This window comes from Equus asinus, unplaced genomic scaffold (genome assembly GCF_041296235.1).
Source record: "Equus asinus isolate D_3611 breed Donkey unplaced genomic scaffold, EquAss-T2T_v2 contig_307, whole genome shotgun sequence".
In the NCBI taxonomy this organism is placed as follows: Eukaryota; Metazoa; Chordata; class Mammalia; order Perissodactyla; family Equidae; genus Equus; species Equus asinus.
Genome location: NW_027224969.1, coordinates 444834 through 589012, shown reverse-complemented (window position 1 = coordinate 589012; position 144179 = coordinate 444834). Strand labels below are relative to the sequence as shown.

Genomic DNA, 144179 nt, shown 5'->3' with positions numbered 1-144179 from the left:
AGGCAGGTGAAAGTGAGTTGGGTGGGTGCTGAGTGAAGCCACTTAAACAGCACGTGCACAAACAACCTACACACTCACTCTGCTCAGTTACCTGCCTGAGAAAGTTGGAGTTACGAAGCCTAGTGTAGAGGGCTCACGTGACCCAGTCCTTTCTTTTCCTTCTTGTGTATCTGTTCTCTTCAGCCAGACTTGGCTTTTTGCTCTTACCCAGCATGTTCTTTCCTTGAAGCCTCCACACTCCCACTGAGGCTCAACCTGCTCCCTGACGCCACCGCCAGTGCAGTCAGGACGCCTGCATTCCGCCACTAAGCGTGTATTAGTGTTAGAAGAGACGGCGCGTCACAAGAGAACCACAACCATACCTTCAACGCGAGAGAACGTGTGCTGCCCTCTCAGCAATCATGTCAAGGGCCAGGAGAGAAGGCTCTAGTATCTTCAGTGACCTGGGCTCCTTCTGTTTCGCGGCTCTGCCGTCTTCCACATGCGACTTCTGCCTCATTCCATCTTGAACACCGCAGAACGGCACGTAGTAGACACAAACGACAGGGACTGAGAGGGGTCAAAGCCAAGGGAGTGGTTTCCAGTCCTGAGCATGCTGCGGGGGCTTTTTCCGCTTTTCACCGTTTACTCGGAGTTAGCAGTTCGACCTGAGCTCCACTAGACGGCAGCACGTACACACATTGAGTATACCAATGTGCGAATCCTTAAAAACTCAAGGAAACAGAACCAGCAAACTCGGAAGAAACCTGAACTACACATCCCAGCATTCATCATTAAGCGCCTGACTTGTCTGCACGAAGGTCGGTCTCCGTTTGCCGCTCGCGCAGTGACCTGGAGGACGCCATCCACCTGCTGCTACTCTAAAGTAAGATTTCCTGGTATTTTTTCAATGAAACTTTAAATGGACTGGGAAAAGGAGATGTTTAATTTTTAGATGTTGCTTTGCTCTGCACGTTACTTATTTCAGGAAATCTTAGCAGTTAGATCAGGATAAGGATGCATTTGGAAGTCTGGTATCTTAAGTTTTTCAAAATAACCAAAGAAGAGAGGATTTTTCAGTGTTTTAAGTGAACATTTTTCTTCCGGGCTCACGAAGACAGAATTCCTGAAAATGCTCTGTCTCTGATAATGAAAAATTAACACTTTGATTCCAGTGTTTACAGTAAGAAAGCCATCAAGTTTGCTTTTCATATTGGATTTTACCATTTCAGTCTATGTTTGCAACTCATTTTCCCAAAAACTCTGTTTTAGCGTGGCAGTGCAGTTGACCTAACAGTAAACCTTCGGCTCCAAACTCCGGGCCCAGAAAGGCGGGGAGGCCGCCCGGAGCCCGGCGCCCAGAGCCGCGGGGCGCACGGGCTCAAGTCACAGCGTTTGATCCGCACGCTCAGGACTGGGGGTGGGTAAAGGTTCCTGGAGTCTCTCATTCCTAAAGTACATACTGAAAATATCTCAACTCTCCCCAAGTTTAAAGTGAGTATGAACCTCTCGTGTAAGAAGGGGGAAAACCGGTGAAAATTTCGTTGCCTCAGAGTGGCTGGGCTTCTTGGTGGCTGGCGAGGGCGGCCGCGGTCGGAGCGCCTCGGGCAGCGGCGAGCTGGTCCCGGAGTCGGGCGCCGGCAGCTCGGGGCAGCGCTGGGAGCAGAGGGAGCGAGCGCCCGGGCAGGGGCGGGGACGGCGGGGCACCCCCTGGAACGCCCGCCGCCTGTCCGCGCGTGGACGCCGCGGGCCCCGGGCGGCCGAGGGCTGGACGGCAGGCGTCCGGGCGACACGAGGCCCGCTGGGCCGGCTGGTGGGAGGCCCGGGTGCGACGCCGGCTGGGACGCGGGAAGGAGCGCGCGGGACCGGGCCGCACCTCGGGCCTTCGCCCCGCGCCCCGCCTCCCCCGGCGCGCCCGCCCCCGCCTGCCTGACGCCCCCCGCCCCGCCCCACTGGCGCGCCCGCCCCCGCCTGCCTGACACCCCCCCCCCCGGCGCGTCCGCCCACGCCTTCCTGACGCCCCCCCCGCCCCCGGCCCTCCCGCCCCCGCTTGCCTGACGCCTGCCCGCGTGAGCGCCCCCGGCGGGCGGAGCCGCGCGTGGCTGAGGAGGACGGAGTGGGGCTCGGGAGGAAAGGGCTTCGGGGCCCAGGCCGGAGAAGCCGCCTGCGCCTTCTCGGGCGCGGTGTGTGTGCGCGCGTGCTGCTTGAGTGCGTTCGCTCAACGCCCTCCCAGCTCGCTTCCCTGCCTTTCCCATCCTGAGGGGGGAAGACGGCGCCCCCACACGCCGGCCCCCGCGGCTGCTAGGGCTGGCGGGTGAAACGTGGGCCGGGGTTCTGAGCAGGCCTTCCTTCTTGGGTAGAAAGACCTTTGGCTTTTGCTCCTTCCCTTGGTGTTTTTTGACGCGGATGCGGATATGGTGCCTTGGGACATAGCAGCCATGTTGTGACTTGGCGCGAGGTCAGAGGCACACGTTGAGAACAGCAGGATGGGGGAGAGAGCCTGGCTCCTTGAAGACCACCTCATTTGATCATCGTTTGACTCCTCGCCACCCCGACCTCAGCACTAGCCGTTCCGCGCGCCCTGCAGTCGGCACTGATCAGACCTGATGCACGCCACCTTTCCCCCGGTCACAGTGTCTCAGTCCTGCCTGTCAGAAGTGACTGACTGTGGCTGTTAAAGCGTTAACTCCCGCCGGCTTAAGCTTGAGAAGAGGATCGGCAGCGTTATGGGGAGGCCTGCGTTTCGTCTGTCTCTCTCACCTGGACCAGGCCACATCAGTTTCCTCATCTGTAAAATGGGGGTATTGGACATGATTTGATTTTCCGGTTCTTTTGTTCAGTGACTTTCTGAGGCCGATGGTGAAATCTTTCCAAGGGACAAGGAAAAACCACAGATGAGAGCCAGCCCTGATGGCTTAGTGGTTAAAGTTTGGTGCACTCCACTTCAGCCTCCTGGTTCAATGTTAGCTTAGGGCGAATCTTCCCCTGCAAAAATAAGAATATAAATAAACAAACTAGAAATGATTGATGGTGCAAACCCAACGGAAGTTTACAGGACAGAAAGCAGGAAGGACATGCCCAGTGGCATAGCAGTGCGTGCGGGCACAGCGGGGAGGATGGGGAGGGGAGGACTCCACCCCTTCTGGATCAGCATTGGGTTCTCAAAAAACCGAAAGGTGGGTCAAGTCCAATGTCTGTCTCTTACTGAGTATCAGTTGAGTGGGCTGTGCCAAATGGTTTTGATGTACAAAGCTAGGTATCTAGAGTGGGCGCTCTTGGAGAATTCTCATGGTGGGAATATTTGTGCTGAGGTGCCATCTTCAGGTTCTTAAAGGAGTACATTGAACCATTCATTCTAGATGTTACTGCATAGGACCATGTCTACAGTGCATGCCATTAAATACACGTGTCTGTAGATTAAACCGCAGGTTCCGTTATGGGTCGACTTGATGGGAAGGTCATCGTCCTGACAGCTGCTGCTCAGGGGATCGGCCGGGCCACTGCCATAGTAAGTTACTATCTCTGTTTGCTTCCTGCCTTTGGAGGTGTTGAATCACGTGGACAGATCCCATGGCTGTTTAATTCTGCTCTACTTCTTTTTTTTATTGGCTTTTGTGCTTCTGTTGTCTTAAGTTACAAAAATAAAAGTTGCTACTCTTGATCCCAGGCAGATGAAGCAAGGCTTACCTCACATATTTATTATGTGACGTCTCATAACTTTTGACGCTGAGAACTTATTTCTTTGCCTCAGTTTCTCTGCACTGTAATAAATTTGTTACAGCGGGCCTAAAGGAGTACATAGCCCTCTGAAATCACCTCAGTTCAGACATAGGACTCCAGAGTTCTAAGACTATCAGGTTACCTTTACCTTGTAATTTATAGCAGCTTCTTGCACATTATAGTCCTCACTTGAGCTAATAATGCAGCTTAACTGTAACGGTAGGATTAGTTTGATATTTGTGAAAACACTAGTATACTCTTAGGAGGAAAAGTGTTGAAATAACCCATTTTTCTCATTATTTGGGGTTTAGTCACCTGCTCAGAAATGGAATAAAGGCTGTCAAATCATAGAATAGTAGTATTTTGAGAGGTGTTAATAACAGAATCCTAGTTTTTTAAAAACACTATTGTATTTGATGTTACTAAAAGGGACAAAGTCAGATGACAAGCACAATGTATGTCATGTTGTACTAATTAATGATAAAAATAACAATGGGAAGGGCTAAGTGAGACTAGATAGTTTGAAATTCCACCCATGTATAAGGAAAACAATGAAAATAAGATAAAGGGAGAAAAGGCTAAAGGATTTTCTATTCATGAGAGCAGCTTAACCAAGTAAACAAAGGATTCATTTGTGTGTTGTCTTCCAGGCTTTTGCAAGAGAAGGTGCCAAAGTCATAGCCACAGATATCAATGAGTCCAAACTTCAAGAACTGGAAAAGTACCCGGGTAAGCAACTCAGCAGCTTGAACTTGGGATTCAGAGTCCATAAGGTATTATAAAAAACAGTACTCGTCTGCTGAAAGAAAATTACTTGGCTGGTCAGCTCCACCGGCCATCTTCTTAGAGCCTGATTCTTTGATATCAAATCTATATTCTGTGAACCTACAGACAAAAATCTGTATACTTAAATATATAAAAGTTGTATACTTAAAATTTTTTTTATCCAGCATGTTGAAGGATTCAGTACCTAATTACAAAGTTGTATGTGAAATTTAACAGTTGTTGCGTTAACTTTTAATGACAACTTTCACTTCTGTGCCCTACTCAGCACAGTGCTGTCCAGTAGGAAAATGATGTGAACCACGTGTGTGATTTAAATTTCCTGTGGCTACATTTAAAAAGTAAAAAGAAACAGATGAAAATTAATTTTAGCAATGTATTTTATTTAACTAAATATATCTAAAATACCATTTTAACATACTCAATATAAAAAAAATTTATGGAATATTTTACATTCTTTTTTCATACTAAATCTTTTAAATTCACGTGTGTTGTACACTTACAGCGCATTTCAGTTCTGACTAGCTGCATTTCAAGTGCTTAGTAGCCACATGTGCCTGGTGGCTACCATATTGGAGACAGCTCAGCCCTAAAGTCACATATGATCAGAAACCCTAAGAGATTATGCAAATTATTTCGCTGTGTATCACCCCTTACTGCACCACACTGAACTCAACTCCAGCATCAAAGGACTTCAACTAGAGTTCCTCTGAAAGAAATCAGAACAGACAGCTCATTTGAAAGTTAATTCTTCCAGCAAAATAGAACAGGTTATATAATCAAATGCAAATTAGCACATTGAATTCATGAACGGAATTAGACTATGCTATTTTAATTATTGGATTGTTTATTTATTATTGGAAAATTATTTAATTTTAATAATAGGGAATTTTAACTCCAAGTCAGAAAAACGCTGTTGTACTGAAAAAGTATTGAAAAAGTACTAAGGGAAGAAAGTCCTCCCAAAACTTTCTCCCCTTTCTCTCCTTTTCTATGTTTATAATCTTTTCTTTCTATATCTATAAAAGAATAATAAACCATATTTTTTTTAAAAACATTAAAATAGTGACTTTCTTTTATTAGAGAATGTTTGGGGTTTTTTAGTAACTATTACAGTGTGTCTCTGAGATCCAATGCTGGATCTCTCATGTCTAGCTTTCAAGTGTTTCATCCCTTCTCCTGGCCCCTCATTTCTTCTCCTTGCAATTTAGTGCAGAAATAAGTGATTATACCCTTGACTGACAAAGTTGTTTCCAATAAATAATGGAATTGACATGAAGGTAAAGTGCACAAATGGAAGCAGTCTCCTGTCTCACTGCCCTGCCCTTCCCTACCCCTCACTCAGATAGGATTCAGTGTTCCTGGGGCAGTGACTCACCTCTGGGGAAAGAGCAAGCCTGCGCTCTGTTATTACTGCTGGCTCACTGAGAAGCATCTAATATAGATCATACTTCACTGTAAAGTCTTTTCTCAGAAAAGGCCTTTAGTATTCAATTTAGAGAGTGAAGAGAAAGGGAGGGAAAGAGAGGTGTGTTATTGGGAGTTCAGGATGGGGAGGATTTTAAGATTTTTATTAATGAGATTCTTAAGATTCTTAAGACCCTACCAATGGTCAACAATCCTATGAAGGCAAAATGGACAGATACTGTAATCTTTGTACTTCAAAGCAGCTACATCTACAAGACTAAACATTTTTTATGGGTATAAGTAAATAATTTCCCTTGTTTTATGTTTCAGGTATTCAGACTCGAGTCCTGGATGTCACAAAAAAAAAAACAAATTGATGAGTTTGCCAATGAAATTGAGAGAGTTGACATTCTCTTTAATGTTGCTGGGTAATTCATAACTTTTTAATTTCATTCTCCTCACAGAAAGTTTTCTATGTCTTTTATTAAAAGAAATTTGATAATATGGCCAAATTATTCTTTGTGAACCCTAATATATTCCTTAGGAAATAAAGCTGGATTTTGGACAGAATTTTTGTTACAAGTAAGATTCAGCAAGTAAAACAGCCATAGAAGTTGACATGTGCTTGGGGCCTAAAGGCACTTAAGGATACTCAAGACAACTGCTACCAATCCAACGCTGTTGATCTACCTAAGGCTGGGGACAGGCTCACACCAGTGGACTTGTCACTGATGTTCCACTAAGACTTATAAAATAAAATTAAAAACTGTTTTCCAGGAGTGTCTTTAAGGCAAAGTATATCTGCCAAAAACTGAGTACTCAGTTTATTGAAATGCGAATGTTCCCCATTTGTTGGCACAACATTCTGGCAAGTTCTTTCTACCTCCCAAGCGCAGCATTTCTTATTAGGACAATTAATCCCAGCAAAAGAAGTTTCACTCTGTTGCTTTATATACAGCACAAAGAGAATGGCTTAATTGAACTTGATAGAGTAGTACCAAACTTGCTGAACCATGCTTGAAGGATGAGAGACTGGAGCTGGAGCAGCCCCATGTGGAGCAGCTAGTGCTTGTGCTCACTCTCCCTTTTCAGGCATGACAGTAGAGATGAGGACAGTTGAGGCTTACGCAGGACTAAGTAGATAGAGTCTGATGTTCCACTTTTCTTGTGTGGTGTTAACGTTTATACTGTGGCATTGATAGAAAAATCCTAGAGCCTTCTTATGTATTTTTATGATTCTTCCTAATCATGTTTCAGTATGAAAAAAGTCTGTCTATTCATAGTTTATCATGTGTTACAATGTATGGAAATTAAAGCAACAATTTATGATTATCTATTTTATAAATAATCTGCTCATCTTTCATAGAAGAATATATTCAGAACCATGAAAAAATCAACTAGCAAAATTATTTTTTGAGCATCTATTAAATTTTCAGCAAAGTAAGGGATATAGAAATATAGCATGTGGTTCTTGCTGTCATTTGATTGAACTGGAAGTACAGTGGTACATGGGAATCACAACTGACAATATTTTATAAGTAATTACATAATTTTGGTCCAGGGGACAGTGAAATCAATTAGGACCCCATTGTTATAAAGCTTCCTTGAGGAAATGTGACTTGGAAAATAGCAAAGGCTATTTTGAGGGTTTTCTTTTGTTCTGCTTTGTTTACTCAGTATGTCAGAACTGTACAGTAGCGATATTACTTTGCTGCCCTGAGATGGTGAAATACTTGTTTTCCCTGCAACTTTGATTTCCCTTGAGAATGATAAGTTCTTGCCACCTGAGGGCACTGCTGCTCTTGAAATCAGAGTCCACTGGGGCAAGTGTCCTCAGTTGTTTGTAATGGCGTTGATATTTCCTGTGCATTTGGTATAGAGCTTCTTATGTTTGGGGGCTCCAGACACTTGCCGCCTTCTTTTAAAAGAAGGATCTTGTTTTCAAATAATGAATTTTTTACCTTAAGTTGTTGAGACACTTACTTACCTAATGTACCAAGTGATACTATGTTTGAATTGTTAAAAGTCTTGGTTAGGGAAGGGACAATGGTCTAAGTCAATAAATGAAAATAAAAATGAAAAGGAAGTGGAATAGAAATCGTTTTTAATGATAATTTTTCCCCATTGTTTAATTACTCTTCCAGTTTTGTTCATCATGGAACCTGGTGACTTTTATTGTGATATTATTTCACACTTACGTAAGCATTACAAGACTAGTACAAAGAACTCCTGTTTACCCTTTATCTAGAGTTCCATTGTTAACATTTTGTCCCAACTACTTAATTAGTTGCATTTTCTCTTCTTATATTCATTTTTTTTCTGAACCATTTGAGAGTGAGTTGCAGACATCATGCTCCCTTTCCCCTGAATTCTTCAGTATTTCGGAAGGACAAGAATATTCTTTTATGCAAATAACAAATCAGAAACTTTAAATATGTATAATACTCTTATCTAATGCAAAATCCATATTCAGAGTTTCCACTTGCCCTGATGTCTTTTAATTTGGAACAGTTCTTCTGCCTCTCATTGTCTTTCTTAACTTTGATATTTTTGAGGAGCACAGGCCAGTTATGTTTTTATAAGGTCCCTCAGTTTGGGTCTGTGTGATGCCTCCTTATGATTAGATTAAGGTTATGCATTTTTGGTAGAAATACAACAGAAGTGATACTGTGTTCTTTTTAGTGCATCTTGATAGGAGACACATGATGTCAATTGATCCCAAGACTAGTGATGATAATTTCGATCGCTTGGTTAAAGTGGTATCCACCAGATTTTTCTATGTAAAGTTAATTATTCCCCATTTTTAACCACTAAATAATTTGTGGGGAGATACTGAGACTGTGTAAATATCTTATTCCTTAATAAACTTTCACTTACTAGTTTTAGCATTAATTTATTACTATGACTTTTAAAAAATGTGGTGATTGATTTCATTTATTTTACGCTTACTGGCATTTACAAAGATGCATTTGAAGAACAACATTTTTAAAAGTTATTTTATCGTGGAGAAACGATGGTGTAAAACAGTAATAGGTCTCAAATTTGAAAATAAATTGCTATGATGAAACAAATGAGAATGTGGAGTCATAAAATATAATAGAAAATAGGGGTGCATGGGATTCTTGGGATTGCTGATTTCAGGTTCTTAGGATAGATACCCAGTAGTGGCATAGCTGGGTCATAGGGTATTTCTATTTTTAACTTTTTGAGAAATCTCCATACTGTTTTCCATAGTGGCTGCACTAGTTTGCATTCTCACCAACAGTGTATGAGGGTTCCCTTTTCTCCACAACCTCTCCAACATTTGTCACTTTTTGTGGTTTTGGATCAGCAATCCTAAGAATCCCATGCACCCCTATGTTCATCGCAGCATTATTTACAATAGCCAAGACATGGAACCAACCTAAATGCCCAGAAACTGACGACTGGATAAAGAAGATATGGTATATATACACAATGGAATACTACTCAGCCATAAAAAAGGACCAAATTGTTCCATTCGCATCAACATGGATGGACCTTGAGGGTATTATGGTAAGCAAAATAAGCCAGACAGAGAAAGACGAACTCTATATGACCCCACTTATAGGTGGAAGTTAACATATAGACAAGGAAAACTGATCGGTGGTTACCAGGGAAAAGGGGGGGTGGGGGGAGGGCACACAGGGTGAAGTGGTGTACTCACATCATTACTAACGATAATGTACAACTGAAATCTCACAAGGTTGTAATCTATCATAATCTTAATAAGAAAAATCATAGAAAAAATATAATAGAAAATAATACAAAGCCAACATATGGATAGGTCTATGGAAATTGTGTTAAAAGCCTGCCAATTCCAGATTTGTTCTATTTCTTGTAATTTGTTTAAGAACAGTTTGCAGAAAAATAACCCATGTGTAACAATTTGCTGCTTTTCCCATTTTTGACCTTTGGTTCCCGACCTTTCTCTAGAATAAAAAATACGGATTGTGGGGGAGATTTGTAGGGGAAAGAAAAAGAGACCCAACTGCTGAGCCTTTAATGAATTTTTATTTACCCTGCAGTCGTTAAAAACAATATAGACACATTAAATAAAAGAGAACTCTCCAAAAATCTTGTTAAAGCAGGATTTCTCAGCAGGATCACTGTTAATGTATTGGGCCAGATGATTGTTTGTCGTGGGGGCACTCTTGGGTGCGTCGTAAGATGTTTAGCAGTATCCTTCGCCCCTTCCCCACTATATGCCAGTGATGACCCCATCCGCTGTTGTGATCTCCCAAATAGTCTCCAGACATTGTCACATGTACCCTGGGGGCAAAATTGCCCCCAGAGAGAGCTGCTGTCCTCCAGCGGTGTTTTGCTCCAGCTCCCGTGGTGCTTTAAAATTCCTTGGACATGTGCATGTATAATGTTCACATAGTTAGAAATAGTTTTGATTAAATTTGAGAATCAGTATTTTCACTTAAAAATGTAGTTTACGTAGTTATTTTTTCCATCTTTTTTATTGTGGTAAAAATATACGTAGCATAAAATTTACCATTTTAACCATTTTTAAGTGTACAGTTCAGTGTCTTTAAGTAAATTCATAGTATTGTGTAACCATCGCCACAGTCTATTTGCAGAACTTTTTCATCATCCCAAAGAGAACCTGTGTATCCATTAAACAGTAATTCCCCGTTCCTGTTCTCTCTATCCTCTGTTAATTTCTGTTCTGATTTCTGTTTCTTTCAGTTGTTTTTAATCCATTTAGCTATAGCGTAATTTACTCTATTATTCTCTGTGACAATGGCTTCATTCATTCTTATAAGGCGTTTTAAAAGGTTATTTCTTTAGTTTATATTCCTAAGAGAGGGATTAGTGAATCAAAGGTTATGACGTTTATGATTCTTCTGTAATTTACCAATTGCTTTCTAAAGGGTTTATACTTATTTACACTGTTAGCATAATGTGTGAGAGTACCCATTTCACTGTACCTTCATTGGGCATTATATTTTCAGTTGTTGGGTGTAAAATGGTACCTTGCTATAAAGAGGTTAAAGGTAGTTCAACACATTTTACTAATTGCATCTTTTGTGAGAATTGTTCTATTCTTTGTCCTTGATGTCCTTGTCTATTCCTTTGATGACAAAATTTTTTAAAATGTATTTGATATCTTAATAGAAATAGATGTTAGTTTTTCATCATATTTCTGGGGGTATTTTTCTTGGCTTGTTTTCCTTTTTATTTAAATTGTTACGGTCTTGAAACTTACAAATATAACTTGGCTTGGCTTAGGTCTTTCACCATAACAGATTATAGTTGGCAGGGATGGGGAATAGCATTCTGTGAAAATCAGAAGTAATTTTTATGTGACTGGAAATGTTCTTTTAACATGTTCATAGTCATGTCTAAGAATATACTGTTTATACTGTTTTACCTTTTTTTTTTTGAGGAAGATTAGCCCTGAGCTAACATCTGCTGCCAATCGTCCTCTTTTTGCTGAGGAAGACTGGCCCTGAGCTCACATCCGTGCCCTTCTTCCTCTACTTTATATGTGGGACGCCTGCCACAGCATGGCTTGACAAGCGGTGCCATGTCTGCAGCCAGGATCTGAACCCGTGAACCCCGGGCCCCCAAAGAGGAACGTGCAAACGTAACTGCTGCACCACCGGTCTGGCTCCTGTTTGCTTTATCTTTAATAATTTAAGTGGATTTTTCTAACTTTTGTTTTATTTCTAGTGTTGTATTTGAATTTGCTATTCCTTTCTCTAAAAGAGAGCTCTGCAAGTTTTTATGTAATAACGATTTTAGAAGTGAAATTTTCATGGTTTTGAATCTTGTAATGGTATGGCTAGTCTTTTGCTTTCTAAGAACTGGCTAAGACCATATGCGTAGATACATTTATTTCCTCTTATTTACTGTATTTCTGTTTTTCAAGAAAAGTACCTGAGGACAGGATTTTTCCTCCATGTGGACGCTAGACATATTTAATGATATCCTTCTAAGGAAGCAAGGGTATGGTTCATATTTCCTTAGTTTTGAGTAGTGTGGCCTAGTTGTGATCCAGTTATAAAAGAGTGAGGAGTTCAAAACATTTCCTTTTATTCATAAATTTGTTTCATCGAAGTTATTGTTAAAGCCAACATTTATTTGTGTAACGATAGATAATAAATCTTTGTTATTTGTTGCATGTGCTTTTCTAAAAATTAGGAAACATGGTAGGGGGAGGAAGTCTGTCTTTACTCTTGGGCCAGATCTCTGTGAGGATTATTGAGTCTCTTGCTTTTGAAAAGATAATTAGTTAACAATGATAAACAGTGGAATGATGGGCAAAGTAGATTTATTATATGACACAGCTCCCGTTCAGCGATGATAGCTAGCTTGATTTACACTTAGACTTAAATAGTTGGTGAAGGAATGAAATAACTTTGAAACTTTGGGTGATATAAAGTAAGTCAAGGTATTATCAGGTTATGGGTAGTGTTTTTAATAGAATGAAATATTGAAAAAGCACTGGAGTAATACCATGCTTTCTGTAACTTAGTTCTGGGTCTTCTATTACTTGTGTGTCCCTAGGTCTCAATTCTTTCTTTCTTTCTTTTTTATTTGTGTGAGGAAGATTGGCCCTGAGCTGACATCTGTTGCCAATCTTCCTCCTTTTGCTTGAGGAAGATTGTTGCTGAGCTAACATCTGTTCCAACCTTCCTCTATGTTATGTGGGATGCTGCCACAATGTGGCTTGATGAGCAGTGTGTAGGTCTACACCCAGGATCCAAACTGGGGAAACCCGTGCTGCCAAAGCGAGTGTGTGAACTTAACCACTTGGAAAGTCAAATATAAAGTTGGATTGATGATCCCTTTCAGAAGCAAATTTAATAGCTGGGACGTTATCTTAACAGTCATCTAGTAAAGTTCTCTCATTTTACAAGTGAGGAAATTGAGCTCTACTGAGGTTGCAGTTTGCTTAAGGTCATAACTCTAAGTAGTAATTAGGACTAGAACCAAGATTATTTGACTCCCAGATCAGGGTTCTTGGTGCAGTACTATGCTTTTAATAGCCCATTAGGATTTTTTGTATGTATTTTATAACAATGAAGAATGTAGAATATTTTTCTGTAAGTCATGTCAGAACTCTTGTTCAAGAAACCAAAGGACACTTGTTATGTCTTAAAGTAATTTTTACAGTTTTGTGTCATTGCTACAGTCTCAAGGAAGTAAATTAGCTACAATTCTATTGTTGTGACAGTGGATTATTTAGAATCTTCTTGATTCCTTGTGTTTTTGTTCATATGCTTCAGAGTTGTTTCCTTACTATTTAAATTAAGATAAGGTGATTATTTACTGAAATCACTACAACATAACTCAGAAGCTAAGGGAACTTTCTAGGAGTGTGCAATTAGTGACATAGTTGTTTTCGATCAGAAAAGTTTCCTTTTCTAATCTCAAAGTAGTTTGTATGTGTTCTTTGTTCTGATGTACAGTTTCTACTTTGGATTTGCATGCTCCATAGTTTTGACTCTGTTTTAAGTTCCATAACCAGTTTAACAGTATGACCTTTAGAGGTCAGAATAAATTCCATTTGCTAGGTAGAAAGGTCTTGATGCCTACCTATAGCAGGAGGAAGTCTGGAATAGGAGAAAAAAAGTGTGAGTAAACCAATTCTAGTCTTCTATAAAATTTGAGTAATTTAAACTAATCTTTCTGCTGTGAAAAAATATTCCTTATTTGACCTTTCCATCGTATGTCTTATATTAGAACTTGGAATTCCATTTCGTTATTACCTATGTGATTTTATTATGGTGAAAAATGTGGAATAAGTTAGAAGTTGGCCAAAGAACAGTTACCCTTCCCTTACATTCTTTGATCAGAGTGGGGAAAGTCCAGAAGCTTGGATCAGATTTATGGAACTCATGTCAAGTCCTGGTAACTCTCTTACTACTTTCCTAAATGCACACTATAATAATAGATCAAGAAATATGGAGGTACCCAGAAGATTTAGAACTTAATTGTCCATAAAAACAAGGATCAGTATCTTTCTACAAGATTATCGTTTAATGGGGAGCCAGGATTAGTTACACCTTTAATACTATAAATAGTTGAAACAGCTTATTTTATCTGCAAAGTAAAAAACATCCAACTATACAAATAAGATAAGGATTGTTTTAACCATTCAGCTTATTCAGCAAATACTTATTAAATGGCTGTTTATTTACTAGGGGATACAGTCGTGACGTCCATACTATCCTGTGGCTCTAGAGAGCTGTTTCTTTCTAGTGTCATATGTATTTGTGGAATTTTTATGTAATCAAGTAGAATATGTTTAATTATAGCTGTGTTTGATTTGCTGTAAATTCAGGACATTGGACTCACTTGTTTAAAGCCCCCATCTAATTACAACATTGCTAAGAATTGTTTTTCCTGAGTACTTTCTTTTTTTTCTTTTTTTCCTGAGTACTTTAAAAATCTCTCCCCATTTTTTACTTGCTATATTAAATGAAAGCAAACCTCTACTTCTTAAGTACTTTGTAATTCAGATCTGGCTAAGGTATGATTTGGGAGTTATCAACTACATTTAGATTCTGGCTCCACAATTTATTTACATTGTGACTTCGGGCAAGTTACCTAACCTCCCTGTGCCTCAGTTTTCTCATCCGTACAATGGAGATAATAATAGTACCTATCTTATAGGGTAGTTCTGAGGATTACCTGAGATAATGCGTGTTAAGCACTTAGAACAGTGCTTAACCCAGTAAATGTTACCTATGGCGGTTGAATCTTCTCTAGGAACACCCAGTGAGGTGTAAGGGCAGGGGACGCTTGAAATGAATGACTTGTATGTTTTTATGTCATGAATTCACAAATAAGCATTAATCCATGTTTAACTGAATATAATCAGAAGTGTGTGAGTTTAAATTCTAGATTTCCTTACTTATATAAATGCTTATCTATACAAATTTGAGTACCTACTGTTTATAGGCCACTTATTCTAGGGTATAGAACACTGAGCTAGGTGTTAAAATAATATTCTTTATATATTTAACTTTCTTATTCTGGAAAATCACAAGTGTATTCAAAAAGAAGAAAATAGAACCCTGCCAAGTACCTGTCACCAAGCTTCAACAATTACCATCTCATGGTTAGTTGAATTTCATATAGACCCACCCAGGTCCCCCCTCACTGGATTATTTTGAAACAAATTCCAGACATCATATTATTATATTGAATTTTTTTGTTTTTTAAAAAAACTGTGCCGTAGAGTGTTTGCCTAAAATGAACTATTTGCAAAAAGACAAGTTGATTTTTTTTTATTTTCTTTTGGTGCCAATACAAGAAACAGGTAGCATTCTTGATTTCCTTTAAGTGGTAGTATCTTTGGTGTTTGGCGTCCATCATAATTGTAGTTTAGAGGTTATTGTACTCTTCATGTTATTTTTTTAAAGATTTTTTATTTTTTTCCTTTTTCTTCCCAAAGCCCCCCAGTACAGAGTTGTACGTTCTTCGTTGTGAGTCCTTCTAGTTGTGGCATGTGGGATGCTGCCTCAGCGTGGTCTGATGAGCAGTGCCATGTCTGTGCCCAGGATTCGAACCAACGAAACACTGGGCCGCCTGCAGTGGAGCGCGCAAACTTAACCACTCGGCCATGGGGCCAGCCCCTACTCTCATATTATTGAAGTATAAATATTTCAACATTTTATTATGAAAAATTTTCAAACTTACAGCTAGATTGAAAAAATTTTACATATACTTACTGGAGTCTACCTTTAGTATTTTACTGTACTTATTTCATCACATATTTATCTATCTATCCAACTCTCCATTGATGTAACAATCCATCTTGTTTTCTTATTCATTTCAAAGTAAATTGAAGAGATCAGGATAATTGAAGTTTAATTTTTAAAGTTGCCTTTTCAACTAGATTTTATCAGATTTCTTGTTCTGCATAAAATTTGTTGTTGTGAATGATGGTTTATATCTGAAGTTCTGAGTTGTGACAACTCATTGTCTGTGGTTTCAGTGCTTCTCATTTTGAACTTTGCTTTCATACACTGGGAACCTTTCTTAGAGTATTTAGCTTATGTCCCAGTAATTCATATTTAGCCAACACTAAATAGAATGAATAATGAGGGTTTTGCATGTGTGTTTTCACTGGTCTTTTAAAAAACACTATTCTAGGAAGTCCTTGTGTGTCCCAGGGTGATACAGCAAACTAATATGCTATTTTAGGAATCTCCTTTAAATTTTTCCATTTAACGATTATTTTGAGGGCCAAAAGTCGCTGTTTTGGTGTGTAGCTCTTTTTCTTGGATCTTGGTATTCTGTAAAGTGCCTAAATATACTTTGATCTCCACATGACTGTGTAACTTGTGACAGAAAAAGCTGTTCTCCACACCATGAGCTTCTTGAATGCTAATGATAGCCATGTAGTAAATGCTTATTGAGTAAATAAGTAAGGCAAATGTATCAATTCTTATCTTTATTTTGTTTTTTGAAGTTTTCGTTTCCCTTAAAACTTACATGAAGGAAAGAAGGCTACTTTTATTCTCTGTAGAACAAAGTGAAGTAAGTTGTTTATATTCTAAATACTTCGTTAGCATATTTTCAGACTTAAGTTATTGTAAGGTAGAGGTAATGAGAGTTCTAGAACATGCACACTCTGAATTTATTTAATTGTGAAATATTCCAGACAAGAACACAATATAAATACCTTTCCACCTACTACCCAGCCTTATGAAATCTTATGTCACATTTGCTTCAGATTTCTTTTAGAGAAGTAAAACATTACAGGTAGACGTGAGGTCTCATGGATTTTAAAATATTGTCTACATATATGAACATATAATGGACACGTTTTTACGTAGTCATAAACATTATTTAGAATTCTTTTGGTTTCCTAAGTTTAAGTTGCACCCTACAGTACATATTATTTTACAGCTTGCTTTTTTGTTTAGTGTTGTTTTGGGGAGTATGAAGTAGCCTTAGATCAGCACTATCCAAAACAATAGCCACTATCTCTGGCTATTGAGTATTTGAAATGTAGCTAGTGTGAATTGAGATGTGCTGGAAGTGTATTTGCACAATGGGTTAAGACAAAATGAAAAAATTATGTAAAATCTCATTACGAATTCCTTTATATTGTATATTGAAGTGATAATTTGGATATATTGGGTTAAATAAGATATTAAAATTAATTTCACCTGCCTTTTCAATTTCCTTAACTTGGCTTCTAGAAAATTTTACATTATATTTGTGGCTCATGTTTGTGGCTTACATTACATTTCTTTTGGACAACACTAATCTAGATTGCTCACTTTTCATTCCTGTTTAGTATTAAGTTGTATGAGTAAACTGTAATTTATCTACCCTTGGTGGATTTTTGAATCTTTTTCTAATTTGGTGCTATTAAATGTGGTTCCATAAACACTCTTCATCATGTCTCCTTTGAACATATGCTAGCGTTTCTTCAGGAGATCAATTTTACTTAGGTCATAATAGTTTATAACATTGTGAAATTCCAGTTGTACATTATTATTTGTCACTCACCATATATATGTGCCCCTTTAGCCCTTATCCCCACCCCCGAACCTCCTACCCTTAGGTAACCACTAATCTGTTCTCTGTCCATGTATTTATCTTCCACATGAGTGAAATCATACGGTGTTCATCTTTTTCTGTCTGGCTTATTTAGCTTAACATAATATCCTCAAGTTCCATCCATGTTGTTGCAAATGGGAAGGTTTTGTCTTTTGTTATGGCTGAGTAGTATTTCATTGTATATAACTACCACATCATCTTTATTCAATCATCAGTCGATGGGCACTTGAGTTGCTTCCACATCTTGACTATTGTGAATAATGCTGCAAAGAACATAGGGGTTCATGGGTCTATTTAAATTGTTGATTTCAAGTTCTTTGGATAAATACCCAGCAGTGGCATAGCTGGATCATATGGTAGTTTTATTTTTAATTTCTTGAGAAATCTCCATGCTGTTTTCCATAGTGACTGCACCAATTTGCATTCCCACCAGCAGTGTATGAGGGTTCCCTTTTCTCCACACCCTCTCCAACATTTGTTCTTTTTTGTCTTGGTGATTATAGCCATTCTGACAGGTGTAAGGTGATACTTAGTGTAGTTTTGATTTGCATTCTCCTGATGATTAGTGATGTTGAACATCTTTTCGTGTGCCTGTTGGCCATCTGCTTTGGAGAAATGTCTGTTCATATCCTCTGCCCTTTTTTTTTTTTTTTTTGGGTGGCTCAAACAGCAGAAGTTTATTTTCTCATAAGGAGGCTGTAAGTCAGAGATGAAGGTGCCACCAGAATTGGTTTCTGGTGAGACCTCTCTTCTTACCTTGTGGACAGCCACCTTTCCCTGTGTCCTCACATTCCTCTGCCCATTTTTTGATTGGGTTGTTTGTTTTTTTGTTGTTGAATTGTATGAGTTCTTTATATAGTATGGAGATTAACCCCTTGTTGGATATATGACTTGCAAATATTTTCTCCCAGTTGGTGGGTGGGTTGTCTTTTTGTTATGTTCTTGGTTTCCTTGGCCTTGCAGAAGCTCCTTAATCTGATGAAGTCCCATTTGCTTATTTTTTCTTTTGTTTCCCTTGCGAGAGTAGACATGGTATTTGAAAAGGTACTGCTAAGACCGATGTCAAAGAGTATACTGCCTATATTTTCATCTAGGAGTTTTATAGTTTCACGTCTTATCTGCAGGTCTTTAATCTCTTTTGAGTTGATTTTTGTGTATGGCGAGAAAGATAATGGTCTACTTTCATTCTTGTGCATGTAGCTGCCCAGTTTCCCCAGCACCATTTATTGAAGAGACTTTGCTTTCTCCATCGTATGTTCTTAGCTCCTTTGTCGAGGATTAGCTGTCCATAGATGTGTGGTTTTCTTTCTGGCTTTCAGTTCTGTTCCATTGATCTATGTGTCTGTTTGTGTACCAGTACCATGCTGTTTTGATTACCATAGCTTTGTAGTATATTTTGAAGTCAGGGATTGTGATGCCTCCAGCTTCATTCTTTTTTCTCAGGATTGGTTTCACTGTTTGGGGTCTTTGGTTGCCCCATATGAATTTTAGCCTTCTTAGTTCTCTTTCCCTGAAGAATATCATTGGGATTCTGATTGGGATTACATTGGATCTGTAGATTTCTTTAGGTAGTATGGACATTTTAACTATGTTTATCTTCCCAATCCATATGCCTGGAATATTTTTCCGTTTTATAATGTCATTATTGATTTCTTTCAATAATGTCTTATAATTTTCATTGTATAGGTCTTACCTCCTTGGTCAAATTTATTCCTAGATATTTTATTCTTTTTGTTGCACTTGTAAATGGGATTGTATTCTTGAGTTCTCTTTCTGTTAGTTCATTATTAGAGTATAGAAATGCAACTGATTTTTATAAGTTGATTTTGTACCCTGCAGCTTTGCTGTAGTTCTTCATTATTTCTAGTAGTTTTCCAGTGGATTCTTTAGGATTTTCTATATATAAAATCATGTCATCTGTAAACACTGAGAGTTTCACTTCTTCATTGCCAGCTTGGATTGCTTTTATTTCTTTCTCTTGCTTAATTGCTCTTGCCAAAATATCCACTACTGCATTGAATATTAGTGGAGATTGTCTTCTTCCTGTTTGTCTTAGAGGGATGGTTTTCAGTTTTTCCTTGTTGAGTATGATGTTGGCTGTCAGTTTGTCATATATGGCCTTTATTATGTTGAGGCACTTTACTTCTGTACCCATTTTGTTGAGAGTTTTTATCATAAATGGCTGTTGGATCTTGTCAAATGCTTTCTCTGTGTCTGTTGAGATGATCATATAGTTTTTATTCCTCATGTTGTTAATGTGGTTTATCACATTGATTGATTCGCAGATGCTGAAGCATCCGTGCATCCCTGTATAAATCCCATTTGATCATGGTGTATGATGCTTTTAATGTATTGCTGCATTCAGGTTGCCACTGTTTTGTCGAGGACTTTTGCATGTATGTTCATCAGTGATACTGGCCTCTAATTTTCCTTCTTTGTGTTTTCCTCATCTGGCTTTGGGATCAGGGTGACAGTGGCCTTGTAGAATGTGTTAGGAAGTGTTCCATCTTCTTGAATTTTTTGGAAAAGTTTGAGAAGGATAGGCACTGACTCTTCTTTGAATGTTTCCTAGAATTCTCCAGAGCAGCCATTTGGTCCTGGACTTTTGTTTTCTGGGAGGCTTTTGATTACTGTTTTAGTCTCTTTGCTTGTGATTGGTCTATTCAGATCCTCTGTTTCTTCTTGACTTAGTTTTGGGAGGTTGTATGAGTCTAAGAATTTATCCATTTCTTCTAGATTGTCCCATTTGTTGACATACTGTTTTTCACAGTCTTCTCTTATAATCCTTTGCATTTCTGTGGTATTCGTTGTAATTTCTCTTCTTTCATTTCTAATTATATTTACTTGAGCCTTTTTCCTTTTTTCCTTAGTGAGTCTGGCTAAGGGTTTGTGAATTTTGCTTATCTTCTCAAAGAACCAGCTGTTAGTTTCATTGATCTTTTCTACTGTTTATTTGATTTGTTTCATTTTTTTCTGAACTTAGTTTTTATTATTTTCTTCTTTCTGCTGACTTTGGATTTTGTTCTTCATTTTCTCTGTTAGGCATAGTTTAAGATTGCTTATTGGAGATTTTTCTTGTTTCCATGGTGGACCTGGATTGCTGTGAATTTCCCTCTCAGGACCTCTTTTGCTGCATCCCATATGACTTTGTATGATGTGTTTTCATTTTCATTTGTCTCCAGATATTTTTTGATTTTTCCTTTGATTTCTTCAGTGATCCATTGGTTGTTCAGTAGCATGTTGTTTAGTGTCCACATATTCATGACTTGCCCAGCTTTTTTCTTGTAGTTGACTTCTAGTTTCATAGAATACAGTTGAAAAAGATGCTTGATATGATTTCAGTCTTAAGTTCTTGAGGCTTGCCTTGTTTCCCAACATATGGTCCGTCTTTGAGAATGTTCCACGTGTACTTGGGAACAATGTGTATTCTGCAGTTTTTGGATGGAATGTTCTATACATATCTGTTAAGTCCCTCTGCTCTAGTTTTTCATTTATATCCCATGTTTCCTTGGTGACTTTCTGTATGATCTATCCATTGATGTAAGTGGGGTGTTAAGGGCCCCTACTATTATTGTTTTGCTGTTAATATCTCTGTTTAGGTCAGTCAGTAGTTACTTTGTGTACTTTGGTGCTCCTGTGTTAGGTGCATATACTTAAAAGTGTTATATCCTCTTGGTGTAGTGTCCCTTTTATTATTATATACTGCCTGTGTTGTCTCTCATTGCCTTTTTTATCTTGAAGTCTACTTTGTCTGATACAGGTATGGCAAGACCTGCTTTCTTTTGTTTTCCCTTAACTTGGAGTATTGTCTTCCATCCCTTCTAAGCCCGTATTTGTGTTTAGAGCTGAGATGTTTCCTGGAGGCAGCATATTGTTGGGTCTTGTTTTTTTAATCCATCCAGCCACTCTGTGTTTTTTGATTGGAGAATTCACTCCACTTGCATTTATAATGATTATTGACATATGAGGGCTTAATGCTGCCATTTTATCACTTGTTTTCTGGTTGTTCTGTATTTCCCTTGTTTCTCAATCCGGTGTATTTCTGACTGTGAATTAAGTTTGGCGACTCTCTATGAGGGTTTTCTCAGTTTTGTCTTTATTTATCATTTGTGTCTCTGTTCTGAGTTTTTGTTCAGTAGTTATCGTGAGGTTTGTATAAAAGATCTTGTAGATGAAATAGTCCATTTTCTGATAGCCTCTTATTTTCTTAGTCTGAGCAGGTTCCATCTCTTCCTTCTTCCCTGAGTTATTGTTGTCACAACTTAATCCGTTTTGTGAGTTTTGGTTAAAATGAAGTGATTATAGTTATTTTTGATGTTTTCCTTCCCTTTTTCTTTAACGTTATAATTGTTTGCTAACCTGTTGTGATAGAGAGTTGTAATATTCTGTTTTTGTCTATCTCCTCGCTCAAGGCTTGGTTAACCCTTTTTTTTGAGGTATGAGGGCCTTCGTGATCATTTCTTTTATGGGAGGTTTTGTGGCAGTGAACTCCTTTAGCTTTTATTCATCTGGAAAAGTTTTTATTTCTCCAGCACATCTGAAGGATATTTTTGCTGGGTAGAGTATTCTCGGCTGAAAGTTTTTGTCTTTCAGAATTTTGAATATATCATTCTGCTCTCTCCTAGCCTCTAAGGTTTCTGCTGAGAAATCTGAAAGCCTGATAGGGGTTCTGTTGTAGGTTATTTTCTTCTGCCTTGCTGCCCTTAATACTTTTGGTCTTTGATTTTTGCCAGTTTTACTAATACATGCCTTGGAGAAGGTCTTTTTATGTTGATGTAATTAAGAGTTCTATTGACTTCATTTACTTGTAATTCCAGCTCCTTCCCTGGCTTTGGGAAGTTCTCAGCTATTATTTCTTTGAACAAGCTCTCTGCTCCTTTCTCCCTCTGGAATACCGATTATCCTTATGTTACATTTTGTAATTGAGTTGGATATTTTTTCATTTGTTTGTAGTCTTACTTCTATCTCCTCATCCTTCTGAAGCATTTGCATATTTCTTTCTTCTAAATTGCTAATTTTGTCCTCCATAATATCACCTCTGTTTAAAGACTCCAAATTTTTCTTTATCTTATTCATTGTGTTTTTCATTGCCAGCATTTCTGATTTTTTTTTTCTATATCTCATTGAGTTTTTTTGTGATAGTTATTTTGAATTGTCCGTCAGTTAGATTGTAATTTTCTGTGGCTTCAGGATTCATTTCTGGGTCATTTACTTTCTGGTCTGTAGTGTTAATATATCTCTTCATACTATTTGATGGGGTGGATTTGTGCTGTTGCATAGTGGTAGTATCTAGTCACAGCTGCCTCTTCCCACCACGGGAGGGCCGGGCAGAACCTGTGTATTCTGAGCCCACTGCAATCCCTGGCAGGTGTGCTTGTCCTTTGGAAGTTGTGCTGACAGGGCCCATCTGCATTTGCCCACTGGCCACCGCTGCTTTACACACATAGGTGTGCAGGCGCTCTGGTGAGAGTCCCTTGCTCTGGATGAGCTGATGTGCCAGGCAGGGGAAGGCTGCTTTCTTTTGCTGCGTGATCCTGGGGGTGCTCCTGCTCTGTACTCACTCTCTGCCCTTCTGGGCTGCTCAGCTTGGGGAAGACGCCCCCGTGATTGCTAAGCCTCCTCTGTGTGGAGTGTTGCCACAGGCTGGGAGACAACTCTGAGATTGAATGCGTTCCCCTGGAGGGCTGCCCTTTCCCCCTCTCTTCTCTCAGAGCCATGCATGGTGTTATGCTCTAGATTGCTGCCGTTCGAGGGGGGACAGGAGATCCCCTTACCTCCTTCCGCTGCCTCCTGTGTGGTCCAGCACCTTCATCTTCAGACATATGGCTGTGTGGATCTCTCAGACATCTCTTGTATTGTGTCAGTTTCCTCTGTTGGTTTATGAGTGTCCTTTTCATTGTATCTTAGGGGGGGAGAGTGTAAGGCAAGACCTCACTCTGCCATGATGCTGATGTCACTCCTTTGTTTCTTATTAGAATTGCCAAATTGCTCTCCATAATGACTTTATTAATTTACACTTCCACTGGCAGTTTGAGAATTTTCTTGTTCTGCAGTTCTTTATTGTGGCCAGTGTGTTTTTGTAGACACCTATAACTTAACACTGAAGTTTTTAACAGCGCAGACAAGCATTGGTAATTCTTTAAGTGAAGATAAAATAAGTGTCACCATATTTTTCTCAGCGAATCTTTTGTAATAGTTAATACACGTAGCCCTTTTTTTTGTGGTACTTATGATCTGAATAAATAAAAATTGATTTTAAAATTTACCAGCTGTGCTATATATCCTATTAGTATGCAGCTGCAATTCTTACAATGAAAGCATATCCCTCTTTAAGTGCTGTTAGCTGGAAAAAAATCTTATGGCATCTTTACATGATGGAATACTATGCTGCCACTAAAAATTATGTTTTAGAAGAATATTTAATGTTGCAGGAAAATATTTACAGTATATTAATGGACAGAAAAGGTTACAAACCAGTAGAGTAACCATTCAGTTTTGTTAAAACCAAATGTGTGTTAACATTTTCCCCTACGATTATCTCTGGATGGTGGGATTTTAGATGACATTCTATTTTGTACTTCACACTTTTCTTTATATTTTACTTTCAGTAGTGGATTTATCATCAGGGAAGAAGGATGTGGAGGAGAGTCCTTAGTAACCATATGCTAAAACTTCCACACCTGGACTATTGTTATAGAAAAGATAAGTGAGTAAATGAGCTGTAATTGTTTTCATTTTCAAAGACGAATTAGTGCTTTTCTTTTATTAAATATCAGGCTTTCCTTAAGATGCAAATGGAACCAAGCTATATTATTGTTTACCGGTTGTTTTTCCATTATTAGAGGAATATTTCAAAGAATATCTCATAAATTATTGAGGGATTGTCATTTAACTTAAGTAAGAGGTCTATTTGCATTTGGTATTTTCTCTTCTCGGGGAAAGGAAGTAGAGGAAAATCGATTAATCTCCAATCCTTTGGAATACAATTCAAATAGTTTGAGCTCTACTCTCAACTTGCTTTCATTTGGAATTACATGATATAGCGATAGATTTGGGTTCAAATCCAATTCTCTTGCTTTGTAACTTTGGGTGACTTTGGAAAGTTGGTTTTTCATCTGTGCAATGGAAACAATAACACCTAAATGAAAATCTTTATAAGATGTTTAGCATAGTGTAAGCTCTTAACAAAATTGACTAGCTTTCTTTTCTTTTTTTTGAGGAAGATTAGCCCTGAGCTAACATCCGTGCCCATCTTCCTCTACTTTGTATGTGGGACGTCTACCACAGCATGTCTTGCCAAACAGTGCCATGTCTACACCTGGGATCCGAATCGGTGAACCCCAGGCCTCTGAAGCAGAATGTGCACACTCAACTGCTGTGCCAATGGGCCGCCCCCCCCTTTTCTTTTTCTTAAGATTTTATTTTTCCTTTTTCTCCCCAAAGCTCCCTGGTACATAGTTGTGTATTTTTACTCGTGGGTCCTTCTAGTCGTGGCATGTGGGATGCCGCCTCAGCATGGCTTGATGAGCAGTGTGCCATGTCTGTGCCCAAGATTCGAACCAGTAAAACCCTGGGCCACCAAAGCAGAGCCCGTGAACTTAACCATTAGGCCACGGGGCCAGCCCCTTGACTTTCCTTTTTTGCTCCTTTTCTATTTTTTGGAGTGGATTTACTTAATAGTTGGAGAGAGAATTGATTAGGTATGAATTCTATGAAAAGAGCTATGAATAGCTGTGATGTACATATCCCAAAGTATGGAAGTTACCATATAAGTTGATTCTGATTTTTCATACCTTCCTTCTCAGGTGTCTATCACCTGGAGTATCGAGTTCACTACATTCTAAAGATGAGCTGAACACTGTTTTTTCGAAGATGATCTAATGTGTTTATATATCTTTTGCCTCTGGCACGATGGTTTTATTGCTTGTGTAAAAAACTTAATATTATTTCAGAGCTTAATTAATATTTTTCAAAACTCTGTTTAGTTAGCCACTTGTGTTGCAGATTTTATCTGATTCAGTTTTTATTGATTAGGGAAATAAGCTTTGTTTTTATCTGGAGAGATTTGCTTTTTAGCACTCTCTCAAAATTGAGTAGTAGTCCACAAATTAAATGGTTACCATAGTAGCTTGTGGATGGGCTTAGTTATGACACTAAATATTTAGCTATAGAATAGGAACGTGACTTTTGTTTTCTCTCAGGAAATCTAGATTTTGGTTTTCTCCACTTTCTTCTTTACCAAAAGAGAAATAAGGCTTTTATTTAAACTGGGTTTAAGTACTCTTTGTATGACAATATATAGGGATATAAATTCACTCTGAATCAAGTTCTAGAGGAAAATAGATTTTGTTACAATGAGTAGAAGTAAAATTGTATTTCTGCTTCATTTGAGGGTAGTTTGTCTTTTAACTTACTTAAATCTAAATTCATTCCCTTTGAGCTAAAATAAACTTCATCCTGTTAAAAACCTCCTAAAGGTTTCCTTTTTTGAAAGAATTTAGCATGCTTTTGTAGAAAATAAAGGCAGTAATACTTGTTTACTTTTTGTGTTAAAGTGAATAGAATGTATTGAATTTGGGTAGATTTGCCTTGAATGGAATGGTAAATCTAAGCTTTGCAAATATTTACCACCTTCAAGTGATCTACGTTTTCCCTTGACTTTATGTTAAACCATTACACCTTTCTCTTTTAATACAGGAAACATTTGTGGTTCAGTGTTTGCTTTTCCAAGGTATTCTTTCAGGAAATTCCTGACCCTCTAGCAAATTTTGGTTCTTAAAATGGAGGTTAGCAGTTGTTGGAAATAAGGTAAAGAGTTTTAACCCTAAAGGAAGCTGTATAAAAATTAGGTGTAGTCAAAGATTTAAAAAGCATTAGGTAATTCATAGTTATAGGGACGGACCCCCCTTTCTTCCCTAGATTACTCCTGGGCTACTTAACAGCCTTTTTTCACTATTAGATTGTGAGTTCCTTGAGGTGAGGTCTTAATATATTTTTTATTCCAATACCAAGTGTCCAGAATAGATTCAGCATTTGGTAAATATTGTAAAATGACTAAGTGAATCTAACTCCTCATGAATAAGACGTGAAATCTGACTGGTTAACTGGGTTTAAAACCCTTATCAATTCGGGAAGAGTTTAAATGGAAGTTTTCCAGGCAACAGATATTTGTGAAGGTGACCTGAATTGCCTTTGCTTTGTAATTTTAATGCTACACGGTTACTTTAAAGGATTTTCAAAAAAGCATCAACCATTAGAAAGTTATATCTATTAGTCTTGTTTCCTTATTATATTGTTACTCCTAGATTATGACTCATCTTTCCCCTGAGGCATCAGCCTGCTAAAACAGACCCATATGACTTTTTCATGTGTTAAACCAGACTGGAAAATTCGAAACTCAGGATCTTTGGCCATTTCTGAATCTCTTTTATTAATCATAATGGAATTATAAGAAAACCATTTAATAGTTAAAGAAGATAGGCTATTTGCATTCTGGGAGTGGTATTAATTTTAGTTTTCTGAGATCGGTGCCATCAGCTGAAAAGAAATGAATGAGGAAGTTTAACCAGAGTGACAAGGAATGAGTTGTAGTTTTGGGTGGTAAGACGAGAATTAGGTTTTACGTACAGGGCAAGATGCTCAACTATCAGAATGAGTACACACAGACTAGGAACTCTAGTTGTCTTGAGGTAGGAGGATTAGAGCTGATGTTGGACAGGTTTGTTGGGTTGTATTCTACTCCTCATCTATCAGAATTGCAGAACTTACTGATTTTCTCTTGTTTCTTCTTAGTTGAGTCCTCTCTTTATGCTAATCTTCATGTAACTTTAATGGTTAGGCACGGCGTACAGAATTAGTTTGCTTCTGATCAACTCCTTATGAATTCTTCCGTTTACTTCTGCAAAGTCTTAAGATGGCTTCTACAAAATGTAGAACCGCTATTCTGAGTTTTTACTCAAATGAGTTAGATCCAAGGTTTTGTGAAAAAAAGGATCGCCTCCTTTTTGTTTTTAGAGAAATCTTCAGTGGTATTCAAGAGATTTTCCGTGGCTCTTTGTATGCAGGATACTTATTTATGAAGGACTACCTTTTAATGTATCTTGTGTGAGGACTCAAAGAGAAGGTCTTAGGTTTCAGTAATGCCATGTTGGTTGTGGTAAACTTTGGACGCTGTCTTTAGAAAAATAAAATTAATCTTCTAAGATGACTATTCTGTGTTACCCATGCTGGTGTGACCTGTTGTCTCATATACTTAATTTTTATATCCTTAGATGGCTGGGAGGCCTGAATGATTTTTTGAGATGATGTAGAATAGACACCAGTCTTGTTTATTTCTTGTTTCAGTATTTTCTCTTCCCCTCCTTTTTTTTCTTTTTGAAAAGGAACAAAAGTTTGTTATATTCCCAGAAATTTTTGAAGTTTAAGATGTTAATATTTCTCAAGGGTCAAGAGAAGCACGTGGGTTTAAAAAGTCTAGGTCTTTTAGAGGATCTCTAGAGAGATCTCTGAAGAATTAAAAAGGGAAGATACCATTTGACTTCCCTTATTTGTGGCACAAGCTTCCTGCCAGACTGTCTGGTACTTTGGTCCTTTCTGTGTCCCAGTACAAAATTAATATTAAGCAATTAATGTTAAATAGAAAGTAATACAATAATAAGATTCAAGTAGAGTTGAAGGCCAAAAAATCTTATTATAGAGAACAGAAATTGTAAAATCACATTGTAAAAACCTTGTGCCCTTGATGAACATAAAGTGTGGACACTTGGTTTTTTTCTTAATACTGAATGTGGAATTTTTCAGAAAGCAGAGCTTCATTAAAGAGTTGATATCCTAGGGTGAGATATCCTTGGTGGAAGGAACTTGTGCTGCTTCTGCTCATTTTTAATATAGTCAATCAATGTTCACTACTGCTTGGCCTCAAAAGGCAACAAAATAATTGTCTTGACAGATAAGTTAAAAAATATGTATATTTATAACAGATTATTTTAATTTCTATTTCCATTCCATAATTTTATAATCTCTGCTGAAGCAAAAATTTCAAGCAATTACAGATTGATTACTTCCTATTTATTCCTTTTAAAGCTCAGGATTCAAATAATATTTTCAGATCATGTTAAATCTTTTAGTTTGAGTTAGGTTTTTCCTCCCTCGTTCTTCTTTGGGCTAGAAATTGTATTAAAGGACAAAATTCCAGTGCAATTACTGTCAAAAGATCTATCAGCAATTCAGTTAATGTGCGTCATTTTTTTAAAATAACAGCTTTATTAAAATAAATCACATTCCACACAGTTTACCCATTTAAAGAGTACATTTCAGTGGTTTTAGTATAGTCACCACAATATTTATCACTCCAACAAGAATCCCCATACCAATTAGTGGGCATGCCTCATTGCCCCTCACAACTTCTACCCTGGATCCTAACAACCACTCTTTTACTTTCTATCTCTATGTATTTGTGTATTCTGAATATTTTATATAAAAGGAATCATACAACATGTGGTCTTTTGTGACCAGCTACATTCATTTTAACATAATGTTTTCAAGGTACATCCACGTTGTAGCATGACTTAAAACTTCATTTCTTTTTATTGTTGAATAATATCCCATTCATCATTTGACAGATATTTGGTTTGTTTCTACTTTTTGGTTATTATGAATCGAATTATGAGTGTGTATAAATTTTTGTCTGGGCATATATTTTCTCTTCTCTTTGGTATATACTTAGGAGTGGAATTGTTGGGTCATGTGGTAACTCTGTTTATCTTTTTGAGGAACTTTCAGAACTGTTTTTCAAAGTGACGATACTATTTGACATTCATATCAGCATTGTATCATGGTTCCAATTTTTCCACATCCTTACCAACACATCCTATTGTCCATCTTTTTTTATTATACCCATTCTAGTGGATGTGAAGTAGTATCTCACATTTATTTTTATTGTGGTAAAATATATCTAACACAATATTTATAATTTTAGCCATTTGTAAATGTGCAATTCAGTGACATTAAATGCATTCACAGTATGTAACAATCACCACCATCTATACTCAGAGCTCTTTTATCATCCCTGACAAAAACTGTATACCTTTCTTGATAGTCTCTTCAGTGAATGGTGCTGGGTCAACTGGATATCCACATGCAAAAGAATGAAGATTGGATCCTTACCTTATACTTTATACCACAACTCACAATGGATCAAATACCTAAATTAAAGACCTAAAACTATAAAACTCTCAGGAGAAATCATAGGGGCTAATCTTCATGACCTTGGATTTGCCAGTGGTGTCTTAAATAAGATGCACAAAACACAAACAACAAAAGAAAAAATAGTTTGGATTTCCTTAAAATTAAAACCTTTTTTCACATCAAAGGGCACTGTTAAGAGAGTGTAAAGATAATCTACAGAATGGGAAAAAATATTTGCAAATCATATATCTGATAAGGGTTTACTATCTAGAATATATAAAAAACTCTTACAACTCAGTGACAAAAAGACAAACAACTCAATTAAAAAATGGCAAAGGACTTGAATATACATCCCTTTACTTTTTAAAAAAATATTGTGGTGAACTACCCATACATAACATAATATTTACCATTTTAACCTTTTGTTGTTGTTGTTGTTGTTGAGGTAGATTCACCCTGGCAACATCTGTTGCCAATCTTCCTCTTTTTGTATGTGCGCCACCACCACAGCGTGACCACTGACAGAGGTCTGTGCCTGGTAACTGAACCCAGGCTGCCGAAGTGGAGCGTGCCAAACTTAACCACTGGGCCACCTGGGCTGGCCCCCATTTTAACCTTTAAATGTACATTTCAATAGTGTTAAGTACATTTACATTGTTGTGCAACCAATCTTCAGGACTTTCTCTTCTTGCAAAACTGAAACTTTATACCCATTAAACAACAAGTCCCCATTTCCCCCATCATCCCTTTACTTAAAATCACTATGGTTATGTTTATTTTTATTTACTTATTTATTCATTTATTTATTTATTGAGGAAGATTAGCTCTGAGGTAACTGCTGCCAATCCTCCTCTTTTTGCTGAGGAAGACTGGCCCTGAGCTAACATCCATGCCCATCTTCCTCTACTTTATATGTGGGACGCCTACCACAGCATGGCTTGCCAAGCGGTGCCGTGTCTGCACCTGGGATCCAAACTGGCGAACCCTGGGCCACCAAAACGGAACATGCGAACTTAACTGCTGTGCCACCGGGCCAGCCCCAATATTGTTATGTTTCAAGTGGGTTTCTTGTAGACAACATATAATTGAGTCTTGTTTTTTAATTCATTCTGACACCTGATTGTATCCACACTGACACTCTGACACACTCTGACTCTTAGTTGATGTATTTAGATCATTTACATTTAAAGTTAATTTTTATATATTTGGATTAATATCTGCCATGTTTGTAGCTGTTGTTTATTCATTGCACTTGTTCTTTGTTTTCTTTTTATCTTCCCCATTTTGCCTTTGGTTTTAAACATTTTATATGATTTCATTTTCTTTCCTCTTTTAACTTATAAATTATACTTCTTTAAAACAATTTTTATTGGTTGTCTTACAGTTTGCAATATACATTTATAACTAGTCTGAGTCTACTTTCAAATAAAACCATACCATTCACAAATAGTGTAGGTACCTGATAATAGAGCGTTCCCAATTCTTCCTCTTATCTGTAAGGGGATCACACTCACCCGATACATTTTTGCTATTAGGTAAGTTAAGAATAAGAAACATAAAAGATGTTATTTTCCCTTCATTTATTCCTTCTCTAATGCTCTTCCTTTCTTTATCAGATGTGTGTTTCTGACCTATATAATTTTCTTTCTCTTTGAAAAACTTCTTTTAACATTTCTTGCAAGGCAAGTCTCCTGGCAACAGATTCTTTAAGTTTTCATTTGTTTGAGAAAGCCTTTATTTTTCTTTCGCTTTCAAAGGATCATTTTGCTGGATACATTGTTCCTGCTTGGTGGTTTTTTTATTTCCTTTAAACACTTTAAATATTTTATTCCGTGCTCCTCCTGCTTGCATGGTTTCTGACCACATGTCAGATGGAATGCTTATCCTTGTTTCTCTTTAGATAAGGTGTCTTTCTTCTGCCTTCTTAAAATTCTTCTCTGTCTTTGTTTTTTTGCCTGTTTGCATATGATATAGCTCGGTGTAGATATTTGGTATTTATCTTGCTTGATATTCTCTGTGCTTCCTGCGTCTGTGGTATCTATCATTAATTCTGGAAGATTTTCCACCCACCATTATTTCAAACATTTCTTCTGCTCTTTTCTCTCTCTTTCTTATTCCATTATGTGTATGTTACAACTTTTGTAATTGTCCTATAGTTACTAGTTTTTCTGTTTTCTTTTTTTTCTCTCTTTTCTCTTTTGCATTTCAGTTTGGAAAATTTCTGTTGACGTATCATCAACCTGACTGGTTCTTTCCTCTTCGAGCTCATTGATTCTTTCCTTGCCTGTGTCCAGTCTATTGATGAGCCCATCAAAAGCATCTTTATTTCTTTTACAGTGTTTTAGATTTATAGCATTTCCTTTTGTTTTATTTAATAGAGTTTCCATCTCTCTGCTTATATTACCCATCTATTCTTGCACGTTACCTGCTTTTTTTTATTGGAGACCTCATCATACTAGTCACAGTTATTTTTAATTCCCCTGTCTTATAATTCCAAAAACCTGTGTCTTATCTGAGTCTGGTTCTAATGCAGTCTTTGTCTCTTAAGATTGTGTTTTTTCTTGCCTTTTAGCATGACTTGCAATTTTTTTTGAAAGCCAAATATGATATTTCTGGTGATAGGAACTGAGGTAATCAGGCTTTTAGTGTGAGCTTTTATGTTAATCTCACTAGGAACTGGGTTGTGTTTAATATTTGCTGTACCCGTAGGTGACAGAGGCTTCATTTTCTTCTAGTTTCCTTGTTTTAATTTTTTTCTTCCTGTTTTCTTTGGATTTCCCTAAGTAAAAACTCCTTCTTAAACAGAGTCTGTTATCTTGCTGTATTCTCACTTGTAATTCACTGTTGTTATGGTGGATCCCTGTTGATGGGGTGATAAGCAGTTGGGGAGGGAAAGTGTTCTGTAATCTTACGATTAAATCTCATTTTTTTCTAGTGGTCCTGAGTCCCTGGACTGTGACCTTCAAAAGTGTCTTTTAGCCCTCCCTCCCTCCCCCAGCTTCGGTGAGACAAGAAGGCTGGTGGAGGCTGAGGTTGCCTAATTGCTCTTCCTCCAGGTAGATGATGCTCTGCTAAAGTACTTTATCTTCAGGGTGTGACTTTGTTAAGAAGAGAATGTTCTGGGCATATTTCAGTATGGTTACTTTCCCCTTCTCCTGCTCAAAGCAGAAGAGGATTTTCCTCAGATCTTCATTGTGAAAACCTGAAAACCTCCTAGGGTTCCTGGACGTAAAACCCAGGAAAGTGTGGGCCCCCCCCCAAAACTGGGACCCCAAGATATTTTAACTCTCAGGCTGATCCATACTTGGTCTCCTACAGTTTGTCAGTTACTGTTGAAGTGTTCCCACTCCAGATAAGCTGTGATTCTCTGTATCTGCCTGTCTCCAGTGTTTTCAGTGGTGATTTGCCCTGTGACCTCAGTTTTCTAAGATGTTATTGATTTACAGTTTCCTTTATCTTTTTTCTTGTTGTGAGCATAGGAGTGAGGACTTATAAGCTCCTTATGGGCTGTAGCTGACTGGTTAGTGTTTTTTGTTTTTTTTTTAAATGGTCCTATGTGAAATGCCATAGCTGTCTGTGGCTTTAGTTTTCGTACTGTCCTTTGCTTGAAATACTTTTGTAACGCCTGTCAAGTCTTGGTCTTTGTGAGGATCGGTTCCAGTTTTAGTTGGAAGTTTTAGGAATTGATTTTAAAATGATTTACTTTTCTTATTGTTAGTGACTTATCTTTAGTTGCTGCTATGTCCAAGTGAAAATAGTGTGGTAAGCACAGTGGCTTAAGCATGAGCAGTAAAGCCAGAGAACTCGGGTAATTTCATGTGTCCATAAAGTGTCTTATTAAAAAAGTAAATTAAATCAATGAGCGTATATAAAACAATAAAGATAGCAATGAACAAAGATGAAAAACTTTGGAAAAGTATGCTCTAGTAACTGAAAGCACTTTCATGGACGTCTTAGTTTGTCCATAGTCCTTTTAAGTACAGACGGTTCCCAACTTAATGGTGGTTCAACTTAACGATTTTTTGACTTTACAATGGTGCAAAAGCGATACACATTCAGTAGAAACTGTACTTCAGATTTTGAGTTTTTTGAGGATTATCTTTTAGGGTAACTACTTTTTCTATTCATTAAATTATATTTGTCACTGTGCCTGGAGTTCCCCTAAGGGGTGCAGTATAGCGTAGGCTTTGGTTGGAGATAGAATTCCTAATTTTCCACTTAGTAGCTGTAAGTGCAAATTATTTAACTCCCTTATTGCATTCAGCAAATAAGTGCCTTTCTGAGCCTCAGGTTCCTGTAATAAAGTTCTCATGAGGTTTAAATCAGGTCAGTGTGCATAAAATGCACATGTTAAAATTTGGTAAGTTTTTGTAAGGAAACCCAAGACACGTGGACCCACTGAGAAAAATTCCACCATTTACCCTAACAACCGGAAGCAGTGGTTAAGTATTCAGCAGCGTAGTGGAAACCTGTATGGGCCTGTATCACATTTGCGACTAAAATCAAGGCATAAAAAGTTTATAGACAATTAGACTTTATTTTATATGCTTATGTAATTAATACTTGGAAGATTTTGATAGAATTTCTTATAATTTTACTTGAATAAGGACATAAGATTTCTAACACTAAAGCAAGGAGTAAACTTGTAAATAAAGGAGGTGTGAAAAGCTAACTATCAAATACTGTTTGATTTATAACTGAAGTTATTATGGATACTAACAAATAAATGAGCTGTATATTTTATAATGCATTGTAAATAGATACAATAATTTTAAAACTAAAAACACATGCACATATGAGTAATTTCTTGAATGGGAGTGGATTACCTTGCAAAATCTTAGGAAAATTAAGTTTTCAACTTTTAAGTTTAGTTTACCTCATACATCTCCAATCTTCATTTATGAACTATAAAAGAAAATTACATGAATTAAAAAAGAAAACAGAACTTTTACAGCATAAAAGCGATAAATTTATAATATGAAAAGGTAGAAAAAGATCACCTATAATATTATCATCTAGATAACACCTACTATTAATATTTCTGACAGTATTTTACTGTAATAGTTTTATTTTATTTTATTTTATTTCCTTTTTTTTTTGGTGTGTGTGAGCAAGATTGGCCCTAGCTAACATCTGTTGCCAATCTTCCTCTTTTTGCTTGAGGAAGATTGTTGCTGAGCTAACATCTGTGTCAATCTTCGTCTATTTTATGTGAGATGCCGCCACAGCGTGGTTTGACAGTGGTGCTAGGTCTGTGCTCAGGATCTGAACCTGTGAACCCCAGGCTGCTGCCAACTTAACGACACTATGCCACCAGGCTGGCCCCCTATTGTATTTTTTTTTGTTGAGGAAGATTGGCCCTGAGTTAACATCTGTTGCTTATCTTCTTTTTGCTTGAGGAAGATTGTTGCTGAGCTAACGTCTGTGCCAGTCTTCCTCTATTTTGTATGTGGAACACCGCCACAGCATGGCTTGATAAGTGGTGTGTAGGTCTGAGACTGGGATCTGAACCCATGAACCCCGGGCCGCTAAAGTGGAGCACGTGAACTTAACCACTATCCCACAGGGCTTACCTCATGTGCTTTTAAACATAGTTGTGATCATATTTTGTCTACAACTTATAGCCTGCTATTTTTGGTTAGCATTGTAGTGTGAACTATTTTCCATATTATAATTGAACTTTTTTGAATTATTTTTAATGGATGGTATGATATTGTATGACTTTTATGCATACCTGTTTATTTAGCCATTATTATACATTTTAATTATTTACAGTGTTTTCGCTGTTGTAAATAACTCATAGATCAGTATCTTTTGTGAGTAAAGTTATTTATTAAGAATTATTTTCTTTGTATAGATAAAAAGAAGCAGAATTACTCAAGAGATCAAAGGCTTATTGCCAAGTTGTTTTCTAAATCCTTTTATTACCACTGTCCATATGTGAGAGTGTCTACTTCAGAGTAAGTTGTCCTACAATGGGTAGTCTTTTTTTCCCTTAAGTATTTGATAAGTAAAAAAAGATATACATTTAACACTTTTTTATGGAGTTAATGATAGGTTACAATCTTGTGAAATTTCAGTTGTACATTAATGTTTGTCAGTCGTGTTGTAGGTGCACCACTTCACCCTTTGTGCCCACCCCCCACCCCACCTTTCCCCTGGTATCCGCTAAACTGTTCTTAGTCCATAATTTTAAATTCCTCATATGAGTGGGGTCATACACAGATTATCCTTCTCTTGCTGGCTTATTTCACTTAACATAATTCCCTCAAGGTCCATCCATGTTATTGCAAATGGAATGATTTTGTTCTGTTTTACAGCTGAGTAGTATTCCATTGTATATATGTACCACATCTTCTTTATCCATTCATCTGTTGCTGGGCACTTAGGTTGCTTCCACATCTTGGCTATTGTAAATAGTGCTGCAATAAACATTGGGGTGCATAGGACTTTTGGGATTGCTGACTTCAAGCTCTTTGGATAAATACCCAGTAGTGGGATGGCTGGATTGTATGGTAGTTCTATTTTTAATTTTTTGAGGAATCTCCATACTGTTTTCCATAGTGGCTGCACCAGTTTGCCTTCCCACCAGCAGTGTATGAGGGTTCCTTTTTCTCCACAACCTCTCCAACATTTGTTAGTATTAGTTTTAGATATTTTTGTCATTCTAACGGGTGTAAGGTGATATGTTAGTGTAGTTTTGATTTGCATTTCCCTGATGATCAGCGATGATAAGCATCTGTTCCTGTGCCTATTGGCCATCAGTATATCTTCTTTGGAGAAATGTCTGTTCATGTCTCCAGCCCATTTTTTGATTGGGTTGTTTGATGTTTTGTTGTTGAGTTGCGTGGGCCCAGGCGACTCGGCCCCCACTGCAGCCTTGGTCCTTCCTGCGGGAGCGGGCGGAGGTGCCGGGTGTCCGTGTGTCCGCTGGCCGCATCCTCAGTGCACCTGCTGTCTGCTGCCCTGTTGACGTTTATGTGACTGGCTCCTACCTTATGGTGTGCGTTAGCGCTACATCCTGCGTTGTGGTTACGTTCTGCCCTGTTGGTACTTTGTGCACTGTCGTTATTTTGGACGTTCTGGTTACTTGGTACTTTGTCGTGACGTTCCACACTGTCGTTCCATATTGTTACCTTGTATGTTGTGGTACTTTCTGCCCTGTCCTGACATTCTACGTTTTGTCGTGTGGAACCGGCACCAAGACTACAGAAGCCAGAATACTCACCCCCTCACCCGATTTTTGAAGAGAAAACTTTCCGGTGTCCTCTGCAGCTTCAGTATGTTTTCTCAGCCTCTAACGAGCAGGGGAAGCTGGGGCGGGCAGACCCCTTTGTTCCCAGTGCGTTTTCAGGGAGGGAACAGCTGCTTGGCTGCATCTGGGTCCCAGGCTGGGGCCTCAGCGTAGAACCCGCTCCTCCGCGAGGAGCCTGTGGCAGGTCCCCTTTAGTTGTGGGCGGGCGGGCAGGCTTTGCTTCTGGGGAGAGCGCCACCTCCCCGCTGTGCGAGCGCTGGCAGGCGGCCCCAGATCTGCCCCAGATCGGCTGTCCTTGCTGACCTGTTTGTGCCCTGTGCGTCCACACTGAGCCACAGCCGGGGTCCCTGCAGACACCGCCCCCTGCAAGGCCTCCCGCACCCTCAGCAGTCGCGCAGAGAGCTGCTCGGTCAGGGCGCGCCAGCTGTCCCCTCCCGCCTGCACAGCCGCCGGCCCGCCCGCCCGCGGGAGGGGTGGCCTGCCACCCCTCCTCCAGCCATGTGCCCTCCTCAGCCTGTGGAACGCGCGCCGCCTGGGCCGGCCCCCACAGCGCCTGGCCAGCGACGCACGGAGTGCGCTGAGCCCAGCCACCCCAACCGTCCTGCCGGGCGCAGCTGCCGCCCCGAGCCCAGCGGCCCCAGCCAGGCCCAGCCCCGAGAGCAAGAGCCAGAGCGAGGTGCCTGGCCCGGGCCCTGGCGGCCCACGCGAGCCGACATGCGGCTCCACGAGCCGTCGCTGTGCCAGGACCCCAGCCTGAGGCAGGAGCTGGCCTCACTGGCCCGCGGCTGCGACTTCGTGCTGCCCTCCCGCTTCAAGAAGAGGCTCAAGGCCTTCCAGCAGGTCCAGGTCTGCCGCATGTCACCCCCCCGGCCCACCCGGGTCCCTCCCGAGTCCCTCCCTGGTGTGGGGGGGGCGGGGGCTGCTCGCACCCACCCGTGCAGGGAGCGTGGGTCCCGCGTGAAGTCGCTGGGAGAGCTCCTAAGAGCTCGCCCGTTGCTGGAGTTTTGGCGGCAGGTGCCGCGGTGTGGCCAGGATGCAAGCCCCCGGCGCGTGGACAGGTTCTGGCTCGGGTGGGGACCTGACCCTGTGGTCCCGGTGGGAAGCCTGGCCCATGGTCACGGCCATCTCCGTGATGACACGGCCCTGTGGGACGCCTGGCCTTCTCGGCCACATGGTGTTTACTGGGCTGTGGGGATCTGCACACATGGGCCGGGCAAGTGGATGGCTCGGTGCTGATAGTGAGTAGTTGGCGTGTAGACACCCTCTCCATGGTTGTGTGTGCTCAGAGGAGTAAGACCTGCTGTGTCTACACCTTGGACGTGTTACGAGTTAGTTTGAGGGACCCAGTCGTTTGGAAGCATCAGACAGCCCGTGATCCCCAGAGTCTGTCTGTGACTCGAGGGGTCTCTCCGTGGCATATCTTGTCCTCGCCTCAGCTCTGGGCCGGTGCTGGGGGCAGGGCCACAGGGCTTGGGGCCGGGGCTCCTGCTCCTGAACGCCTCACCTCTTGCAGTTAGACACCCGCACTTTTTCTCTAGGCCAGGACTTAACGTCCTGTTGTGGCCAAAAAAAATGACATCCAATCAGACCGGGCCATCTGGGGGAAAAAAAGACCTGCCTTCTGCTGATATTTTAATGGGAGTTTTTCTGGGATCATATCTCAGCTTTTACACAGCTTGGGAATTTTTCCTGTCTTGTGTCTTCCAACTTCTGAAGTTTTGTCTGCAGCTGGGGAAGGTGTGAGTCTGTCCCTAGATTTTAAGGAAAGTGCCTGCATTTGGAGACCCAGGAGTGGAATCTGCCCCACGCGGGTCCTGCTTTGACGATAGGAAAACAGATGTGGGGCAGTTAGGGTTTCTCCTGATGGTCCACTGGGCTGTGTGGGAGACCCGGAAATCCCTCCAGCCTCGCCCAGGATGGTCGTGCCTGGGGGCCCGGCTCCCCACAGAGCCCATGCAGGAAAGTCTGCATTGCTTTAGGGCTGCTGCTTATCAAATGAAAATCACTTTTTGGGAATCAAACTTTATGAATTCATTTCATGGGAAGTTGTTTCTTGTCACAGAAAACATGTCTCAACCTTGCTTCTCAGCCGTGACGATGTGCATTGCGTAACGTGAGTGCTCCCTGGGCTGCAGGCGGTGGACCAGTGGGTCTTTCTCATGGGGGTTGTGGGAGGAGCAGAAGGAGAGTTCTCCTGGCTCCTTTCACCCCAAGATGTTGGAGGGCGGATTCGGGACACAGCCTTGGGGGGGGTCAGCAAACATCTTTGGGAGAGGCTGGGGGTAGAGGGAGAGGCTGGGGGTGGAGGGAGGGAGGTGGTGCTTCAGCCTGACGGCCACGCCACCCGCTCAGTGGGCCCCCCTGGCCCGGAGCAGAGGACCCTGGGGCACGGCTGTGCCATCCACAGTGGAGCCATCCCTGCTCCCGCCTCCCATGTCCACCCGCCCACCCTGCCCAGGGATTCTCGGGCCTTCTGGGCGCCGAGCAGCGCCAACTCCCGGTGGTCACTGCAGGCTCTCTCAGGCCCAGGACATGCTCGGTTCGCCCCGCTGGAAGGGGTCCTGAGCGTCCTGTACCCCGGGGGTCCCCTCGCCCACTCTCCACAAACAGGCTCAGGCACAGTTGACGGGCGCCTCTGCTCCTCCACTCTGTCACCTTGCTGTGGGCCCGGACACGCTGTCCAGCCTCCCTGCAGGGTCCTTCAGGGCACACAGACCCCGCTGAGCGTCATTCCAGACCCCAGTGTGGCCACCCCCTGGGGACAGTCCTGGACTCTGAGCTGACCTCCCCTCCCTGGGGTGACAGCGTGGCCTCCCAGCTCTGCCTGTCCCAGATGGCAAGTGGGCCACAGTCTGGGGTCCTAGTCTGGGTGGGGTCACAGTACCCTGCAGGAAGGGTCATGAATACCCCCTTTGATCCACATTCCCAGGACCCTGGCAGCTGGAAGCGGCCCCTCTGTCCACTCGGCTGTGGATGCAGGTTCCCCTCACAGGCCACTCCAGAGCCGCACACACGCCCCCTTGGGAGCCCGTCCTGTGGGGCAGGTGCAGAGCCAGGCTGACAGTCAGTGTCCAGGCCGGGGACCCCGCTCAGCCGGGCTCCCCCGTCTGTGTCAGTGTTGGGAACACAGCTCTGCTCCCTCCTGTGAACGCGGCTGGCCCAGCAGCCTCCACAGTGAGCCCGGCCCCTCCTGTGCTGGAGGGAGATCCTTCGCACGAACCCGTGTGCAGGGCCTGGCTCCCCCGTTGTTGTCTTTGGCTCCCCTGTGTTAAACTTTGACCTCTGGCTCCCATCTGTCAGCGTGGAGTGTCGTTCACGCGTTTAGTTGGCGCACCTCCTGCCAGCTGGTGTGGAGGGTCCACGGGAGCCGAGGAGAAAGCTCGCGGCCCACAGGGGCCTCCTGTTGGGTGCAGCATCTTTGGGGCCTGGGCTCACCTGGAATCCACAGGCTGTCCCCCTGAGCTCCCTGGCCCCGTCCAGGGCCCCGTCCCGGCCTTGCTGCTGCATCCGGTCTCAGACGGGGCCGCCCAGGACGCTGCTGGGCTTGGCCGCTCCGGCCCAGCGTCCCTGCCTGGCCTGCTCTCATTCTGCCACCTGTGCCCTGTCCTGGCCCGTTGGAGTCGGAGGGACCCATCTGATGTCCCAGCACGTGCCGTCTGACCCCTCTGGGACCTGACCGTCCGAGGCTGGTGTTGGGAGGTGTGACCCCAGAGACACAGCTGGACGGATTTCTGCTGGGCTCCCCCACACCCTTCTGCGGGAGAAGAGATGCCTTTGCTTTATCCCAGGGCTTGGATTTTGGTCGTGGGGGCACCGCTCCGCCCCACTGTGTGTTCTGGGAGGCCCATGGGCGAGTCTGAGGTCCCAGGAGTGGGGTCGAGTCAGGGAGCAGGCGGCTGGGGCCCTCTACAGAAGTAGCTCTCCGTGAGGCCGTGCCCCTTGATCGGGGCTGCAGGGGGCCTGCGTGGGGCGGGGCGGGTGGGAGCCCAGGCAAGAGGCTTGGGGACCCGAATGCCCCTTGGTCGGCTGGTTGCCATTTTTTAAGAGGCCTGAGCCGTACTTTAGGACTCTCCTTTCACACACACACGTGTGTGTTTTTGCCACTTTTGTTCATTCCAGTCATCTGGCCGCGTCCCCTGGAGGTCGGGGAATGCGCCCCACGGTCCCTGCAGGACCTGCTGAGACCTGTTTTGCGGCCCAGGAGGTGGCCAGCCCCCAACGGCGTCCTGTGTGTTGGAAAAGAATGTGAGAGCTGCAGCTGTGCTGGGGCCGCATCTATTTCTGTCCCGGAGATTAAACTTGTAAATCTCCCGTGTCTGCAGCAGGCTGTTTGTTTCTCGTTGTCCGGTCAGCTCCGTCATCGCTCCGGGGAGCTGGGCCCGGCCTCCCTGGGGGCTGGACCTCTGCTTTTCCCTGCAGCGTCTGCCGTGTCCGTGTGGGGCTCCTGGGGCCGGCATCGGCCAGCTCTGAGGCATGTCGTTTCCCCTGGTCGCCTGCCCTGACGCGGTCCCTGTCTCTCTCTAGTACTGTCCACACCTCCACCTCTTGTGTGCACGTCAGTCCAGCCACCCCACGGCCCCTCTACCCTTTTCCGTCTTTTGAGAAGATGTTCACCCTCTGCACCCTTACGTCTTATGTGTGTCTCTTGTGAATAGACACGATTCTCTTTTTCCTTCTGATCTTCATCTTTTAACTGTGCCGTTTGTCTGTTTCCACGTGTTATGACTGTTCGTCCATCTTGGTTTATTTTCGTCCTGTCCTTTCTTGCCTCCTCTTTCTCTTTTCCTCTCCTACTTTGGAGTATTCCCTTGCTCCTAGCTGACTGCTCATCCTAGAAATGGCCACTACTGGATTTTTCCAGGTGAAAAATTAATACCTTTGCCTTCCAGCTCAAAACACTCAGATGGGGGCTGGCCCAGTGGCGCAGCAGTTAAGTGAGCATGTTCTGCTTCAGCGGCCCGGGGTTCACCAGTTCGGATCCCAGGTGCAGACATGGCACCACTTGGCAAGCCATGCTGTGGTAGGCGTCCCACATATAAAGTAGAGGAAGATGGGCACGGATGTTAGCTCAGGCCCAGTCTTCCTCAGCAAAAAGAGGAGGATCGGCAGATGCTCAGGGCTAATCTTCTTCAACAAAAAAAAACAAAACTCTCAGACACTTCCATTCCATGACCCCATTCATTTTATACTGCTGTTGTTGCCTTCGGAGGGTTTTTAAAAAGAAATAAAATCGCCGCCTTATGATGATTCACACAGTCAGCGTGTTGAGATTTGCCCCCCATACGCCCCTTTCCTGCATCTCCGACCTGCGTCAGGAGCACTTGGCTTCTGCCTGACGCACGGTCCCCCGCACATCCTGGACCAGCGTCTGCTGACAGTGGCCGGCTCGCTTTTGCTTTTCTTCCGTTTTGGTCTCAAACTGTCTCCATGTTGGTTTTGTGTGGCAGACACCTCCCGGGAGGTGGCGTTTGGGCGAAAGGGCAGCCGCTCTCCTCCAGCTCTGGCCCCTGCATTTCTGTCGAGAAGCTGGCTGCAGGGCTCCTGGGTCGCTCCTTTGGAGACGGTCCCCTTTTCTGTTCCGTTCCGTCTCCTTGTGGCAGGTTCTGAGGATCTGCCGCTGTCTTGGGTGTTGTCCCGTCTCGTCGTCCGGTGTGCAGTGTGGGTCGCTCCAAGGACTCCTGCTTGGGGTTCCTTGGGCCTCGGGTCTCAGGATGTGTCTCCAGCTCTGCAGCTGCAGGCTCAGCACCTGCGTCTCCTCCCTCCCGGGGCACGAGTCCCTCCCAGCTGTGCTGCTCTGCTCTCCAACCCAGAAAGCAAGTGTGTTTCCTGTTCTTCTGGACGTTTTATTTGGGGCTGTCTTAAGTCTCCTCACTCTTGCATCTTCAAGCCTCTCCCTGTCTTGATATATGAAGCGTGTCGGCTCTCATTCTCAACAACGTCAGAGTCCGGAGTCTTCGCCAGCCCAGCTGCTCCCTGCTTGCCGGCTCTCCCTCATGGTGCCTTCCTTTCATGTGTGTTTGTGCATTTTGATCATGAACGCCTCACTTTCCTTGGAACTTGGGGCGTTTTCTGAGTCCCGAGTTGAGGATGGTTCACCTCAGCACATCTTGCTGCTTCCGGGCACTGCTGATCTGTGGCAGCCTGACGTCGTCGGCTGGAGGGTTTGGGGACCAGGCACAGGATGTACATTTGGTTTGCACACTTGACTGGGAGTCTGCTGTGAGCTCTCGGGAGCTTTGCCACCACCCCTGCCCGCAGCCCCTTGATGCAGCACCAGCTTTCAGGCCTATGATTGTCCTTTCCTTCCTGGGGTCAGAGGTTGGTGGGGATTTATTTCCACTTCATTCTTCTCGCTGCAGGGGCAGCCCCCAGGATCCCGCTCAGGGGGCAGCCTCCGTCGAGGATGCTGGATGTTGCCTCCTGTCCCCGAGCTCTGCAACACTGTGAGGTGACGGTCACTTCACCCCCTTGAGTGCACTCCCTGAAGGCAGCGCCTGTCCAGCCTCTCCTGGCCTCGCTGGGTGCCCCTTCCCAGCGTCCGTGCCCTGAGAGTCCTTCCTCTCTTGCCAGTCCGTGAGGCACTCAGGAAGATGTTTGTCAAGTGCTCTCCCCAGCATTTCCAGCTGCCTTCCTCAGAAGGGCTGGTCCGGGTACCTGGGTCTTGACAGGGCCGCAGAAAGAGCACACATGTTAGCATTTACTTCTCCCTGAGTCGATCCTGCAAGTCCAGCACCAGAACTGGGTCATCCAGTGTTGCGCTGTGCCTCAGGGAGTGAGTTGGTGGGAGACGCTTGCTTCCCCATGAGTGTGAGAGACATGGAAGGTTCCAGGCTGGGAGAGACTCACTGTGGACAGAGGGAAACAGAGTCATGTGGCCAAGTTCTCTGAGGTAGCAGCTTTCCGAACACAGCGAAAGGTGTTTTCCTTTCAGGGGAGCTCTTTGGGATGTGCGTTCCATCACTGCATATTGCTGGGGGCCTGCTCTGTGCCAGGCACTGGAGGGTAGCTGCACCTTCTAGTTGGGATGACAGAAAAGCCTACAGAGCCTGACTGGGATGACAGTACCTGTGAAGGGGCGGCAGGTGGGGTGGGATGTGTGTTCTGTCAGGGATGACCTTGTGACCTGCGGTGATGTATTCTGTGAGGGGGCAGCAGATGGGGTGGGATGTGTGTTCTGTCAGGGATGACCTTGTGACCCGGGGTGATGGTTCCTGTGAGGGGGCAGCAGATGGGGTGGGATGTGTGTTCTGTCAGGGATGACCTTGTAACCTGGGATGATGGTTCCTGTGAGGGGGCAGCAGGTGGGGTGGGATGAGTGTTCTGTCAGGGATGACCTCGTGACCTGGGGTAACGGTTACTATGAGGGGGCGGCAGGTGGGGTGGGATGTGTGTTCTGTCAGGGATGACCTTGTGACCTGGGGTGAGGTTCCTGTGAAGGGGCGGCAGGTGGGGTGGGATGTGTGTTCTGTCAGGGATGACCTCGTGACCTGGGGTGATGGTTCCTATGAGGGGGCTGCAGGTGAGGTGGGATGTGTGGTGTGTAGGATGACCTTGTGACCTGGGGTGATGGCTCCTGTGAAGGGGCAGCAGGTAGGGTGGGATGTTTGTCCTGTCAGGGATGACCTTGTGACCTGGGGTAACGGTTACTATGAGGGGGCGGCAGGTGGGGTGGGATGTGTGGTGTGTCAGGGATGACCTTGTGACCTGGGGTGATGGTTGGTGTGAGGGGACGGCAGGTGGGAGTGGGCTCAGGCGGGGGGTGTTGTGTTGTCTATTGATGACATGCTAGTGGCAGGTGGGATCTGATCATGGTCTTAGATGAGGTAAGGCAGTGTTTGTGGGGCGCCTGGGAACAGTAGGCACAAAGGCCCTGAGGTGGGCAGTGACAGGGGCAGTCATTAGCGCCTCCACACACCCGCTGTGCCCCAGGGAGCTGTGGTGCAGTGGTTCTCAAACTCCTGACCCAGGGGACCGTCCTCCTGTACCAGCGTGTTGGTGGAAGGGACGTGTGGCACCCTCAAGGGAAGCCCTCCTGCTGGCAGCAGCCAGTGTGGCCATGCGGGGTGTCTGCAGGGCGCTGTCAAGAGCACCAAAGACCTGTGGTTGTGTCTTTGCCCCTAAGTTTGTAGCTGTCTCCCTTCCTCCCTCCCTCCATCTGCCAAATTCCCCCCAAATTCCCCCCGTCCGCATGGCTCTGACCACAGGGGCCGTCTCTCACTGCGCAGCCCATGTGGGCGTCCTCCCTCCACCATGGTCAAGCTCCCCAGGCAGTAAGCTCGCTCGTGTCCCACTCTGCTCGTCCTGTGCCGCTGTCCAGAAGGTCATGTCTCATGGAGCTATGCGTGTGTCCTCGGGGCCAGGCCTCAGGGCCCGGAGCAGAGGAAGACAGGAGCTCTGCTGTGTTCCAGGGTCAGAAGGACCCGGGCTGCCGCACGAGGCGAGGGGTTCCTGGAGATCAGCGAGCTGTGTGTCCACCCCCAGGAACAGACACACGAGCTGAGGCAGAGACAGGCCCTCGCGTGGCAGCCCTGGGCGTGGAGGCCTCATGCGTGTGTGTGCGTCTGTGTGTGTGTCTCCATCGCGACCAGCAGGCCCTTCCCCGCCAGTCCTGACTGGGAGGCCCATTTGGCTGTTGGGCCCCATCCCCTTCCTGTTCCTGCCCCTGGAGACAAGCGGACCAGCAGACGGTGGGGGATGGAGAAGGAGGAACAGGTGACTGAGCCGGTGCCATCGCTGTCGTGGGAATCTCTGCGCCATGTGCTCAGGAAGCGGGTAGAAACCGTCAGATGTGGTTCATCCCGTGCAGTGTGAATACTGCCTCCTAGAGTGCTCAGTCTTTGCAGCTTCGGAAGACACGTTGGCGCGTCTCCACCCACAGAGGTTTGGTGAACTTGCTCCTGACGCGTGGTTTCTGCCCCTTGCGAGGCCCACACAGGACCTGGGGCTCCCCGTGCCCTTGGCCCAGGCTGGCCCCTCTGCCCGGGTGGCCCATCAGCTTCTCCCTCTCGGACTGCGGCCGAGCCTGCATCACGGGGGCCCGGTGTCCATCCTCCTTGGAACTGGCCCCCCATGTCCTTCTCTATACCTCTGGCCTCTCCTGTTGTCCGAGGCCTCCCCGCCCAGCAGGGCCATGGGAGGGTCGATGGGCCACTGTACAGACCTCAGACGTTGTCCCCGTGGTGCCGGTCGTTCTGAGTTCGTGAGCACAGGGCACGTGCTCAGATGTCATAAAGTAGCTCCCAGTGCTGCCTTGGACCATCTGTTAGACCAACGAGAGAATGAAGCCGACTACAAACGTGATCTAAAAACTCCCGTGTGGTGACAGACGTCACAAAGTAAATAAAAAGACGTGGGGCCTGGGGACGGAGGACAAAACTCACAAAGCCGAAGACACGTGCCGCCCTGGGAATGGTCAGAGGAGGAACAGAAATGACGGCACAGCGTGGAGTAGAGAAGGGGCAGGGAAGATGGTGTCCTTGCCTTTTAGACAAATGAGGAGATGCTCCACCTGGTTCAGAGTACGGTGGGGGTGGAGCATGATGCCTGTGTGGTGTCTTAGTTCCCCCAGACGGCGGAACCTCAGTTTGACAGCGCCCTCTGCTGACGGGGCAGGAGGGAATGCGGTGTCGGAGATGGTGGTGGCCCCCGGAGCTCCTCCCGCAGGAGCACGTGGACGAGCCACACTCTTGCGGTGCTGAGGCCGTGCCGGCTGCCTCCCTGTGCTCCCATTCAGATTGGGGCCTTTGTAAGCTTCTTGCACTCGCTCACCTTTAAACAACGCAGGACAGGCGCCTAGCCCGTGGTGGGGACTGCCCACCTTTAGGACTGTGGTGTGTGCAGACACCAGCACCAGGGACACCAGGCCCCCAAAGCCCCCTCAGGAGGTGCTTGCATGTATCCTCACGCCTAGGACAGGAGCCACGAGCACTCGCTGCTGCTGCTGCTGCTCCACAAAGGGGCATGCTGGCCTCCCGCCCTCCCCTCACGTGTGGTGGCGGCCGGGTCACCGCGAGGTCACCAGGGCACAAAGGCCACGTTACTTCCCCAGGCAGAGCCGCCAGGACCCCAGGGCAAAGCCTTGCTCGCGGATCCCAGCCTGGATTCGCATCTGCGTAGACTGCGGATTCATGAGGAGGTCTGGTCGCCACGCGTGACTTGTGCAGATGAAGACAGACTTCCTCGTGAGTGTCCAGCGAGGTTCCAGAGCTGTCGCTTGGCAGCCCTTGGGCAGGAAATGTCCCTATGTCTCCACAGGAGGGGGGCACAGATAGTGGGCGTGAGCGACACAGGGCCTGACACCACATGTCCAGGACGCCCCAGTGAGCCCACCCCGCTGCTTTCAGGGCTTCGTGTGGTGGAGTCAGCATCACGCCGTCGCCAGCTGGAGTGTGCCTGTGGCCATCCAGGGGGAGGAGGGCACCCATGGGGACGCTCGGGCCAGCCAGGGGGGCGAGGGTGAGCCTCGTGGTGGATTGCTGTGCACTGACAGCCGCAGGAAGATTTGATTTAAGTTCTTTGTCACGTTCTGTCCATTTTGTCAAAGTCCATTTCTCAGGACCGGCCTGAGTATTAACTGTGTAACGGGTGTGGCAGAAGCCGGCTGACACGGTGACAGCAACCTCGTTTTCAGGAATCACACCTGGTCGTAGGCGAGAGGCCGAGCAGTGTGTCTGCATGGAGGCGTAGCAGCGCTGTCATCCCTCTTCCTTGTCCTTTCCCAGGTGACCAGGTGCGCGGCCTCCTAGCGCTGACCAGCAGCGAACGACGTCCCTGTGACTTAGCAGCCCAGGGGTCTGTGTCAGCCCAGCCATGGACTGGGGAGAAGGCACATGGTTGACAACGGCTCCAGAACCAGCCCAGGGGCAGCCACCCCACAGTGTAGGTGCCCTGCCCTCTGCCTGGAGCGCCAGACTCCTTGTGCCTCAGTTTTCCCACCGTGAATACAGGATGCTGGTGGCACGTCAGTCACAGATTGTCCTGAACGCGGCAGTTGAGTGAGATGGCTCATGGGAAGATGTGGTCGGTGCTCAGGAAACACCAACACCGTATTGCACAAAGGTACAAGGGCAGCGACTGTGGCCGACAGCTCAGGGCATTGGGCTCGCAATTCATTCCGCCTCGCGGGAGAGAAGAAAAGAGAAAGACGGGAAAACGGAACCACCGCCACAAGGCAAGGAAACAGGCACTCAGGGGCCTGCCCCGGGGGCACAGCAGTTAAGTTTACAGGCTCCGCTTCGGTGGCCTGGGGTTCGCGGGTTCGGATCCCAGGCGCAGACCTAGCACCGCTCGTCAAGTCACGCTGAGGCGGCCTCCTTCATATGAAGTAGTAGACGATTGGGACAGATGTTAGCTCAGTAACAGTCTTCCTCACAAAAAATTAAAAAAATGAAAAATGGCCCTCAGTCTTTGTTCCAGAAATCGAGGGGAAAAGTTATCTTCCTCAAAGCGAATCGTGGGCACCCCCAGCAGATCTGTTGAACCGAACCCTCTCCTTCCAAGGAGGCAGCTCTGGGTGTGGCTTCCCCTCCCGCCTGTCCCTGGGCCACGGTGGGTGTGGTTTTGGCTCAGTGCTGCTGTGCAGGGCTGTCACATCAGGACTCAGTGATTCTGACACTGTAACCCAATCCCCGTGGAACAGGACATCCCGGGCTGGGAGGAGGGGGATCAGCCTGTGTCCCTGGGTGCTGACTCGGGCCGAGTCTCGTGAAGGGTGGGCCCGAGGTCATCGTCCAGCCTTTGCTCTGCTCTGAGGCTTAGTCCACAGTGTGGTCCTCGTGCTTCCCACCGTCCATGGCAGATCCACCTCGCTCAGCACAGCCGGCCTGCAATAGGTGCCGGAACCTCAGGGCCGCCCTTTGCAGCCTCTCCTTTCTGATCACCGTGCCGTCCACATCTGCCTCTCGGCTCTCAGCACTGAGGTGACCCTGCGTCAAACCCCTGACTGTTTTATTTGCCCTGTTGTGATCACAGGGCTCATTGTCGTGCGTCTGCAGGCTCTCCCCATAGCCCCCCAGTACAGCAGACTCAGGACAGCAACACCTCTGGACGTGTTGCTGTCGTCTGTGGGTCACGTCAGTGGGGCAGGACAGAAAGCGTTTACAAGTGACTCCTCCTCCTAGTGCTGGAGGGAAAACAGACAGGTGACACAGGGCGTCCCGGGACATGACTGAGGGGACGCGAGGCCGTCCCGAGATGTGACTGAAGGGGACATGGGGCCATGCTGAGACGTGACTGAGGGGATGCGGGGCAACCCTGAGACATGACTGAGGGGGACATGGGCCCCTCCCGAGACGTGAGTGAGGGGGACGAGGGACCGTCCCGGGACGTGAGTGAGGGGATGCAGGGCCGTTCTGAGACGTGACTGAGGGGGACGTGGGGCCATCCTGAGACGTGACTGAGGGGACGTGGGGGGCCACCCCAAGACATGAGTGAGGGGGACGTGGGGCCATCCCGAGACGTGACTGAGAGAACATGGGCCGTCCCTGAGATGGACTGATGGACTGAGGAGGACACTAGCCGGTCCCAGAGGCTGCAGCTGGGTGGTGAAGAGGCCCCCGTTGCAGGACGAGATGTGTAGGACACCCGCAGGTTTCAGTGGGGAGCCGTGTTGACTGTGTATCCTGGTGGCAAATTGGTAGTGCTGTTGGTGTCTGGTGTTCCAGCCCCTGGTCCCTGTGGCATGAGGCGGTGGCTGCATGAGCTGTGCTCTGTCACTCGGCCTTGGGGAGGGTGGCTGACATGTGAGTGCCCCGTGGCGCATGGAGGGGACCCCCCACCTGGGCGTTCGGGCCTGCTGGCGGTGCCATTCCTCTGGGTAAGAACCACGCTGTGCCCGGTCACTGGGCCGGCCCTGAACCCTCTGTGGTGTTTCCTCGGCCTGCTGTGTTGTGTGTGTGTCTCCTGCACGCTCAGGGTCTGCAGGTCCTATGTGGTCCCGTGGTGTCCCGTGTGCATTGGGTTCCCCAGACCTTGTTGAGTTGGGGACCCTCACAGTGCACTCTCCTGACCATCTGCCCACTCCCGGCCCCATCAGCCCCCGTGGCCTCAGGCATTGGGTTTTTGCTGCTCAGTCCAGTCCTTCCCCAGTAGGACGCTGGGCTGTTCCTGCCTCCTGAGACTGTGGCCTCGTGTCCCCAGCCCTAGAGAATGTAGGGTGTAGACCGGAGATGCGTCCATGGGCCAGACTGTGCCTCCCCGTCACTGCCCGTCGAGGCCGACCGGGTGCCTGGTCCTCGGCGGCCGTCTACGACCCGGCTCCCAGGAGCTGTTTCTGGCCCCAGAAGGCCTCTCCTGAGTCAGCAGGGAGATGCTGCTGAGTCCTGCTGGGCGACCGTGCCCACCGTAGTGGGAACAGCGAGCCTCATGGGCTCGGCCTCAGAGGAGATTCAGAGCCTCTCCCCCCTCGGTGCTGCAGACCCGGCCTGGGGCCAACTTTCGGCAGTCATTCCTTAACCGGGTCCACTGAACAGCTCTTTCTGCTTGGGGGCATTTTAAACAACCGTGTTTTATATACAGAGTCCCCCCTTCCGCCTGTAACGACAGCCCCACAGCAGGTCAGCTCCCTGAATCCCCGAGGGCACGTCCCGACACCACTGTGTCTTGGAAAGCATGTCAGGAGGTCAAACTTCTCCGAAGTAGTTGCTGCTGAAGGTGCTGGCTTCACTTGGGGTGGCTCAGCTGCCGTTCTGCCTTCTGGCGAGAAAGAGGCTGCAGGGCCAGATCCTTTCCCGGAGGGCCATCCCAGGTCAGGTGACAGACGTACGTCCCATTCTCCGGGAGGCACACGTGGGAACCAGCGACTGCAGGTGTGGGCCCCAAAGAGAGGCCACACCTGTCCTGGCTGTGAGCGAGCGCCATTGACGGCCCGCCTGGAGGACCCTGACCCCAGGAGGACTGCGGGGCAGGCTCCCCACAAGGACCTGTGCCAGCCTCCCTGGCAGCCTGGGCCGTCAGCTGTCACTGTTGCGGGGTCACACTGAGGCAGGGCTGGGGGAGGCTCAGCAGTGTGGATCAGTGGTATGTGACGCTCTCTTGTGGTGTGTGACCTTTCGGATGCGGGTGGCCTCATGGCTGGAGTTGGCCCCCAGGATTGTCTGGCGTTCTGTGCACATTGGGGTTCCGTGGCCCCGTGCGCTCACTTTGAGAACGGTGCCGCCCCTGTCTGTTACGGGTTCATGTGAGGACGATGTTTCCTGTTCCCAAGTCCTCACCACCTGTCTCATTTCTCAGGTCCAGACAAAGGAGGAGCCCCTGCCACCAGCCAGCAGCCAGAGCATCCCCACCTTCTACTTCCCCCGAGGCCGTCCGCAGGGGACAGTGAACGTCGATGCCGTCATCGCCAAGATTGAGCGGACCTTCGCCCAGTTTCCGCACGAGAGAGCCACCATGGAGGACATGGGCAAGGTGGCCAAGGTGGGTGCCCTGCGTGCTGCCTCTGGGCAGCACCACGTTCACGGGTTGGTGCTTGTGTTCTGTTTTCAGGATCTGAAACACAGTGGAGACTCTGTATTAACGGTTGTGCCAAATATTGAAGACAGACATGCCTGTGCGTTGTTGCCCTCCCAGATGGAGCAGCGTTCACCTTTGCATTTTTTAAGCAACTGATCCCCTGAGGTCCAGCCTGGGCCTTCCTCTCCGCCCTCCTGCCCCGTGTCTCTCCCTGTGTAGGGTGGGTGCTAGTGGACCCACAGTCCATGCGCAGCAACATGTCGATTTTGAACTTAGCCTAACACATGATCCCCCGTGCATTGTCTCACCATTTGGTTTTGAAATTCGGTGGCATGTCTCCAGGCCATCCATGTTGACATGTGTAGACACACGTAGACGAGCACAATCGTGGTTTCCCACATCGCCTCAGCCGCGTGGGAAGGCTCCCGTGTAGCCGGCGGCTGGCACGGCCCCTCCTGGGTGCTGGCGTTGACGCGTCCCGCTCCCCCATGGATCGGGCTGCCTTGGGCTGTGCTCCTGAGCTCCGCCTTCAGGCCGCATTGGGGTGCTTGTGCTTCCCCTTTGCCCCTGTGCTTCCGGGGTGCTTTCTCTCTCTTTCTTCATCCCCACCCTCCCCTCTGGAATGTCTCTTCCTATTCTGGATGCTGACCCTCCGTCCATGTGTGTTGTGAGCAGGTTCTGTTCCACCTGCTGAATGGTTCACGTGCTTCCTTTTGCTTGCAGTTTTTAGGGCTTGTCCTCTTTTCTTGTTGGAACTGCTTTATTGAGATATAACTCTCGGACCACAGTTCACCCATTTAAAACGTACAACTCAGCACAATGCAGTGTATGCCCGGAGTTGTGCAGCCATCATCGTAGTCAAGTGGAGGACATTTTTGTCACCCCCTAAAAGAAACCCTGTACCCTTTAGCTGTCATCCCCCCTCCCCCACCCCCAACTAATCCACTTCCTGTCTCTGTAGGTTCGAGTATCCTGGACATCTTATGTAAACAGATCCATACCATGTGTGGCTTTTTGTGTCTGCCTTCTTTCCCTCAGCACACAGCCAGACCCGGGCGACACTGGGGGCTCGGCTCCAGGCCCCCACAACAAAGTGAATGTCACCATAAAGCAAGTCACACGAATTGTTTGGTTTCCGAGTGCAGATAAAAGTTAGGTTTATGCTATGCTGTAGTCTAAGTGGGTGATAGCATTATGACTAAAGAAAAGTGCATACCCTAATTAAAAAATACCATATTGCTAAAAAATGCTAACCAGCACCTGAGCCTTCAGCAAGTCATCTTCTCTTTGCTGGTGGAGCATCTGGTGAAAAACGCAATAAAGCAAAGCGCGGTAAAGCGAGGAGCAATAAAGGAAGTGCTTTATTGCAAAATAAAGCAAAAATACAAGTGAGCCTGTGTTTTCAAGGTTCGTCTGTATTGGGGCGTGTGTCAGTGGCACGTCCTTTCAGCGTCCCGTTGTGCATTTATCCATTCATCAACTGATGGACGTCTGGGTTGGCCCACCTTTGGGCTGTGGTGCACAGGGCTGCTGGAACACGCGTGTGCGAGTCTTGGTGTGCAGGTGTAGGGTTCTCTCAGATATACACACCTAGGAGTGGAATTGCTGGGACACATGGCGACACCATGTTTAACGCTTTGAGGAGCCACAAGACCATTTCCCAAAGCAGCTGCCCCATTTTGCATTCCCACCGGCAGCGTAGGAGGGTTCCGATCTCTCACACCCTCGCCAGCACTTGTGTCTTGCTGATTGTAGACAGCGTGTCCTAGGGGGCACGAAGTGTCTCCTGGTGGTTTTGACTCGCATTTCCCTGAAGACTGTCATGTTGAGCAGCTTTTCATCTGCTTATTGGCTATTTGTGCATCTTCTTTGTAGAAATGTTTGTTTAGATCCTGTGCCCGTTCTTTAACTGGATTGTCACTTTATTGTCCAATTGTAAGAGTTCTTTATATATTCTAGATTCAAGTCCCTTATCCAATACTTGGTGTGCATTTTTTCCCATTCTCTGAGTTGTTTTTTCTTTTTTTTAATTATATGTACTCAGCACCTGAAAAACTGAGAATTGACCTGAGTCTTTTTTAACCTTTTCTTTTTTGCTGAGGAAGACTGGACCTGAGCTAACATCTGTGCCAGTCTTCCTCTATTTTGGATGTGGGCTGCTGCAACAGCATGGCTTGTTGAGCGGTGTGTAAGTCTGTGCCCAGGATCTGAACCCACCAACACTGGGCCACTGAAGCAGAGTGTGCAAACTTAACTACTGTACCACCAGGCTGACCCCTTTTTTCAGTTTTTGATAGTCTTCCATGATGCCAAAAAGTTTTTGTTTGTTTGATAAAGTTCACTTTATCTGTTTTTTCATTTGTTGCCCGTACTTTTGCCGTCATATCCAAGAAATCATTGCCAGATGCAAGGTCATGAAGATTTGCTTTTGTTTTTTCCTGAGAGTTTCTAGTTTCGGCCTTTACGTCTAGGTCTTTGATCCATTTTGAGTTAATTTTTGAATATAGTGATGCAGCGGTCAAACTCCATTTTTTACGTCTGGAAATCCAGTTGTCTCAGCACCAAGGCTGAAGAGACCATTCTTTCCCCGTCCAGCGGCCCTGGCCCCCTTGTTGAAAATCAGTTCCCCATAAATATGAGGGTTTAGTACTGGATTCTGATTCTAGCCCTTGACCTGTCCTTGTGTCTTTATGCCAGTTCCACCCTGTCTTGATTACTGCTGCTTTGTAGTCGGTTTTGAAATGGGACGTGTGAGTCCCTTCTCAAGCTTGTTTTGGCTCTCCGTGGACCCTTGCAACTCCTTATGGATTTTAGGGTCAGCTTGTCAGTTTCTGCAGAGACGCCAGCTGGGGTTCTGCTGGGCTCGCGTTGACTCTGTAGATCGGTGTGGGGAGTATGGCCGTCTTACTACTGTCTTCTCATCCGTGTACATAGGACGTCTTCCACTCATTTAGGTCTTAGTTTCTTTCGAAGATGTTTTGTAGTTTTCAAGTATAAGTTTTGCACATCTTCTGTTAAATTTGTTCTGAAGCATTTTATTCTTTTTGATGCTATTATAACTGGAATGCTTCTCTGAATTTTATTTTCAGCTTGTTCATTGCAAGTGTATAAAAATGCAATTAATTCCTGTGTACTGATCTTGTATCCTGCAGTCCTCTGAACTCATTTATTCGTTCTAATAGTGTTTTAGCGTATTCCTTAGGATTTTGTGTGTACATGATCATGTTACCTGCGGCTAGAAATAGTTTCGCTTCTTCCTTCCCGGTGTGGATCTGTTATTTCCTCGTCGCGCCCGACTGCTCTGGGAAGAACCTGTAGCGTGGTGTGGTGTTGATGTCCGAGAGTGGAGGTTCTTGATCCTGCCCTTGGGAAAAGCATCCAGTCCTTCACCGCTAAGCATGCTGTGAGCGTGGGTTTTCACAGATACCCTTTATCGGGTTGGGGACCTTCCTTTCCATTCCTGGTTTGGTCAGCGTTTTTATCAAGAAAAGATGTTAGCTTGGTCGGATGTTTTTCCTGTGTCTGTTGAGAGGCCCGTGTGGTTTGGTTCTTTATTCTATGGATGAGGTGCATTACGTGAGTTGGTTTTTCCAATGTTAAACCAACCTTGCGTTCTGGAGCAAATCCCACTTGGCCATCGTGTGTGGTCCTTTTTCTGCGTGGCTGGATTTCACTGGCTGGTATTCTGTGGATGGTTTTTGTGTCCGTATCCAGAAGAGATACTGGCTGGCAGTTTTCCTGTGATTCCTGTGTCTGGTTTTGGTATTAGGGTAACACTGGTCCAAGAGGAAGATCGGAAGTGTCCCCTTCTCTTCTGTTAGAGATCGCCTTTTTAAAGTATGTTTTTAAATTTTGTTTTATAAGTATGTAAAAACGTACATGGTTCCAAGGTCAAAACTCACAAACCAGATATATTCCCATAAGTCCAGAGTCTACCCCTGTCTGTTCAACTCTGCTCTCTTCCTCCCCCATAAGTAAGTTTTCATAAATTTGGCTTATCCTTTATTTTTTAATATGAGCAAATACCTACAAATATACATCTGTGTATGTACACACATATTTAATTTCTTCCCTTTCTTGGATGAGAAGTAGCATGCTGTTCTATGCTTGGGTGTGTTCTCTCTGAACATTATGGGTGGCGATCACTCCCCATTGGCGAGGTGGTCCTCGCTTTGCATGTTCGTGTGGGAGCATGAAAGTGACCCCACGAGCTGAAACCTGTGTAGCTTTTCTACTTCTTTGGCGGCTTTCTCCGGGCACGGTTGCTGGGCGAGAAGCAGTGGGTGTCTGCTGTGGACAGTTTGGTGAGCTCCAGTGGGCCTGTCAAGCCGTCAGCACAGTCAGCATGATGAGCGTCTCCACTGGCCCCTAAACTCTGCTTCATTCTCATCCCTCCCGCCCCCAGCCCCAGGCTCCCTGTGGTCACTATTGATTAGGGATTTCTAGAATTGTACATAAACTAAATCATACTGCAGATACTTTCATTCTTTTTATGGTGGTAAAATTCACATAAAGTTCCACCAGCATTTTAACCATTTTAAGATGTACAATTCAGGGGCCTTTATTTCATAGACAGTGTTGCACAACCATTACCACTGTCTGGTTCCCGAACATTCACATCCCCCTACAAGGGAATCCCGGGTTCTGTAGCAGTCACTCCCCATTCCCCACGCCCAGCCCCTGGCAACCATGAGTCCCCTTTCTGTCTGTGGATTGGCCTGTTGTGTTTCAAAAAGATCTGGGCAAAAGTTTTGATACAAATGAAAATAAAACCAAACCCACCTTCCCTAAGCGTCATTTTTTAAGAACAGCCAGAGAAGTGTGATGGTTTGGTGCCTAAGCTTCCTTTCCTGCTGAAATTCTCATCCAGCCTGGCACCAACCTGAAGGAAATCACCTCACTCCTCATGCTCATCGCCCTTCCCTCTTGGGACCTGGGACCTTCCTCCCAGGACCGTGGGGTTAGGGGCTAATAATGGAAGTGAAGTCACTTAGAAAACACAGAAAAGCAACTTTAGGAGATATGTCACTTCAGGTAATCTAATCCCATCCATCAAACAAAATCTGCAAGTGTTTGGTGGTGAGGATGTGGTCTATTTTCCAGAAATCACAGACAGCTTATATTGATTCCTGTGAAAACTTTTTCACCTCCTGTACAAGCTCCCATCCAACCCAAGTACGTTTCTTAAGTAGTCTCAACAGAAAAACTAACCTGAGAATGATTTAACGGGACTTTCAATTCTAAAAGATCCAGTGTCAAACGCTTTATGATCAACTTCCTTTGGCACCGCAGAGCCCACGGCCTCAGCACGCTCTCCCGGCTGCATCCTCTCTCTCATTGCCTTCTTCACAGCAGCGAGGCGACCCCCATCTGCGATCCCAGCATCATCATGTTTTGGTTCACTCGCTATACCCGAGACAACTTTTTCCTACAAAGAGAAATTATGACATTTACTAAAGCAACTCATTACCATCTTATAAGAAAAATGAATAAAGCATGCCTAAAATATTTCACACATCCATCTTATGCTTATCAAGTTCCTAGTATGTGCTAAACATGCTGGGGGTCAAAGGTAAAGGACAAAGTTCCTGCCCTCAAGGAGTTAGTTGTGGTTGTCGTTTAATGTAAACAAAGATAGGACCCTTCAACATGTCTAAAAACTGATGGAAAAGAGAGAACAAGGCTAACTGATGGGATGAGAGGTCAATGAATAAGAGATCTGGGGGAATGGTTCCAAAGTATAGATAAAAGATTAGTTTGATTTTAACTGTTCAGTAGTCTTAACGGTGGCCTATAAAATAATGTAGGAGAGAAACACTGGTGGTAAGGGGCAGAATTACAAGGCTCCGACATAATGCTGTCTTGACACAGCCGTTATCTGCGTCACTGATGGTGTTATGTCCCCAGGACTAAGCACCCGATAAGAAATGCGCACGGCAGGTCCAAATGTCCCAGCATCCTTCCTGTTTAACAGACTTGAAATTCATTCAATCAATCTCGTCACTGTCCTCAGGGCCTTTGTCATTAGTAAGACATTACTAACGTCTTACTAAGACATTACTTCATTAGTAAAATAAGGAGACTTCATTAGTAAAACAATCCTACAATAATCCTTTAATACTCTAACATCTTAAACTCCTAAGACAGAATTCAAAACAGAGTTTTTATTTGGATTACACAGCATAATAAAGTACCAGTTTAGAAACCTGATTTTACAACCAGAGGCATTTTTCTAAAATCTAAAAGAAAAAGTGGCAGGGCTCCAAGCTGGCTTGAGAAGTAGCAATTCTGAACCAAAAGCTTGGAGTTAAAATATTTTGGGAAAAAAATTAGTACAAATAGATAAGAATGGAATCTATCATGTCAACAAAGCCAATTTTACAGAGAAAATAGGAAATTTTACATGATAAAATTTGGGAAGAAGAGAGAGAGTCTAAGAGTCATTGTTCCTCTTTTCTACTTAAAAAGTTCTTTCATTTTGAAATATATCACACACAAGAGTATAGAAAGCAGAGATGGCATAACCTGTGGGTTAAGAACATGGGTTCTGGAATGAGAAACCCAGCTCCACCCTGGGCACGTGCTCGAGTCTTCCTGGCCTCAGATTCCCCACCCGGGGATAACGGCACCCACCTCACAGGACTGTTGTGAGGATTAACTGAGTCAATGTGTGTGAGGGCCTGGGAAGCATAGTTGGCACATTATATAAATTATGTACTACTGCTATTATTACTGCAAAACAATGTATAGGTACAGTTTAAAGAATAAAACACACTGGTACATACCGTTACTTAGCAACTCAGAAGCTCTCAGGAGGACCAAATCCAATCTCAGCCCCACCTCCCCCGCCAGAAATAACCATCCTGAATTTTGTGTTGACCTTTCCTCACTCTTCAAGACAATCAGGACATTGTAATAGATGACACGTTTTGTGAAATGAAAAACCTGAAGCTAAATGTTTCTAAAGCTTAAATTCATTAAAGTAAAAGTCTATATTAGAAATCCACAAATTTACCTGAAACACATCTTTGCTCGTATTGCTGGCTTTCTCCCATCCACACTCCTCAAGTATGGTCAGATTGTTGAATTTCTGGCGTAGATCCTGTATCTGTTAATAAATGAAGCACAAGTTTATCAGATTAATGCTAACCATATTAAATTTACAAATTAATGCCCAAAAGCTTCAAACAAATTGACAACGACTTGGACTGGTGACATAAAATTAGACTGTCATTGTCAATTTTGTATTCAAATGAATTCTTATGGTAAAATTGTTCATTGTTATTTTATGTTAAAAATCTACATAAAGGATGTCATATGTGAATAACTCCCAAACTATTTTGATGACTAAAATGGTAGGAGAGATATCCTAAATTATACAGTGTGAACACAATCTCTCCGTTTTTTTTTTGTTTTTTTGTTTTTTTTTTACAGTTTATTTATCCCTTCTCCTACTGAGGAGCATATCCATTGCTTCCAAGTCTTGGCAATTATGAACAATGCTGCTATAAACATCTGTGCACATGTTTGTCTGGACACAGGTTTTCAGCTCATTTGGGCAAACACCAAGGAGCGTGACTGCAGCATCGTATGGTAAGACTCTGTTTAGTTTTGTAAGAAACTGCCAAACTGTCTTCCAAAGTGGCTGCACCATTTTGCACCCCCACCAGCTATGAATGAGTGCTCCTGTTGCTCCACATCCTCACCAACATCCGGTGCTGTCAGCGGTTTGGATCTTTGCCATTCTAATAAGTGTGTACTAGTGTCTCATTTTACTTTTAACTGGCAATTCTCTAAGGGCATATGATGTTGAGCATCTTATCTTTTCATACACTTACTTACCATCCATCTGTCTTCTTTGATCAAGTGTCTGTCTGTTCAGTTCTTTTGTCCATTTTTAAATCAGGTTGCTTGTTTTATCATTGTTGAGTTTTAAGAGTTCTTTGTATATTTTAGAAAACAGTCCTTTATCAGATAGGTCTTTTGCAAAAGTTTCCCCTAGTCTGTAGCTTGCCTTCTCTTTCTCTTGACATAATCTCATTTTATTTTCATTTTTATTGTTTTGGTGAGGAAGATCGGCCCTAACATCTGTTACCAATCCTCTTCTTTTTTCGCTTGAGGAAGACTGGCCCTGAGCTAACATCTGTGCCAGTCTTCCTCTATTTTGTACGTGGGTCACCACCACAACATGGCTTGATGAGTGGTGTAGGTCCATGCCTGGGATCAGAACCCGCAAACCCTGGGGCAATGAAGTGGAGTGTGCCAAATTTAACCACTATACCACTGGGCTGACCCTGGCACAATCTCATTTTAAAGGATTCAAATAATATACATACTAGCAGGATGGGAATGTATGATCCCATCCTTCTGGTATTTCCAATCTCCTCAAAGTGGTAACCACTGTCAACAGTTGGGTAAATATGCTTTGAGTCTCTGTTTATACAAATAGGTACTCTATTTGCATTTATACAAATAGGTACTCTCAATCTCCCTTTCTCAAAAAAATTTAAATGTCAAAAAGACTCAGGATTACACTTATGACCAATTGATTTTCAACAAAAGTGCCAATGCAATTCAGTGAGGAAAAGATAGTTTTTTCCAACAAACAGGACTGAGAAAAGTGGATATCTGCAAGAAAAAATATGAATTTGGGCTCTTTCCTACACCATACACAAAAATGAACTCCAGAGCCAGCCCTGATAACCTAGTGGTCAAAGTTCAGTATGCTGTGCTTTGACAGCCCAAGTTCAGTTCCTGGGTGTGGAACCACATGACTTGTCTAGCAGTAGCCATGCTGTGGTGGCAGCTCACACAGAAGAACTAGTAGGACTTACAACTAGAATACACAATTATATACCAGGGCTTTGGGGAGGAAAAAAAAGAGAGGAAGACTGGCAACAGATTTGCTCAGGGCAAATCTTTCCTAGCAAAAAATAATTAATCACAACTTAATTTTTTTAAAAAATGAACTCCAAATGTTCACAGACCTAAGTGAAAGAGATAAAGCTTTTAGAAGTAAACATAAGATAAAATCTTTGTGACCTATGGTTAGGCAAAAAGAGTTCTTGGAAATAATGCCAAAATCACAACATTAAAAAAATTGATAAACTGAACTTCATCAAAATTAAAAACAGCTGTGTTCCAAAAGATACCATTAAGAAAATTAAAGAACAAGCCACAAACTGGGAGGAAATATTTGCAAATATTTCTGATAAAGGACTTGTATCCAGAATATACAAAGAACACTTACAACTCAATAATAAAAAGACAGACCCAATTAAAAATGGGCAAAAAGATTTGAATAGATATTTCACCGAAGACGACATACAAATGTCTAATAATAAGCACATGAAAAGATGCTGATCATCATTACTCATTAGGGAAATGCAAATCAAATCTACAATATGACAGTTCACACCCCACAGGATGGCCAATACTAAGAGAGACAGGAGCAAGCACTGGTGAGGATGCGGAGCAACAGGAGCTCTCACACACTGCTGGCGGGCACGTGAAAGGGTGTAATCAATTTGGAAAGCAGTTTGGCAGTTTCTTAAATAGTTAAACAGAAATTTACCACATGATCCAGCCATATCTACCCAAGTGAAAGAAAACATGCCCACATGAAGATTTGTAAGTGAATATTCATAGATTATTCGTAATCGTCAAATAGTGGAAATGTCCATCAACTGGACGATACAGACTGATGTCTCCATGAACCGCTACTCAGCCATGAAAGGAACAAAGTACAGGCATGTGCTGCAACATGGAGGAACCCCAGAGACACCACGCCGAGGGAAAGAAGCCACATACAAAAGACCACATATTGGGTGATTCTTAGAATGAAACGTTCAGAAAAAGCAAATCTACAGAGACAGTAAGGAGACTCGTGGTTGCTTGGGACTGGGAGTGGCAATGGGAACTGACTGAAAACAGGCAAGAGGCATCTTTCTGCGGTGAGGAAAACGTTCTAAGTTTGGATTGCAGCGACGGTTGCACAACTCTGTAAATTTACTAAACATCATTGACTTTTACACTTAGAATGGGCAGATTTTATCATATGTAGATTGTTTATCCTCAGTATAGCTCTTTAAAATAAATAAAAGCCCCAGGAGCCAACTTGAAGAGGCTCCCACTGGCCAAAACTGGGAAATGAGCATCACTAAAGATAATGACTGTAAAAGATGCCAACACAAATACTTTTAAATCCATAAAATAATTATGATACTAAGAAAGACAAAATTAATTGGTCACCATTGAAGGATGCTAGTGAACCAACTCATTATTATGTCAACTGGTCATAAAGTGACTCCATAAACACTATTCACTTCTGCGCCATATAATTACCAGAATATTGTGTTTCTTCACATTTTTCTCTAGACTTCATCATTGCTTTGCTTTTTGTTTGCTTAGTTTTTTAATGTATCTATCATCAATTTGCCTCTAAAGTCTGCACAGTATGTATAAATTCCCTCTTAATACAACTAGAAAAGCAAACCACTCGGGTATTCTGTTCCGTTCAGCCTCAGAGACAGTATCTCGCCGAGCCCCAGCCTCCTGCTCCAGTCTGAACAGCTGCTTCCTAAGCCTGCTGCTCACCCTCTTTACTCACCTCAGCCACAATTCCCTTAGACTTTTTGGGGATCTGTCCCAGCTCCTTCCCCTTTCTTGGCTTACTCCCTCATTTTTGTGAGGGCCGTTCTCAGTTTCCTGAGAAAGGGTGCCTGGGAGGTAAAATTTCAGACTGTGTGTGTCTGAAACATGCCTTTCCACCCTCAAGCGTGACTGGCTGGGTATACAACACCAGGCTGAGTGTTATTTTCCCCGAGAAGTTCGAGGGCCTTGTTCTCCCAGCTTTCGATGTCGCTGTTGAGAAATCTAGGGATATTCTGATTTTTGACCTTTTGTATGAAACTTGTTTTTGCTCTCTGGAAGTTTCTAGATGTTTCTCCTCATCCCAAGAGTTGTACAATTATATTTCATTGTGCATTGGTGTGTGTCTACACTGACATACAGTGCTAGGCACTCAATGGGCTCCTTCAATCTGGAATTCAGGTCCTCCAGTTCCAGGAAAATGTCAAACTATTTCATTGATCATTTCCTCTCCACTATTTTTTCTGTTCTCTTTTTCTGGAATCCCTGTTATTTGGATATTATACTTCCTAGACTGGTCCCCTTAATATTCTTATCTAGTCTCTCCTCTTTTATCTCTCTCTTTTTGCTCTAATTTATGGGAGATCTCAGCTTCATATTCCATCTTTCTAGTGAATCTTACATTTCTGCTCATATAGTTTTTAACTTCAAAGAGCTCTTGTTGTCGTTCTCTGAATGTTCTTTTTTGCATAGCTGTTCTCATTTGGCAGAAAAAATGCCTGGTCTCTTTGAGCATATTAACACTTGCTTTTAAAGTTCTTTCTCCTGGATCAGCCCACGGCCTCATCCAGACAGCTTCCTTCCTGTGCTGCTGCGGCCCCTTCTTCCAGGTTTCGGGCTGTCTGCAAATGTCTCATGGTTCTTGGCCACTGGTTCTTGAATTAGTATTTTATATGCTTATTTCTAAAATAAGCTCAAAAAGCTAGAAATTGTCATCTCCCTACCTTCACTGATTTTCCTAGTAACGGCCTCTATCAGCGCTTTCTACACCAGATTGGTATGAGGGCTATGTCTGACTCTGATAAAACTATAAACTCCTCTGGGGTAGAGAATGTGCCTATTTGTCAGCTCCTCATACAACGCCTGACACACAGCAGGGACAATAACTGCTCGATGGACCCAGCTACTGAAGACTCGTCCTCATTTTCGCACACATGGAATCATCACAGACTAGGCAACAGCTGAATAGAATCTCAATTTCCAACCCATATAGAAATTACCCTGACAGTATGCAGGAGGAGGGGACAGCAGCCATAAAATTTAGACAGTGCTTTACAGTTTGTAAAGGGGCTAATATCTCCTTTAATATTACAGATACCTAAGCAGCCTCTACTACTCCCATTTTACTACTGTTACCTCACTTCCAAAAACATGCGACTCGAAAGTTAAGCCATTCCAAATCCTGGCCACATACCTGAAGGCTGGCCATGTTCCAGAACCCATCCAGGTCTGCACAGGTGGTATCCTTTTTGCCTCATTTGTATTCCAAATTGTCCACCAGTTCTTCAAGCCGTTTGAATATTTCTGCCTTAAGGAGTCTTTTTTGACCAACTGCGAGGGGAATAAGATCTTCTGCTAAGGAAAAGATGAGATTTTTAAAAGCTAGAGAACAAAACAGGACCTTGATTGCAAGTCAGCCAGCTGATAAGACGACCTCACCCCAAATATCCTGGGGCTTCCAGAATCAAACTCTTACCTTAAAGCAAAACAAAAAAACATCGACTACAAAACTTTGTCATACCAATACTGAGCATTAACTGTCTGCTTCTGTTCCCACTAAAACGTAGCAATATTCATTCTCATATATGTTGCTACATAGTAAACAGCATTCTGCTCACCTTGTATTTTACAAGAATTCAACCTCAAACAACTCACTGTACATCAGCATCTAAGGACTTCACACAGCACACAAATGATTTTTTCTAAAAAGCTTCTCCAAATAAGATTAAGGAAATATCAGAAAATTTGTTCCATATTTATTTAGGTCATTTTCATTCAGAAAATATTTTGCATAATTAAACAATACTAGATATAGATGTCACTCAAAAAGTCATAAAAAATCTAACAATAAATAGGCAAACGTTTAACTCCCAGGAATGATTGCTAACATTCTAATTACTTACACCTTATAAGTCATCTACCATTTTAGCACAGAGATACTAGTGAACGTATGTTGAGAAATGAAAAGTCTTGCTATTTTGATTAACAAAACTATAAAGTTCGGCAACACTAGATTTTTGTTTCAGATAAATGTAGACATATTAAAATAAACAATGCAGAGCCACCCTGGTGGCCAAGTGGTTGGGTCCATGCACTCACCTTCAGCAGCCCAGGGTTCACTGGTTCAGATCCTGGGCCCAGACCTACACACCGCTCATCAGGCCATGCTGTGCTGGCATCCCACGCAGAAGAACTAGAATGACCTACAACTAGGATATACAGCTATATGTCAGGGCTTTGGGGAGAGGGAAAAAAAGGAGGAAGACTGGCAACAGATGTTAGCTCAGGGCCGATCTTCCTAAAAAGAATAAATACATAAATAAAATAAAATAAACAAAGCTAAGACAAAAAACATAAATGTTCCCTCCCCTTTGTTTGGAATCTATACTTCAAGCTTCCTTTCCCACTCAAGGCAGTCGGTCAATATTAATTCCTCTCTTTCATATCAGAGAATCTTTCTAAAATTATGACATGTTTCAGCTTTACAAATGTTTCTCATACTAATATCTAAGTATTAGCAATATGACACTTATACAATAGCGATTTTCCAGAGCTGATGCTTATTTTATGAACTGTGATATATTAAAATCCATAAATACAAGTTGATATCCTATACATGTCCATCTTTCTACACCTAAAACTTACGTGGATGGTTAATGCCAAGAGCAACTTTCCAAGCTAATATTTCTAGTTCTTTCCGTTCTCATTTATCAGAGATGAAACAGAAAGAACCAGACATGCCTGAGTTCTGTCTTTACTTCTGGTATTGCCCATGGAACTGAGACCAACCCAACTGCCCAGAGTAAGTTGAAGCTAAACCCTGTAAGACTGGAATTACAGTGTCAGGGCCTCACAGATTCTAATTAGTAGGCTTTGCTTGTCCAAGGGCGGTAGTTCTCAACACTGGTCAATTTTGCCCCCCAGGGGACATCTGGCAGTGTCTAGAGCACCTTTGTCACAAACAAGAGGAGTGCTACTGGTCTGGGACGTTACACAACATCCTGCGATGCAGAGGACGGCCCCACAACAAGAATTATCCAATCTGAAATGTCAGTAGTGCAAGTTGAGAAACCCCGGCCCAAGATAAATTGAATCTGTCTCTTTATAAAAAGCATCTTAGCAGGAGAAACTGAGGATAGTTTTTTTTCTTAGAAGAAAAAATTAGCTGTTTATATCTAATGAAAACTTAATTAATGAGAAAGGAGACTTGTCTTAGATCCGACATTATTTAGTTGGGTAAATTGCTTATTATCTCAATGTCTCAGTCCAACAACACGGTGGACTAGCTCATCTCTAAAATCCCTTACAATCATAAAACCTTACGTTCTACAAACAGCTGAAGTGGCTCTGAAATATACTCATTCATAATAGAACAAATGAGTATTAAAAGTATAGGAAGATAATATTTCTCCTCTATTTGATTGTCAAAGCCCAAAAAAGTGGTTAGTACTGTATTGGAAAAGATGTGAGAATCTCCTTGCTACATTCACTCAAGAACATAGTATGTCATCATTTCCTGTGTGATGTGGAGCGTTGGGGCCTTTCTCCAGATGCAGTCCTCTGATCTGTGTCCAAGGCATTTAGGTGACATGGCTTTTAGGTTCCCAAACAGGAACTCTAATTTTCAGTCTTCATAGTTGGAGAAACATAATCCTATCTTATGATTTAGTGGGCCAAGGAGCCTACCATCATCTCCCTCTATCCTTCTTTTGTAAAATAAACATTAACTTAGTTTCTTTGTTTGAAAAAAAAGGTATGATAAAATAGGAACTCCCATATTTTGCTGAGGGAATGTAAATTGAGGTCTTTATTTATTTGCACAGGAGAGGATTGAAAAGCATCCAGGCTTGTTTTTTGCAGGCTTGACAGTAATACTACCAGACTGAACTCAATGGAAACAACCAGCAACAGGGACCTACTAAGTAAATCGTGGTGTAGCCATACAATTGGATACCATGCGGCCATTAAAACACACACAAAAACAGCATGAGAAAGTTCTTAAAGGACTCAAATGGAATATCTCCTACATTTAACATTAAATGAAAACAGAATAGTATGCTACTGTTTACATTTAAAAAAAGTTTATCTACATATGCATTATGTATCTCTGGAAGAATTCACAAGAAATGAATAACACTTGCCTCTGTGGAAGGTTCGAACTGTAGGGTTGGGAGCAGAGTTGGAAAAAAGGCTTCTCACTTGTACCTCTTTCTATCTTTTAAGTTAGCAACCACATGAATATACTAGCCATTGAAAAAGATTTTTAATTTAAAAGATAAATAAAAATCACTCAAGGTCAGTTTCCTCCTAATTCATCTACGTATTATATTAAGGTTAAAATAGTTTAATTTTGGTTTTAAATGTCTAGACATTAATACAAAATGCTTACACTGGGAACAAACGCACAGACCTGAAATGCAGCACATGTCGCTGCTGAGATGTCTGATCCTCCTTTATTTCAAGTGATGGGACTTCTTTTATTGGAAAGCCATGTAAATTTTCAGTAGTAGTTTCATTTTTATTTAAGACACGATCTATAGATTAAAGAAAACATTACATATACATTTCAAAGCAGCAACTCCTATAATGACATCCCCCACAAGACAAATTTCTTAAATCCTTCAATTTTTTCAACATTGAAATTTAAAATTGTAAATAAATTTAAAATTTAAATAAAATTTTATTTCTGCCTCAAAGATTTCATTCATCAGATCTCCTTTTACAGTGTCTCTCAATGTTCTTCATCTCTTGAAATTTACATTTCGGTCCTCCTCTCAGTCTGCAGTCCTCATTCCAGCTCTGTTTCCAGATAGCCCTCCCCATGCTTTTCCGTCTCTTCTGACCCTGAGATCACACCCTGAGCTACATGGTGAGACACATGGTGGAAAAGACTCTAAACGATCTCTGATAAACCATAACCCAGAGAAACAAGTAAAAAATTCATGAAAATACCATACCTGTGCTCCCAACTGTCAGAGAACTCAAAGGACGGCGTAATTCGTCGGAATCTTGATGTACTGAAGTTTCACTTTTGTGTGCCAACATTTCTTTTGTTACTTCTGGAGCCTCATCACTAAGCAAGAGCAAAAATACACTTCGTAAAACATGAACCCATACATCTCACTGAAGGATTTCAAAATTATGTTGTTTTTTAAAAACATGGGATAAAATAGAAATATGTTTCTGTTTTTTAAAACATGTCTAATCTAGAGGGAAAAACCGTAAACACCTCCAGCGGGAAGGCCCGTCTCTGCCCCCTGTGATGAGATCCACAGATGCAAAGCCCTCTCAACCGGACATACACACTTAGGAGTCTCAGATGCCGCAGAGCAGTTCTCGGTCAATCTGCCGCCAGCCAGCCTTTGGAAAGCAACCTTGCCATTTCTTGTAAAGATTCAAACTGATTTTTTCTCCCCACTTTACAAGTTAATCATTTTGTCTTTTGAGATAGCTTTTATAAAGTAGTACTCAGTAAAAAAAACACAAACAAAAAAATCCAAACCATGTCTGAGCTGCAGTATAGCAATTTCTTCTTTCTAAAAATTTATTTCTAAGTGTTGCAATTAAGTCACTTCTTAAAAGCAAAAAAAAGCAAATTGAATCGTGAAAATAATAATGCACAGAAAATATCAAATCTGTCAAATACATTATTGTATCCTTCTGAAAAATTTTTTGGAGAGGTCAAATTTTCATGATTTGTAATGAACATAGTTTACTAACTAAATAACTTAAAAAGCACAGGCCAAATTTAAGAAAGGCATTCGTTCTCCATGTCAGCAAGGAATTCATTAATAACATCTCATTCTGTCACTGGCTGTCAAAGTAGCGGTGCTTGTTGGCGTCTAGGTGTTACGTCATAGCTCTTCAGACCATCTGGTGGCCGAAACAGAAAATCTACTGGTGCGAAGGATGGCCTCCCTTTCACTTCTGCAGGATTTGTCTCAGGTAACTTTTCCACTTTGGATAAGACTCCATCTGGATCCCTTCCGTTTGTCACACTGGTTTGTGATTCCAAAGTATTTACTTCGCTATCAACTTTAAAAGACATGACCTGGATGTGAATAAACAGAATAGAGTGAGAGTCTCTCTTCTTGGGATATATTCCACCAATTTTTTAGGCCCGAAAATGTGAAAGTTAAGAGATATATCCCACGTACATAATTTAAGAAACAAAAACAAATACAATTAAATGTTTACATGGAGTCAGAAGACCAGCTACATAAACCATTGCTATGGTCCAGAAAGAGGGAGAACCAATCCATATTAAAAAAACTATGTAATAGGTTTTAGGTATTACCAAAAATTAAAATATATGAAAACTAAGGTGGAAAAATTCACTCACCTAACAAATACGTATCTTTTTACTTAAATTATATTGATAATTACAAAGGTTTGAGAATCAGAAATCCAATGTTTATTGGATTACCAGTATTGTCAAGGACATAATCTTTTTTAATAACTTTGGATTATTATAAATAAGTTTATCATATGAGCAAAACTATTTTTCAATGTGGCACAATAAGATTAACCATATAAAATGTGAAGCGTATTTTCTTTTTCAAGTCAATTTGTTATTTGGTAGTTTTTTTTACTGTAATATAATTGGCATACAACATTACATTAGTTTCAGGTATACAACATGATTCAATATTTGTATATTGTGCAATGATCACCCCAGTTAGTCTAGTTAACATCCATCACCATGCACAGTTACAAATTTTGTTTTCTTGTGATGAGAACTTTTAAGATCTACTCTTAGCAACTTTCAAATATACAATATTATTAACTGTAGTCACCATGCAGTACATTACATTCTCTACTTACTTATTTTATAACTGGAAGTTTGTACCTTTCAACCACCTTTGCCAATTTAATCCACTCATTTCAACATAATTTTTAGAGGTTTCTACGTTTCTGAGTTTTAATGAGATACGTATTTCTACCCGGACTAGAGTTTAAGGGTAACACTGTGCTTGAGGCCTGTGTGGCTGCAAAGGTAGACACTAGCGATAATCCTTAAGGAGAAAACCAACCTTGAGGGAGGAGCTGTGAGGTCCAGCTGCTCGCCTGTGAAGATCACCCTGTACTGCCTTCCTTGGAGGATCTATGTCTGATTTTTGGTAAGAACCTAGCCAGGTTTCTTACACTTTGGCATAACTTTGTTTTTTTTTTTTAAGGCTAAGGAATTATAGCATGGATTATAAATTAAGGGATTGGGTCCTCGAAATGGTGGCTCTTTTTGAAGACTCTACCAGGCACTATGCTAGATGCTGTCAGAAACGTCAGGTGATTTCATTCTTGAAACTACTCTGTGTAGATATTACATGTTACAGCTGGGAGAACAAACTCATAGCTTCCCCAAGATTATATAGCCAATTGGAAGCGAGACAATAGGCAAACTCAGGCCTAGCTGAATCCAGAGTCAACGCATTTCACCCACTGCACCCATCTCCTAGCCGATGCTCACATGAAGGTTTCCGTCAGCTGTGTTTTTATTTTCTCTCTTCTGTTAACCAAACTACACATTCTCTACCTATAAGGTTTTAAAGATGAGACACCTCACAAACCATAACAGTAAACCCTCTTGACGCTTCCTTGTGCTTCAAGAGGTTTTCACACACGTGGAGGTTAACCTCTTGAAGCAGTTTTGTAAGCTTAATTTCAGCTTCATGAAAATAAAAATGAGATTTTCCAAATGTCTAGAAATAAACAGATACTTATACTCTACCTTGCCTGGTTCTTCTTCGATCTTTTTGGCAGGCCTTCCTTGATCTGGTACTTTTCTTTCTGTTATATTATCTAAAATAAAAATGACATAACAGATCCATTTTGACTAGATAGAAAATTCTGCATTAAAAATGCTAGGTAAGGAGCCGGTCCAGTGGCATAGCAGCTGAGTTCATACACTCCACTTTGGTGGCCCGGGGTTTGCTGGTTCAGACCCTGGGCATGGACCTATGCACTGCTTATCAAGCCATGCTGTGGCAGCTGTCCCACATATAAACTAGAGGAAGATGGGCACAGATGTTAGCTCAAGGCCAATCTTCCTCGAAAAAAATTAAAAAGTACTAGGTAATTTGGGAAAGAAAAAAAGGCAACAATATGAATCTATGCCTTAATGGATTTTATGATTAAAAGTCATTTTAAAATATCCTATTTAAAATACCCTATTTAAATACGATAAATACAGATAAAACTTCCTGCCAAGTATAGGATATCTGTTTACAAAACCAAAGGTGCTAAAGTATTTTACCTTTTGCCTCTGACTATCAAATGCATATTTATTATAGAAAATCAGGAAAAGCAAAGCGCAAAAAACATCACCCCAGAGGGGCTGGCCCCGCTGCGCAGCAGGTAAGTTCACGCTTCTGCTTTGGCAGCCCAGGTGCTCAGATCCCGGGTGCGGACCCACCCACTGCCTGTCGAAAACATGCTGTGGTGGGTGTCCCACATATAAAGCAGAGGAAGATGGGCACGGATGTTAGCTCCGAGCCACTCTTCCTCAGCAAGAAAGAGGAGGATTAGCGGCAGATGTTAGCTCAGGGCTAATCTTCCTCAAAAAATAAATAAATAAAAATCACTCAAGATGACCTTATTCAGAAATCATCACTGCTGACAATTCAGGGTATGCTTTTCCAGTTTTTTTCCTATGTTCACATATTCACATACATATTTTAGAATTGTGATCACACTGTTCAGAATTGGACCTGTTTTCTTTGCCCACTTAATACATCCTGGACCATGTCATGAAGTGTCTTTCACAGGATCGTTCTTAAACGCTACACTGTATTCCACCAAACAAATGGGCTGTAATTTACTGGGGCCATTAATCTTCACTTTGTGGCGCTGCCCACCGGTGCACATGCTTCACCGCTTGAGCGCCCACTGTGTGCTAACTGGATGGTGGGGCACTGAACCTGTCTTCGGGACCTGGAATCTCCCGTTTCCTCCTCGCCTACTCAAAGAAGTACACGATGACTTTAAAAACTGAACACGAAAAACCTCAGGGACCAGAGCATTCTACTTCAGCCACTGATGAAGGAACAGTTCTCACCACGTGCCGCTCGCGTGGCCGGCACAGCCAAGGCTGCTCCCGCAGAGGCTGCACTGGCGGTGCCTGCCCCCGAGGTCTGCTTCGCTCTTTGAGTCATCGACCGAGTGGTTCTCACGCACGTGGGCATTGCAGGCTGCCCTGCTGCGGGAACCATGAAATTAAATGCTTTCGGTAATTACTAAAGCATTGTTGCGGCAACGTCAGAGCTTATAATAATAAGCTACCTTTTTCTCGTTGGACACTTTCTTTTCAGAGGTTTGTCTTTGACCAGATCGTGTTGCTCGAACATCACTCCTATTAATGATCTATTGAAAAGATTAGGTGGTATGTGATTTAATTGCTTGATGAATCAAATTACCACATTTTCAATCGGTATTTTGACCCCTCATCTGAAATCTATTGTAAATGACCCAGCAAAAAATCCACCACCCCAAATAAGATGAGATGAAAAAAGTTTTCCATTATATAGATTTCCTTACAAACTTTTTGTAGAATCCTAGAATTTTGAAAATGCCAATAGCCTAAGCTATTCTAAATAGCTGACTATAATCTTCTGAGAGTCCTTAAACATACCAGCATGTTTTCGCTTCAAAACTTTTGAATTTTGTCTGGAAAAATCTTCTCCTGGATAGAAAACTCTTCCCACAGTGCACTCTGCAACTTCCTTGGAGACTGCATTCAAAGCGCCACCGTCTCAGTGAGGCCCCATCGGAAGCTCACCCTGTACCAGCTTCAATACTCCCCATCTGCCTTTTTTTTTTTTTATTTCCCGCATAATACTTAGGACCATCACATACTATATATTTTTCTTTTCATTGCCTATCTCACATGTAAGCTCCATGAAAACAGGGAATGTTGCTTTATTCATTACTATATCCTAGAGCCTAGAGGAACATGGCAGTGACTCAATTTATTGAATACGTGAAACGGAGCCTTCTCACCTGATAAAGAGACATGCTATTTACCTCCTTGCCCACTTCACTTTATTTTAGTAATCGTCCTATTAACTTTGTCCATAATGGTGTTCTGAAGACCCGTAAGTTTATCCCCCACCCTACGTGCTTTATATCCCTATCTGCATTTTATAGTGACATGGATGCATAATAGAGCCCAGTAAACAAACAGAGTGACACACAGAGTTGGTATAGATCTCATAAGGGATGTTTGGCAATGAATATTTCAAGTGAGTACTTCCTTAGCATCTAGCCAAAACTGCTCTATGTCACCATGCCAATAACAGGGAGTTTGGTACTGTTAACTCTAGTAAAATAATCACTCTGATTGAAGCTGATAATAGATTTAAAATGAATTTACTTACTCTGAGAAAAGGAGCACGATTCATCATTTTAGTAACAATTATCTACTATCAACTTCACCCTAGTCAGCTCCATTTGGGCTTTGGCCTTTGACCTGGCAATCCATACAAGATGGAACAGCATTAAAACAATCAAAAGCAGACAAAGTTAAAAAAAATGAACTGCCATAATTTACTTCCATGTCTCATTACAAAATAAAGTCTCCATTTTAAAGTTAAATTTTACCCTTAGTCATCCAACCCTTAATCATTTATGGCAAAAAGATACTTGCTAACTTAAATTACTCTCTTTTCTGGTTCTGGTTTGATTTAAATTATGCTTAAAAGCCTCAAAACTTACTCATATTTCTCAGTGAGCACAAAGGAGAAATTTCATACTATATTTTCCAGGTATTAGAATCCTTGTTAATATGATGAACTGGAAATATTTGGAAGGGGTCAATGAAGAAACTAGAGTATTAAGATCTCTTCTCTCCTGTTTATGAAAAGATACTGCACAGCTTACTTTCTTAGCTTTGACAGTTTGCCTTCAAATCCAATGATTGTGCACTTGTCCTCTGTCCATAAGAAAATGGAGACCTGATCACAAAGCAAGGAAGAAATCCAGCAAGAGAAGGATTGATTAAAAGTGATAAGTTATTTATCAACTCTAAAATTCCTGAAGAAGCACAATCAGACTTCTTCTGTAGATTAGAAGCCACTTGCTTCTCCAAATCTCAGGGAAGATCTAGTGCTGAAGAAACGAGGCACAAAGTAAACAATATTCAGCGATGGCTATTGTCTAAGTAGAATAAAAAACTACTGGTGAATCGTAGTATTTAACACAACAATGTGTGTCTTTTTCCCCCTACATATAACACTTTGTAAATAGCTGTTTACAGTTTAGACCAATGACTGGTGCCTTACATACTCTTGAGAAGCCAGATTAAATTCAGCCCCTTCCAAGAGGTCTTCTCTGATGTTCCTCCAAACAGAAACAATCTCGCCCTCCTCGAACACATACACACCATATTTTTCTGTATCTTTCCACCTTGAGCTACATTCTACTAATTTTGGTCACTTCCACCTTATCCTAAGGTCACATGCAGAGTAATCAAAGGTCTCTCAAATCAATGACATTCCTGAAGCAAACAAAAACAGGCGATATCTTGAGCTTTTATATTATTCAATTCTTATTTAAATCAGGAATGAATACACAGCCAACAAGAGACTACCTTGAAAAGAGCAAATCACCAGTGACTACCTAATTTACAAATCCAGCTGCCTGTGTTCAAACTTCATCCCCCTTAACTCATGGATCATTCTCTTCTTTAGATCACCCCTCCTCCAGCTTCTGTCCTGTTTTAGCTCTCCTGCCAATCTGACCTATCACTGGTACCTGACTTCTGCCCACTTGAAGGTGCTCTCTAGTCCTCACTCTTTCACAATGTGTATATCTTTACTGGAGTGGTCTCATTTAGCCCTACAGCTTAAACCCCCATCCATACTCCCAATATCATATCCTAAATCCACCACTCAGCATGGATCTCCGTCCTGATTTTCAAATTTTTATTCCCAACTGCCTGTTATCCAGATGGCCCAAATGAGCTGCAGAAAAAGCAGGAAAAGCATTATCAATATGCACCCACTTAGGCATGTTCCTTTTCCTGGCTTCCACCCCTCTTTTAGCTGCAGCACAATTTATATGGTTGCTCAAACTAATTTATCTTCAGAATCATCTTATCTCCGACTCTTCAATTTCCTTCACCCCTCACCATCTGCTTGGTCCCCGTCAAATTTATCTCCTGAGATGTCTCACACCTGTTTCTTCCTTTAAGCCCACTGCCCCAGTCCCCTTATCCTGTCTCATCTATTCCATCACGACAGTCTCACTACAGTCTTCCTACCTATAAGTTCTTCCCCTTCCAGACTACGATCTTCCAGCCTAGGGTAATCTTCCTGAATTATTAATCTGATCATGGTACAAGCTCATGTATAAGCCTCTCTTGACTCTCCGCATCCGACAGGGTGGACGCCAGATCCTTCGCCCGGCCTTGCCCGTCCAGCCTGGCTCTGACTGCTTTGCTAGTTTTATCCCGTGTCAACCTACCTATGGCTGCACCGAGAGACCTCATCTCCATCTTCTGAACTATTAGGATGTCACTCCCAGCTCCTGCCAACTAGCTAAGTGAATAAAGGGACTACAGGGAAAGGGTTGTTTTAGTCATTTAAACTCTCAAATAATCGCTTCTTGGCCTCTTGGCTAAGATCAAGTATAATCTCTTAAAGAAAAGTCTGGTTAAGAACTATTCCTGAATATCAAGTTATGATACTAAATTTACCTTTTTTGGTTGGTGTGCTGGTATTCATGAAAGAAAAATAGTCTTATCATGTCTATAAACACCCACTATAAATGGTCATCGCTGAAGGTTTCTCAATTTTTTCAGTCGCTTTTCCTCTAGGTATTTCTGGAACATTTGTCTTCGTTGATCACTTAGAAGAGACTTTGCTGATCCTAAGCAGGGGGGAAAATAGCATATAAAACATTCAAATAAAAAGTTATCCAAATGTCTAAAATACCATTATCTAACTTCAACAGCTGCTAAGCAATACTTTCAGTAACTTCGTATTGATTCCTTAGCACGCTAACCACACAAGTCATTTCAACCCCTGTTCTTTCAAAATTTCTCTCCCTTTTGCCTTCTCTTGTTCACAAATTAACTGCTTGCCATCCCCTAGGCATCCATTACTTCACTTTTAAATTAATTAACTTCTATGATCACCCACCTCCAAGCTGACCTCCAACAATTCTCACCTCCTGGTAGTCATGCCCTTGTGTTGTCCCCTCCACACAGAATAGGGCTGAGCTGTGTCACCAAGAAAAGTGTGGGAATGATGGAGTGTGGCTTCCAAGACTGTATCATTAAAGACAGTGCAGCTTGGCCCTGCTCTCTCTCAGATCACTTGCGCTGGGGAAGTCAGTGGCCATGTGGAGCCTTAAGGAGATTCAGGCAGCCCTGATGGGGATTTTTAGGCTGCTTAATTTTAAAACAGTTTATGATGAGGATTTTTAGGCTGGTTACTTTTAAAACTACAGATAAGAAGCAGGCTCCAAGGAGTGGAATTTGTTTGCCCTTTGATCAGAGGCAATTGCATTTGTAAAGGAAATCTTCATGCCTCCCTCTCTGGAATTTGTTTGCCCCTTGTTGGGAAAACATTTACATTTCTAAGGGAAACCTCTATCTGTGAAGATGCCTCCCTCTCTGAGCCAGGAGGAAGGGGGGATGGCCTTATCTTTGGAAACTGTCTGGCAACCTCATGTAACTGACCCCCCACCCCAAAATCCTCCTTTGTCTTTAGCCGAGGATAATATTTGAGCGGTGACTTCTGCCATTTACTCAATCCGGTTTGATTCTTATCTAAAAGTTGTGGGACCGCCAAATGGCCAGACCAAACGGGCACTAATAAAGAGATAACTCACACACCTATGCCTTAAATATTGGCCCCAACCCTCAGTTCGGGGCAGCAGCAGAAGCTCCGACTGCCCATGGGTCCTGTCCCCATGCTATTCCACACTATTCTCTAAATAAAAGAGCACTACTGCCAGATCTTGAGAGTCTAAGAAATCTTTCTTTCGACTCCTCGGCTCACCGACCCCGCGTCAGCCCTATGGAGACACCATATGACGAAGAACTAAGGCCTCCTGCCAAAAGCCAGCATCGACTTGCCAGTCATGTGAGTGAGTCATCTTGGAAACAGCTCCTCCAGCCTCAGTCAAGCTTCAGAGGCATCCCTTGATGACACCTTGACCTGTCAGATTCCTTATCTCCCACCTGTGATTCTCAACTCAGGTTTCTACTATGTATTTTCATGTTTATTTAAACTTGTTTGAAAAATGTGAGTGGCTACTATGTACCAGACATTTTTAGGAAGTAAGAATAAGAGAATTTCTGCCCCTGAAGGGCTCACAGTATCGTGGGGGAGATGAGCACAGTTTCAATTTGGTTTAGCATGGAATGAAGACTACGAGAATGCACAATCGAGAATCAGTATAAACCTGTCTGGGGAGGTCAGGAAAGGCTTGTCAGAAGAGAGAATACCCGAGAAGGTTTCTGAAGAATGAGAGTGCGTTTGCCCACTGGGTGAGGGTTTAAAATAATCCAGGGAGATGACTGCACAACTCAGTAAATTTACTAAACAAAAGGCATTTACTTAAATGGGTAAATTTTATGGTATGCAAATTCTACCTCAATAAAGTTGTTTAAAAGAAATAATCCAGGCAGAGAACAGAAGATGCGAAAGCTCAGATGATGAAGTGGTTAATCATCGATGAAACCCCTATATCCTCAACTTCCCTGAAGTTCCTCTTCCCTTCATCTCTTGATCTAACCATAACCTGGCTCTCCCCTGAAGACAACGCTCCCCTAGTTGTCCTCTCAAGTGGTTGACTGTTTTCTTCTCCCACAAAGGTCATATCACTGGGCCTGAAGCGGGCCGGGGTGGGGGGTGGTCCCTCATTGCTGTTTCTCAATTATTTCTTCCTCTTCACTAAAACAGCCCAGCTTTATATTTCACATCATCAGACCATACTAGACAGCACCCTGACTTGCCATCTATAGATGGCAAGTTCTTCTCTCAGTATTTTACAACTTAGTAAATGGCCACTCCATTTTTTTAGTTGCTCAGGCCAAAACCCTTAGAACCATCCTGACTTTTCTTTATCAACCTACATCCACTCTATTAGGAAATCCTATTGGTTCAAACTTCAAAATGTAACCAGAATGAAACCACCCAGGGTTGCCGTTCCCACTGTGGTCAACCATGAGCTAAATTATTGCAGTTATCTCCCAGCTGGTCTTCTGGAGGCCATGCTGGTCACCCTACCATCCGTAAGTGATGCTTTAAAACATAAAGCAGATTATAAACACACTAATCCAATAATGGCTTCTCATGTCACTCAGAGTAAAGCTGGTCTCCCTGTAAAGAAGGCCCTTGGGCTGCATATTTCACTGGTCCTGGAAAATGACAAAATTGAAGCAGTGAACATTTAAACAACTTGAGACCTGATTTAGCTACAAAACTTCTATTTTAATGTCCCTTATCAATTAATCTTGTCAACACTTATCTTATTCAAACTCCAGAAGTCAGAACTTACAACACTCCACAAGCGAATGGAACTTTCACAGCCCTTACCTTAAATAGGAAGTATTTAGTCATAGAAAATATCAAGTTATTTAGAATGGTATTTCAAAACTCCATTCTTCTGGTAAGTTTTTTTTTTTTTTTGATGTGGAAGATTGTCCCTGAGGTAACATCTGTTGCCAAAGCTTCCTCTATTTTGTTTGCTGGATGCTGCCACAGGCTTGAGGAGCAGTATGTAGGTCCACGCCCAGGATCCGAACCCACAAACCTCGGGCCGCAGAAGCAGAGTATGTGAACCTAACCACCACACCACCCAGCTGGCCCCTGGTCAAGGATTTTTTAACCTCAGGTATTAAACCAACTTTTTTCCCCTCTTCAAAGCAGTTAAAATTACAATAGCTCTTTACTTACTTTGCCTCACACTCATCTCTTCTGGAATAGGCTCTTGAGATGTCTCCTCTAATTCAAGATTTCTACCTTCCAAGGTTGGAAGGTTGACATCCGTCAAACCAGAGTGTCTTTTTCGTTCATATTTATCATATCTGTCTGCTTTCTGAGAGAGAAAACTCTCCTCAGCAATTTTAGTTCTAATCATCTCAATACTTAAATCCTTTCTCAGTTGACTGGCAAAATGTGATGCAGCCATCCTGCCAGGGAAAAGAAAGGTAGACAACTTATATAGATTTTCATATTATTTAAAAAATTAAGATTCCAGTTCACCTCCTGCCCCACCTCAGAGCATTCTGAAATAAAAAATTTTCAGTACAAAATGGAATAAATATACGACACTGCAGAGTGGGAAGAAAGTTATCAAAAGATAGTACGATCTATTTTGGGCTTCTACATAGGGCCTTGCTTGACAGATGAAGTGAAGCCCAGGAAGCTGTGGGCCATAACACAAACAAGAGGCTCTAGGCTCACCGCACAGCATTACAAAGTGACAAGAGTGAAGGAAAGGAGAGAATAGGGAAAGTAAGTGAAGGACAGTATACAGAATCGTTTCCTAACCTTTCCCTGTGATGAAGGCAGGCAGCCTGGCATTTTTTCTCAAGCCAAAAAACAAAACAAACCAAACACACGAGATGCCTATTAGACAGACAGGGATGATAAGCAGGCAGTTGGATATACAAGATTGAGCAAAAGATGGGATTTTAGAAGAACTACCATGGTGATACAGAAGGATAACCATAGTTTGCCATTTGAGGGCATAATGAAATTATTTTCGGCCATGTGAAAAATCATATTGTTTACCTGGCCCATACTCTTTTCTTAGAAAGATTCTTGAGAACGTGTTCAAGCAAAACAAGGGAGAAGGACAAGAAACAGGATGCCATGTGTTCCAGGAAATCCTTCATTCAAATGAGGAAAAGAATAAAGGAAAGTGGAAAGTCTAAGGGAGTCACCTATGCAGCTGGTATAGAAAAGAACCAAGCCCAATGGGAGAAAGATGACTGATTCTCCACAAGTGTTGCTGGCTCAAAAGAAAAAAAAAAGAAAGAAAAAGGGGAAGGTCTGCAATAGGAAGATAGAAAAGTTCTAAGCACACTATACTCTTCAACAACAAGAATAACTGAGACAGTCCACTAGAAAACTCCAGATAAAAGAAAAATCTGCACAAGAAATGCAACCCATTAAAATGTTACATGATTTTAAGCAATCAACAGAGTATATAAAAAATGAGAATTCTTCTGACCTGGATGCTAATAACATTCTCCTGTAAGAGCCCAGGGGAAGTGACAAAGGACTCTACTTTTCAGTAAGCATGCTCCTCTACTATTTGACTTGCCACCTCCTGCAAGTATTAATGTGCTAAATGTTAAACAATAAACCATTAGTTATTTTAAAATACTGCATAGGACTATGCTCCACAAAGAGAGACAGGGTGTGTGCAAAAGCTCGAGTTAATAGTAAAGGCGTGTTTAATTGTCACCTAAACCAGCACAGGTGGTTAGTGTCATCGCTGTTACACAGGTGAGGGAGAGAACTGCCAACAGGCGCTGGAGCTGGGATCTCAAGCCCCGCAGCCTGGCTCTTCACATACAGGACATCTAAGTTCCCCTCTTGGCTGAGTGGAGTTTCTTCCAGCTTGAAAGTCTAGAATGCCTTCGTCTTGCTTGCCTAGAGGTTCCCAACCAGGGCGGGTTTAGTTGTCGCTGGCTCTGGGAGCAGCTACTGGAATTGAAGGTCGGGGCCAAGGATGCTAAGCATCGTCCCGCCCCAGAGGCCAATCACGGCCCAGTGGTGAAACGCTGACTGCTGCATAGATTATGGCAACAAATACTTACTCTTCTGGAGGACGGAGCCATCGGCTGCGGGAAGGACAGGTAAGTGGTCCTAGAGGAGCCTCCCCCAAGCGGCGTCCAGCTCGCCACTGCCCACCTCAGACCCTTCCAGACCTTCTAGGAGGAGGCGAGCCAGCGCCCTTCCTCCAGCTCCCAGCACTCACCTTCCTCAGGCAGCCTGTCGCGTGAAACCTCAGTCAAACCAAAAGGAAAGGAACGCTCCCTGTCTGGAGAGCCGCCGCCGCCGCCTCGGAGCAGTGCCGCCTACACCTCAGCCGCCCAGAATCCGAACTTCCCACACCCAGCCTCTGATTGGAGGGCCTTTGAGCAACCCCTGCGGGAAAGGGGCCCGCCCCTTCTCTCCCACGAGGCTTGCGATTGGTTCTCTCCCTGTGCTATTCGAACTGATTGAAAGGTGAACGCACGGTTCAAAGGATGGGCGGGTACGACGGGATTATGCCTGAGGGGCGGGGCCGGGGCGCAGGTGAGGCGTTAGGGTCCCTAATCCGACCGGAGCTCCAGGGCCCCAGCATCCGAGGAAAAATGAAAGCGCTCCTCGGAGCAGAAGGGATTCACTGTTTGCAGGGCTTTTTAACGTCCTTATTTAGTCACACAAATACAGCTCAGCTTATTGGAACGTTTTCTTCACTTAATATTTTTTAAAAAGGGTTTACTACCGCAGATTTCTCCTTACATCGCTTAGCGTTACTTTCCAACATCGCCAGGCTTTTTTTTTCCCATCCGCTTTTTATTGAGGTAAAATTTAAATACCGTGGAAAGGATTGATCTTTTAGTGTGTGATTTGATGAGTTTTGCTAAACGTAAACAGCTATGTAAGCACCACCCAATCGGGATACAGAGTATTTCCATCACTGAGAGTTCCCTCATCCCCTTTCCAGGCGCCCACTGTTAGGCAGCCAACCTCTGCTCTGATTTCCATCACCACACACATAAAGGGGGTAGGTCCTCTCCCAGGTGGGCCTTCTTTCTCTAACCATGCTTTCCAGATCCATCCCTACTGTTGCGTGATCAGGAGTTGGATTTTATTGCTGAAAAGTATTCCATCGAATACTTTGTCTACCCATTCACCCATTGCTGGACATCTGGATTGTTTCCGTTTTTAGCGATTATGAATAAAGTTGTGTGGAAATTAATAAATAGAAACTTCATTAAATTGGAGTCTTGGGGCCCAAAGGCGGAGCTCTCACACCCTACCTTCTAGCAGAGCCCAACAGGAAGAAGACAGACTTCTTCTTGACCAAGAAGCTCAGCCAATGAGAGACTATCACAACTCAGCTAGTGAAACGCTGCTATACCTCTGGACTCCATGTTTACAATGGCCGTCCCAACTTGCTCTTCCTCCCAGAATAGAGTTTCTCCTCCATGCTGCTAGCGACTTGCACCTGGCTCGAGATGGTTTCAGACTTTGAACTGCAATTCTTTCCTGGTCCCCCATAAACCCATTTTTGCTGGAGAAATAACTGACTGTCTGTTTAAGGTCAACAGTTGCTATAAACATTCTTGTACAAGTCTTTTTTGTGGGCATGTTTTATTTCTCTTGGGGAAATATAGATGTGGTATTTCTGGGTCATTCTGGGTATGCTTAACTTTATAAGAAATTGCCAAGCAGTTTTCCAAAAGAAAGCTGGCACATTGTTAGGAACAGAGAGGGTCATGGTGCAATGATAAAACATTCTATTCGCCAAGCTAGAGCAATTTTAAACATGTATGGAGCTAATAAAATAGGCTCACTATTGATGAAGCAAAAATCTACAGAACTACAGAGAAAAAATGATGAATCCGCCGTTATCGTGAGTGATTCAACACACCTCTCTCAGCACTGATTGACCAAACAGACACAATTCAGCAACGATATAAAGAAGATCTCAACAAAAGAATTAACCAACTTGACCGAATGGACATTCAATAATCAGAGAACACATATTTTCCTTGAGCACGTATGGAGGAGTTACAAATGATCACACACTAGGCCATGAAGAAAACTTCAACAAACTGCATAGACTCAAGAAAGTTAGAAATTAAAAGCGAAAAATAAATTTAAAATCCCTGTGTAGTAACTTCTGGGTTTAAGATGAAACTTATGATGGAAAATGTAAATGTCTAAAACCAAAAGATAATGAAGAAGCAAATCAAGACTAGTGGGATTAGGTGCTTTGAAAGGAATTTTGAAAGAAATTTTAAATGCTTATATTAGAAAAGAAGAAAATCTTAAAATTAATATGTGTCCCTCTTAAGAAATTAGAAAAATAATAACTGAGTAAAGTCAAAGAAAATAGAAAGATAGTAAAAGAAAGTACACAAACCAGTGAAATAGAAAGTAAAGATACAATAAGAAAATCGACAAAGTTAAAACTTCATTCTTTGAAAAAATTAAAATAGATAAAACTCTAGCAAGATTGATCAAAAAAAGAAGACACAAACAGTATCATGAATGAGAATACACAAAGGGGACTATATGCGTTACTTATTCCTTTGTAGCAGATTACCCCAAAATGTGCAGCATAAAACAACCACCATTTTATTTGCTCTTGATTCAGTGGGTCAGGAATTTGGGCAGACCTCAGTGGAACAAGTCATCTGTGTTTCATGTCTGTGTTCTCAGCTGGGTTGGCTCAAAGGGCCAGGCACTGGCTGGGATGGGTATTGATCCCCTTTCTAATTCTCTCTTCTCATTCTCCCACTAGAGTGAGAGAATCCACGGCCGTCTCGCTCATCTTTGTGGACCCAGTTGCTGACTATCAAGTGGGGCCATTCTCTCCCTTTGGTTAGGCTTTCCTTCCCCAGCAGATTCTCCATTTGGTCTCTCTTGGACTTCTTTGCCTGGTAGCTGGGTTCCTTCTTGGCATATGTGGAAAGCCTCATAAGACCTCGATTTGGAAGTTCCATATTGGCAGAGGAGAAAAACAAGAGCTGGAGGTAAAGGAACTTGCCCACCTTCTGAAGGAAAGTAGACTGTGAAGAGGGCACTGAGTCTGTGTGCTTGCCTGTGCCATCTTGCACTCTCTCTTATTCAGGATGATGTGTAGTTTTACATGAAGTTTAGATCTCAGGAGTAAATATATAGTGTAGTGTGCACTGATAGAGATTACATACAGGAACTTTGATGGAATTTAGCAGGGTGCTGGAATATATCTTTAAAGTGGTTTTACTGTACCAGAGGACATGATTTTTTTTGCGACTCTGATAAAGAAATATTTTGAATGATTTCTTCTTTTGAAAGACGGCGTGCTCATTACCATTGCCTTGTCACTCTTGCTAATTTTTGTTAGTGTTTCCTTCTAGTCGTTTCTCAAGTATTTCTTTTTGGCTAAATTATTTGTTTATCTATATAAAGCTAAGGGGGTTTGTTTTTCGGTGTGGATTTTTTAGCAGCTCTTCCTAATATGGGAAGGAATTTAATAGTGAATTTTTAAAGTAAAGGCCTAGTGCCCATAGGCACATTTTAATGTGTGAATTCTTTATTAAGTATGTCTTATAAATGTTGATGAGGCAGTGTGTTAAAATAGTCATTTATTTTTAACTAACCTAATTTTTGTTAGAAAAGGATTGCATCATTAAAAAAATTAAAATAAAAAAGCTTAAAATGAAAATAACAAAGTCTCCCTCCTCTTCCCAGTTTTCTCCTCTTCTCCCTAGGCCCTAACTCATTTCCCAGAAATCACCTCTGTTAATAGTTTTTAGTTTAGTTTTATATCATATTTCTTCAAGTTTTATCAAGTTTATACAGAATCTATTGATATTCCACTCTGAGGGACTAAGAATTTATCATGATTTAACTCCCCTTCCACCTCTGGATTATATTGTTTATATTTTTATTTTCTAGTCATTGCCTTATTTACTCTAAATAGCATATATAAATGTTTAATTCTTGATTTATCAAATTTACTATGGATTCAGTATCCACAATGAAAGGCAAGAACACTACCCTTCTACTCCTCTTCTCTCTAGTTACCTCCCTATTGTTCTCAGTTATGTTAATATTGTCTGAAAAATACTGTGTGATCTTAATTCATGTTTCCCCTTTTCCATTTTTCCATTCAAGCAGTAACATGCTGTGAATTTTATTGCCTCAGGAGAGGCACAGGGCAGGGAGGAGGGCAGAGTTAGCCAGTCAAATGTTTGCCTGTTTTACTTGTCCACACACCTGAGCTCAGCGAGGAGCACACGACGTTCAGGAGGACGCAGGGGCCCTGGAGGAGCAGGGGCAGGAGAGGCTCCCCCGTCGGAGGTCCGCGAGGGCCGGAGCGGTGCTGAGAAGCTACGTGGGAAACAAACACTGCTCCATGGTGGAGCCCTAGGAGGGGCAAACCTCAGAAAAGGTAGTGGTGTCAGCTATTTGGGGAAAGCAGGACCCTAGCACAGGGTTCCAACCTCAGCTGAGACTCCCATGCCGCGCGTGGAGCCCCAAAGGAGCAGAGATCTGCTGCGCTGCAAAGAGTCATTCATGGAGGCTCCCGGTTACCCGGGTGTGCAGATCACTGAAGCCTGGGGGGCGCCCTTCTCTCTGAATATTTGGCAACTGCATACCTTGGTGGGACCCCAGGAGGGCAGAGAAAGCCCAGGAATGTCTGTGGTTACATTTCCCATCAAGCAGGTCTTATGAGAGAGGTAGAGGGAGAAAGAGAATATTTCCCAGAGGTGGAAATTAAACTGAAATGTAGAAAATAAAGTGATATTTCTTATACACTTGAATTTGTTGGCTGAGATACCCTGCCACGTAATCTTTAAATTGCCAAGATTTATGAGATTTACTTGTTGTTCTGTAATATAATTATTAAATCTTCTGTGCTTTTGACATTGTTTGACACCCAAAAGTGAAAACCAATACACGGCATGTACAATATTAAGATTACATAAGTATTATTCACCGCAAACCAAACATTGCGATTGAACTAATTTAGAAGGAAACTGAAGGCTACGACATTAAAAGTTTGCTGCTTAAATTTTTCTTTTATTTTTTCTGGTTGTACTTAGTTGCCACCATTATGTACAATCTGATGTCTTGGTTTCCCATTTTTGGCCTGAAGAACTTCAAGTAATTGTTTTCTCGTGGGGAGACTGAATGGTAACTTTTTAATTTCCAGATGTCTTCATTTTATCCTGATGCTTAATTAACAATAAGGCTAAATTCAAAAAGTCTTTCCCTAGACCTTTGAAGACATTACTGCACTTTCTTCTATTTTCTTACTTTTGTCTACTTGCTCTAAAATAGATCGAGAGAGGTGAACTGAAGGCTCCATCTCTAGTGGGTTTCTATTTCTCCTTGCATCTCCTACAGTTGTTGCTTGATCGATATTGATGCTATGTTATTTGGTGCAGAGATTTTATACCTTCATTGCAAATTCCCCCTTTAATATTATAAAGTATCTTGTTTTAATGCTTTTTTGGGTCTAAATTCTGACATTACTACAAGTCTGGCTTTGGTTTTTCTCTCAGGCCCAAATACTCTCACGAGGAAGCATCTTGAGGGAACTCCACTGATGGTTGCTCCACAGCCAGCTCCTCCCTTTGAATCCGCTGATGCTGAGCCTAGAGCTTATCTGAGGCTTCCTAGAAAGAACCTGGCTTGGCTTTGGTGTCCTGAGATGCAATTTCTTCTCTTTTGATTTTTACAGGAAATTTCAACCCATTTGCTTTCTATTTTCCAGGTAGTCCTCAAAATTTCTGGCACACTGACGAGACTGTAATCATTTTCTACAGATATAGTTCTGTGATTTTGAAAAGTATCTGTGTTGGAATTTCAGTGGGAGATGAGAGAGTGGGGATTAATCATGTGTCACAGCGTACATCTTGACCTGGAATCTTTCCTGCAAGAGATTCTCAATTGTAAGCTCCACATTTATAGAAATAAAACATTGTTCAGTGCCCATCCACTTTCTTCTTCCCTCTCTTCCTCTTCAACATGTATTGCATGTGCACACAAAATCATTTCATTTAACACGTGAATACTTTTCCTTAAGATTCACTAAAACTCTCAGTGCTTGAGTTCTCTTTTCTTCCCATGCTGAAAATGTAAAATACTGGAGAGATCTGTCTGAACAACGTATCTCTAGTGAGCATTCAGAAATTTCACATGGTTTCCTTTGCTGTGCAGAAGCTTTTTAGTCTGATGTAGTCCCACTTGTTCATTTTTTCTTTAGTTTCCCTTGCCCGGACAGACGTGTGACTTGAAAATATGCTGCTAGGACCGACGTCAAAGATCGTACTGCCTATGTTTTCTTCCAGGAGTTTCATGGTTTCAGGTCTTACATTCAAGCCTTTAATCCATTTTGAGTTGATTTTTGCGCATGGTGTAAGGGAATGATCTTTCATTCTTTTGCATGTGGCTGTCCAGTTTTCCCAACACCATTTATTGAAGAGACTCTCTTTTCTCCATGGTATGCTCTTGGCTCCCTTGTCGAATATTAGCTGTCCATAAATGTGTGGGCTTATTTCTGGGCTCTCGATTCTGTTCCCTTGATGTGTGTGTCTGTTTTTGTGCCAGTACCATGCTGTTTTGGTTACTGTAGCTTTGTAGTATATTTTGAAATCAGGAAGTGTGATACCTCCAGCTTTGTTCTTTTTTCTCAGGTGTTCTTTGGCTATTCAGGGTCTTTTGTTGTTCCATGTAAATTTTAGGATTCTTTGTTCTATTTCTTTGAAAAATTTTGTTGGAACTTTGATAGGGATTGCATTGAATCTACAGATTGCTTTAAGGAGTATGGACATTTTAATGATGTTGATTCTTCAAATCCAAGAGCATGGAATATCTTTCCATTTCTATGTGTCTTCTTTGGGTTCTTTCATCAATGTTTTATAGTTTTCGGTGTACAGATCTTTCACCTCTTTGGTTAAGTTTATTCCTAGGTATTTTATTCTTTTGATTGCAATTGTAAGTGGGATTGCATTCTTAATTTCTCTTTCTTCTGCTTCATTGTTAGTATGTACAAACGCAACTAATTTTTGTACATTGATTTTGTTTCCTGCGACTTGACTGTATTCCTTTATTGAGAAGATATTTGCAAACCATATACCAGATAAGGGGCTGGTATCCAAAATATACAAAGAACTCATACAGCTCAACAAGAAAACCAACAATCCAATTAAAAAATGGGCAAAAGATCTGAACAGAGATTTCTCTAAAGAAGATACACAGATGGCAAACAGGCATATGAAAATGTTCTCAACATCATTAGTTATCAGGGACATGCAAATCAAAATTACAATGAGGTATCACCTCCCTCTGGTCAGAATGGCTATAATTAACAAGACAGGAAACAACAAATGTTGGAGAGTATGTGGAGAGAAGGGAACCCTTGTACACTGCTGGTGGGAGTGCAAACTGGTGCAGCCACTATGGAAAGCAGTATGGAGTATCCTCAGAAAATTAAGAATAGATCTACCATATGATCCAGCTATTCTGCTGCAGGGCATTTATCCAAAGAACTTGAAAATACAAAAGCATAAAGATGCATGCACCCCTATGTTCATTGCAGCATTATACACAATAGCCAAGACTTGGGAGCAACCTAGGTGCCCATCAAGGGATGAATGGATAAACAAGATGTGGTATTTATACACAATGGAATACTACTCAGCCATAAGAAATGATGAAACATGGCCATTTCTGACAACAGGGATGGTCCTTGAGGGTATTCTGCTGAGTGAAATTAGTCAGAGCGAGAAAGTCAAATACCGTATGACCTCACTCATAAGTAGAAGATAAAAGCAATGACAAACAAACACATAGCAATGGAGATTGGATTGGTGGTTGCCATAGGGAAAGGAGGGGAGGGCAAAAGGGGTGATTAGGCTGACATGTGAGGGGATGGACTATAATTAATTTTGGGGTGGTGAACAGGATGTAATCTACACAGAATTCGAAATATATTATGCTGTACATCCAAAAGCTATATAATGTTATAATCCAATGTTACTGCAATTAAAATATAAATAAATAAATAAATTTCAGAGTGTATATATATATATATATATATATTTTTTTTTAGGCAGATTAGCCCTGAGCCAATCCCCCTCTTTTTGCTGAGGAAGACTGGCCCTAAGCTAACATTCATGCCCATCTTCCTCTACTTTATATGTGGGATGCCTGCCACAGCATGGCTTGCCAAGTGGTGCCTTGTCTGGACCCGGGATCCGAACAGGTGAACCCTGGGCCGCTGAAGTGGAGGGTGCAAACTTAACCACTGTGCCACTGGGTATATTTTAAGAGACATTGCTGTTATGTAGCCATTAGAGAGTGGCATAATTCTGAGGGGAATCACAGCAATTTGTGGTCAGAATACAGAGCAGTATACAGAATACATTATAGTAATAAAAAATATATCAATAAGTTCAAAGTTTTGAATAAATTGCTTGCATGTAACTTTATTCTTATACTTTCTACACATCACCAGGTTCAAGGCATTTTACAGCTAGTGGGTGATAATATTTGCAATAAGTCAGTTTTTTCTTTATATGATAAATACACAAGCAGAGAGTTATATGTTCAATTTAACTATAAAGACATGTGATGTTACTATCTGCCTGATCTTAAATCCTCCTTTTGGAAGATAAATATTTTTTTATTTAATAGAAACATTAGTTCATCTACTTTGTTAGCCCCATCAGCATCTGTATTATCACTTTTCCTTTTGGAAATCGAATGGCTTGAGCCCTTCTCTAAAGGAACCACTTAGCATTGTGCAGACTCACCATGTGGTGCACCTGAAAGCCCAAAACCCATCATCATACAGACTTGTATTGGGCATGTCCAAAAATTTAGACAGACAGCTATCTTGTAGGTAGCAACAGGAAATAAAAGAGCTGCAAGACAGTCATAGTAAAAGGATGCTGGAAACGTTCTAGATCTTGATCTGGGTGATGGTTACACAGGTATATACATATGTAAAAATTCATCAAGATATATATTTAAGATTTGTGCATTTTACTATATGTCTGTTATTCCACAATAAAAAACAATTTGTGAATATAAATGAGAACCAATTTATATAAGCCTCTAAACTTTGCCCAATTATTGAATATAGCAACAGAAATTTTCAGAGGAGTACTAAGTATTAGAAATTTCCCTAAACGGTATGAAACTATTTTATGGTAGTTATTTTAGTTTCCTGCAATAAATTTAAAACATTCTAAAATTTTCAACTTAAGTTAAAACTGTACCATCAACCGCACAACAGTACAATGGATGGATAATCATGGGTATGATCACATTTTGGAACACTGTGCAGCAATGACAAGTAAGGAAGCACAGCGGCACTCATAAACATGGATAAACCTCACAAGTGCAAGGTTGGGTGAAAGAAACAAGTCACAAAGAAACTATCAAAGGTAGTCAAAAGGAGCTATATCGTTATGCATGCTTACACAGGTGGCAAACCTAAAGAGATGCCAGAGAATGATGAAAAAAGCCAGTCGTTACCCCTCAAGGGAGGGAGGAGGATGCTGATATAGGAAAGAACCACAGATGGCGCTAAGGTACTGGCATCGTTCTGCTATGTTTCTTCACCTGGGGGGTGGTTACACACGGGTTTACTTTAGGATTGCTCTTTAAGTATAAAAGAGCCATACTAACAAGTAAAAATCCAATAATCAGCTATTTCATGGTCCAGAAAGCCCAGGGGTTTACCCTTTGGGAAACTGAAAGTAGTTGCAGGTAGCCGGCATTATGTGTAGAGTTGCCAGATTTAGCAAATAAAAATAAGAAATTACAGCAAATAAAAACACTGGATGCTCAGTTACATGTGAACTCTGATAAACAATGAATAATCTTTTAGATAAGCATACCCCATGTAATATCTGGTCCCATGCAATATCTGGGACATACACGTACTGAAAAATAATGCGCTGTTTATCTGAAATTCACACATTACTGAGCATCCTGTATTTTATCTGGCAACCGTAAATATGTGGCAAGCTGCACAGGCAGAAGCAGTTCTCGGTGGCCCGGTGAGGGGAGTACTCAAAGGAGGGCCAAGGAAAGGGAAGAGAAAGAAGAAGAAAAGTCTTAAATTAGCCTGACCCTAAGCTATTTGAACAATAGAGTAAGTGAATTAGCTGAGTTCATCCATTATTGCAATAGTTCAGGAGTAATGAATTCACACAATGTATCAAATAATTTCTATCAACAAAAAGCAGTATCAGCAAATGTTTAAAAGAGCCATCAGTGTTTCTCCTAAAAATTGTGTCTCTCTCACTACATCAGCCTCTCTTCTGATCACTTGGGATGAAAATATTGTGAAAGATAGCCTTGAGGATGCTCATTCTGTGACTAAGTTTTCTTAATCTGTAGACAGTGATTAGGAGTCAGGTTGCAATGTAGGTTGTTTCATCTTGTTTTTATTCTACAAATATTATCTGACCACCTATCATGTTCCAGGAACCCGTCTTAGACCCAAAGGACAGATAATGAGTGACACAAACATAGTCCCTTCCTGTGGAGCTCAGAGTCTAGGCCCTAGTGGACTATAAAATAGATAGATAGATAGATAGATAGAAAGATAGATAGATAGATAGATAGACAGACAGATAATTACATGCCCTTGGGAAAACATTATCTAGCAATAGTGGATATTTGCTCTTTGCTGCCCAGCATCCCTCTTTCTTTTGGGAAACCATCCAGACTCCATTTTATGTTAATTTGTTTGCCTGGAATTGATCCACAAGCCCGTTGCCACGATTGATGATGTTTGATTCAAAGATTGGTATACAATCCAATTAGAACTGATGAACCCTTGAGAGCCAGTAAGTAGAGGCTTCTGGAAAAGGGAAGCATTCCCCCCTGCCTTTGGTAATGGATAGGGGAGCTATCCAGATGATCAGGGCCATCAGGTACACACCCCTAGAGGACACCATTCACATACGCAAAAGATGAAGTCATGACCCAGGAAAAGCATCCTGGTGACATTGCAGAGCCGTGATTCAAGATGAACTGAAACTCCCCCCAGATTTTTCAGTTACATTAAGCCAACAAATCCACCCACTTCTTAGAGCAGGTTGAGTTTCCGTTTTCCGTCATTTGCAGCATAGAGTCCTAACTGATGCAATAAAAGTCTAAGAGGAAAGAAAAGGTTTCTTGCCTGTTCCCAACCTCCAGTTTCATGCCCCGGAGGTAATCACTGTGATGCTGCGTTCAGACATTTGGGTGCACACGTATGTATAACGCATGCCTTTCATGCAAATCGAATTGTATTGTATACATGGTTCCACCACTTGCTCATTCTAAACTTATGTTGTATTGTGGAGATCTTCATTTGTTGATACAGACTATTCGGCAATTGGATGTATCATCATCAATTTGATCTGTCTTCCACTGGTGAAAATTTATTTTCTCTTCAATTTTTTACTATGATAAACAATACCTTTATACATATATCTGTGTGCATTCATGCAATTATATCCAAAGGGAAAAAACCCTAGAAATGGAATTGGTCTTTCAAAGGGAATGTAAAAAATGTTGCCTTCCAGAATGATTATACCAATACAGTCTTCTCAAAAACACATGAGAATGTTTCTTCTCCACCATTAGTAACACTGTGTTTTGCCAAATAGAAATTTTGCCAATATGATAGTGAAAAGCAGTATTGTTTTCTCAATTTGCATTTGTTTGATGAGTGTATACACACACATAGACACACATGGAGAGAGATTCATATATATTTAGGCTATATATTTTATAAATTCATTAGCTATTTTTCTATAAATTCCCCATTCATATCCTCCACAGATTTTTCTCTTGGGTCATTTATCTTGTCCTTATTGATTTGTCTTTACATATCAGGAAAATAGACCCTTTTCTCATACATGTTCCTTTTTTTTTAAGTATGCTTTTCCTTTTTTTTTGGTGAGCAAGAGTGGCCCTAAGCTAACACCTGTTACCAATTTTCCTGTATTTTTTTTCTCCCCAAAGCCCCAGTACGTAATTGTATATCCTAGTTCCAAGTCATTCTAGTTCTTCTATGTGGGATGCTACCGCAGCATGGCCTGGTGGGCAGTGTGTAGGTCCACACCCAGGATCCGAACCAGCAAACCCCAGCCTGCCAAAGATGAGCACATGAACTTAACCTCTCGGCCACAGGGCCCACACCCATACATGTTCTGAATATATTTTTCCAAGTTTGTTGTTCACCCTTCAGCATTGCTTTGTTTCTTTATCATTTTTTTAAGTATAACATTTCAAGTGTACAGAAAGCAGGAGAGAATTATATAATAGCACCTATATGTCCACCATCCAGTTTTAAAATGTTACCGTGATTTTGCAATATTTGCTTCACCTTTGTTTTTTAAAGAATAAAATGTTACAGGTACAGCTGAAGCTTCTCTTCCACTCTCACTGATGCCGTTCTTCTCCACGTCTCCCCACAGGTGACCACCACCTCGAAGGTGACGTGCATCATTTGTGGAGACCCTTTGTACACCTGAAAACCCCCTCACATGCACCAAAGGTTTAAATATTTTCCTGTGTCTTTTAGAAGAAAAAAAGACAGCAATAATGAATTGTCTGTGGACAGTTGTTCTCAAGTAAGCCTTCCCGGGATCTGCAAGCATCTTTCCAAGAGAGACCAGGTTCACATCGTTGCAACAGTGAGGCTCGCAAAGTTCCCGTGAGAAGCTGTTCACAAACTGTGCCACCTTCTGACTGATGTTGCTAATAAAGAACAGAGAAGAATCTGCCCGTCAAACTTGCCTCAAAGGAGGTCGTTGAGTTGCGATTGGATATATTATATATTATACAATAATTTATTTTGACCCTAGGAGAGGTTCATTTGAAAAAGGCCATAATACCTCTTTCTGCCCACTTTGGAGCAGATTTTAGCTGGGGTCAAAGCTCTAACGTCTGCCTCTATGAAAGGTTGCAGGCAGGGGGCCTGGGGCGTTCCTATCTGCTCGGGCACATGAAAAATGAAGACATTTCCTGAGGAGGCTGATGGAACCAATGTGCTCATGTCTGAACGTTTTTGCAGAAAGAATTAAAGGACGGTAAAAGAAACTTCTGAATACTCTCTAGTCTTTGGATATTCTGAAACTTCTACCTCATTGCTTATTTTTAAAAGAACCCAAATTGGGCTTGGCCTAAACAAGGGAGTCACCTGTGATTTTGACAACACCTTAAACAATACACTCCCATGGTTTTATACTTTTTCACAGATCTGTTTCTTTAAAAAATGTATATATATAATTTTTTAAAATTATAAAGTTTCTATAAATTGCACCAGACTGTGCATATCATTCTGCAATTCAGCATGGTTATTCACTATGACTTCAAAATTTATCCATGTGGATGCATATAGATTGAGATTATTCCTTTTAACTACCGAATAGTAGTCCCTTTTATGAATATATTTTTCTATTTTAAAATTAATAAACATTTAGATTATTCCTTTTTCCTTTAGTAAAAACAATGCTGCATTGACATATCTCCTTGTGCACGTGTCCAAGGATTTCCCTAGTGTGTCTGTCTACAAGGGAGGCTGTTGGTTTGTGAGTCCTGCACCCTCCTTACTGGCTATTGTAAAGTGTTCTTCAGCGTGGTTGTCTCCTAGAGTTCATACTTTTCCCTAGTAGTAAGTGAGGATTCCTCTTACCCACATCCTTTCTGTCTCTTGTGTGTATCCTCTGTGTTTGGGAGTTGTATGATTTTGATAGTAGTATAATTTATCAAACTATTGCCTTATGGCTCCTGGCCCGTGTGTGTGTGTGTGTGTGTGTGTGTGTGTGTGTGTGGTGTAGGGTGGTGTGCGTGTGTTTTGTCATGTTTAGAGGTTTTTGGTCACGTTTAGTTTTGGCAGTAAATGGTTACTGCAGCTTAACTTGCAAATATAGTTTTCAGGTTGTTCATTTTGTTTCACAACGATGACATTAAAAGAGAATAGTACTAATAGTCCAGAAATCTGGTAATCCTGCAGCAGGATTCTATCCAGACTGTGCAACACTTTGCCTGCCAGATATTAAGGGAGGCTAACGGTGAGGTTAAATTAAATTCAGAAACCTTCAATTGGGAAACCATGCTAAACACTGTATGTAGTAGCCAGACGTCTTCGTTGAAAGGCTTCTGCTCACTGCCCAGAGCCGGGTTGTCTAATGCAGCATTGATAACTGTATCAGGTCGAGGGCGAAGATTGATCTGGAGGGTTCAGTACTGATGCTCCTTTCTCCCTATCTTCCTTGTCCTACATCTTTTGAATAATGTTCACTTTCTCCTCATTATCAGGTCAAAGTTTCAGGAAAGTCCTAGATGTAACAAAGTTCAGGCTAAAAATTTTTGAAATGTTAAGCTTATGCAAGACATTAAACTTTGTCACGCCATCCCAGCCAAAAATAAACTAAAACTCCAAACCTGTCGCATAACCAGACGTGACATCTGCAGAGCCGGCCTGTAGAAATAAGCAATAAACTACACAGTGAACAAGGAACATAGCAGGTGTGGTCAATCAGGAAGAGCTTTTTGACACAAAATGATGATATTTTTACTTCTGGAACAATCAGAGGTATGTTCTTATTTTATGTGTTCAATCTTTTTTGTAAAACATATTATTTAATAACAGTATAAGATCTAATAATGGTTTATTGCACTATCTGTGGGGGTGAGGGTAGGGCTTACTTTCTTTCACCATCTAAATGTCCCTAAAAGAATCTTTACCTCAACACGTGCATTCCTCCAAATTATGTGTGAAATTTCCTTTGAAGAGAACTCAAATACTTCAGAAAAGTTTGGATCCTACATAAGCAAAGTCATTTTGATTTTCAATTTTCATGATCTTTAGAAGGCGGTAATGTCTTTAAACCCTTTTGGCTAGAGGTGGATTTTTTAATAAGAACGTGAAGAAAACAAGTCTTGACTCAAAGCACGTGGAAAGACATCCGTAGTTTTCAAAGCCTTCTTAGACCATTAGGGTAAAGTCTTCGTAATCCTATTCTCTCCTCAGCAAACTCTAAGGCACTCATGGTTACAATTTGTGTGGCACATCTCATTTCTGTATGACATTTTGGTTACTTAATTATTGGAACTCACCATTCCATAAATCTGCGCTTGCCATTTGTCTTCTGACTCCAATTCCTGCCTCGTGCCTTCCTGCAACTCCAGCTCTCAGGTGAGATGGGTCAGCTCAGACCTGAGGAGGGAGTGACGGCTGCTTGAGATGATGGAGATGTTGGATTCAGAGCAGCTGCTTGGGAAGCAGGCAGTTGTTCTGAGCAAGAAGGCTCAGTGCTTCAAGGCCGTTACTCTCAGCCCAGGAATAAAATTCTACGGGACACAGTTTAATTGCTTCAAGATTCAATTCATAACCCTTTTTCCTGCATCCTGTCATTATTAGGCCATTATTTTTTTGTCCCTTTTATTACATTCCAACAGATCCAGGCAAATATTTGCAAATATTTTTAGAGATGAAGCTACATGTGACTCTTCACTCAAGTGCTGAGTGACTACTATCATAGGCTACAACCAGTAAGCAGTGAAGCCTAGACAAAGGTCCGGATACGAAGGGTAATAATTAGTATATTCATCTCTCTTGTTTGTAGTTCCCACAGATACTAAGTGGTTAATTTATTAGCTTAAGAAAGATACTTCACTGTATCATAATTGTCAAGGAGTGAAAATATTGCCTAAAAGCATTGGCCGAGCTGTGCCTCTGCTGTGAAATCTTTTATGTAGGAAACGTTAACGTGTCATCATATGCCGATAGGAACCAAGGCCTTTGAGGAAGGTATAAGAAATTAAAGACCAAAATCATTTAATTTGAGAATAGATGCATTAACAAGATCAAATACAAGTTACTTGTCTTTTGTTTCAGATACTACCCTGAGAAAATTTTCCTCAGCACATATTGACTATATTTTGAAGGAAAAGGAGCATAATATAACCTTTGAGTCCTGAGAAGAGCAATTGCAATCAATGGACTTAATGTCTTAAATGGCTTTTATTATCATCATTGGTGGTATATAGAAAAAGGTTAATAAAGCCTCTTTCACAGCTGGAACTTACAAATTAATCCTGTTCAGCAGCATTCTCTCTCTGTGCTCACTAATCAGCTCATGCAGCTGGTGGCTGACGGTCATCTCTTCCTAATTAGAGGAGCACGTGCTGCAGAGCCATCATTCTGAATGAGAGCCATGGTGTTTACTCTGTTTCCCTCACCCTTCCTGCTTCATTCACCGTTAAGCAACCCGTGACAATGACACAGGTTGTCACACAGAGTATGAGGAGATGGAATCACAACATTTGGAGGTAGATTGCTTGGATTTGAGTCTAGGCCTTCAACTAGCTGTGTGACCTCAGGCACGTTACCTAATCTCTCTGAGCCTCGGATTCTCCATCTGTAAACAGTCGTTCCAGTTGCTTCCTAAGTTCTGATGATTAAATGAGATAATACATGGAAAAGCACTACGCAAATATCTTTTTACATTTTTAATTGTTGAAAATTTCAAACCTATTCTAAGGTTGAGAGAAGACAGTTGTACCCTCATGTGCCCATCACCCAGCTTCAACAATCATCCATTCACGGTCAGTGATGTTCATCTATACTCCAACCAGTACTCTCTCTTGCCCCCAAAGGAATCTTATACAGCAAGTTCCAGATGTCATATCATCCCCATGCTTACATATTTTAGTGTGTATCTCTAAAAGGTAAAGTCTCTTTTTTAAAAGCCTAACTATAAAGCCATTATGCTACTTAAAAATTTTAACACATACCTAGTCAGTGGCCATTTCCCAGTTGTCTCATAAAATCTTTTTAGAATTATTTTGTTTGACTCAGGATTTAAATAAGGTCTACACATAGCATTTGACTGACCTGTCTCTTTAGTCTGATCTATAACTGCACTGTTCAACATGGCAGCTACTAGCCACATGTATCCATTTAAATTTAAACACAAATTAATTCAAATTAAATAAAATTAAAAATTCAGTTCCTCCATTGCAACAGCCACATTTCAAGTGCCAAATAGTCGCATGGATAGTGCAGATACGGAACATTTCCACGATTGCACAAAGTGTTATAGGACAGTGCTGATCTACAAGTCTCTCTTCCCTCTCTGTTTCATCCATTTTGATTGTCAAAAAAAACCCAAGTCATTTATGTCATGGAATTTCCCACATTCTGGAGTTTTCTGATTGAATCCCCATGGTGCCATTTAACATGTTCCTTGGCCCTCTGTATATAATTGATGGTTACAGCTAGAGGCTGAAAAGCTGTTTGTCTGTTTCATGAGCTCAAGTCCTACCATGTGACCTTAAGCAGGTAACTTGACCCCTCTAAACGTCCATTCCCTCACATATAAAACAGGAATAGTAACAGTACCTACACCATTGGGTTGTTATGAATGTTAAAGGAGATAATCTGAAGTGCTTGGCCTGGTGCATGGCTCATGGCATGGATTAAGTATACATTAGTTATTATTTGCATTATTATACTTGTTATTAGGCACTGACTCTCAAATCTTAGTCCATGCATTGGCTGTGTCAAAATCCTCCACAGACATAAACAAAAGCTTTCCAGAGATTCTAATTCAGCGGGCTGTAATGCAGTCTCATTATATTTGTTAAAATAAATCTATCAAATCTTTGTCTAGGATTTACTTTTATTAATTGATTTGCATTCAAGTGATTAGGATGATTACAATAATTATCCAGTGAACTCTTAGAATTTTACTAAGATTCCTCTCTTTGGGTATGCTTGGAAAATCTGTCCCTAAATCAATATTGCAAAGTATATACAAAATATTCACCACAGCACCTTTACAATTAAATATTCATTCCATTTTTATTATTATAGCTTAGCCTAGAGAATTAAGTAAACATGTGTTACTTCACTCCTACACACCGTTTAAACGCAGCTAACAGGCTTTCTGAATAAACCAGCCCGCCCCCGGCGGTATCAGGAGTTAGGTTCCGCATATGCTTTCGCCAGGCTGCAGCCGCCTGAGGGGACTCGCCCGGGGCCCCGCCCTCAGAGCTCACACCCGCCTTGCGCTCGCGCCCCAGGGGCCGCCCCCCGACACTCCAGTGCGACTCTGCGTGCACAGGCCAGAGGCTCAGAACCAGCGCCGGGCTGCCCTGCTCGGCCTCCTGGGCGCAGCGGCGTTTGCCCGTGCACGTGCCCTCGCATCGCGCGCTCCGGGGCCGGGCTCCGGGCGGTTCTCGCCGCTGCAGTTCCACCGGGACTTCCGCGCTTCGGCGGCCTGTCTGACGAGCCGCCGCGCCCAGAGAGGTTCAGGTTGGAGCGACACTTCCCAGAGGGCAGCGGTCACGCCAGATCTTTGGCTTCCATTCCGTTTTCGCGCGCTTCTCCCACTTTGCAAGGTGAGTTGAGCTCATTTGTGGATGTGTTAGCACAGGATGCGGGAATCCTGTGAAGCGAGTCAATTCGGAGCCCGACGTGAACCAGGTGGGGTGGCGGCAGAAGCGCTCACAGGGTGGAGGCCCATAGTAAGGACGCCAGTCCTCAGGGGACTCTCGGGCATGAACGGCAGAGGACGGTGTGTGTCTGTGGGGACAGACGGGCAGCGTGTGGCGGGGTGTGTGTGAGAGACGCGAGTGAGTGGTGGGATGCGCCTCCGTGCCGTGGGTGTGGCTGCGAGGCTGTGACAGGTGCGTGGCTGTGCTGGGGTGACGGGGATTTGGTTGCATGTCCTTTACCTGTGCAGGTGTGATGGCTGTGGCTCTGTGGCGTCACTGTCTGGTGGCTCTGGGCTGCCTGGCGCTTCCTCCTCTTCTCTCCTCACAGCCACTTGGCTGCAAGAGGGAAGTAGGACATTGAGCCCTAAAGGAAGATTTCCAGCCAGGGGGCACCGAGGTTAGTTTGGGAAAGCCTGGGGAGTTCTCTACTTGGGAGCTCTGAGGGGCAGCTACTGTCTCAGAGCCTCGGGGTTCCCAGAGCTCGGACCCCAGGAACGTGCTGTAAACCTATACCCGTAGTCCAGGCTCTGTCGTCTTTTCCATCTGTTTATGTGTATGAGCAGGGCGGGTGTGGACCTGGAGAGTGTCGTGTAAGAGAGTCATTCTGTGCCCCAAGAACAGCCTGGTGCCTGGTGACTTCCTCCTCAGTCCTGCCATCCCCCAAAGAAGAACCTTGGGGAGGGGAAAGAATTGTTTTCATGCAAAAATCAACATTGAGGATAGTTGTTTCTTTCTTTCATAAATTCACTGATTTTAAATTATTGATATAAGAAAAATTTAACAAAACTTTGCAATAATATCTGATTTTTAGTTGTCTTCCCAAAAAGATTTCCAAATACTGATTGAAATACAAGAAAATAAGGAATCGTTTTATTTACCCACATGCCTTTTGTTGCTGCTTCAGGGCACTGAGAGTCTTACTGATGTTCTCACTTTATGAGACGCTTGATCACATCAGCTTCTTTGCGCAGGTTGTGATTCACAAATGTCTCTTTGTTTCTGCTGCATTTCGGCGGGAGGGAAATTTCCTCCTCCTCTTTTCTAGAAACTCTTGATGTATGAATTAAAAATGCATTCTCAAGCAAAAGATCTAATTTTGCCCATTATTTTTGTGAGCATTATCAGAGCAGGGCTGATAAGCACAATTTTACTCTAGGAAGGAGAATCGTTTCTTTTATAATACCCAATTAGGGGACATGCAATGTTCTTCAATAAAAATAGCTAACATATTTATATTTATATGGGATTACAACATATTACTAAGTTTTAATGTAGATCATATTTCTCCAACATATTCATGCTAAGTAAGTGATCTTCGTACTCTTGCCTTTACTGATGAAAAACCCAAGACACTAAAATGTCATGAACTCTAAGAGCAGTTACATTTAGAAAATCTGAGAACAGAATCTATGTCTTAAGTTTCAACTGGATACCATTCCCCGGTTATGAGTGTGTACTTTACACTGGGACCAGTATCATCCTGATTAATAATCCTGTACATGCCATCACACAGCAGAACCAAATTAATTAACCTGTTCCCTGTTAGATTTTTGTGTTTCTAGTTTTTGGCTGTCAAAAACTCTGTATTGAAGATACTCGTACATGCATTTCTTTATCTCAATATTTTCTTAAGAAATGTCTAGAACTAGAATTTGGGGTAAAATAATCAGATTTTTAGTAAATGCTTATCATATGCCAGACCATGCCATCTTAGTATTTGGGGTGATAAAAAGACTCAAATGACACTGTTGATACTCTTATGTTCCTTCTGGTAGGTAAAGTAAACCCTGAATAGGAATAGATGCATTGAAGGCCACTAGGGAGATTCAGATAATGTGACTTGGTGTTTGATAAGGCAGTGATGTCATTCTGACTGCAGCCACCACTGTCGGGTTGCGATCAAACTATGATGACCTATGAGAGCACCATGATGGTAAGGAATTTATGTTGTAAATTTTTACCTTACTTTTTCAGTTGAGATATATACATGATCATAAAATTCCCCCCCCCTTTTTTTTTTTTGGTGAGGTAGTTTGGCCCTGTGCTAACACCTGTGGCTAATCTTCCTCTTTTTGCTTGAGGAAGAGTGGCCCCGAGCTAACATCTGTGCCCGTCTTCCTCTGTTGTGTATGTGGGGTGCCACCACAGCATGGCATGATGAGTGGTGTAGGTCCATGCCTGGGACCCAAACCTGTGAACCCGGGCCACCAAAGCAAAATGTGCTGAACTTGACCACTACGCCACTGGGCCAGCCCCAAATTCACCTTGTAAAAATGTACTCAAATGAAAACTTTTTACTATATTCACAAGGTTGTACAAATCAGTACCACTATCTAATTCCAAAATATTTGATCACCTTAGTAAGAAACCCTGTCCTTGTCAGCTGTCACTTCCTATCCCTCGTCCTCCCATACTCTGGAAACCACTAACACGTCGTCTGTCTCCATGGATTTGCTGAGTCTTGAAATTCAGTCTACATGGAATCATGCAGTATGTGTCCTTTTATGTCTAGCTCCTTTCACTTAGCCTGAGGTTTTCAAAGTTCGTCCATGTGGTAGATAAGCACATCATTCTTTTACTTTATTTTGGAAAGTATACACGGCATTACATTTGCTATTTTAACCACTTTTCAGTGTACAGTTCTGTGACAGTAAGTACATTCACACTGTTGTACAACCATCAGCACCACCCACTTCCAGGACTTTTTCATCTTCGACTGAAACTCTGTCCCATTAAACACTAACTCCCCATTCCCCTCTCCTCCCAGTCCTGGCAACCACTGTTCTCCTTTCTGTGTCTATGAATTTGACTTCTCTAGGACCCTCATAGTAGAGCAATCGTGCAAAATTTATACTTTCGTGACTAGCTCATTTTACTTAGTGCAGTGTCCTCAAGGTCATCCATGAGGAGTCGGTATCAAAATAGCCTTATTTTTCTGGCTGCGTAATATTCCCTTATATCCATAAATGGCATTTTCTTCATCCATCTGTTGATGGACATTTGTATTGCTTCCACTTTTTGGCTGTGACAAATGTGAACATTTGTGTACTAGTTTTTGTGTGAATGCATATTTCCATTCTCTTCAGTATATACCTAAGGGCAGAAGTGCTGGGTCACATGGTAACTCCTACTTTACATTTTTTATTCTGATGATGATGGTTGCTGAGTGAGACTGATGGGATAAGATAATTGAGCAGCTTTCTGGAGGACGTGGCTAACAGGATGGGAACGGGTTCCATGAAGAGAACTTGCAAAAGGATGTAGCCCCGAGACCAGCAACAATACATATTAGCTATACTCAGGGACTTCAGCCATCTGTCTAGACAGTAATCCAGCAATGAGCATGCCTAGAAACCTGAGAGGAGATTGTGTCACTGGTAACTGAAGGAAACAAAAACCATTTAATAAAACAACCCAAATTTAGTACATTTCCCCAAGACCAACTAAACTCTGTTTAGAAGAATGAACTTTCCACATTTTGGAAAACAGCTTCCACTTAACACACAACAAATCTTCACATGCATAGATATTTTAACAAATGAACATTCAATCAGCAAGTTAAGATATACTCAACAAACAAAATCCCCCATCAGGGGCAAAAGATAAGCACTGTCAACATGTAAATGTAAAACTTTCTAGATTTTTTCTGTCTATTGAAGTCTGATGATTTTTCAGTCGTTTGATATTGAGATACACATATGTTCTTCAAATGGTATCATATTGTACCTATAGTTTTATAACCTGATTTTTCTACTGACAGTGTTTCCGGAATGCTTTCCATGTTCACGATATTTTTCCTGACTTCACGTTTATTACGTGGATATGTTGTAATGTGTTTAATCACAGTCAGTTTTTCTGGAATTGGAATACTGAATATTTCCTGACCAGTTCTATGTCTTTTCTAACCTCTTCAACCTCACCTGACCCCAAGGCCATGAGGTTAGGTGTGCCTGGATGGCGTGGCTCCTTTTCAGTCCTGGAAGGTGTGAATGGAGGGAGGAGGACCTGTTCAGGGCTGGGCTGAGCAGCCTAGTCTCAGGGGCAGAGCAGCTTCCCCAAAGTGGAGGTCTGGCCAGAAAACTGTCTGCTGAAGTGTTTGGGTTTCCTGGGCATTAGGGGAAGAGTTTGGGTTTATCTACAGTCCTTCTAATTTTTTCATATTGTTATGTTTGTACAGTTAGAGGTATTATGCAAAATGGAATGGAGGAGCCAAATGTTACTTCCTCTCATGGTAACCCTAAATTATGCTTGCTCTCATGGTCTCTTTTTCCTTTCCCAGCTCTGGATTCTCTTTGTTCTTTCCCAGTAGAGGAATCCCAAGGAGGACTGATCCGTTTTGGCAGGTGCACAACCATGGTATGTGTAAGTTAGTGTTTCCTTCTCATTGAAATAGTGGGACGTAAATGTTTTCATTAATTGTTCTGAAGCTTCCTACCCAAAAGAACCCCATGTTATTATGTGCTTCCCAGTTCCTCCCATTCCAGTGAACTGAACAATGGTTCCAAATAACCTAGTCCTCCTTATGTGGCCGAGTCTCTTCTAGCCAGTGTTTATGTATTCACTGACCAGATTATTCTCTCCTATATGTTCAACTTAGTAATATTAAGAGCTATAATGGAGGAATGAAGAAATTAAGTCCTGTCAAGAAATGATTTGAGCTTCCCGTGTCAGGACTGTAGTTGCATGAGAGATGGAGATCCCATTTGGCCAAGCAGGGAAAGACTCTGACATTCTCACAGACGTGAGTTTTCTAGATACACGTGATAAAGCCCAGCAATGAACGATCTCTGGAGGCTGAGATCCAATGCTCTGTGAGGTTTTTGGAATTGAATAGCAATATGATTTAAGACTTGAAAATATATGGATCATGGTCCTTGGTAAGGGATTCCTGAATGATAAATATGACTATTTTATTGCTGACTAGGATGCGATGAATTTTAATGACTTTGATATAATTCTGGATCATCCTACATTAGTATCCTCTAACTCATGAACCACAGAAGTACTAAGTCGGATTGCTAGTGGCCATAAGAGAGAGTAAAATCATGTCTTAAATTAACAGAGAGCAAGAGCAGAAAAGACCTTAGATATGTTGTCCAACTTAATGTATAAAATCATAATCATCTAAACATGATTAATTCTATTATACCATAAGTTAGAGTGCTATGCAGCCATTCAAAATATTTTTCAAAATAATGAAACTACATATGATAGAATTTAACAAAGAATTTGAGTATTTAAGATATTCTTTTGTTTCTTTTTAAATGCTGTTTTTCTATCTGTTATGACAAACTCTAAGTTTCAATTGGAGAATTTTATCCTTTTACATTTAATATAATTATTGACAGTTAGATTTAGGTCATCCATTTTACTATATGTTTTCTTTTTTTCCGTTTGGCTTTTGTTCCCCTTTCTCTTTTTTTCTTCTTTGGGGTTAATAATATTTATTTAAAATTCCATTTTAACTTGCTTTTTCTATATGTGCCTATTTTTAGTGGTCAGTGTCTGTATTTAAATATATATATATGTATATATATATGTATTTATATATATATATAATTATTTTATTGGATCATATTGGCTTTCAACCTTGTATACATTTCAAGTGTCTATCATTATATTTCGGTTTCTCTTTAGACTGCATTGTGTTCATCACCAATAATTCAGTTTTTATCCATCACCATACATATGTGGCTTTACCATTTCATCCTCCCTCATCCCTTTTTCCTCTGGTAACCACTAATCTATTCTCATTTATGTGTTTGCTTATATTCCACATAGGAGTGAAATCATACAGTATTTCTTTCTCTGTCTGACTTATTTTGCTCAAGATCCATCCATGTTGTCTCACATGGGAGGAGTTTGTCTGTTTTTATGGGTGATTAGTATTCCATTGTATATATATACAACACCTTCTTATCCATTTGTCTCTTGATGGGCACCTAGGTTGCTTCCACATCTTGCCTATTGTGAATAATGCTGTGGTGAGCATACGGGTGCATATATCTTTTTGAATTAGTGATTTCATGTTCTTTTGATAAATACCCAGTAGCAGAATGGCTGGATCATACAGTATTTCCGTTTTTAAGTTTTTGAGAAATTTGCATACTGTTTTCCATAGTGGTCACACCGGTTTGCATTCCCACCACCAGTTTATGAGCATTCCCTTTACTCCACATCCTCTCCAACGTTTGTTATTTTTTGTCTTGGTAATTATAGCCATTTGACTGGTCTGAGGTGATATCTCATTGTCGTTTTGATTTGCATTTCCCTGATGATTAGTGATGTCGAACATCTTTTCGTGTGCCTGTTGGCCATCTGGATATCGTCTTTGAAAAATGTCTGTTCGTATCCTCTGCCCATTTTTTTATTGGATTATTCTTTTTTCTTGTTAATGAGTTGTATGAGCTCTTTATATATTTTGGAAAGTAACGCCTTGTCAGATGTATGATTTGCAAATGTTTTCTTCCCATTGGTAGGTTGTCTTTTCGTTTTGCTGATGGTTTCCTTTGCATTGCAGAAGCTCTTTAGTCTGATGTAATCCCATTTCTTTATTTTGTCTTTTGATTCCCTTGCCTGTAGAGACATGGTATTCAGAAAGATACTACTAAGACCTACATCAAATCTGTACTGCCTATATGTTCTTCTAAGAGTTTTATGGTTTCAGGTCTTACGTTCAAGTCTTTAATCAATTTAGAGTTAATTTTTGTGTATCATGTGAGACAATGGTCTACATTCATTCTTTTGCATGTGGCTGTCCAATTTTCCCAACACTATTAATTGAAGAGATTTTCCTTTCTTCATTGTGTGTTCTTGCCTCCTTTGTTGAAGATTAGCTGTCCCTTGATGTGTGGTTTTACTTCTGGGCTTTCAATTCTGTTCCATTGATCTGTATATCCGGGTTTTTTATGCCAGTACCATGCTGTTTTGACTACTACAGCTTTGTAGTATATTTTGAGTTCAGGGAGCATGATACATCCAAATATTGTTTCTTTTTTCCCCCCTCAGAATTGCTTTGGCTATTCAGTGTCATTTGTTTTTCCATATAAATTTTAAGATTCTTTTTTCTCTTTTCATGAAGAATGTCATTGGTATTCCATTCGGGTTTGCATTAAGTCTGTAGGTTGATCTGTAGATCAATCTGTAGATTGATTTAGGTAATATGGACATTTTAACTGTGTTTATTCTTCCAATGCGTGGGAATGGAATATCTTTCCATTTCTTTGTCTTCTTTGAGTTATTTCATTAATGTCATAGTTTTTGGAGTATATGGCATTCACCTCCTTGGTTAAATTTATTCCAAGTATTTTATTCTTTTTTGTTGCAGTTGTAAATGGGATTATAGTCTTGACTTCTCTTTCTGGTGGTCCATTACTAGTGTATAGGAATGCAACTGATTTTGTGTGTGTGAGGAAGACTGGCCTTGAGATAACGTATTTTGCCAATCTTCCTCTTTTATTTTCTCCCCAAAGCCCCAGTACATAGTTGTATATCCTAGTTGTAAATAGTTCTAGTTCTTCTATTTGGGATGCCACCACAGCATGGCCTGATGAGCGGTGTGTAGGTCCACGCCCAGGATCCCAACTGGCAAACTGCAGGCCCCCGTTATGGAGTGAAACGCAAATGATTTTTGAATGTTGATTTTGTACTCTGCAGCTTTACTGTATTCGTTGATTATTTCTAATAGTTTTTTGTTGGATTCTTTACAGTTTTCTGTATATAGAATCATGTCAACCACAAATAGTGACAGTTTTAATTCTTCCTTTCCTTTTTGGATACCTATTATTTCTTTTTCTTGCCTTACTTGTTTGGCTAAAATTCCCAGTACTATGTTGAAGAAGAGTGGCAAGAGTGGGCACCCTTGTCTTGTTCCTGTTCTCAGAGGAATGGCTTTCACTTTTTGACCATTGTGTGTGATGTTGGCGGTGGGTTGGTCATATATGGCCTTTGTAATGTTGAGGTACTTTCCCTCTATACCCATTTTATTGAGAGTTTTTATCATAAATGGATATTGGAAATTGTCAGATGTTTTCTCTCCATCTATTGATATGATCATGTGATTTTCATTCTTCATTTTGTTAATGTGGTACATCACATTGATGGATATGCTAATGTTGAACCATTTCAGCACCCCTACAGTAAATCCCACCTGATTGTGGTCTATGATCCAATTAATGTATTGTTGTATTCAATTTCCTAATATTTTGTTGAGTACTTTTGCGTCTATGTTCATCACTGATATTGGCCTGTAATTTTCCTTTTTTGTGTCATCCTTGTCTGGTTTTCATATCAGGATAATGTTTGCCTCAGAAAATGAATGCAGAAGTGTCCCATCCTCCCAATTTTTCAGAATAGTTTGAGAAGCATAGGAATTAAATCTTCTTTGAATGTTTGTTAGAATTCACCAGAGAAGCTGTATGGTCCTGGACTTTTTCTTTGGGAGGCTTTTGATAACAGTTTCAATCTCTGCTTGTGATTGGTGTATTCAGATTCTTTATTTCTTCATGATTCAGTTTTCAGAGGTCATATGGTTCTAAGAATTTATCCATTTCTTCCAGGCTATTCAGTCTGTTGACATATAGTGTTTCATAGTATTCTTCTGTAATCCAATGTGTTTCTGCAGTGTCCATTGTAGTTACTGCTCTGTAATTTCTGATTGTATTTATTCGAGTCTTCTCTCTTTTTTTCTGAATCTGGCTGAGATATTGTCAATTTTGTTTATCTTCTCAGAGAACCACTTCTTAGTTTCATTGATCCTTTCTATTGTTTTTCTACTTCCTGTTTCATTTATTTCTGCTCTGATTTCATTATTTCCTTCCTTTTCCTGATGTTGGGCTTTGTTTATTCTTTTTCTAGGTCTTCCAGGTATAGTGAGGCTGGTCTATTTGAGACCCCCCTGGCTTTCTGTTGGCTCCCATAGGCTTGGATGCTGCTGCCCCATCATGACCGGTGATGCTTGTCCTGGGTTGTCTGAAGGTGCTCACTGCACTGCTGCCAGGGGTGCTGGGTTCACAGGTGTCACTATCCCTGCCAGGGACCTGGAGAACTATATGTATCTCCTGCTGCTGCTGAGCTGGTGTTGGGGGGTGCCACCAGTGGGGGCTAGGTCACCAGATCTGCTGTGTTTCCTGAAGCCTCTGGTCACAGGTTCCACCTGCCACTGCTGGGGCAAAGGGGCTATTTCTTCTGCCCCCACCCCGTTTGCTCACAGTTGTGTGGGCCAGGCCACCTCCACTGTGCCAGCAGTCACACAGGCCAGGCTGGGCTGTCCTCACCACTTGTGCAAGCCACTGTGTGAGGATCCACAACCTGGATTGCTGCCACTCAGGGAGGGTGGTGGGGGCTTCTCCCCTAGTTCCACTGCTTACTGGGGGTTGAGTCCACCCACCTTCAGATGTATAGACGCATGGATCTCTTAGGCATCCTCTAGTGCTGTATAGGAAATCCTCTCTTGGTCAGTGCATGTCCATTTGGCTGTAACTTAGAGGGGAGTGACAAGGGGGAAAATTCCACCATGAGGCTGATGTCACTCATGTTGTCTCACCTTTTTTGAACTTTCCAAAAAACCAGTTTAAAAAAAATTATTGTGGTCTAACTAGTTTATAACATTGTGAAATTTCAGTTGTACATCAGTATTTATCAAACACCATATCGATATGCCACCTCACCCCTTGTACCCACTCTCCTGCTGCCACAGTAACCACTAAATTGTTCTCTTTGTCCATAAGTTTGTTTATATTCCACATATGAGTGAAATCATATGTTCTTTTCTCTCTCTGTGTGGCTTATTTCTCTCAACATGATGCCCTCAAGTTCCACCAATGTGGTTGTGAATGGGACGATTATGTGCTTTTTATGGTGGAGTAGTATTCCATTGTATATATATACCACATCATCTTTATCCAATCATCAGTCGTTGGGCACTTGGGTTGCTTCCACATCTTGGCTATTGTGAATAATGCTGCAATGAACTTAGAGGTGCATACATCTCTTATTGTTGATTTCAAGATCTTTGGATAAATACCCAGTAGTGGGATAGCCTGGTCATATGGTAATTCTATTTTTAACCTTTTGAGAAATCTCCATACTGTTTTCCAAAGTGGCTGCACAAGTTTGCGTTCCCACCACCAGTAGATGAGGGTTCCCTTTTCTGCACAACCTTTCCAACATTTGTTATTTTTTTGTCTTGGTGATTGTAACTGTTCTAACAGGCATACGATGATATCTAACTGTAGCATTGATTTGTATCTCCCTCATGATTAGTGATGTTTAGCACCTTTTCATCTGCCTATTGACCATCTGTATATCTTCTTTGGAAAAATGTCTCTTCATATCCTCTGCCCACTTATTGATTGGGTCATTTATTCTTTCATAGTTCAGTTGCGTGAGCTCTTTATATATTGCAGAGATTAATCCCTTATCATATATATGATTTGCAAATATTTTCTCTCAGTTCCTGAGTTGTTTTCTCATTTAGATCTTGGTTTCTTCTGCCTTCCAGAAGCTCTTTAGTCTGAGGAAGTCCCGCTTGTTTATTGTTTCTTTTGTTTCCCTTGTCTGAGTGGACACTATGTTTGTAAAGATCCTTTTAAGGCTGATGACAAAGAGTGTACTGCCTATATTTTCTTCCAGAAGTTTTATAGTTTCTGGTCTTACATTCAAGTCTTTGATTCATTTTGGGTCTATTTTTGTCTATGGAGAAGGATAATGGTCTACTTTCATTATTTTAGATTTGGCTCTTTAGTTTTCTCAGCACCACTTATTGAAGTGGCTTTCCTTACTCCATTCTATGTTCTTGGTTCCTTTATTATTTATTTATTTATTTGTTTTTGAGGAAAATTAGCCCTGAGCTAATGTCTGCTGCCAATTCTCCTCTTTTTGCTGAGGAAGGCTGGCCCTGAGCTAACGTCTGTGCCCATCCTGCTCTACTTTATATGTGGGATGCCTACCACAGCATGGCTTGCCAAGTGGTGCCATGTGCACACCCAGGATCCAAACTGGCCAACCCTGGGCCACCAAAGAGGAATGTGCAAACTTAGCCACAGCACCACCAGGCCAGCCCCTCTTGCTTCCTTTATTGAGGATTAGCTGTCCATGTATGTGTGGTTTTATTTCAGGGCTTTCAGTTCTGTTTCACTGACCTGTGTGCCTGTTTTTGTACTGGTACCATGCTGTTCTGATTACTACAGTTTTGTAATATGTTTTGAAATCCGGGATTTCGATGCCATCAGTTTTCTTGTTTCTCAGGACTGCTTTGGCTATTCTGGGTTTTTTGTTGCCCCATACGAATTTTAAGATTCTTTGTTCTATTTCTGTGAAGATTGTCATTGGGATTCTGATTGTGATTGCATTGAATCTGTGGATTGCTTTAGGTAGTATGGCCATTTTAACTATGTTTATTTTTCCAATCCGTGTACATGGACTATCTTTCCATTTCTTTATGTCATTATCGATTTCTTTCAGTAATGTCCTATAGTTTTCCTTGTATAGGTTTTACACATCTTTGGTTAAATTTATTCCTAGATATTTTAATCTTTTTGTTGAAATTGTAAATTGGGTTGTATTCTTGAGTTCTTGCTCTATTAGTTCATTATTAGAGTAGAGAAATGCCACTGATTTTTGTACGTTGACTTTGTATGCTACAACTTTGCTGTAGTTGTTGATTATTTCTAAGAGTTTTCCAATGGATTCTTTAGAGTTTTCTATACATTTTATGTATAGAAATCATGTCGTCTGCAAAGAGTGAAAGTTTCACTTCTTCAGTGCCTATTTGGATTCTTTTTATTTCTTTTTCCTGCCTAATTGCTCTGGCCAAAACCTCTGGTACTATGTTGAATAAGAGTGGAGAGAGTGGGCATCCTTGTCTTGTTCCTGTTATCAGTGGGATGGCTTTCAGTTTCCCCCACTGAGTATGATGTTGGCTGTGGGTTTGTCATATATGACCTTTATTGTGTGGGGATATTTTCCTTCTATACCCATTTGATTGAGAATTTTTATCATGAATGGATGCTGGATCTTGTCAAATGCTTTCTCTGCTTCTACAGAGATGATCATGTGGTTTTTCTTCCTCCTTTTGTGTTTATATGTTATATCACATTTACTGATTTGTGGATGTTGAAACATCCCTGTGTCCCTGGTATGAATACTACTTAATCATGGTGTATGATCTTTTTAATGTATTACTGTATTCAGTTTGCCAATATTTTGTTGAGGATTTTTGCATCTATGTTCATCAGCGATATTGACCTGTAATTTTCCTTCTTTGTATTGTTCTTGTCTGGTGGTGGGATCAGGGTGATGTTAGCCTCATAGAATGTGTTAGGGGAATTTCCATCTTCCTCAACTTTTTGGAATAGTTTGAGAAGAATAGGTAATAAACTGTCTTTGAATGTTTGGCAGGATTCTCCTGAGAAGCCGTCTGGTCCTGGACTTTTATTTTTGGAGAGGTTTTTGATTACTGTTTCAATCTCTTTACTTGTGATTGGTCTATTCAGATTCTCTGTTTATTCTTGATTCGGTTTTGGGAGGTTGTAAGAGTCTAAGAATTTATCCATTTCTTCTAGGTTGTCCAGTGTGTTAGCATATAGTTTTTCATAGTATTCTCATAATCTTTTGTATTTCTGTGCTATCCATTGAAATTTCTGCTCTTTCATTTCTAATTTTATTTATTTGAGCCTTCTTTCTTTTTTTCTTAGTCTCACTAAGGGTTTGTCAATTTTGTTCATCCTCTCAAAGAACCAGCTCCTTGTTTCATTGATCCTTTCACAGTCTTTTTTGTTTCTATTTCATTTATTTCTGCACTTAATTTTTATTATTTCCCTGCTTCTCCTGAGCTTGGGCTTTGTTTCTTCTTCTTTTTCTAATTGTGTTAGGTGTAGATTAAGATAGTTTATTTGAGCTTTTTCTTGTTTGTTAACGTGGTGCTGTGTTGCTATAAACTTCCCTCTTAGGACTGCTTTTACTGCATCTCATAAGAGTCAACATGGTGTTTCCATTTTTGTTTGCCTCTGAATATCTTTTGATCTCTTCCTTTATTTTTTTGATGACCCTTTGGTTGTTCAGTAGCATGTTGTCTAGTCTCCACATTTTTGGTTCCTCTCCCAGCTTTTTTCTTGTAGTTGATTTCTAGTTTCACGGCATTATGGTCAGAAACGATAGTAGATATCATTTCAATCTACCTAAATTTATTAAGGTTTGCCTTGTTTCCCAATATTTGCTGTATCCCTGAGAATGTTCTATGCGTTCTTGAGAAGAATGTGTATTCTGCTGTTTTGGGATGGAGGACTCTATATATGTCTACTATGTTCATCTCATCTAGTTTTTCATTTAAGTCCAGTATCTGTTTGTTGGCTTTTTGTCTAGATGATCCATCCACTGATGTAAGTGGAGTATTGTGGTCCCCTACTATTATTGTGTTGTTGGTAATATCTCCTTTTAGCTTTGCTAATAGTTGCTTTATGTACTTTGGTGCTCCTGTTGGGTGCAGACATGTTTATAAGTGTTATGTCTTCTTGGTGGTGAGTCCCCTTTATTATTATACACTGCCCCTTTCTGTCTCTCTTTATCAGTTTTATCTTGAAGTCTACTTTGTCTGATATAAGTATGGCATCACCTGCTTTCTTTGGTTTGCCATCAACTTGAAGTATTGTCTTCTATCTCTTCACTCTGAGCCTATGTTTGTCTCTAGAGCTGAGATATGTTTCCTGGAGGCAGCATATTGTTGGCATTTGTTCTTTAATCCATCTTGCCACTCTGTATCTTTTGATTGGAGAATTCAATCCATTTACATTTAGAGAGACTATTGATATATAGGGCTTAACACTCCCATCTTCTCACACATTTCCTGGTTCTTCTGCATTTCCTTTGTTTCCTTCCTATGTATTTTGGACTACCAATTTGATTAGGTAGTTTTCTCTGTTGTTTTTCTTCTTTTCCTCCTCGTTTATTGTAAAGATGTCTGTTCTGATTATTTGTTATTGGTTACCCTTAAGTTCATATAAACAATCTCATAGTTGAGATAGTCCATTTTCTGACAGCCTCCTACTTCCTTAGACTATACTGATTCCATCCCTTTACTATTTCCCTTCTAAGTTATTTTGTCATATCTTTTTCCAACCTGTGTTGTGCATCTATGGATAAAAAGATGAGGTCATTTTTGTTTTGGTATTTTCTGTTTATATTATCCTTGACGTTAGAATTGTTTACTAACCTTATCTGATAGAGATCTGCCACTTCTTGATTATTGCCTGCCTATCATCTCCTTGCTCAGGGCTTTGTAGCGCCTTTCCTATTTCTTTTTTCAGATATGAGGGCCTGCTTGAGGATTTCTTGTAGGGGGGCACTTGTGGCAATGAACTCCCTTAGCTTTTGTTTATCTGGGAAAGTTTTTCTCTGTCATATCTGAAGGAGATTTTCATTGGATAGAGTATTCTTGGCTGGAAGTTTTGTCATTCAGGATTTTGAATAGATCATTCCACTCTCTTCTAGACTGTCAGGTTTCTGCTGAGAAATCCACTGAAAGCCTGATGGGGTTCCTTTGCAAGTTATTTTCTTCTGCCTTGCTGCCTTAGTATATTTTCTTTTCTTTTTTTTTTTTTTTGAGGAAGACTAGCCCTGAGCTAACTACTGCCAATCCTCCTCTTTTTGCTAAGGAAGACTTGCCCTGAGCTAACATCGGTGACCATCTTCCTCTACTTTATATGTGGGACACCTGCCACAGCATGGCTTGCCACGTGGTGCCAGATCCACATCTTGAATCCGAACCAGTGAAACCTGGGCCGCCAAAATGGAACATGCAAACTTAACCACTGCACCACCGGGCCAGCCCTGGTTGTCTTTTCATTTTGATCCTTGTTCCCTTTTCCTTGCAGAAGCTCTTTAGTCTGATGAAGTCCCAGTTATTTCTTTTTTTCCCTTGCCTGAAGAGACATGGTATTCAAAAAGATCTTTGTAAGACCCATGTCAAAGAGTCTACTGCCTATATTTTGTTCTAACAGTTTTATAGTTTCATGTCTTACCTTCAAGTAGTTGATCCATTTTGAGTTAATTTTTGTTTATGGTGAAAGATAATGGTCTACTTTCATTCTTTTGCATATGGTTGTCCAGTTTTCCCAATGTCATTTATTGAAGAGTCTTTCCTTTCTACATTGTATGTTCTTAGCCCCCTTGTCAAAGATTAGCTGTCTGTAGATGTGTGGTTTTATTTCTGGGCTTTCTCTTCTGTTCCACTGATCTGTGTGCCTGTTTTCTTACCAGTACCATGCTGTTTTGATTACTATATTTTTGTAGTATATTTTGAAGTCAGGGATTGTGATGCCTCCAGCTTTGTTTTTTTTTTTTTTCCTCAGAATTGCTTTAGCTACTTGGGTTCTTTTGTTCCCCCATATGAATTTTAGGATTCTTTGTTCTATTTCCGTGAAGAATGTCATTGGGATTCTGATTGGGATTGCATTGAATCTGTAGCTCACTTTAGGTAGTATGGACATTCTAACTATGTTTATCCTTCCAATCCAAGTTCATGGAATATCTTTCCATTTCTTTATGTCATCATCAATTTCTTCCAGTAATGTCTTATAGTTTTCATTGTATAGGTCTTTTACCTCCTTGATTAAATTTACTGCTAGATATTTTATTCTTTTTGTTGCAATTGTAAATGGGATTGTATTCTTGAATTCTCTTAGTTCATTATTAGAGTATAGAAATGCAACTGATCTTTGTAAGTTGGTTTTGTACCCTGTATCTTTGCTGTAATTTTTTATTATTTCTAATAGACTTCCATCTCTGCTCTATTCTTGATCATTTCCTTCCTTCTGCTTGCTTTTGGTTTTGTTTGCTCCTCTTTTCTACCTTCAATTAGAACAATTAGGTATTTATTTAAAATAATTTTTTCTAATATAGGTGTTAAAGCTATAAATTTTCCTCTGCATCCTCGTTTACTTCTAATCTGTTGTGAGATGTTGTTTTTGTTTCATTCATTCAAATTATTTTTAGTTTCCATTGTGATTTCTTCTTTGACATATGGGCGGTTTAGAAGCATGTAGTTTAATTTCCAAACTTTGAGATTTTTCCCACATTTCTTTCTGTTGCTTTTTAATTCAATTATGTTGTGATAGGAGAACTTTACATTATTTCAGTTCTTTTAAATATATTGAGTCATTTTATAGCCTAGCATATGGTCTCTGCCTCTATTCTACACATGTGATGTCAATCAAATTGGCAGATAAGATTGTTCATATTCATTTTTTAATCTAGTTTTTCTCTCCATTATTGGGAATGCTGTGTGACAGTTAAAAAATTATTGACTCAGCTATAGTTTCATTCATTCTGGCTGCTCTGTAAATACATCTGTGCTCTTTAATCACACACTCATCCTTGGGTTATTTTATGGCAGAGTATCCCCTTGGCTCCTGTGTCACTCAGAGCATCTCCAGTGCCTGGTGCCAGCAGCTCACAGTAATCAGCAGTTTCCATGTGTGTCCTCCATTGCACAGGTTCGCACTTAAGTATCTCTGGTGAGATGCCCCACGGACAGCTTTACGCAGCACACTAGGAGGTGGGCTTCTTGAAGATCCATTACCATGGCTTACTCGCAGAGTCCTTTCAGTAAGTAAAGGCCTTGCCCTCTCCCACAAGGTCTGGATCTCAGTCCTGTCAAGTGGATCTCCCATGGGCTCTCAATCTCAGCCCTGTTTAGTGTTCCTTATATCTGTAGTCTTATACTCTGTAGCGTACTGTTTACTTACTTGCTAATCTCTCATTATTCTAATCCCCTTATGTAAGTATTAATTAATAGTTAGTCATTTATATTAACAGTTTCCTGTTCAAATTACTGTGAGGTTTCTCTTCCTTCATTGGACCCAGACTGAGAATGGCATATTAAAGACCCCAGCTATTGTTGACAATTTGTTTATATCTTCTTTAATTCTGCCAGACTTGCTTCATATATTTTGTTGCTCAGCTGTCAAATATGTTTATGTCTATAATTGTTAAATATTTATGTAAGTTTCCCTTTTCCTCCTTATAAAATATTCCTTTTTGTCTCTAGTGACATTTTTTGCATCAAACAGTATTTTGCCTGATATTGATATAGCCACTCCAGCTATTTTGTTACTATTTGCATGGTGTACTTTACTATGATTTACTTTGAACCTATTTGTCTATTTGAATTTAAAGTTTGTCTCTTGTAAACAGCATACAGTTGTATATTGTTTTGTTTTGAGACTGACAATCTTTGCTTTTTTTTTTTACCCCGAGGACGATTGGCCCTGAGCTAATATCTGTTGCCAATCTTCCTCTTTTTGCTTGAAGAAGATTGTTGCTGAGCTAACATCTGTGCCAATCTTGCTCTGCTTTAGTGGGAATGCTGCTGCAGTGTGGCCTGATGAGAGCTGATAGCTCCCACCTGAGATCAGAACCTGCAAACCTTGGGTGACCGAAGCAGAGCACATGAACTTAACCACTGTGCCACAGAGCTGGCCCCAACCATCTCAGCTTTCAATTGGAGTACTTCATACATTTCAAATTTAATTCAATTATTGATATTGTTAACTTTTTATCTCCCATTTTGCTGTTTCCTATGTCTTATGTGTTTTTGTGCCTTTTTTACTGCTTTTTCATATCAAATATATTTTTTTCTAGAGAAACATTTTACTGGTTGTCTTAATAGCCTGAATTATTTTCTTAGTAGTTACTCAAGGGAAGACAATATACATCTTAACATAATACTCTTCAGATTAATATTTACTTCCAGTAACGTTTAGAAACTGTTTCGATATAGCTCCATTCTTCCCTGTCTTTGTGCAATTTTCATATATTACATATTTATATAGGTCCAATATTACAGTTTTTTCATCGTTTTGTGCAATCATCTTTACAATCAGTTGAAAGAAAGAGAAAAATGCATTTTCAATGTCATCTGGCCTGCATTGTTTCTGAAGAGAAGTCAGCTGTCAGTTGCTTGTGGTTCCCTTGTACATAACGAGTCCTCTTTCTCTTGCTTCTTGCAAGATTTTCTACTTGTCTTTGGCATTCAGTAGCTTGACTATGATGTGTTTATATGTGAATTTCCTTTTGTTTATCCTACTTGAAGTTTGTTGACCTTCTTGGATTTGTAGATTGGTTTTTCCTCATTTGGGGAAATGTGGGGCCATTATTTCTTCAAAGAACTCTTCTGTCCTTTTCTCTACTCTCCTTCAAAGTAACTATTATACTCCTGGAACTTCTGTCGTGTATGCTTGCTATGCTTGATTGTTTTCCCAGCAGGTTGTGACATTCTGTTAATTTTTATTCCTTTTATCTTTGTTTCTTCAGACTGGATAATCTCCATTGACCTATCAGCAGGTTCACAAAATCTTCCTTCTGACAACTCAATTTGCTGTTGAGCTTCTCTTTGGAACTTTTCATTTGAGATATTCAACACTTTATATCTTGAATTTCTATTATGTTTTTAAAAAGTAATCTCTCTTTATTGATTCTCTATTTGATGAGCCATTGTACACATTATTTTAGTTCATCAAATATGGTTTCATTTCGATCTTTGAATATATTTGTAGTAGCTCCTTTTAAGTATTTTTTTCCTGAGTCCACTATCTTCACCTCCCCCAGAAACAGTTTCTGTTGACTTTTCCCCATGTATGGTTCACACTTTCCCATTTCTTTGCAGTTCCCATTTTTTATTGTTGACAACTGGACATGTTAGATAATATATTGCACCAACTCTGGATTTAGATCTACTACTCCCCCAGGAACTGATATTGTTTTTTGTGTACTGACTTGGCTAATTCTGTGATCTGTCTCCTTTGCAACGTGGAGATGCTGATGTCTCCAACCACTTTATTGTTATTTTTTAAATTCTTTTTTTCCTTTAAGCCTGGCTTCACAGCGTCACTTCTGGGTCAGCATAGCTTAGTGGTCAGCCAATGAATGCTCAGATGTTGTCCATAAGCCCCTTGATTAGGTGAGCCTTCTACCCCTTGGCAATGGCTCTGAGTGTTGGTTGGGAAACACATTAAAATCCCTGGCTTTTACCAGACAGAAAAAGACAAACACCATATGATTTCACTCATAAGTGGAAGATAAACTAACACACAAAGAGAACAGTTTAGTGTTACCAGAGGCGAAGGGTGTTGGGGGGTAGGGACAAGGGATGAAGGGGCACATTTATATAGTGACTGACAAACAATAATGTACAACTGACATTTCACAATGATATAAATTATTATGACCTCAATAAAATAAAACAAACAAATCCTTGGCTTTTTACTTTCTGCAGGGCCTTCTCCTGTCACCTCTTTGCATACTCAAGGCCTCATATTCAGCCAGAGATGAACAGATGGCTAGGGTTCTCACAACTTTATGCATAAACCAACCTTCCGGACCACCACGAATATGTCAAATCTTATTAAGAACTTCTCTGGCTTTCTCATTTCCAGAATTGTCTTAACCTCTGGTTAGTCTCATGATATTGCACCCTCAGACCGTCTGTGTTGGCTATCCATCCCCAGTTGTTTGCACTGAGGTTCACATTCCTTTTGCACAACACCTCCAGGCATGGGGTTTTTCCAGACTCCATTCCAACTCATGTCAGTCTCCCAGAGCTCAATGCTGCTGGTTTTCAGAGCTTGTTCAACTCTGGTAAAACAAAGCCAGAGGCAGATGGGAGCATCCCTAGGCTAAAACTCTGGACACTCCCATTGTCCCTTCCTGGAGTTCAGTAGTTTTGCTTGAATAAATGCTTCTTGATTCATTTATGTGTTTGCTCAATTTCCACAGAGTGAAAGTAATTGTTTTAATAACGTTATTCAGTTTCATCGTTGCTTTGTGGGGAAAATTGCCAAGCTCCTCATTACACCATTCTGAGGGTCCCACTCAGTTATCTTTTTACTAATTTAAAAAATAAGAAAGAAATATACTTACACACATTTTTATCATGTCTTGTGTAGATCTAAGTTTTCATCTGATTTTATTTTCTATCTGTCTGGGGGACTTTAACATTTTTATAGTGCAGGTATGCTGTTAAATCAATTCTTTCATTTCTTATGTCTGTGAGAAAATTGGACATACACTAATTTTTACTTTTTTACGAAAATATTTTACTTTACATAGAATTCAAGGAAATATTTTTCTTTTCAGCACTGCAGAAGGAGTTTGCTCAATTGCCTTCTACCTTCTTGTTTCCAAATAGAAATCTGATTTTATTCTTGTTTTTGTTCTTTATATAATGAGTCTCCTTTCTCTGCTGACTTCCTCTTTACTTCATCACTGTTTCAAAATCATGGGTTATGATCAGCCTTGGTTTATATTTCTACATTCCTATGATTACAGTTCACTGAGTTTTAATTTTAGGTCTATAATTTTCATCAATTTTGGAAAATTGTTTACCATATTCTTCAAATAATTTTTCAGTCCCCTCCTCTTTCTTCATTCTTTGGGAGCTTTAATGACAATATTAGTTCACTTAAAGTTGTCTCACAGCTCACTGATAAGTTTACAGTCTTTTCATTCTGTTTCTTTTTGATTAGTATAACTTCAACCTCAATAATCTTTCCTCTGCAGTACCTAATCAGTTGTTAATTTCCCCAATGTAGTTTACATTTCAGGCATTGTAGTTTTCATTTCCATATGTTTAATTTGGGTTTTTAAAAATCTCCCATGACTCTCTTAACATGCTCATATTTTGCTCTACCTTTGTCACCATATGAAACATAGGTATAACTATTTTAATAACCTGTCTACTAATTCTATATCTGAGTCAGTTTTGAATATTGATTTTTCTCCTGATTGTGTATCACATTTTCCTGCTTCTTTGCAGGTGGTATAACTTGGAAAGTGTTTGATCCTTTCAAGGTGCATTTTGAAGCTTTGTTAGGCAAGACCAGAATAGCTTTTAAAAAGTTAAGGGCTTTTTTATGTCATAGGTCTAATTTTTCCTCTCTATTAAGCCAGTCTCCTTTTGCGTACTTTACCCAATATTCCATATATTATGGAGTTTTTCCACTGTGGCTATTGGTTCATTACGTTTGGAGAAATAATAGGGTTCACCTTGACTGTTTATGCAGTCAGGGATCTTAGTCTTGAGCAGTTGACTAATGTCTGAACACTGTCATTTCACACATATTTTTATATTTTTAAGTTGTTTGAGGTGAAAGAGTGCCTGCTATCCTTGTTACTCTATCATAGGGGAGGAAGGGTCTGAAACTATAACTTAACCCATCTCAATCACGTATTTGTAAGAAGGAAATAAAGGAAAGATATTTAGGGGCCTCCATCGCAAGGTCACCAACACCTAGGCCCTGACTGAGAAATATTTGGTTGATAAGCTAGATCCAAAACATTCACTTTTTGTGATTACACTTTGTGTGTGTGTGTCAGGCAAAAACATGGAAACTGCAGGAATTATCTAAAATCGTCCAGTTATCATAATCACAGGGGAAATATGGTAAGAAATGAGAATATGAGTAAGTATAAACATAAAAATGGTAATAACAAAATGTAAGTCAACATTTTTCCAACTTACTATTTTTAAACAATATTTTTGCATATTGTTTCTACTAGACAAGAATTAAGATGCTTTCAAATATCTGACAAAGATTTATGATTTTAACCATATGCTTTACAGTACTCAATTAATTTTGCAAATGATTAAATGTGTGGCAGTATTTAATTAGTTAAATCCATAAAATTCTCTTTATTTATGTAAAATGTAGGTATTCAGAATATTCCTATGTGATAGAAAGTTTTATGATGATAGAAAACTTCTTTATCTGTAAAGTCCGATACACATGGCTAGTGAACACTTTGTTATGGCTAGTACCCGTGAAGGATTCAATTTTTAATTTTATTTAATTTTAATCAATTAAATTTAAATAGCCACAAGTAGCTAGTGGCTATTGTATCTGACAGTGCAAATCTAGAGGGATGTTGATAGTTTAATGAAATGACAATTATTTGACAAATTATAACTTTAGGCATGATACATTAAACAAATAAAACCATTAGTGGATATTTCTCACCCTGCTTTAAAACCTTCACACATTAAAGAATCTGCACTATTGTTAAGTTTGCTGGTAAGTATCGAAACACGGCTAAGTAGCCACATGGCATTTTATACTCTCGTAGACTGGCCCTGAGCTCCAGCATACTATTGGCCAAGAACACATGATACCTGATTTTCACTGAGGGGCTCATTTAGAGATGCTCCTTTTATGTGGGACCCAGCGGTACTACCAGGATGAGAAGTGCTCAAAGGAATTGGGCTGGGGCAGGTACCCAGGTAATCTGTTGGCTTCAAACAAAGTAGAAATGGAAACACTAGTCTGTCAGATGAATTTGGGAAAGTGGTTAACACTCTAATATTAAAATCGCAAGAAAGGAAATGAAATGAAAAAACAGAGCCATATGGGTTTGCAATCAAGTTGAACGTTGATTTTTTTTTTTATTTTTTGGTGAGGAAGATTGGCCCTGAGCTATCATCTGTTGCCAATCTTCCTCTTTCTGCTAGAGGAAGTTTGTTGCTGAGTGAATACCTGTGCCAATCTTCCTCTATTTTGTATGTGGGATGCTCACCACAGCATGCTGTGATGAGCAGTGTATAGGTCCATACCCAGGATCTGAACCTGTGAATTCTGGGCCACAAAAGTGGAGCATGCAAGCTTAACCACCAGGCCTGCACCTCTAACTTTTAATGGACATGTAATGGCGATAACAAAAATTTAAGACTATTAAATTCTTAATTTTGAGTATTAATGTATGAAATCAATATTAATACCAATTTTGAATATTTGTACAAAACTTATGAATAAAATATTCACAAGAAAAACTGAGCAGTTTTTCAAGAGAATAATATGCCATGGCCAAGCATGTTATACTCTGCCTCAAGTGTTATATGTGGTTTTATTCATTGTTATATGCGGTTTTATTGCACGGTCCTCCTCAGCTGTCTGGCTATTCGGTGTCTGGTTATTAAGGAATTCTTAATCCCCTAAATATGCCAGCTACCTTGTCACTAACATATATTTAGGAAGACCAAAGCTGCTCTCTACTTTGTGTCCACTTGGTGAGTGAAAGCCAAGGGGGAGGGAAGAAGCCCAAGGCAGAGAGCCTCGAGCACCACCGCAGTGCATCCCCCTGAGTGACATTCATTCAGGAATTCCTCTACTGCCGTTAACTGAGGATCAGCAGTTTTTTTCATAAAGGGCCAGATAATAAATATTTTTGTAGTTACTCAGCTCTGCTGTTGTAGCTGGAAAGCAGCCATCGACAATATATAAACGAATGGGTGTGGCTGTATTCCAATCAAATTCTCTTACCCCTTGGTTTAAATTAATAGATAAAAAGCTCTCAGAGATCTCCTGAGTTTGTGTCTGCCAGGTGTAAGAATTTTGGAGGGGAAGTGGTGGAAGAATGAATTTTTAAAATTTCTTTAAAAAAGGACTAAATGCATAAAGCAAAAATAATAATGATGCATTGTATGATGTACATTATAGGCAGAAGTGAGCTTATGATGAAAATAATCCAAAGGATAGGCAGGCGAAAGGTAAATATACTGTTGACTTAGTGTGATCAGTTCTCAATATATACAAATATTGAATCAATATGTTGTACACCTGAAACTAATATAATGTGATGTTGCTGACGAAATGAAGAAAGTTGGGGCCCCAAAAAAGAGACGGACACCGGTGTCGACAGTGGAAGAAAAAAAGCCCCGTCTGGCACGGGCTGTTTATATTTATATCCCCCTAGACAAAGCCGGCAACTAGCCAAAGGCGGTGACTCATCATACATGCTTCTATGCAAGCACGCTCACGTGCTTACAATGCTGTGTTTGTTTCCCAGCCCTAGGCTGAATTCCAGGATCTGAGAACACTCCTGTTTGCAGGCAATGTTCTCCCCGGAAGGGCCATAAGAGGAATGGGCAGAACATCCTGTTTGCAAGCCAGCTCAGCCGCAACTCAGCTCCATGAAATGTCCTGTATGCAAGCACATTCATGTTCTTAGGCCAGATCTCCTTCAATGTTATATGTCTATTATATCAAAATTTTAAATAAACGAATCCAAGTGTATACTTTAAATATGTGCTGTGTTCTATATCAATACAGATGTTATTAAAAACATGGTATTATAGTTTTATATAAAGATAGATGTAATATATATGACAGCTGCAATATAGAAGATGGGGCTATAAATTGCAAGGTTCTTACACTTGACGAGTAAGAGCAGAGTTCAATATTAACTCTAAGTAGATTCTGAATAGTTAAGAATATATATTATAATACAGACCGTGACCACTAAAAATGATCACAAAGTATAGCAAAGAAGCAAATTAACATGGAATTTTAAATAAATACTTAATTAACCCAAGAAGACAAAATAGAGCAATATGGGAACAAAAGCCAGATGGAAAAGACAGAAAATAATAAAATGGGTGACCTTAATCTAACTGTATCAATGATTACATTAAATGTAAATGGGCTAAACACTCCAAATGAAAGAAAGACATTGTCACAAGGGACAGAAAAATAAGAGGGTTTGATAAACTAAGGGATGTCTTCAATCCTCAAGTTCTTTATGTTAAATCCTATGCCACATAGTTTTCTTATTTTAACAAATATTTTGAATGGCTGCATAGCACTCAAACTTACAGTTATAACAGATGTAATCATCTCCAGATGACTAGGTTTCTATACACTAGGTTGGACAACATATCTAAGGTCTTTTCTGTTCTTCATCTCTGATAACTTAAACAGCTTATGTTTTTATTCTCTTTTATGGCCATTAACAATCCTTCACTGAACATTTTTGCGGTTCCTGATTTAGAGAATACTCGATGTATGATGATGCAGAATTATACCAAGGTCATTCAATTTCAGCACATCCTAGTCAATAATAAAATATTCATTGTACTCATCATTCAGAAATTCCTTACCAAGAACCATGATCCATATATTACAATCACTAATTCATATTGCTATTCAATTCCAAAAACCTCACAGAGCATTGGATCTCAGCCTCCAGAGACCGTTCATTGCTGGGCTTTATCACATGTATCTAGAAAACTCATGTCTGTGAGAATGTCAGTCTTTCCCTGCTTGGCCAAATGGGATCTCCATCTCTCATGCAACTACAGTCCTGACATGGGAAGCTCAAGTCATTTCTTTATAGGACTTAATTTCTTCCTTCCTCCATTATAGCTCTTAATATTACTAAGTTGAGCACATAGGAGAGAATAATCTGGTCAGTGAATACGTAAACACTGGCTAGAAGAGACTGGGCTAGAAGAGATACGAGTATCTTCAATACGCAGTTTTTGACAACCAAAACCAGAAACACAAAAATCTAACAGGGAACAGGTTAATTAATTTGGTCCTGCTATGTGATGGCATGTACAGGATTATTAATCACGATGATACTGGTCCCAGTGTAAAGTACGCACTCATAACTGGGGAAAGGTATCCAGTTGAAACTTAAGACATAGATTCTGTTCTCAGATTTTCTAAATGTAACTGCTCTTGGAGTTCATGACATTTTAGTGTCTTGGGTTTTTCATCAGTAGAGGCAGGAGTATGAAGATCACTTCTTAAGCATGAATATCTTAGAGAAATATAATCTACATAAAAACTTAATAATATGTTGTAATCCTGTATAAATATGTTAGCTATTTTTATTGAAGAACATTGCATGTCCCCTAACTGGGTATTATAAAAGAAACAATTTGCCTTTTTAGGATAAAATTGTGCTTATCAGCCCTGCTCTGATAATGCTCACAAAAAAAAAGGGGGGGGGAATCAGGACTTTTACTTGAGAATGCATTTTTAATTTATAAATCAAGAGTTTCTAGAAAAGAAGAAATTTCCCTCCCACCGAAATGGAGCAGAAACAAAGAGACATTTGTGAATCATAACCTGCTCAAAAAATCCGATGTGATCAAGCGTCTCATGAAGTGAGAACATTAGTAAGACTGACAGTGCCCTTAAGCAGCAACAAAAGGCATGTGGGTAAATAAAATGATTCCTTATTTTCTTCTATTTCATTTAGTATTTGGACATGTTTTTGGGAAGACAACTAAAAATCAGATATTATTGCTAAGTTTTGTTAAATTTTTCTTATATCAATAATTTAAAATCAATGATTTTATGAAAGAAAATCAACCATCCTCAATGTTGACTTTTGTGTGTAAAACAATTCTTTCCCCTCCCCAAGGTTCTTCTTTGGGGTATGGCAGGACTGAGGAGGAAGTCACGAGGCACCAGGCTTTTCTTGGGGCACAGAATGACTCCCTTACACGACACTCTCCAGGTCCACACCCGCCCTGCTCATACACATAAACAGATGGAAAAGACGACAGAGCCTGGACTACGGGTATAGGTTTACAGCACGTTCCTGGGGTCCGAGCTCTGGGAACCCCGAGGCTCTGAGACAGTAGCTGCCCCTCAGAGCTCCCAAGTAGAGAACTCCCCAGGCTTTCCCAAACTAACCTCGGTGCCCCCTGGCTGGAAATCTTCCTTTAGGGCTCAATGTCCTACTTCCCTCTTGCAGCCAAGCAGCTGTGAGGAGAAAAGAGGAGGAAGCGCCAGGGAACCCAGAGCCACCAGACAGTGACGCCACAGAGCCACAGCCATCACACCTGCACAGGTAAAGGACATGCAACCAAATCCCCGTCACCCCAGCACAGCCACGCACCTGTCACAGCCTCGCAGCCACACCCACGGCACGGAGGCGCATCCCACCACTCACTCGCGTCTCTCACACACACCCCGCCACACGCTGCCCGTCTGTCCCCACAGACACACACCGTCCTCTGCCGTTCAGGCCCGAGAGTCCCGTGAGGACTGGTGTCCCTACTACGGGCCGCCACACTGTGAGCGCTTCCGCCGTCACCCCTCCTGGTTCACGTCGGGCTCTGAAGTGACTCGCTTCACAGGATTCCCGCATCCTGTGCTAATACATCCACAAATGAGCTCCACTCACCCTGCAAAGAGGGAGAAGCGCGCGAAAACGGAATGGAAGCCGAAGATCTGGCGTGACCGCTGCCCTCTGGGAAGTGTCGCTCCAACCTGAACATCCCTGGGCGCGGCGGCTTGTCAGAAAGGCCGCCGAAGCGCGGAAGTCCCGCGAGAACGGCAGCGCGAGAACCGCCCGGAGCCCGGCCCGAGCGCAGGTCTCTCCGCCAGGAGCGCGACGCGAGGGCGCGTGCGCGGGCACGGAGCCTGCGAGGAGGCCGCTGGTGCGCGTGCTCGGTCCAGAGGTGCCGCTGCGCCCAGGAGGACGAGCAGGGCAGCCCGGCGCCGCTCCGAGCGTCCGGCCTGTGCGCGCAGAGCCGCGGGGGAGGATCGGCGGGGCGGCCCCGGGGCGAGAGCGCATGGCGGGTGTGAGCTCTGAGGGCGGGGCCCCGGGCGAGTCCCCTCAGGCGGCTGCAGCCTGGGGACAGCATACGGGGCAAGCAACTCTTGATCCGTTTAAATGGTGTGTAGGAGTGAAGTAATACACATTTACTTAATTCTCTAGGCTAAGCTATAATAGTCAAAATGGAATGAATAATTAAATGTAAAAGCGATCTGGAGATACACCTGCATATGTTTTTGTAATATTAAGTTAGGGACAGATTTTCCAACCATAACTGAAGAGAGAAATGCTAAATAAATACTGAGATTTGACTTGATAATTATGTGTGAACATCCGAATCATCTAAATGACAATCAATCAATGAAATAAAAATTGATGCAAGACAAAAATTCAATAACTTGACTCATATAATGAACAGACTGATAATCTCAAGGCACTGTGTTTTTGTCGCTCAAAATAATGGTCACTAGTCTAAGAGGAGAGTAGCAATAACTATAGAAATATAAATTATATATGCAAATTATCAGCATTACATGATGATAGTTGAAAATACAAATTACCATTAGTAATAAACATTATCATCAAATACATCGGAATCCGAATTACTTGACCTTTTAGGAATTGATCCTGCTCTCCATAATGAGTAACTAAGAAAATATGGGTCATTTTTTTCCCTTAACTCTGTTTATGCTCCTGAATCTCCTGATGCATTTTATTGCTCCATCTTTTTCATAATTATTTTTTGTAGCTTCTTTCTCTTCAGCTGAGACATCTCCTACATTCTCTTTACACTATTCCATAAATGATCCCAATTTCTTCCTAGGCATCATTGGTGAATTCCATGCTTTTGATGACAATGTAATGATAAATTATCGATGTGTTTTTTCTTCCAGTTTTGTCTATTCCTCAAGTGACTCTCCTGGATGTAGCAATAGGCCAGTAGCGATGCATGACATTTTGGTCAGGTCAGGCAGTGAGAAGGAAAGAAAATCTAAACTCTCTCTTTGAGATTTTCAATGCAAGATCTGAGTGGAAGCCGACAAATAATTTGGAAGTACCCAGATTAGTCAGTATGAGGATTTTATGCTCCCTCAAGAGTAATTGAGGTGGGGGGTCGGGATGGGGGGTGAAAGGGATGAAGAGGGTTGAATAACAAACTTCCAGCTATAAATAAATGTCTTGGGGATGTAACGCACTTGTTGACTCTATTTATATTTATATTAACTATAGTTAATAACGCTATATTGTATATTTGAAAGTGGCTGAGTAGATCTTAAAATTTCTCATCAGAAGAAAACAATATGTAATTATGTATAGTGGTGGATGTTAACTAGACTTATTGTGGTGACCATTTCACAATATACACAGATATTGAATCGCTATGTTGTACACCTGAAACTAATATAATGTGTCAATTATATCTTAATTATTGTTTTTAAAAAGAGTACTCGAGGTTGTTTTATCAGATGGACAAAAGAAGCTATTTCAAAGGGAAACAAGAAGACCTAATATTTAGAGTCTAATATTTAGACTCCGTGGGGTCCTTGAGAAATGACTCTGTGTCCTGGCCACACTACTGGACAGTGCACTTGAAATACCAAGTAAAGTAAAAGAAATAACTGATATCAGTGCCCCACAAACATTTTCACGTAGGATGATGTAGGAATCCCGGGTTCCCTCCTACCCTGTCCCCCACACACAAATCTTGACCAGGGACAGAATTACAGAAAAGAAAAGGCTGAGTAAATTTACACCACAGTCATCACCACACACCCACCAGAAGCGTCAAATTAAAATCTGGACAGTATTAAGTGTCAGCAAGAATGTGAAGATATGGGAATTACAGTGTGGGACTATCAATTGGTTTGTTGACTTTGAAGGAAAAAAAGACAATATCCCCAGTAAAACTGAAGATATGGTTACCCTATGATCCCTGCTTAATACCATAAGTAAATCCATGCGAATGGTAACCAGATATATATATATGTGTATATATATATATATATACACACACACAGAAGAATCATCTCAGAAGCATCATTTGTAACTGCCAAAAGTGAACACAATCCAGACCTCCATCAACAATCGAAGGAATAAACAAAATGGTATATTAATAGGATTAACTTGCAACACTGAGTATGAATCTTAAATACTTAATATTGAATGAAAGAAATCAGATGCAACAGTATATATATATGTTACCCTAATTACACAAGGGAAAAAAAACAGGCAAAAATCAGACTATGATTTTGGCATAGAAATAGACATGATAAGAGTATAAAGAAAGACAAGGGAGGGTTATTATGCTAATTTGGATATTCGATATCCTGGGGGCAAGTGGAGTCTAGCAACAGTAGGGGGCATGCAGGAGACCTACTGGTGGTAGTAGTACTCTATTTCTTGATCTGGGTTGATGTCACACAGTTGTTTATTTAATAACCATCTATATGTATACATTTTTTTGTTAAGATTATGATAGTTTACAACCTTGTGAGATTTCAGTTGTACATTATTGTTGGTCATGTTGTGGGTACACCACTTCACCCTTTGTGGCCCTCTCCCCACCCCCCCTTTCCCCTGGTAACCAACGATCAGTTCTCCTTGTCTACTATGTATCCATTTTTGTGTTTGTATATTTCACCATGAAAATGAAATAGAAGAAAGGAAGGTGAAAAGAAAGAAATTTCTCTATTCATGAAGTTCTTAAAGTTATAATTTTGGTCAATCAGGTTCTTCTCCAAATTCAGATTCTAAAAAAGTGAAAGCACAAACACTGTTTTCAGGACAAGTGTAACTGTTCTTTGTAAATGTATTTCACGTCAATGACCAGCTCACACTGACCTCTGAGTCCGTAGGTTACAATCTGATTGCCTCAGTACTTAAAATAAGCTTAACTGGACATTTTCAAAGATTATTTTCACAGAGCTACAATTCACTCAGGCTCTTTTTTCTGTGGATCTCAAAACAGGAATCCTGCCTCAGCAAATCTAGTATTTATTTGTCAGTATGCTTTGGAGAAGAAAGAAGAAAATTCTTAATTTTGTCAACTTAATAATGGAAATTGAATGTGACTGTTGGGGGAGGCGAGCCTCCTTTCACAATTATGAAAGAACACAGGTTTATTAACCGTGGAGGATCCCAAAGTGAAACCTCTGGGTCTCTTCCTAGGTCTGAGTTGACTTGTGGTGTCTTCTTTTTGTCCTTTTCTTCATATTCTGATGATTCAGACCACTTAACCCTCCTTCATGCTGACAGATCACCATTGGAGCTGTGAGGTTCCTGTTACCCCAACCTGGTGGCATAGTCTCTCCAGTTCCCGCTTTCCTCATTGCCACTGGAACAATCCCCTAGGTTTCCTCAGTTTGAAGTTCTGCTTATTTCAAAATAGTTTCATTATCCCCGCTACTGCCAACATCTCGCCCTCTTGTTTCCAAGAACAATGTTTAATGAAAAGACCTCTTCTCAAACTAAAGATGAAATCCCATCATTCTACTTATTGTATGTAGGAAATCCACATCTACAGGACCCTTCAGAGAGGGACCCCTCTTGCCCTGGAGTAATCCTATTAAGCACCTTCATCTCACTGTTTCTAATTATAATAAGAAAGACAGAAGAAACTCAGTTTCTCCTATAATGAATTCATACAAGAATTTCTGCAAGTGACAAAACATTGGAGAGAATGACTTCAACATTCAACAGACTTATTTTGAAAGAAAGAATAGATCTGATTATTTCCTACAATGTGAACAGCCTTTGTGTGTCTCCTATGGTTTGACTGACTCCCAAAGTTGTCCTTTCTTTCCCTCCAATACCAGAAGTTGGAAGGAAACCTCTCCCAGCTACTGTAACGTATAAGCATGTAACTCATTGGCTAAACACTGTAATCGTGGAGGATATTAAAACTTGGCAAAGTGGAGAAGATTGTTCTGTGCCATGCATCATGAGGTCATGATCATCAACGAAGACTGTCAGAGCCCTCAGTGGCCAGATGGCCCGCGTGCATCAACTGGCGTGGTGTCACTGAGTTGGAGATCTCTCCTTGTGTTCCAGGAGTAAACACATGGAAGATGTCATAGACATACAGAAGGGAATGCTGTGTGAGGTCGTAGCGAGGACTCTCCTCTTCAGACCAGGGCAGGGAACCCAGCACACCAGAGGGATATGGCACCTGCATAACTGCTTCAGTGTTTTTGTTATTATTGTTGTTTTTTATCAAAATAAAGCATTGTTTGCTTTGATTCTCATTCAGAATTTTCTTGAAGATACATTCCATCCTTTGAATTATAGAAAATTCCTGTATTTCAATGAGGCAAGGACATATTCACAGGAAAATGGAGTTCCCTTATACGTATGAACCTTCTTGTGTCCATTAAGGAGACATGGCAAGACAAAGTTTTCCTCAGCACACTCCACAGACATCCACTGTTAACTCTTCCCTCTTCCAATGTCCTATTTCAACATGTCAGTTCTGACACTCCAAAAGTAAGTAATAGTTCTTCTAAGTGATCTAGGGTTAACAGAAAAATTTCTCTGCTCAGGACGTTATCCCTATAGTGGAAGCCTAGGCTGAGAGACCCTGAAATCCAGCTTAATAAAGTTTCTCTCTGTTGTCATTCATTCTGCTGCAGTAGAGATTTTTAAAAAGTTCTGGAACCTACCCAATATCCCCTTTTGGTCTTGGGTCATTTTTTCCAAATCCAGCAGTCCCTGTGACACTGGAGTCTCAGGGAAGGAGTAATTAAATCAGCTAGCTCAACATGATATTCGTGATCAAGTTGTTTAACACAGCCTGATCATATGTACCCCTCCCAGAAAAGAGAGACAAAGGATGCAGCGATCTGTGAACATCTTTGGGGAGGCCAATGGCTCCATCACTTGATGTTGGATCTTTCTTTTGTAAAAGGGGTAAAAAAGAAAATAAAATTCATATAAAATAAAAGAAGATCCAGGGACCAGCTCCATGGCCGAATGGTTAAGTTCGTGCACTCCGCTGTGGCGGCCCAGGGTTCGGATCCTGGGCGCGGACATGACACTGCTCGTCAGGCCACATTGAGGCGGTGTCCCACATCCCACAACTAGAAGGACGTGCAACTAAGATATACAACTATACAGGGGGGGTTTGGGGAGATAAAAGCAGAAAAAAAAAAGATTGGCAACAGTTGTTAGCCCAGGTGCCAATCCTTGGGAAAAATAAAAAAATAAAGAAAAGAAGATCGGGCTTCTCTTTGGCTTTAGGCAGAGTTCTTAAAATCTGTATAGGAAGGAAACTCAGAATTCCTGTCCTACAATGCCTACCTTTGTGATTGCATTCCAAGTCTCCCTTTCCAAAATTATTGTTTAAAGAAATACTAATCCCTTATGGTAACGCTGTTGAGGTAAGAAACTTTATGTAGTGCTGGTGGAAATATAAATTAGGAGCAATTAAAATTTTTCTCAGTTCATGCTCTCTTATACGTCTAGCGTAAGAAAATAAAAAATATACAGAATGTTTTAGTATGATTAATACCAGCATCATTTATAATCGCATATTATGGAAAACAACTAAATTTCCCAAAGATTGAGATGGTTAAGTAAGTAATGAAACACGCTCAATATAATTTTGTAGCTGTTAAAATGTTTAAGTGTTTATTTTTTTGTATGGGGAAATTATTTTGTTATGATACTGATAGCTGAAACTGGGTTATAATTGTATATTAAGTTTAATACTTTAAAATGCACACACACACGCAAAATTCTATAGCACACAAACAAATTTTCACATTTCTTTTTATTGTACAAGCATCTTATGGCCATTTGTCTCTCCTTTCCTGGCTTGTGTGATTTCCACATTTCCTCAGATAATATTATTAATTCTTATAATAGAATTATTAAAGAACAGCTATTTCATGTCACTTCCTTCTCTGTTCCTCTTTGAGGTTCCTGGACCCAGGACCCTGGACCAGCTGGCTGTCCTACAATGCAACTCAATTCACCCAAATTCTGACACTGTTTACCTGGAGACAGCATCAGATTCCACAGGTTGAGGGTTCAGTCCTACCAGACTGTTCCCCCCCAACCTCAGATTCCAATCCCAAGCCCCGGTTGTCACTTACACTTCTGACCGACAGGCTATAGATCAGACGTTCCCACAACCTCCTCCTTGGGTTCAATTTAATTTGCTACAGCAGCTCAAAGAACTCAGAGATATGTTTTACTTTTAAGATTACCAGTTTATCATAGAAGAATATAACTCTGAAACAACGAAATGGAAGAGATGCCTAGGGCAAGGCATGGGGAACCGGCACAGATCCATGCACTCTCCAGGCGTGCTACTCTCCCAGCACCTCCACGTGTTCACCCAGAAACTCCCCAGACGCTGTACTTTTGGGGTTTTCTGGAGGCTTTCTCTCATGGGCATGATCAATTATTAACTCCGTTTCTAGCCCCTCTCCCTCTCTGGAGGATGAAGGATGGGGCTCAAAATTCCAAACTTCTAGTCAAGACTTGGTCTTTCTGGTAACCCGCTCCCATCCTGGAGTCATCCGGGGGCCCACCAGAGTCACCTGTTGGGACAAAAGATGCTCCTACTGCTCTCACCACTTAGGTTTTTACAAGGGTTTGAGGAGCTCTGTGTCAGGAACCAGGGGAAGACATCAATATATATATTTCTTATTATTTCACAGTTCCCAACTCATGTTTACTCCTATTCCATGAGCTTTCAGTGTCCACAAAATGTAACATTTTTTTAAACAGTTAAACTCTTTATAGAGGTACTGGATCATGTTCTCAGCCTAGTTTTTATCCATTGTCAGAGATTGAAATACCCTAAGTGATCTTAGAAATATGTGTGTGAATGAGATTTTATTTTGCTGAACCTACAAAAAGAATAATATTGCAGTCTTCTCCTGTTTGTAGTACAGATGTGGCTAAAGTGACAAGTGTGGAATCCTCGCTGAGCCTTGACACAGAGGGAAAATGTCTCTTTGAATGATATTTGAGGTGAGGAGAAAGTAGAGCATTAGCGCAAGAAGAATGGAGAATCAGAGTAGGAACTGTGGGCTGGGGAAACAGACACTCACATTGCTGTGAAAACGCAAAATGGTACAGTCACCGTGAGAAATTTTTCAAGTGAAAAGACACTCAAGTGAAAATTCATCACAAGTGAAAATGCACACAGAAAATACACTTTTGAAAATTTAACTTACGTGTAAGCCTACATAGATGCAAACTGTAGTTTATGCAGGTTTAATAATTGGAGCGCTGCTTGTAAGAATACAGGGAAATCCTTAACGCGTGTTACTAGAAGACGGGTTATTTAGCCTAGGGTGCAGCCACACATACTGTGACCTAACTTGAAGCTGTGGGAAATGACGACACGTCTAATGTACTGATTTGGAACCACATGTGTGTGAAGAAATAGACAAATACTTAGAAATGCATATATGTATTTGAGATTGCATATTAACATAGTATAGACCTATATATTTATATACGCATATAGGTAGGTGTGTGTATTTTCAGCATCTGCCTATTTGTATATGAAAGTAACTTCTCTGCAAGGATACACACCAAAATTAAAGCTCTGTTCTCTCTGAAGTGAACTACTGTGTGTCTGAGCACTTGGAAGGAAAGTTTGCCTTTTGAACGGTTGTGCTATGTATGCAATACATACTTAAATATATAATAATGCTGATAACTAAAATGTGGGCCTCCTTTGAGGAGAACTTTACATTTCCCATTTGCTCCAGTTCCTCATGAATCTAACTACTGTAGTGGAGCAGAATTTGCTACCCCAAAATGTGTCTCTTTGGCTTGATCAATTTTAAGAGCCAAAGACTTTGACCTTCCCCATAACTGCCTAAAAGAATTCTAGATGGAAGGCCTGTTCCAGGAGGGAACTCTTACCATGGAAACTACAGTGTGATATGAACGAGGTGTGACAGACAGCGAGGAACCTAGAAAGGCCCGGTGGATCACAGTCCTCTCTGTATCCAAAGTCTCTGCCAGGTACGGCAAACAATTATTTACCAAACATTTGCTTTTCCATCTCCACATGAATTGCCCCTGGAAGTCCCAAACCCCCACCGCCAACATCCCCTATGTCTTCAGCTTGAGTTGGTAATTAAGGTGGTGGCTTCAGCCATTTTGGTGAGTTACTCAGTTTTCCTAGGTTTCTCCCATGCATACATGTTATTAAACTTTGTTTTCTTTTTCTCCTTTTTTCTGTCTTATGTCAATTTAACTCTTAGAACAGCCAGAAGAACCAAGAAGATTAGAGGGAAAATTCTTCCCCCCCCATCCTATGTAGGGATTCAGCTTCTAATAGCCCCTTCTTTCCGGATTTTGAGCCTCTGGCTGCAGTTTATCCATGTCTGCATATGCCTGAGGGGCATAGCATTTGTAGTCAGATACTCATGAACAGGCATTACAGATTACGGACGCTTCCCCGTCTGCGGCCTCTGGGAGCAGTCAAGCCCACCCAGGCTTAATACAGCAGAGAAGGGTGCAAACATGTGCTGTATCGACAGTCAGTATCTGGAGACAGTAATGTGAAATGGAAAAAACGTTGTGAGCTAATAGGAAATATAGATAGGTCTCTGCCCACAGTTCCTGACAGCGCTCCTGGAACACTGGTAAATTCCTAAGTGCCAAGAGCAATAGAAGCTTCTTTTGTTCTAACTAGGCAACTCTGGGTGGGCTCCTGTGTGGCTTTTGGATGCAGGCTGGACACCAGAAAGACCAGGCTGTGATTAGAAGCTTGGGATTTCCATCCCCCCTTTCTCCTCCAACTTCTCCAGAGAGAGAGGAGGGGCTGGAAGTGGAGTTAATAATCGGTCATGCTTATGTGAGGGAGCCTCCATGAAATCCCAATACTATGGGCTTTGGGGTGCCTCCAGGTTGGTGAACGCATCTGCCTACAGTGGGGGTGATCCATCCCGACTCCACAGGGACAAATGCTCTCATGTTCGGGACCCTCCCCAACCTCACCCTGTGTGTCTCTTCATTAGGCTGTTCATCTGTATCGTTCATCATATCCTTCAATAAACTGGTAAACATATATAAATGTTTCCCTGAGTTCTGTGAACTGCTCTAGAAAATTAATCGAACCTGAGGAGGAAGTTGTGGTAACCTCTGATTTGTAGCTAAATTGGACAGAAAATGTGGGTAACCTGGGGACCTACCACTTGCCATTGGCATCTGAAGTGGGGGCAGTGTCATGGGACTGAGCCCTCAACCAGTGGGATCTGACGCTATCTCCAGCTACAGAGTGTCAGAATTAGGTTAAACTGTAGAACGCCCAGCTGGTGTCCACGGAATTGCTTGGTGTGGGGAAAACCCACACAGATTTGGTGAAGTGAGGTGTTCCGTGTGAAAATTAAGATGAGACACTGCGTAAAGGAGAACTGTAAGGTTTTCTCCTAACACGAAGGCATTGCTTTTTGTTTTCTCTTCAAAGAACTCCTGCAATCAATGATCTTGAGAAAGCACTTGCATTTACTCTTCTCTTTTCTACAAGAAGTCATTAGAGGTTAAAAGGTCAGCTCTGAAGGAAGCTTGTCTGACCTGGTAACATGGCTTCAGCACTTAGTAAACGTGATAACTTCGTAGATGTTATGTAGTCTCTTCTGACCTCAGAATCTTCAGCACTAAAATAGAAATATAATAGTAAGCGCCTCCAGTGTTGCAAGTGAACTGAACATTAGAGAGGGGATACTGCGCATGCTACATACACAAATATAAAAATGATTAGATTATGAACCCAATGTAGCCAAGAATACGGAAACTTCTCAGGAATGAAGTGTCCTCCAAGAGATAAAACAGATGTAGCTCCTCTCAGGGCTCTCTCTGGTGGCAAATGCAAAATGAAAATGCGTAATGGGAGAGGCATTGGCTGCCACTGACACTGCCGGGAGAGGCAATCCAGCGCCTGTGGTCTGTGGACCCTCACTGGGCCACTTAGGAAGGAGTCTTGGGTGGGGAACACTTCCTCACCAAGAGGTAAGGAGTCTGCACAGCCTGTGCTGGACTTGTCACCTCTTGTGGGACTATCTTTTCCCATTCCAGACTCAATGTGTTCTCCTTCGTTCTGCTTAAGCTTGGGCGTCACATGGCAGCTGGCCAACTCCACTGCTATACTTGTCCCTTGCAGAGGGGGTCAGGTTCTTTCTTCTACGGCATGAGAGGGGTGTGTGCAGGCCAGCTGCCCTGCCTCAGCTGCCAGGAGGAACCCGCTGGCCATGGGGGACCAATGCCTACCACTGAAGCTGATCTTGCTCTGTCTCCTCTATGTGAGTAAAGCATTGTTCCACCCAGTGCTTGGCTGCGTTGTGTTTTCCTTGGAGACTCCAATACTAAGACGCAGTGGCAGAAGTGTTTGGGTTTCTGCCTCTGGTGATAGGCAACACATGCCGCTTGCATGGCAGACACCATCCACTCAAGATAGACTCTCATCATCTCTGACACCGTCATCACCTGCTGTACAGCAACCTGTTTATACATAGGGCTTACGGCATCTTTCAGTGAAAACATATATAAAAACTCAAGCCTCAATAAGATATATGTGTGCACAACCAGATACTATGGAGTTTTCACTCAAAACTCAATGTTAGGTAGACCACAATTTATCTGACAGAGGGCATAGTCAGTGCCTAGTCAGCCCTGAAGATCATCTCTGCCTCCACCTTCCTGTCATCCCAGCCATCTCTTTTCCTGCAGTCCATTCTGTTTCTGCCCTTTCATACACAGATGGCAAATGAGCACACAGAAAGATGCTCAACATCCTTGCCATCAGGGAAATGCAAATTAGAAATAACAATCAGATGCAAGTACAGGCCTATTAGAACGGCCAAAACCCAGAACACTAACAACTGCAAATGCTGAGGTGGACATGGAGCAACAGGAAACTTCATCCATCGCTGTTGGGAATGCAAGACAGTGCGGCCACTTTGGAGGAGAGTTTGGAAGTGTCTTACAAAGCTAGACATTCTTGCCCTAAGATCCAGCAATTTCACTCCTTGGTACATACTTGAATGAATTGAAAACATATATCCACACAAAACCTACAGTTGAATGTTTATGTCAGCTTTATTCATTATTGGAAAAGATGGCAACTAAACAAGATGCCCTCCAAGAGGTAAATGGATAAACAAACTGTTGTCTATTCAAACAATGGAATATTATTCAGCAATAGAAAAGAAATGAATTATCAAGCCAAGAAAAAAACATGGAGGAATCTTAAATGCACATTTCTTAGTAAAAGAAGCCAATTGGAAAAGGCTGCACACTGTATGATTCCAATTATGTGCCATTTTGGAGAAGGCAAAACCAAGGAGATGGTAAAAACTTCAGTCGTTACTGGGACTTGGGCAGAGGGAGGGAGGAATGACTAGGAGGAGCACAGAGGAATTTTAGAGCAGAGAAATTATGGTGTATGATACTGTAACAGTGGATAGATGTCCTTATACATTCTTCAAAGCCCATTAAAGATAAAACACACAGAGTGAACCCTAATATAAGTTGTTTACTTTATATTGTATCAGTCACCAAATATAACCAATGTATCTCACAAATGCAAGATATTGATGACAAGGGAAAGTGTGTGTGAACTTGGGTATGAGGGAGAATATTGGAACTTGTGCTGTCTGCTGTATATATATATATATATATACATATATATATATATATATATATATATTTTGCTGGGGAAGATTGGCCCTGGGCTAACATGTATTGCTAATCTTCCTCTTTTTGCTTGAGGAAGACTGCTGCTGAGCTAACATCTGTGCCAATCTTCCTATATTTTGTATGTGGCACACCAGCACAGCATGGCTTCATCAGTGGTACATAGGTCTGCACCCGGGATCAACCCTGGGACACCCGGGCCACCAAACTGGAACATACAAACTTAACCACTATGCCACTGAGCCAGCCCCATGCTGAATTTTTCTGTAAACTTAAAATTATTCTAAAAAGTAAAGTCTATTAATAAGAAAATTAAATCCTAGAACAGGGAGTTATTTGTGTACTGATGGCTTTCTCCTTGCTAGAACCTAAGTTTGGTTTGGGTGTTTCCCATCTCATGGACTCAGGAAACATGACCTTTTCTTCTTACCTGAGAACAGTGGGGAAGGAATTGAATGCAATCCTGTCACTGCTCAAAGTGTAGCTTAGTGATGGGCTGGATTGCAACACTGACCCAGAAAGTTCCCTTGGGGCTTCTGGAAGGAAAGCCCTGTCTAGTGAAAAGGGGTATGACAGGGCATATTTTCTCTCACTGTCTTTGGACATTTGGGGCCAAGAATAGAATAGTCTTGTGACAATGGACAGAACACGCTCACTATGAGAGAAAATGAAAATCTACCACTCCTGGAGTAGTCATGAGGTTGTTGATAGAGCCCTTTCATCCTTGAGCCACAGGGGCTCTTGACATTCTGTTGTGGGAGCTAATGAACTCTGTATTGTTTTCTTAAATTAAGGTAAAATTCACGTCACGTAAAATTCACTGTGAAAAGGTGAATGACCCACAATTCAGTGGGGTTTAGGACATTCCCAGTGCTGTGCAATCATCACTGCTATCTGGACCACAAGATTTCATCATCCTAAAGGAAACCCCATACAAATTAAGCCGTCGCTCCCCATTCCACCCTACGCCCAGCCTCTGGCAACCAGGAAGGGACATTCTATCTATTGATCTGCCTTTTCTGGGCTTTTCGTATCTATAGAAACATAAAGATTTCTCCTTTTGTGTCTGCCTTCTTTCACTAGCATAATGTTTTTAAAGATTATACACACATCAGCAGTTCACTTCTTTCCATGGCTGATTCATATCCCATTGCATGGATGTCCCCATTTTTGTTTCTCCCTTCATCAGTTGATGGACCTTGCACCTTGGACTATTACGCACAGGGCTGATGTGAATATTCCTAGACAAATTGTTGGTTGTATACCTGTGTTCGATTTTAGGGGGTAAATATCTAGGAGTGGAAGGGTCAGGTCATATGGTTATTCTATGTTTAAATATTTTAAACAAACTTCAAATTCAGGTTGAAATTTGCTCCACAAAATTGAGTTTCAGCACCAAAAGTAACAGCCATATTTTCTGTACTATTGGTAGAAAAACCCAAAAACAATTGCTTTGGTAGGTTTTCCAGGTTTTGCTTGTAAAGCAAGATGAGACAGTAGATATAGTCATGGAGAAAGACAGAAGAGAATAGACAAATCAGGTGCTGGTATCCATGACCTCTGACTCTGTCTTACCCTGAAACAGAGCTGTTCAGCATCCCCGCGACAAGCTTATGAAGACATAGGCTCAGCACAGGAATGTGAATAGCAACAAGCAGACAAGATTTTCTGCAGTAACCCCTCAGTGCTTCCTCAAGGGCCCCTTCTAATCATGAAGTTTTCCTCTGTATGAGCCATCCTTCTTTGTCCCTTTGTATGCCCTGCAACTTCTTGCAGGAGACTGAGTATTTGGAATAGGATGATGTGACAATTGAGGATGTCAGGTTCTCCCCATCCCCAGCGTTTCTTGTTTCTGCTTATTACAATAGTCCTTGTTCATTTCTTTAGTGAATTTTCTGATCCACTCCTGCGAGTTCTGTATTCTTTGTCATGTGTGGTCCCTGAAGTCTTTGTCCCATTAGCCCAAGGGTCAGCTAGGGTTTCTGAGTCTACCGGGTCTTCAGATGTCCTCCTTGGGAAAGAGGGTGAGTGAATTCCCTATGTGAGAGGGAAAGCAATCATATCCTTTGGTGAAAAGAAAGAGAGTGTGGTGCCAGCATCCACTTTTGCTTTCACTCTCGCACACAGAAGACTATGTTTCCTAGACCTCTTGGTTTTGGAAAGGATGTGTGGCACCTTCCAACCAATGGCATCACTTTTAAGCCAGAGAATAAAAGAGGAGGTGTAAGACACTAGGTGCTCTTTCTGTCCTTTGGTGGCAACTGAAGAAGGCATCAGTTTCAGATGGTGTACCAACAAGATCGTGGGGCCTCCATCAGCCTTGCCCCACGTGACTTAGGAACCAGGGGTCCCTTCACCTCAACTATCAATGTATGATGTAAATCTGAGGAGAAATACATCTTTAGCCATGAATTTCTCAATTGTTGCATTTATTACCAGAGCATTACCTAAGTTATCCTGGAGATTACAATGACCTACCCTCTCAGATTGTCTAACAGATCATTCTTCCAGAACAGTATTTGCCGAATCTCATGCAGCTGTGTTCAGCATTAATGTCTCCCGATTGCTGCCTGACACAGATGGGGCCCTGGAAAGAGACTGTGAGGGGGAGGATTCCATGTGGAAGGTTTAGGGAAGCGTTCTGGGGAGATATCCCTATGGGAAGTTAGCAAGGCGGGGATAGTTGAAGGAGAAGCTGAAGGCCAAGACAGTTGCCACTGAGTCTCTGCCAACTCTCAAGGATCTCTGGAGCTGGGACAGCCCTTTGGTGTTGTCCCAAATTGAGACCAGGCTTCTTATTCCCTTATCAGTCAGACATGGGCCTCTGGCTGTCCCTCGAGAGGGCTGTGTCCTAAGGTTAGGTGGTTCCCTATGCTGTGGGCATGTCCTGTGAGGGAAAGAGCTGTGAGCTGTCCTCAGCCAATGTTCCCAGGAGCAGTGTGGTGGATGCATTGGCCTTGAGCATGACCCTGGGCTGAGTCTCAATGTTTCCATGGCACTTCTCCTTCGCCATTATATTCCTTCCCAACCCAGTTAATAATCTGACAAACTGAGAAGTCCTTGGGATGACATACGTAGAGCTTCTGCCTTTCCCTATGATTGGATGAGAGAACTGATTGGTGAAGACCGGAATCTCTCTCTCCAGGATCCAGACCCCTTACCCAGGGGCATTGGTAGATCTCCAGAAGTGTTCCAACCTTAGCTGCAAATGCTGAAGTTATTCCTAAAACAGTGGCCCCAGTTTTGCTCTAGTCTGGTGGTTGTAGTTAGAGAGAGTTCAATTCCCTAAGGAGACTCAGAGTGGTCTCCAAGGTCTTGTGGTCACTGGGACAGGCAGTGTACACATCAAAACCTAAGGGCAGGTTGAGGAGTCAAGAAGGGTTCTCATTGGTCTCCTCAATGGTGAAGGAAAGGCCAGTACATCTTGGTACCTCTTCCAGAGCCACCAAAACCGAGGGGGCAGCAGTCGGGTGAATGGGCCAATCATGTCATTCAAGGGAAAGGCAGTGTTTGAGAGTCAGATTTCCCATTCAGAGACCCTCCTGTCTTGGCAATTGGAGGTGGTATGAATATGGTTCCCAGGGTTCTGGAATACTCTGGCATGAATCCCTCACTGTGATGAGACAGATCACCAAGAGAGGCTTGCGGGGCACTGTGAGTGGGGTGAGGTGGAACTTAGCTGGATGGTATGGCTGTCAATGGGGCAGATTTTTTGTTAGCTCCTGTAAATGGAAGATGCTTCAATGAATGGACCACGTGGCAAGATACTCTTGAGGGACGTGAGTGAGGAGTACACCCATGTCTTACACCACTTTGGAAAGACTGAGTTCACTCCTAATGTGATCTTGTTTTCACTTACACTGGAAGACGAGATGCAAGCACCCATCCCCACCTTACACCAGCAACAGTTTAAACAGAACCCAGCTTTCCAGTTCCTCAAATATTCTGACAATTTCTCTCTGACACTATATGCACCTGAGGGATTTCAAGAGATTCACATTGTTATTTTCTCTTCCCTTTACTTAGCTCTGAGGAAGCCAGTTTTGGTAACTCATACTTTCCTTCAAAAATAAACCTGTCATCCAGATTTTCTAACTGCTTTACTCATGGACTTCAGCAAACAATCTCCAATTTGGAAACCCAAAGATGGGATAAATTGTCCCTTCTCTGTCACAGCTGTACCTACGTGACTTACTGAATGTTGCTACCTGCCGGGTAGGCTCTCAGGAGCATCCCAGTCCTGGAGGAGACACTCGTGGGACACCCGTGCCTTCATCCTGGCCCTGGACTAGCCCTGGGACCTGCCACGACTCTTTCTCCCTGGAGGGACAGCACAGCCTTCCCCACCTTCCTCTGGCAAGTCTCTTTCCTGGGTGGCTGTGCTGCATCAGCAAGGGCCTGTGCTGCCGGGAACCAGGATTTATCCTCAGCTTCTGGCTGTCCGGAGACGGCCTCCCTGGCAAAGTCCGGCCTGCAGAGTGTCTGAGTGACACTTGCAGTGATCAGGAAGGAGGGGATAACTCAGAAGTGACAAGCGATTCATCTAGTCCTTGTTTACATGGTGTTTCCTGGGGATGAGGCTCAAAAGGCCGGGTGGTCACCCTTTAGCTGTTGGTTCTCAGGCGGGTTCTCCTGTTGAGCCAGACCAGTATCTGTTGGACACCCACACGGGGAGCATTTCCACATTATACTTGGTGAGGCTGTGTCCATGCACATCCACAGAACATTAGTTTGGTGGCATTGCCCGCAGGACCCCTAACTCACACCCTTCTTAGGCCTCATCTTTCCAACTTCCCAACAGGAAAGTTTCACACCTTGATGACAGAACCACCGCACAAGACTGTGGAAAAGACCCCAGTCACCCCAGGGGCTATGTGCTTCATGGGCTTGGGCCCAGCTACCACTTTAGGAAAAGCCAGTCAAATTACACCAGAGTGTGTAAACTGGTGATTGTCCAAGACCATGGACCTGAGAACCACACAGGCCCAGAGGTCACCCTGGGCAGCAAGGAACACTGTGGGGTCATTCCTGGTCAGGATGATGGTCTGTTATCCTGGAAAACCAGAGCTCCCCTGGGATCCATCAGGTCCAGCCTGGAAGGAGTGGCCACGATGGACCTGACAGAAAGGCTAGGGGCATCTAGGGAATTTCTGCCCTAAGAAAGAATTGCATGCGGAAGTGCAGGGATGCTGAAAATCCTAGTTCCCAGGGAGCACCAGGTTCGTGGAGGGAGACCCGGCAGTGGCGCTAAAAGCTGCCTCCCCAATCTTTCCCCTTGGAGAGAAAAGAAGCAGGAAGTGGGAATCAGAGTCAAGGACCCGAATCCCAGGAGGACCAAGCCCAGGTCAAAGGTGAACAGGGAGACCCTAGAGGGGCCCAGAGAGGGAAAGTCCTGCCTACCCTTAGTCCCTTTGCACAGGACCTTCCTCCAGCCTCGCCCTCTCCACGTGCACATTTTGAGGTTTTACAGGATTTTCCCCACTTACAGTGGATGCAATTCCAGGGGCTGAATCAGAAAACAAGTTCCTCATTTGGGCAAGAGGAACTGGGAAAATGTTCCCTCGTCCTCCAAGTGCAGCAAGGCAGCCACGGTCCTGGGCAGGAATTGTGCTAGGCACAGGCCAGGGCAGCTTTTTGGCTGTTGAGGAAGGTTAGGTCTGAGCTAACATCTGCAGCCAATCCTCCTATTTTTGCTGAGGAAGACTGACCCTGAGCTAACATCCGTGCCCATCTTCCTCTACTTTATATGCAGGATACCTGCCACAGCGTGGCTGGACAAGGGATGCTTAGGTCTGCACTGGGGATCTGTACCAGCGTACCTCAAGCGGCCAAAGGGGACCATGGGAACTGAACCGCTGCGCCACTGGGCTGGCCCCAAGCAAGTGCTACTTTTAAGGACACCCCTGTTTCTGTGACTGTTGTTCTGCCAGAGAAAATCCCTCCAACGTCTCAGCCCCGGGAGATCGGAGAGGCCGCTTCTGCTCCAGGACCAGGTGAACCACACTGCAATGATCCTGTCCTCTGAGTGAGGGGAACACGGGACTGTCCTTCAGCAGCCAGGGACGACACTGGCACTTCTCTCTTCACCACATGCCCTGAGCTGAGGACTCTGCGAGGTTTCTGAATTCAAGGAGGAATGTGAGATTCTGGATATCATTTTCATGACCACAGAGAGCGAAAGAACCACATGTCCACTCCCAGGCTGAGAAAAAAACAGAAATTTAATAGAATACCCAAACTTAGCATTTATCATTGACAACAAAACCATGGCCCCTCCAAAGAGGGAAATAGGCGCTGGGGAAAATGTGTGAGGGAGATGGGGGTATCATCCACTCCCTTGTTGCCTTCAGGGACCCCAGGAAATGGATCACAAAGTTTTCATGCACATCAGCATCTGAGAGGTGGCCCCATGCACCTGAGTGTCCCCGCTGTGTCCCTGCTGTAGTTCAGCTGGTCTCAGGAGCGTCATCTGCCACCACGACTGGGCTCTTTTTTGGGGGCCTGGTGTCTGGATAGAGAGAGGAATTTCCTAGGGGGCCTCCCCCAGAAACGCAGCATACTCTCCCCCCTCCCCGCACCCACTGTACCCTGTGCCCCAGCCCCAGTGCTGAGTGCTCAGTCAGCCAACGCACCCCATCTGTCCCCGACACAGGGGCTGATATTTAGTGTCACCCACTTCACAGAGGAACAAACCAGTCCCAGAAATGCGAGGGGAATCGCCCGTGACAGGACTGCTCAGCGGTGGAGCTGGGGCCCCAGCACCACAGCTGTCCGACTCCCCTGGCCCAGACTTG

The 144179-nt window shown here is 42.0% G+C and overlaps 2 protein-coding genes and 3 long non-coding RNA genes across 10 annotated transcripts; 3 read left to right on the top strand and 2 right to left on the bottom strand.

The window, feature by feature from the left end:
• Window positions 1-682: 682 nt before the first annotated feature.
• On the top strand, window positions 683-17266 carry LOC139043625 (uncharacterized). 6 transcript variants are annotated; one of them, XR_011500701.1, is made up of 6 exons: window positions 683-865; window positions 3396-3487; window positions 4350-4428; window positions 6220-6317; window positions 9260-9423; window positions 11307-13083. It is a non-coding gene; the product is annotated as an uncharacterized lncRNA (long non-coding RNA). The 6 variants fall into 6 exon arrangements; XR_011500700.1 differs by having other exon boundaries at window positions 11303-13081; XR_011500702.1 differs by lacking the exon at window positions 9260-9423 and having other exon boundaries at window positions 11307-17266.
• Window positions 17267-37212: 19946 nt separating this feature from the next.
• LOC139039784 (serine/threonine-protein phosphatase 2A regulatory subunit B'' subunit beta-like) lies at window positions 37213-92979 on the top strand. The gene is made up of 3 exons (XM_070503597.1): window positions 37213-37729; window positions 51113-51295; window positions 92355-92979. Exons 1-3 carry the CDS (start codon window positions 37382-37384, stop codon window positions 92409-92411), a joined length of 588 nt encoding a protein of 195 aa, XP_070359698.1. The 5' UTR covers window positions 37213-37381; the 3' UTR covers window positions 92412-92979.
• LOC106821894 (uncharacterized) lies at window positions 55318-58439 on the bottom strand. The gene is made up of 3 exons (XR_011500706.1): window positions 58347-58439; window positions 56543-56759; window positions 55318-55651 (listed from the first exon to the last, which is right to left on the bottom strand). It is a non-coding gene; the product is annotated as an uncharacterized lncRNA (long non-coding RNA).
• LOC123276000 (uncharacterized) lies at window positions 67431-80261 on the bottom strand. Its single transcript, XR_011500705.1, has 5 exons — window positions 80138-80261; window positions 78103-78338; window positions 74892-75064; window positions 69930-70000; window positions 67431-68252 (listed from the first exon to the last, which is right to left on the bottom strand). It is a non-coding gene; the product is annotated as an uncharacterized lncRNA (long non-coding RNA).
• Window positions 92980-96453: 3474 nt separating the features above from the next.
• Window positions 96454-122520, top strand: LOC123284664 (uncharacterized). Its single transcript, XM_070503593.1, has 4 exons — window positions 96454-96492; window positions 97824-98289; window positions 102665-102741; window positions 122224-122520. The coding sequence occupies exons 1-4, from the start codon at window positions 96454-96456 to the stop codon at window positions 122377-122379; spliced, it is 738 nt and encodes a 245-aa protein (XP_070359694.1). The 3' UTR covers window positions 122380-122520.
• Window positions 122521-144179: the final 21659 nt, after the last annotated feature.

What these genes read in the sequence shown, in the direction of transcription:
- LOC139039784 (XM_070503597.1), top strand. Translation starts at nt 37,382, where the DNA reads ATGTGCCCTCCTCAGCCTGTGGAACGCGCGCCGCCTGGGCCGGCCCCC. An exon ending in AGGCCTTCCAGCAGGTCCAG is followed by an intron (nt 37,730 to 51,112) that starts GTCTGCCGCATG and finishes CTCATTTCTCAG; the next exon opens with GTCCAGACAAAGGAGGAGCC. An exon ending in ACATGGGCAAGGTGGCCAAG is followed by an intron (nt 51,296 to 92,354) that starts GTGGGTGCCCTG and finishes GTCTCCCCACAG; the next exon opens with GTGACCACCACCTCGAAGGT.
- LOC123284664 (XM_070503593.1), top strand. Translation starts at nt 96,454, where the DNA reads ATGTGCCCATCACCCAGCTTCAACAATCATCCATTCACG. An exon ending in CGCTTCTCCCACTTTGCAAG is followed by an intron (nt 98,290 to 102,664) that starts GTGAGTTGAGCT and finishes TTCCTTTCCCAG; the next exon opens with CTCTGGATTCTCTTTGTTCT. An exon ending in TTGGCAGGTGCACAACCATG is followed by an intron (nt 102,742 to 122,223) that starts GTATGTGTAAGT and finishes TCCCAGCCCTAG; the next exon opens with GCTGAATTCCAGGATCTGAG.